Below are 144,179 nucleotides of genomic sequence, written 5' to 3'. Positions count from 1 at the left end.
GATGATAAGATGTAGACCTGCACAAGCCCTTCTGCAAACTTTTTGCATTGTGGTTTCTGCAGAAGGAAAGTCAGGTGTCTGCTTCACGTGTATCCTCCAACAGGTGGCTGACCTGAAGTATTAAAAGAGCAGGACTCTGGGGTAGGTGGCTTACCATACAGGTACTCTTTCTGTAGAGCACCAAACAATCCCACCATGCCCCACGGAACTGACAGCCCATAAACCTTTATATATGTATATATTGCTTGTATATAAGGAAGCTCCAGCATGTAACCCAAAACAAACAATTAGGTGTGAAATTGAGACCTCTTCATGTTACATGATGTGCTTGCATCAAATACAGGTTGTTAGTATGAATTGCACTTTGTGTCATTATTAACCATCTTCCTCAGCAACTGGTTTATTATTATTCACCTTGAAAGTGTGTGCCTTTATTTCCAAAAAGCTGCATATAAATGTGTATTTGTAGATGGCAACCACAATCAAAACATTCTTTGTTGATACTTTATCAGCATTTTAATGATGGATTATTATTTTCTTAGGCAGAAATAATAATGTTAACATCCTGAAAATGAAATTGCTTTTGCCAGTAGCTCAGGAAATGAAGGGAAAAGGGCTTTGTTGACAGTATGTTCTCATGGGCTGGTAAGATCCTATCGTGATATGCTGTGATAAAAATCTGGAACATATTTGGCACAGTTTTAGAGAATTACAGTCAGAAAGCAGATAACTGTGGAACTGAACAGAAGTGAACAGAAGTAAAACAAATCAGCTGTATTTGAGAGAGACTGAGTTTTTTACTGCTGCTACATTAACTTGTTAAAGTAATGTGTTTCCTATTATGTATGGCATTTGGTTCAGCTGGAGTACCAGTGATGTGAACTAGGGTTCAATGAGCAATGGACTTGAGTTCCACAACTGCATCTGCTTTTCCTTCACATCCAGAGACAGCTAAAATTTTCTGATTTCATGTGTACATACAGGCACAAACACACACACACATATTTCTCACTCTATCTCTGTGTGTATATAAAGGTCCTTTTCCCACTTCAGAACCTTTCCCTATTTTTTATATATTTATATAAATGTTATAACATTTTTAGCACTTTTTTTCCTATTCTCCAAAATAGCAAATGCTTCAAAAGAAAATATTGCTGGCTAGGACATATCAGAAATTTCATGTGAATCTATTCTGTCTACAATATATCTTTGAGAATTAGATAGCTTTTTCTTGTCATCTGACATTTTAGATGTCCTATTTTCCATTTTTTTTTTTTCTGAAGCAGAACTTACATACAAAAATCAGTATTTTGATTGAAGTCTGTTTTGAGCTTCTTTACTTGTGACTAGCAGCTGACCAAATATTGCTGCCAAGTTAAACAATAGAGCACTGGTTTTCTTACTCTCCTACTGTTTTTCTGGATCTGAAAGCATCTTGGGAATACTCCGAGTTTGTTCAGAAGTTTGTAACTTGGTAGCAGAGGCTAAATGGATTTGGATAGCCTCTGAGTGCAGAGAGCTCTGAACATAGGACTATAACTTTTCCAGCAGTAAGAAATTATGCCTGACGAGACCCACCTCTCACTCCTTCAGCCTTGTGTTGACTGTGTCTGGCAGTTGAGTGCTGCTGGGGCATGTTAGCCCTTCTCAGAACAGCCCTGGGTGTCTGTGGCAACCTGGGTGTGAAGAGACTGTGTGGGTTGCAAACAGTTTTAGTCGCCTACATGTTCATCACTCTTTAGGTGGTGACAACTTTTGTTGAAGTCAGTAGTAAAGCTGTAGGTCTGTAAAAGTTTTCAGATCAAATCTAGCTCATTTGTAAAACAGATAATCTGTGTCTCTGGTAATCAATACCTTAATTCCACCTAAACCAAAAAGTAACAAAAGTTATTTTAGACCTCCCTTGGCACCTGCTTGAAGTCTGGAAACTCCATTGGTGTTACAGTCAGAGTCACTGCATGTAGCAAGGTGGAGATGTTACAGTCATAGTCAGTCATGGCTCTGAGATGTTCTGCAAAAACCGTACCAAAATCTAGGGTCTTCCTTCCCCTTCTGTTCCTGACTTTGTTCCAAGTCATTTACTCAGGAAGAGAAGAAAGTGTTCATGCTTTCACCCAGCTCCCAAATCAGCTTAACTAAAGGATGAGGCTGTAGCTTAACAGGATTTTTTCCACAGTGGTGATACTTGCCTCCTCGTAGCCAGTACCTCTGGACTTCATGCTTAGTCTTGTCCATGTGCCAAAGTGCCCTCCCCAGTGTGGTACTTACAAAAACTGCTGTGAGCAGGCTCAGAGAACTGGCTCAGTCATTTGGTTCATGGCACAGCTGTGTGACTAGATGGCAAAGTTGAGAGGTCCCTTGCTGCCATGAGAGGCATGAGGAGGAGACTACTGAGCAGTGAAGTGGAAGGGAGATCATTACTTAAGCAGATGTTAGTGCAAAGACTACCCCATCAGCATCTGACCACAGTCTGAGGGACACTTAAGAAAATCTTTTTGGATTGGTGCTTTGGGTTGTGTGTGCAGACTGCCTCCTAGGCAAACTGCATCCCACCCCACCAGATGTTATCCACACCATTATACAGGGAAGGGGGCACTGTAGCATTCAGTTTGGCTTTTCTGAACGTGAATGGGAGACCACAACACACTACATTTGAAAGAGTCAAAATATGATGGTGAGGTCCCCATGAGAGAGATGAAGCCCTGTTGAACTGAGTTGCTTTTGTCATCCTGAATCTGCGTTTGCAGATTCAAGGCTTGTTTGCTGAGGAACTTTACGTGTTGAGTATCACATCCTTAAGAGGTTCTGTCTTGTTTTAGAAATAAAAATCTTCCTCCAGTAAAGGGACTTGCATAAACTAAAGAGGCAGCAGCAACTCTGCCTTGGAAATGTTACATTTTGAAGATTTAAGAGACTGAGGAATATACTGTCACACTCCTGTGTTATAAAGCCCTGGGGTTGTGGTTACAAATAGATACCTGCTCTCATTTTGGAACCACAGTTGGTGTCAGGCAGTCATTCTATAATCTATCCCATCCTCCTCAGTTTATCAGTTCCACATTCCTCAAATACCATTATAACCCAAGTTCTCAGCCCCTGAGCAGGGTACTCATCCACTGCATGGCAGAGAAGGGGCTGGTTTTCATTTCTCTGCTTTCCTCCTTTCTTCTGGTTCTCGGGCCATGTCAAGCTGCTCACTCCCAGATTGCAATCCACCTCTGGTGCCAGTTTCCTTTGTCCACTTGTTATATTTCCAAGCATGAACGTATTCTCAGACAAACTTCCCCCCTTCTCAAGCATTGAAAAAATATGTCCTTATCATCTCTCAGATCACTTTTTCAGCACTCTGTATTCATCAAGGAAAACTGTGATGCTTAAAAGCATGTGATCAATTGGCTATGCGTAGACTGCTTATCAATTTAACCACCAGTACGTCCATGCTTCCTGGGACCTGGTCATCTGGCCCCCTCTTATCTTCTTTATTTGCTTCTGACTGTCAGCCCCTGTGAGCAGGACACACTGTTCTGTTTTTGTACAGGGTGAAAAGAGCTGAGGAGAAACGTTGCAGAACTGGGCCTACATTAGATAATTATATAAGTGATAAGTACAGGAATGACCTTACATATTCTAGCCTATCTTTTATACCAGTCTATGAATGCTGACTCAAGAGATTGAGTGGTTGGGAGGTTTTTTTTAGAGACATGGGGCATAATGTGCTTGTGAAGTTGATCAAGCAGTAGTGTGTTTGATGCAAAGTGTGAATTTCCTTCCTGCACCTTGAAAGATGCAAAGCATGGGGAATTACTGATTCTGAGCCTCTGAAACTCCTGGCTGGTGCTGTAACCACTACCTTGCCCCTTTGACTACCATCCAGAGACATTTGTTCTGATACTTAACATGAATTTTCCTTCCAGTTGTTCTGTTCTGAAGTGTTCTGTTTTGAAAATGAAAACAGATAATTTTAACTGCTTATCACTGACGTTGAGCTATATTGAATATGTGAAATACATTTCCATGAGTAGTAAGATCAGTCACTTATGTTTTGAGTCAGATATAGTTGTGGATGAATATATTGATTAAAGAATTAAACAAAAGACCTCTGTAATTCAACAGGAGATTGCACGTGATAATGTTGATGTCTAAAGAGGTGACATTGTTTATTTCCTGAGCTCCTGACAAGCATGGATAACTTTGTCACAGGTCAGGGTGTGGGCCCCGCTGTGCTGTCATGTCTGGGAGGAGAGGTGCCACAGGCAGCACCAGCTGCAGCCCTGCCCTTTTCTTGGAAGGAGCTGCTCCCACAGCAGAATTGATGAGTGGAGTTGGGAAGCAGCTCCTGAACCACCACAGTTGCACCCAGCAATGCATCCACTGAGTCAGTTCAGCTGTTCCTGGATACCTTGCTCAGTTTCTCTCCTGAAGCACACGCAAGGCTGGGCACCCTCAGCCCTGGTCCAGCTGTGCGTCTTTGCTCCACTGTGACAGATCTGTAGTGATGAAGGTACCTCTGCTTCATTTTAAAGTCTGCATTCAGATTTAGACAGAAAATTCAACAAATACCTGAAACATATTACCCAGTTGGAAAAATGGGATAGCCCTTGGTTTAGGTTTGTTTTGTTTTGGATTTTTTCCATGAGAGCAGAGCAAATCAGGACTTATTCCAGATGATTAAAGTCTCCTAGATGCAGTTCTATGAAGGTCTGGCATGCCATCTTTGGTCTCAAGATGAGCTTGAGCTTATAATCAGTCTGCCCTGAAATCACATGGTTTTCATGTGCTCTTAAAATTTATATAAAAAAGTCTTTTGAAAACACCAGTTATGCTGGTGGAATACTCTTCCATGGAACATACCATGGAACACTCTTCACTGAATTAAAAAAAAAGAAATCATTTGTCTCTTTGTAAATAAGTGTTGCCAATAAAGACAATTTACAAGCATGAAAGCTAAAATGAGATATGGTTTCTCAGCTAAGTGTTCAGATGGGTGATGGAAAGAGAAAGACATCTGCCAGCTTAAGCCAGCAAAGGAGCATGTATTACCTGCTGTTTCTTAAAATAAATACCAATGGGATTTTAACAGAACCATTAGAAATGGGAGTGGAATTTTAACACCATTAATATTACCCTGTATTTCATAAACTGATTGGGTGTAGCCCAGAAGAAAGCAGGAATTGCAGCTGAGGTTTTCAGTACAACTTCAAGATGTAGATATCTAAAGAATATTAAAATCCTAAATCCTTTAAATTTATCACTTTAAGTGTCTTTGAAAATTATGGTCTAAGACCTTTTCTTATGGATTATAATTCCATGCATGTGGCTGTTTTGTTTCTTCCCACGGAACAGTTAGTAGATAACAAAGGTGACTTGTGTAGTCATTTGTATGAAATGCAATAGGTGCATTGCAGATCTATCATCACCATGACATTAATTAAGGCCTGAAGACTTTGGCCTGTCACTAAATTCCTCCCTCTCATGAATTTACAGAATACAGCACCCTAGAACTCTGACCTAAAATGCAGGAATACTTGGATTATTTTCTCTGGTTTTGCTTCTATCCACTCTTTTATTCTTTTCATTTACAATATCTTTATCAGAATATGATGTACATTCAAAATGAATTATAATGAAAAAATTGTATATCTTGTGGTCTAAATGTATGAACGTGGTTGCAGTGTGTTTTCTTAACTGTGTTCAGAACACATGTACATACAGACATAGTAGGTGCATATACAAATATATTTTCAAATGAACAGTTTTTATGAGATCTAACACCCCTGTGAGCAGAACTCAAGACTGGACTCAGTGGCTACACTCAGATCTATCTAAGCCTTACTAGTAATGATAAACAAGGGAAAAATAACTCAGGAGGCAGTCTGGATTGGATTTTTGCTGCCTTAAATTTCATGTTTGAAAGCAGGAGAATTGTTAAATGGCAGATGATGCACCAAGCCTCTGATATTCCTATAGAGAACACAATGGGCAAAGCTCGAGACCAGAGGCCTTGAGGAGAGTGTCTTTACATTCAGCTACAGACTTGGAATGCTCTTTTTCTGGGATCACTAAGAAATTGTGCATCTCTGCACTGAACTGCTCCTGAATGGGTCTGAATATAGGACCAAAATCTTGGCAGCAGTAGCTGTAAAGCTCAAAATATCACAAAGTGAATTAGTGGGCTACTTAATGGACAAGTCAGTGTACCTTAAAGATAATTTTTCGTTTTTGTTGGGTTGATTTTCTTGCAAGTCTTTCAAAATATTTACAAATTAATTACCAGCATCTCTTTTACCATCACACGGTAAAATTCTGCTTTTCTTTTTGCTGAACATTTAAATAGATAGTGATCAGTTGTTAGCACTAGATTTTGTAAAGTCTTGTTTTAATTAAAAATATTTATTCTCTCCTGTGCAAATATTTTTTCATCTTTGCCAGTCTACTAGATTTCATTTAATATGGCCAAGGAGGGGTATGTCACTGATAGAAGGACTCTTGTTTTAGAGTTTATTCCAATTTAATTAAATCAGTAAGAGAGGATCCTTTAAAATACAAATCTGACCAAGAAAAATTATATAGAAAAATAGTTAAGAACAGCTGCTGTTTAGAAGTAAATTTCCACGTAATTCAGAAGTGGAAATTTAATGTTATGAATGAATACATGATTCTTCTCCATTTCAAAATCCAAATGAAAAATCAGTGATTTATGTTGGGGAAAGAATGCAGATAAACTTGGATGAGAACCACAAGCCAGACCCATTTACAATTTTGGTGGTAAAAAGACAGGGTTTTTTTTCTTCCACGGTGCTTGAAGCATAAATCAAAATGACACTGCTCCTTAGGAAAATTAGGTCCTTGGAATTCAGGGGACCTGCTTCATGTGAGATGGAAACAAATTTCAGAGTTAAGAATCCTGTTTCAGAAGCATATAGGTCTAAGCATTTTTACTGCAGTTTCCCAGGCTGATTGCTACTTTTGTCACAAATTCTAATCCATTTTATTTCACAATCTTGTTTAACTTCTGATTACTAGCATGTTTTATCTTCTGCCTACAAAGTTTTTCCACTCCTGTTCAGAAAAATCTTCTTCAAAGCAAAACCAGATATCCTAGGAGATATCCCCCTATAATTTTGGTTTTATTTTCCACCAGATCAGTTTTTTCTGGTTTCAGTAGTATGCTTAAGTGTGTATTTTTGATGATATCAAAGGTTGATATTTTTACTTATTTCCTTTTGTTCTGTTCTTGCAGTCTTCTCTTCTGATCATTATCCATCAAAGGGTACCAGTTCATCCTGATTTGAATTAATGAGAATTTGCAGAGAATTTTTGCTCTCCATCTGTCTTAGCATACAAGTGGCTTAGCCTCGGTTTTTTCTTTCAGTTTTCCTTCGCTTCCCCAGCAGTTTAAATATTCTTAGATGCAACTTCATGCACGACAAAAATTGCTTTATATACTTAACCAAAAATTTGCAATTTGTATTCACAACTTTACCTGATTATCTTCTTGTTTGTTTAAGCATAACACGCCAAAGAATCCCATCCTATTAACAAAGCAATGTCATAGTTATTTCAAAGATAATAAATGACTTTTAGTTCATTATACATCATTCCAGGCTCACTGTTCTTGTAATTTCCCTATTAGAGATTACCAAGAAAAATTACCACCAAAAACTGCATGGAATTTGAAAAAAAAATACTGTGTCATTCAGCTAGGATTTTTTCACTAAAACTTAAAGAGGAAAAAAACAGCTTACTTTTCTGCTACAATGTATGAGCCACATAACTACTTGCATTATGTGCAAAGTTTTCTAAAACCGAAAATGCGTCTTTTAAATTTTTTACATTTGTTATAAAAAAATAATTCTAGGAATTCTAGAAACACTCCATTCCCTCTCCCCACAAAAAGAAGTTTTCTTAAGAGTTAAGCAAATTGCATTGTGCAATCTCCATTTCAGTAGCTGAGGCTGCCTGGTTTCCCCTTATTTCAGTATAGGACTATTACTTTAGGGAAGCATTCAGTGTGTGGATGGATGCTAGATTCTGGCCATTTTGATTCAAAGTCCAGATAAAAGACTCATTTCCATCCCTATCCCCTACCCCTCACTCCCTGACATTTTTTTGCTTCTAGCCAGTGAACTTTCAGTGATACAGTCTTTACCCTAGAAAATGCTCATTCTATTCCCCCAATATTCCTTTAAAATGTAAATCCATTTACTCACCTTATTTGAAGTGAAAGGAAGGGAAAAAGCCTCTTTTCTACAGAGAATGCTATTCCTTTCTACCTTGTGATTTCTCTTCTAAGAGAAAAATAAAGTAGTAATGTGTTAGCGAAACTAATCCCAAGTGTTTTGGGGATACAGACAGAACTTAACTTTTGATTGAGCAAAAGGGGGTCTCTCTCTCCCAGCTCCTTGCTCTACCCCACTGGATAAACTGGTGCTCTGACTTTGGTCAAAATGCTGGTCTCCTGCCTCAATCATGTATGTCATGAGATTTATTACTTAAAAAAAAATGAAGTGGCTGTAGTTTCCAATTCTTTTCTTTTCTTTTCTTTTCTTTTCTTTTCTTTTCTTTTCTTTTCTTTTCTTTGCTTTGCTTTGCTTTGCTTTGCTTTGCTTTTTCTTTGCTTTTCTTTGCTTTTTCTTTGTTTTTTTTTTCTTTGCTTTTTTTAACTCTTTCCTCCCAGAACAGTACAACTGTGTTTGTTCTACAGCTCTTTTAAGACTGGAGATTTATGCATCTCCTCCTGGAAACACTCTTCCCAGGCAAAACTGTGACACTTCTACTCTTGCTCTGTGTAAAGGGAAGTTCCCATTTTCATGATCTCAGGGAGGATTTGCACTTTGCTCCTGCTTCTTTCAGTTTTGCTGCAGTGCCGAGGGAAGGTTTTTCTGCTGGTCAATGCCTACCCATGTGGTGGCTCCCAGCTTGTCTCCCTCTGTACTTGATGTTCTCGGGGAGAAAGGTGAGGTAGAAGGACAATGTTTCCTCCCCTGTTCTCTGGTAGTACAAGAAATGTCACTGGAAGAGACTATTTGTAAATGAGCAGGAGAGTTCCTTCCCTGACAACGCTACATCAGTCCTTAAGTAGATCTTTACCTGAAGACTTCAAGGATTTTTTCTATAACTCTCAGGGATTTATAGTGGAAGGAATGTTAAATTCGTTTTCTTTACATTTACATGAAATGCTCAGATGTGAGTTTATTTTGATTCCAGCTATCTTTTGATTATATTTACAGAGTACTTTGCCCAACTTCTCAACCTCATTCTGGAAGTTTCTGCAGCATTTTTAATGTAACTTAAGATATCTTATAGTGTTTTAAAATATAAAAACATGTAGTTAAAAAATATATATATTTGAAAATGTATCCTCAGGAAATCATGGTAGGTTGTCATAAGTGCCTTTTTACATTGCAACAGCAACAAAACCATGCTGTGGCTGTAATGAATATAGAAATATTTATTTTCTGTTAATACTGAAAAATGCACACAAATATCCCCTTTTAATGACTCTTCTCTCTTTCATTGTTCTCTGTGCAATGACTGTATCAGTGAGATCAAGTAATTCCACATCTCAGGAACACGGAAGTTTCTAATCCCTTTATCCAAGTTTTTCTTGAGGAAAACTGCACTTAATGAACAAGGAATGTCAGCAGAATGCAGGCACACTTCTGCAAATGCCAAAGGCCTTTCTGTCCTGTGTCAGGGGATGATTTGGCTCCTTGGAGATATTTAGCCATGTTATTTCATTTCCTTTTGTCTTCCTCACGTCTGTTTTCTTCCCTGAATTTCTGTGCACGGTTCCTAAATGTATTGTCCCCAGCTCTCAAAGCATGGCTGGTCTGCAGTGTGCTGACATGGGGTAATGCAGAGTGAGGTTAGTGCCATCTCCAGAGCGCTGGCCATCCCCAGTGACTCTGTCTTCATTACAGTCTTTGTTCCCTATGGAGTTGCTTTAAGTTACTAACAGCTAGTCATGAAAAATGGTGCTGCTTCGTTTCCATGCTTACATGCCTGATATTGCATCTACTCAAAGTCAGACAGCGTTGTCTTGAAATATATTCCGAATTTGTTTCTGAGTGTGCTGAGCTTTTAAGTCAGAACAAATGTGAAGCATCAGAGAAAGATAATACAGCTACTAAAAAAGTGCATCAGCAACTGATTTGTAATTGTGGCTCTTGTTTCTGAAGAGCTTTTAAAGAGAAATTGCAGAGTCAAAATCAACTTGCTGAAAAAAAGGAGATATTATCATTATTTTGTTCAAGCTGTTGACCTGAGTTAGGAACTTGATAGACTGTGCCTCAGGTTTCACTTATCCAGAATAGCTATCACCCACGGGGTGACACTTGAAAATTTATAAATGTGCAATAAAATTACAAAATTCTATCATTTCCTTGTGTGTGTCCTCTCCTGCATCCACATCTTCCCCCTTTTTTTGCTGTTTTCTTTTTTTCTCTAGTCATGTGTGGTATAGGCTGTCATGGTCCTTTAACAAAGAAAATTGTTATAGCCATGACCTGATGGTCTGAAACTTTTCTTTAGTTGCCTGTCCTTTCTTACTCATTTTCATTCTCTGACTTCACCACAGCAGTACTCTCTATTTACAGATATCATCTCTAGCACGTTGCTGTTAGTTCTCTTCATTTCTTATATTACTCCTGCAGGTCTGGAGATATTTTCAGTTTCCTTTTCCTTTTTTTCCTGGAATAAGCATCTAAACACAACATTTCCTGACTATTTCTCACCATTACTATGAAATAAGATTAGATTCCTGGTTTTACCTAGGCAACTAGGTTTTAGATATCTGAGCCATCATGTATAATTGAAACTGAAGACCTTGAGGTGTGTTCTCTTGGCTAGTAAAATACTTCGCCAGCAGCTGGTTTGTATATATGTCTCAAAGTGGCTTGATGTCATTGGTGAAGAGACCTTTCATCTGAAATTACAGAGCCAAATCTTGTTAGCAGAAATCATGTAAAGACAAGATATCAGTTTGTTGCAGTTGAGTATACAGCCTTAAATGAAATGTATAAAACATTCATAGAGTTTTAAAAATAATCTGTTACAGTTGAGGTAGATCAGTGCAAATTCATAGAAATAATGTAATAAGAAATGTTTGATTAATTAAATTGAATGAAAACAAATAATATTCTTCTGATCCATGCCCTTAACATTTATTAAAACCAAATCAGATTCTTTCTTCCTTGAAAATAAATTCTTGCAGGAAATAAGATTAGAGCAAAAGTAGGAAAAGGATGTGAACACCCGAGGCCTAATTCAGTAATTCTTTACATGTTGAGCAATTGTAGACACCCATATGCGTATATGGAAATAAAATCTTTTCACATCAAGATGAGGAAGCATTTTACATCAATTTTGCCTCCATAAATGACAGTGAAATGAAGAGAACAATGGCAGTGCCTTCAGGAATTCTGACAGCTTGTCAGGATGGCTCCTGGAAGGCAAGTAAGCACGGTAGGTCTCAGGCCAGATTTGACTTTGTTGCTAACTAGCTGAATAAGGGTAAAATAGATTAAGAGGATAATATAATCTTCATTATCTACTGAAGGGAAGATAAATTACTGTATACTTTCAAAACCATGTTTCAAGCTCAAGGTGCAAGTGGAAATCCAGCAATGGGCTGTAAAGTCCCTTATCCATTGCTCAGGGTACAGCAGGAAGGAAGGAGTGTCTTGCCAAGGAGCAAGGTTTACAAGGGGATAGGATGCACAGCCCTAACCCTGGAGGACAGGGTTGCTCTCCCTAGTTGAGAGAAGAAAGATGGGAGCAGTTAGGAGAGTCAGAGATGTTCACTTGTGAGGTCCAGGGACACTTCCCTGCTTCCCCCATAGCCTTGTGTTGCTGAGTATGCAAGTCTCAGGGTAACAGGGCTCTTGAACAAGATCCAGCACCCAGCTGGTGCCATGGTGTCTTCTTGTGCTGAGGGATCTTCAGGGCTGGGAGAAGCAGGTGGTGGGAGTGGTATTCTTGCTTCATAGGCAGGTGGATAGCCCAGTTTGTGGCACTGGAGAGGATCACACAGAATTTTGCAGTGGGGTACAATAGCAGCAGACCTCAGAAGGTCTTAGTTTACTTTGATTAGTTTGGTTTGAGGAGCAGAGAAAGAGCTGCTGATCTTGGACCGTGTTGCTACCAGCAACCTGTGGAAGTACAGGAGCAACAGCCTTTATGGCAAATGCAAGCACCTGGGTGGGACACTGGCCTCTGTGACCTCTTTGCTCTGAAATACCAGTGTAAGGTAAGCCAATTCCAGTGTAAGGCCCATGGGGTGGGAAGAGGTCTAGAGCCTCAGGGCAGGGTTGACTCAAAGGTATAGAACAGAGGGGTTTGCTTGTATTAAGAACTGATAAATATTTGGGGAATGTTGTATCCTAGAAACAAGCTTTACTTTAACCAAAGGTAGTGGCACAGGGAGTTAAAATGATCATAGAGGATTGTCTACACTAGAAGCAAGAGAAAGCTGACAGGCACTGAGGAGCACTCGGTTCAGTCCGATGCGATCCTCAAAGACGGTGTGGCTGATGTCCAGTGCACCTCCAGAAAGGTCAGGAGGGATGTAAATAGAGAACTGTGATGAAAGAGAATGGTAATCAGTCTGCTTAGAGTGCCAGTTCAGTAGCATTTACAACACTGAGCAAGACCAAAAATTATAGATGCTTCTACAGCAATGGTAAAAATGAGAGAAAATTGGAATGATTGGTGCCAGCAGCAAAGCTGACAGAAAACACGTTACAGAGATTGTTGAAGGGAGGTAAACAAGCTTATTATGGTGCTAGGACATCAATTTTATAAAAAAGTAAAGAGGGGATAAGAGGGTATAGGAGAGGCACAATACAGGAAGTATAATGCTAAGTTCAAATATAATATTGTGTGAAGTTCAGGTATAATATTGTGGGAAAAGAAGAGCACTGAGGAATCTGTTGGTGAAATCCAGCACTTTGATAGTAAAAATATAGCATTTTCTTCAGCAAAACTGAAGAAATTGCAGTTAAGATAGGTAAAATAATAGTATATTTTAACTATCTAGGTATAGTTCAGTGCCTCATAAGGATGAGACGAAGAAATTTTTTTCAGTGCAATAAAAAGCTCCATCCTATGTTAGCCTGTTTCAGATCCAGAGGAAAAAAAGAAACCCAGACATTACCCTGAACTTGGTCTAGTGGGGGCACAGGATCTCACTCAAGAGTTACCAGTGGATGAGCCACTCTGTAACTGTGATCACAATATTGTTGAAGTTAATTTTGTATCATGAGAGAAAAAGACAAATCCGGCAGATAGACACTCAGTTTCAAGAAAGAGCACTAAATGAAAAAAGAGACATTAAAAAATAAAGCAAAATGAAAAATTCAGCCAGCCAACAAAAATGTCCTGTAAGGGATAGTTCTACAAGCAAGAGCCTGGAGTATATATTGCAAGTCCAGTTAAACTGTCTACTGCAGTTCCAGGAGAAAATGAAGTCATCAAATGAAATCTCTTCAAGGCTCAGGGGAAAAACTATCATAGCAAATGATGGGAAATGGAAAAAGTTACTATCTTCTGGAAAAAAATGGCAGTTAAAAAATGGGAGGCCTGCACAAAAGAGAAGAAAGGAAAGCCCATAATACATGACACATTAAAAAAATTAAGAGGAATAAGAGAATTTGAAGAGTATCCTTAAGAAATAAATGGAAGGAAGGAAGGAAGGAAGGAAGGAAGGAAGGAAGGAAGGAAGGAAGGAAGGAAGGAAGGAAGGAAGGAAGGAAGGAAGGAAGGAAGGAAGGAAGGAAGGAAGGAAGGAAGGAAGGAAGGAAGGAAGGAAGGAAGGAAGGAAGGAAGGAAGGAAGGAAGGAAGGAAGGAAGGAAGGAAGGAAGGAAGGAAGGAAGGAAAATCTTCCTACCTCTTTTGGGAGCATTAGTCAAGTTTTGCTGTTATTTGATCATGCTGTAAATATTGTGCTATTTAACACAATAGGCTCAGTAAAATGGTACCAAGAGTACCTCTACTTATTAACTGTCCTCACTTCCTGCCAACAGGTTTCCATCCAACCTCCACACATTATAAGAGCTTGTGTCTTTGTGTCTGACCAGTGTAGGTAGGTTTTAGCATTTCCTCATTCAGTTGCCAGATTAATAATAGAAAAATCAAAAGATGCAAGTAAACTCTCCACTAGCAAGTCCAAGTATATTTTGAGAAAGGTTTAAAAATTACTTCAAAACTAATGAGCCAGTTTAAAAAGTCGTGAGATTTTTAGTGGAAGCAAATATGATCGTTCTTATGTCTTGATATTGGGGGTATTGAATCCAGTCAAGTTAGGTCTTTAAACTTTTCCACAATCCTTTCAGCATTGAACACTTCATTTTTAAGGAAAATGAAGATTCTCTTTGCTCCAGGAAGTGGGGCTATGTCAAAACATGTCAAAACCCCAAGGATATGGGAGCAAAGATATCTTCCACATGCCATCTTAAAAGAGTAAAAAGTGTCCCAGGAGGATCTGCTTCCAGCCAGCCAGTGAGGAGCTTTGAGTTTTTGAATATGATTAGCTCTGTTAATAACCTATCCATAGATCTGCAGGGCGGCAGAAGGAACAGGGGCTGCACAGCCTGAAATTCTAGTTATCCTTTGTCAGAGGATAACATACTAATACTTCAGGCTTTAGTGCAAACCTGCACAGACTTCTCACAGCCTGTGCAGAATTGCATATGCAAACTTTTAAGCTCTTAGCTGTATTTTTTGTTTTCTTATATGCACACATATGCCCAGTTCCCATGTTTTATACTGCTTCTGTGCACAGTTTTCTTACATCTTATTAGTGATTTTGAATCATCTGTAGGCAAAAAGAGCAGGAGTAAGTTTTGGAATAGGGCAGACTGGTAAGACCTTCAGCAGCTCAGGTACAGTTACCACCTTTCACAAATATATTAGCAAATGAAATGTTGCAATTTTCCTTTCACTTCACTGGTTTCACAGAGATGCCAATGAAGTAATTAATGACTTAACAGAAAGCAATCAGGACTTGTATTTATTCTTCTACTTGCACCAAACCCCAGAATAGGATTTAAACAAAGCAAGCCTTATTTCTTAAAGCAACCCCATTCCCCTCCTCCAGACATGTTTATACATGCATAAAAGCTCCCTAGAGAATTATTTACTACCTTTCTTGCCTTTAATCACACAATCTGCAGATTAAAGGGAAGAATGTTGTCCGGAAGTGTACCTTGTTATTCCACGGTGACTAAGTGCCATTTTTGTGAAACCTAAAGATCCCAGAACAAATTAAAGACTAACACCAATCCTATCAGTGGCTCCTATCAGTGGGTTCAGGAAGACAAAACAATATCTAGTGTTTATGAAAAATGCTTTCAGGAATCATTGGGAGAAATTAAACTGCTTAATATCTGCATAAGTTTTCATTCAAATGATAAAAATAAAAATATCCAAGGTGTGTTTTTCTTTGTTTTCTGATGCTTGGACATTAAAGGGTTTTCACCACTGTGAAACACCTAAAGTGGGAGGAGAATTACAGTTTTTGTCTTCACACCCTGTAAGGGAGAACACTTGGGAGTTACACTTGATTTTTCATATAAACATCCTTTAAATACTGATTGCAAATATTGCCAGTTGATAGATATGGTCTACAGACTGGACTGACAAATGCTGAGTCTTAAAAGTCCTGTTGAAATCAGTGATATTTACACATGCTCAAGAATTCAACTTCATGCTTTGGATAGCTACACTTTTCTTTCAATGTGGATTATTATAAGTAGCTGATGAACTCTTTTACTTTTTACATCATTACCTCACTGTTACACTTTTCCTAAATCACATTTTAAAAACGAATTCCATTTGTCAGAAGTACTGTCTTGAGAAAGTATATAAATTAAGAAAAAAAAGGAGGGATTTAAGCATGTTTAAGCATGACTCAGGTAACTTTTAATTACAATGAGAGACATTTATAGATAAAAAATAATTCATTATATTTTTCAATTACTATCACACAAGATGGCTTCCACTCTGGGCTACATTCCTGGAAATCTCCTAATTGAAATGCCTCAAAAGTGAATGCAAAACTAAGTATATTTATAAAGAAATAATATTTGCCTTTAGGGAGACCCAAGACATGTGTGTGCAAAATGGGTATCATTAACTCACCCCAGTGTTTGACAGGGGAGGAGCTCAGTCAAGGTGAGAACTATGGAATCATACAAGTGCCAGTGACAGGGTCAAGAAGGAGGACAGTGTTCAAAGTCAGGTTGGATGGAGCTTTGAACAGCTTATCCTAGTGGAAGATGTCCCTGCCCATGGCAGGGGGTTTGGAACTGTAGGTATTTATAGGTCCCTTTCAACCCAAACCATTCTGTACTACTCTATGATATTCCAAGCCACATGCCAGGACTATCCATTTAAAGATGATGAGAGCACAAAAGAAGCAGAAGTCACAGCAGTCACAGTAGTCAGCATGACAGAAGATGACTGGAGAAATAGTGTAAAATCTCACAGAGAATTACATATGAAAATATCCCAGTTTATTATAAAGTTTTCATCACAAGCCAGCAACATTGTGTTACACGAGCATCGGTCATAGTATGACCAAATACTGTGGGCAGTATAAACTGTTATTGATCTTATGAGAAAAGAAATCAGATATATCTGAAAAATAGTGATAGATTTTGAAATTAACTGTCTAACTAAGGATCATAAGTTTATCCTAAATATTACAGTACCTGCACTGGTCACATTCTTATTTTGATAATTCAGTGAGGACTAAAGTTTACATGTACATTTGTAAGAACAATCACATATTTTTAAAGTACCAACTAGGCAAATATTTTCTTTCATGTATATCTTTTTTCTCTTGTTTAGATAGAATGACAAGTAGTAATCACAGAACCAATTAGGTTGGAAAAGACCTCTGAGAACATCAAGTCCAACCTGTGACTGAACACCACCTTGTTAACCAGACCTTGGCACTGTGTGCCACATCCAGTCCTTCCTTAAACACCTCCAGGGACAGTGACTCCACCACTGCCCTGGGCAGTCCATTCCAATGTCTAGTCACCACTAACATCAATATCTTTCTGTGAAGACATTCTTCCAAATGTCCAGCCTAAACCTGCCCTGGTACAACTTAATGCTATGTCGTCTTGTCCTGCTGCTGGTTGCCTGGGAGCACAGGCCAACTCCCCACTGGCTACAACCTTCTTTCAGGTAGTTGTAGAGAGCAATAAGACCACTCCTGAATCTCCTCTTCTCATCTTCTTCATCATCTCCTATTATCACATGTATAGAAAAAAGAATTCCACTTTGAACAATGTTTACTGAAAAAGTTGCGACTCAGCTCAGAGAAGCAAACAGAGCTAGTAGCCGGGAATTTGTAATGACATTCACAGAAGGATCATACTGGTCTTTCTGCTCCCACTAGAAGTTTTTCTGCATATGTAATTGATTGTCCTCTTAGGTCAGTGTATGCAGGAGTTATGCCCATGGATTTACATGTCTGTAAGTGAGCAGAGGCAGAACAAGCCCAGCTGACTCCATGAATAGCTAGATTTACATTTACATGAAATAAAAATCTCCAGACCAGTGGTAAACCACAGCATCTCAGCACTCATTGCCATAGCAGATTAACATAATCAAAAGATCATAGTACCTTTGATTGAAAAACTCTTCTGAAAATTCGAACAATTAGTGCCCCAGCAAAAGGAGCTGCAAGTTGAAAACTTGAAAATCTGGCCTGTTTTGAAACCCTGATGAGAGTAAGAGTTTCGGAAAAATCTGGCCTATGCTGTCATTCTGAATACTAAAAATACAGCTTCATACATGCAACTCACATCACTTCTGTATTTAACTGTACCGAACGCAGCAATGCCACCATATGGTGTAGTCTTCTTAGCTATATCAGTATTTAATTGACAACACCAATGGGAGCCATGGAAATACAGTGATTATGAGCCAGTATGTGGATAACAGTGCCAGGTACAGACATCCTCAGAGGGAGAGTGGGAAATGCCTGAGGGAATTCATTAGTTTCTAACATCCTTTCCCATTACTTTCAAGCCCCTAATTTCTGTCGGTAGGACTCACCAGAAGGTTCATGTCTTCTGTCTTTTGAAAACTGCAAGGTGAAATTTCCCCACACACAGCTTGGAATAAAACAGGCCATGTGCAGTTGAGCCAACAAGAAATGTGTAAGACTAAATGTAGTTTGAACTCAGTTTTTTCTGCACAGGCAGAAAGGTTCTCACACCAGTGAGAACCTTTGCCCACCTCATCAGTTGTCTGTCTTTCTAATTCCAGGGCCTCATACATGTTGTAGAAGGTGCCAGTCCTGTTAAATTTTCAGAAGGAGGAGGAGCCTTCTTCCTGGTATATGAAGTGACCTGCTTCTAGCCTTCATCTTCAACAGACCCTTGACTAATTACCTTTCAGGATTCTGAGTCCACCTGCTTCTCCACTACAAGGAAGGTTTGATACTCCTGAGTGTCTGGAGACTGTTGCATCTCTGAATATAACCAATCTCTTCCTCATTAACTCAAATACAGTGTAGCTTATTCACTTCCTCTATCTCCCTCCCCTGGTGACACAGCTCCTCAACCACAGCATACCTTCTGCAAAAGAACTCTGTCAGCCCCAGCCTCACGGAGAGGCAGCAGTCACTCCTGGACCCTGCTGCCTGGAGAGCTCCATCTGCCAGCAGCAGGTCTGGCTGGCGGGAGGCCTCTGACACGGCTGGTTATGTGACTCCAGCAGCTGCAGGGGAATGAGCTCTACAGCACGTCAACACCACAACTGAAGAAGCTTTCACAGGCACACTAACAAGGCTGAAGGCATCTTTTTGTGCTCTGTTTCACCAGATACCAAGTCTGTTTATCTGCCTGTTGGCTCCTCCCGGATGGTTGTAGAGGAGCCCTTCCTGCTCACCCCACTTACCTGAACTGCCATGCAAAGTACCACGCCACACCCTCACTGCCATGTCACACCCCCGCTTGTCACACTCTGGATCACACCCCACTTACCTGAACTGCCATGCAAAGTACCATGCCACACCCTCACTGCCATGTCACACCCCTGCTTGTGACACTCTGGATCATTCACGCTCCCTAGATCTGTTTAAATCTCCCATTCTGCTCCTGGCAATGCCCCCTTCATGCCTGCTTGGCTGTACAGGGCTTCCAGATCCAGACGGGCCTCAGGGCTGCTGCTCATGTGTTCCTCAGTCACCAATGCTGCCCCCACTGCTGCTGCTGCTGCTTTGCTGACTGACCCAATAAATGAGCTCAATACTAAACACTAAAATTCTTTAAAGTTTTGGCATTTACAGAGAAGATTGAAACTGCATTAACTCCACTGGACAGCTCCACTTTGAGAATCCGCTGAGACAGCCCACTCTACCTTGTTCCCCTCCACATTTTCAAGTAGGTTTTTTCTACAGTTCCTGTAAAGCATCATACACTGTCAGAATACGTTTGAAGAGTACATACACTTACAGTTTGCAATATGCTCGTGCATCCTTTGCACTGAAAGCTGATCTGTTAATGTACTGTAGTGGTTATCATGCACTTCTTCCAGAGCACATTAATGTCAACAGAAGATTCACAATAAATGAAATCAGATCAAATCCTGTTTCCTTACAGTATGGATGGACACAGATAAATAATCCATTCTCACAAGTATCTCCTCTATTCTTCTGGTAGGTGCCACATCACCTGTTTGTGCTGAGTGATACATCAAATAGCATCTTAGTAGCACTGGTGCAATGGATCTGCAGATTATTTCTCACAGAGAAAAAGACACTATTTATATCCCTGGGCACTCAATTTTCATTCTAAAAACATATTGGGAGACCAAACAGGGTTAAGTATAGATGAGTAAAACATATAATAGAAAATAAATTGAAAATCTTTGGTTTCAATTTTGCATACTGTCCTTATTTACCTGTTCCCTTTTTTTTAAACAGAGAGATCCAATGATGAAAATCATACTTTTAATTGCATACCACTCTAATCACATATCATGTGAAAAAGCATTTTTTCTTAATAATAACAAAAAGACTCTAACAGCTTAACAAATCATGGATTGATTTCACGTCTTTTTCTAGAAACTCATGCAAAATGAAGTTCTAAAAGGATTTCATTCTCTCTAAGCTCAGTATCACTAACATTGAATATTTTTCAAAAATCCCCTTTGTATATACCAAAGCCTTAAAAGTTTGTGTGATTTTTGATCCATAGCATTCACCAGCAGTAGGAAGAAACACATCAGAGATAGAAAAAAAGATGTTCTCATGGGCAGTCAGTATTCATACATTTCATATTCAGAATCTAGAATTATTGCTCTGTGTTTGACCTTCCATAACAGTCAAAGCAAGTATCAGATTATTCCTGTAACATTTATGACATTTTCTATGGCACTAATTAATACAGATTAAAAGAAAACTGATCAGACCTCTAAACCTCATCTGTAACTTTCTAAAGTTAATGGAAAGGTGCGTGTTGACTTCAGCAACTTATAGGTCAAATCTTCTAGTACTTATGCCTGAACAAACAAAAAGGGAAAGCACGGGGAAACAGTATTATTTTATGCTGCATTTTAATAATTCTACTTTCTCAAAAGAGATTTCACCTCTGTCTGGGCTCACCACTACTGTCAAAGAATAGAAACAAGAGCAGAAGCACACCAAGTGTGCTCCAAGACAATTATTTACTATTAAAAAAATAAAGTGCACAAAATGAAAACAGTATAAAAACAAAAGCGAAGTTTTACACTTTATTAGTAAATGGTGTAATAAGGATTGCTGGGTCATATTTGTGTCATAACATGTATCTTAATGTCTCTGGTTATGCCTGGATCTGTGAAGTGCTGTGACATTTGGCAGTGCAGATTAGGGTTCAGGCTTCATCACAGTATTTTGGTATTCTCAAAATCACTAGAGTACAGAATATATCATTTGCATTGGTTGTGGGAGAAGAGATGATGCCTCTTCTAGCACAGAGGGGGAAAGGCCATCTATAGATGATCCGTTGTAAAGCCTACAGCTGCAAAACAAACTGTCTACAACTTCCAGACAGATTTGAAAGAGGACAGTGAGTTTAAAGCCTCGATGGTAGGTCTTTAGGAGATTTTGTAGTCTTTTGAAGGTGAATTTTGTTGCAAGAAATGAAAGACATTAAATATGAAGGCTGAATCTTTCAAGGTGATCTAGACAAATTAGGCACCCAGGTCTCAAACTTTCCGAGTGCTTCACATTTGAAGATGTGAAGAGGACTTTTTTCCCAGATAGTCCTAACCCTGTATTGCAAGCTGGGGCCCTGAGAAGTCATAGTTCCTCCATCCTATGGCTGCTTACAGGGTCTATTTTCTTCTTTAACATTGTCTATACTGAACTGGTGTTGATTGGAAACTGTAGAATCAAATATATTTGGGTTAAATTCTCAGGAGGATTCTTAATTTTATACCTTTCAGATGCTTGACACATTTATTATAAGGTAAGCCTGAGCTGTAAACATATTTCTGCCATAGTTCAACAATTTTTAAATATCTAGATTTTAATATAAAATCAAATCTGTTGACATTCAACATGTCAAGGATACGTGTCAATGCATAAACACTTTTAAAATGTTTTGGAGTTAACTTTGGTCATGGCAGCTTGAACTATAAAAAACATGACAAAGGCATCAAGCTGATGTAAACTCATTATCTATGAATAACATAAAACAAATGTGCCAGATTTGTACTTCTGGGTGGCAAAGCTGGTGCACAGATATGGTACTAATGATAATGGAATTATTTTCCAAGGTTCAAGATAACTTAATAAGTCCAAAAAAAGAAAGATTACATGTTGATTGTGTGTTGAAAGAGCTGCAAGGAAAATTTCAATATTTACATCCAAGATGCTAAATTCTGGGCCAAGAGTGGTTTTAAGCAGAGCTCCAATTCAGTCTTTTTCAGAAGCAAGGATAAACACAGGATTGCTTGATGTATTCAAGCATGGAGAAATGCAAGGAGGCTGAAGCTGCTTTGATAAAGTTGCCCTGTGCCAATGTATTGACCACACCTCTCAATAACAAAAGCAATATGTATCTCAATAACAACAGAAATGCAAAAGGCATGGCAGAAATTGCTAGGTTTTTAGAGATTGTGGAAACTGATTCTTTCTTTTCACTTATCAATAATTTAATTAAGATACATGTGTTCTGCTTTGAAATTCTATTTTTGCAGTAAATAGTGGTTGCTAGAAAGGTCTGATACAGACCACAGAACTGTGAAATAAAACTGGGTGGATCTAGACAGTCTGTGAATGAGAGCGTTAAAATTCAAATGGCATTTTCCTGGGAGCAACAGAGGGTTCAGATAGAGTTTATTTTCTGAATGTCTAAGCTTCTTTAAGATGGCTTAACTGCTAATGTTAAAAGCGGTGACTGAAGGCGGTTAGGCTCAGCTGGTGTCACACAGCTATGTATAAAACAATTACTTAAAGCTATACTTTAGTTTAGATGATTGAACCCAGTAATTTATATTGCAATATCCTCTGCATAATCCCTATGGATAAGCAATTTTCAAGGTGCTCTAAAAGTTGGCATCTTGCAGAGCTACATCATAACATCATAGTACAGTCCTGTTTTAAGACAGTGGACTATCAAGACTAAATTGAACTGAGTAATCGGCAGCTCTCTAGAAAACAGAAGTACCCATTTGGACATTTATGTATTTTGCTGTATTTAACAGGTTAATGCTGTAAGTCAGCAATCTAATTTGACTTTGAAGGATTAAAAAATATTTGCCTAATTTTATTGCATATTAATATCTTATTAATTTTGGGAAGACTTTATCCCCAATTTTTTATCTCCTAAGAGTTTACTGATATCATAAACAATGTTTATTCAACCTTCAGTCAGCACTGCCCTAGAAGATTATAAAGCTGAATAAACCAAGCTATTATGCCTTTCATTATTACAGCTTTGAACACAATGAGCTTGTTCCTATTGAAAAAAAGGGTAGACACTTAGAAAGATTAAGCACAGTTTGGATTAGGCATCTAGTTTGCAGATAGTCTTAAAGTATTGATACAAAATATTAAATTTATCCTCACAATCAAAAGAAGAAAACAAAAAATTTAGGGTTTCATGTCTGGAAAGATATCTACAAGCTTCAGTTATTTGAGAATAGCTTTTATAACTTACTAAGCCAAATAAACTTGATTAACAGAATAAACAAAACAGAGAGAGACTTGTGGCTGTAAACATCAAAAACAACCTGTTGCAAGGACTTACTCTGCAGTCAGGGAGGAGCAGTGGGTCTGCTGCAAGTGATCTCATAGTGCAGCATGGTGTTTGCTGCTTCCTGATACTGAGAACTTAAGTATATACTGGTCCTTAAATGTACAAACAGTGAACAGAGTGAAAAGTCTGAAGAGGGTTGAAATTTTTCAACATGGCCATTATGAGGTCAGGTACTGACTATTTCCCCAGCTATAATGATAGTAGACCTTTGAAATTATGCAACCAGTAGAAGATACTTTTTATAATGAGCTAGCCATCCATTACACATTTAGGAAGGTAGATGATGCATATAAAAATACATATATATAAAATTTGAGTGCTATTATGACAGCTCTGAAATGGAACTTAAGATTTATAGTTGCTAATGCAAAGCCCTCTCCTCCTAAGTTAAAAGGCATGCTTTTCATTGCCATGCTGTTAACACAGACATCAATCTCTAAATACAATCTGTCTATCATTTAGGAAGGGTAGTGTATGATACTTAATAGTTCAAGCTTATTCTTCATTCTAAGATCCATAAAACTTGAATTCCTAAGTACACTGACACTTGCAAAAATGTTTTGGACCAGATCCAAAGAGCTTTCTTAGACGAATACTCCAAGATGACCTTCAACTGTGTGTTTAGTGTCTCAAAGTGTGGGTTTTCTTCAACACAAAACCACTTAAAGATTTTTTATGTGTAGTTTCCCAAGAAATTTTCTGGTTTTTTCAATTTTTTTTTGTGGCAAAAATAGACTGCTTCATTTTGGTAACTTTTATGATAGAGTATTAAGGAGTTTAAACAAGCTACACAGCTGAGGAAGCCATTATTAAAATACACAAGATAAGAGCGGCATGTTCCATAATATATCCTTATTATCATATGTTAAGTGTTCAAAAAGCCTATATTTTTCTTGGAACATTGCTAGTATTTTGTACTTTGCAGCTGTAATAAGATTCTTTAGCTATTTTATGCCCTAAAAACTTGAAAAAAATCACCTCAAAGTTGGTTTTACAAACAGGAAGAGAAAGAAAGTAGTAATTTTAACTGTACCTTTCATTTTCATATTATGTCTGCTGTACCTTAGATAACTGATCATGACTAAAATATCATTGTTCATTTCTTGTGGTTGGGATTTTTTTGGTTGGTTTTGGGGTTTTGTGTTTTGGAGTTTTTTGGTGGGTGGGTTTTTTCTGGGGCGAGGGGGACTTTTTTCAGGAACAAAAAATCAATCTTCTCATCCCCAAAAATGTACAAAATAAATATAATGGAGTAAGTCCATTATGATACCAATCACATGCACTATAGAGCTGTTAACAGGGGATTTGTGCATATAAACAGTTTCTTAATCTTAATTCAAAAGACTTATTTCTGTTTTTTAAAAAGAAAGAAATTAAAGTAAGAAAGATAATATTTAGTTACAAAACCCAAGAAAATATTTAATAATTTTTTTACTACAGAAAAAGACACTTTTAAAGATTAAAGTGGTCTAATATTTTTCAAGATTTTTGTAGTTATTTTTGTAACATGTCAGTTACAATAATAGTAAGAAGAATTATTCAGAGAAGGAAACCTCAGTTTGGAAAAAAAGAAAAAGCAAAGAAACAAAACAAACTGAGTGGTGACACGTAGCTTTGGCGCAGAGGTGAACTGTTTGCAGGAGAGGAAACAAAAGGAGGTCATAAAGCAGGGCAGGATCTGTCCTCCCTGCCGGGTGTGGCGGCAGCGGGTGCCCTTGGTACAGCCTCTCAGGCAGCAGCATGCGCAGGCCGCGGTGGTGGAGTCAGTCTGACAGCAGGGACTGAGTGACTGAACCCGGTACAAAAACAAATAGATGCCAGTGAAAGGCCTAGGAAGAAGATTAAGTAGCTGGAACTGCACAAAGAGGAATTTTATCCTCTTTAGCATTTATAGTCCTGGTTGCATCTATCTATCCACAGCCAACGTGGCTGCTGTTATCTTTGCCTGGAATTTCAGCAAAAGGAAGGGAGGGAGCAGAGGTTGCACACAAATTGCAGCCTCCATATTTCCTCTGTATAATATTTCTGTTTCTGACAGGATGGATGATCTTTTTAAACACAATATACACTAGCATCCAAATACACTATTTATTTCCTCAGCATCATATGGGCTGCCTTGTGATATTTCCTTGAGGAAAAAATACAGACTACAACCATCTGTGTCTGGACTCTTCTCCCATGTCTTCCCACAGTTATTTCTTCTATGAGTTATTTTAGCTTCTCTTTTCTTTGTAGGTGCATGTGTATTAATATACAAACTATAAAGTTCCAGTTGGAAAAAATTTGTGTCTCTTTTTAAAACATGTTTAATCTAATTTGCTCTTAATCACATGAAATTTTAGTCCCACTTTCTGACAGCTGATACTTGAACACTTATATTCTGTCTGATGGGTTGCAATTATTCACTCCCTTTCTACTGTGTAAAGATGTTATCATAGTACCTGCATTGCCTAAACATGCTGGGTGATGTAATATTAAGATAAGAAATGTACAGATTCAGTTTTTATAAATATGCGATAAAAATAAGGGAACAATTTTCATAAGATCAATAATAGAAATTCCTAACTTGACCTTTGATTTATTTAAGATATGATCTTTGCTAGACACCAGTGCCTGAAGACAGTTCTCACCAATTCCTCTAAAGGTCGTCAACTTCTGGAGAAAGTTTTGCCCAATATTTCAGAGTATTCTGGAAAATACTTTATGTTGACAGATAAGCAGTTACTGAGAAAAATTAATAATTCCATCATAGGTTTGTTTTTGTTTTTCTGATGAAGTTTGTAGGAAAGGTTACTGCAAGATTGTTATGAGGAACTTCAGGCTTATGGTTTCACCAGAATCAGCATTAGTCACCAGACCTTTCTGAGCCAAAAAATGTGAATTATTAACTACTGGCTTAAATATTTGAGAGCTAATTATGTAGCATGTCTTCCAGTTAATTTCCTCAGTAATCACTTTTCACACACAATTTTCTCTTCTACACACAGGGAAACAACTGGAAAAACCTATATAGTGTAAACAACCTGTGTCTCCTGTAGGCTGGAAAAAAAGGGAGGGATTGTTATTTGTAGTGATTGTTATTATCTTTACAGTATCAAGCATAAAGGATTCACTAGATAGTACTGTACTTGTGAAGGCAAAACCAACAATCAAATATTCAAGATGGAAGGAAATGAAGGTTCAAACCTGGTTCTGGAATATCCTACTTCAAGCCAATGGACTTAAAACTGATTAAATTGAATCTGGGTGTAACAGGTTACAGAAATGCTGACTTTATCCCAGTAACTTTTTGGAGTGGTTTTGAGTGACATAGTGTTAGCTTTTTTTTGTTTCACTCTGTTGTTAGCCTGGGAAAAGGTGAAAGTAATTATGGTGTGATTTGACCCAGATTCATCTTGAAGAATCCACACAGAGGAATTTACAAGAAAAGTGAATGCCTTACAAAATAGTGCTGCAGTATTTTTTAGTGTTAAAGGACCATTTTTACATACATATAATCTACAAAAATAGGCAGTAATTGATATATAATGAATGTAATTTTTCTTCTGTGTTAATGTTCTCTCAAACAGGAGTAAGAGATGTCCTCCATCCAACATCTTTCTGTAGACTAAACTCCTGCAGGGGAGCATCATTCCTTGTCTTTTATGTCTGAACATGAATTTTTTGGACTTTAGCAGGAAGTCTAGTAAGTACTTTTGCAATATACCTAGTGAAATATAATGAAGTAATCTTCACATATGGAAAATTCTTTGTATGTACAAATGAGGTGGATGAACAAATTTAAAAGCATAATTTTTTATGTAAACGTTATCATCCACAACTTTATTAGAAAATAAGCTGAAATGAATTTGACAGGTTTGATACTGTGCACTAAATTCTATATTTTCACATTATAAAATGATTGATTTGGGAGGAGAGATTTTCAGAATTGCTTTTTATATAAGGTATTAAAAAAAATACTAAAGAAGGGAAAAATTACTGACACACAATTTTCTGTGGATAAATTCAGAAATAAAATCTAGCAGAATCTTGTATCACAAAACTATTTCATCCTCATCATCTTCCCGTAATTGCCTGTTATATACTTACCCTTCAATCTTAAAGAGTTATTCCCACTACTTTTTTCCAGGAAGGCTTGGTAATTGTCCTTTATATTTTGCACAATATAAGTGCTACAGCCCTGAAGTAGCAATTTTACAGCTAACTTTTACTTTCTGTATCTCTTCTACTAGTTCATAAGTGTTATTAACATTTGATATTCTTTTTCTTCTTTTTAAGAAAATGAAACCTTTATATGGGCTCACCTTGACTCAGTAATACTTATGACTTTGAGTTATGTTGTTCTTCATGTTTATGATGAGAGGCTAAAGGCCACCTCTACATGAAACTACTGAATTTTAATGTAAAGTTCTGAAGAGGTGACTCTTTTTAGTTAAAAATAAGACTTTCTGACACTAAGCCCTTTTATAAGATCATCTCAATTTTCCTCTTCCTTCTATATGTTTAGACAACACATTAGTCAGCCTGAAAGGCTGCTCATCTGCTTAGTCATCAGCTGTCACTAAAGCAGCTCTGCCCAGATTGGCCATTTTGGGTGGATCAGGGGCTCTTCCTGTGCTTGATGTGCTGGTAGGGAACCCAGCTCATTGCTACTGCTGATCCCAAAGCTCTCTCTGTTCAAAGCAACCACTTTATCATGCCTCAGGCTACCTGTGGAAAAGGGTCATGTCCTCCTTTGTGTCCACACATTGTCTATGACTGTCTACTGTACTCTGCAATAGTAATAATTTCAGTTAAACAATATTTAGGAAATCAAGGCTAGCAGAGTTCCTGGTGGGAGAAAAGACTTCTGTACTTGTTTATTAACTGCATCCACACAGAAACTGAACAATGGTTATATTATGAAAACATTTCATACAGTCTTGTGTGTATTTACAGACATTGTCTCAAAAAGTAAAGTGACCACTATCTAATATTTGTAATAATTTGCATCCATCCCTTACATTTTGTCCCAGATCTAATTATAAATATAATTCAAGAGAAAAGAAATTACAACAGAAAAAATACTCAAGCCCTCAGAAGTTGCAAAAAAATCCCACCAAAGCCTTTATTTGAGAATTGTGTTGTTAAGCACAAACATATGTAAATATCTTCAAAATATCTTTTTGAATGTTTTATGTGCCAGTTTTATGTCCCAGTGATAGACAATTTGGATGTATTTACAAATATGAGCTGAATTATCACCTGTACTTTTGTTTTAATGTGATATATTTTTCATAGACCAGTGGTTAGAACATTCAACAGGAAGCTATAGATCTAAGTCAAAATCTACTCTTTTTCTAATTTAGTACAGGTATAAGATCTTAGTTCACTTCTCAGACAGTTGTATTTGTAAAGCTTTGTGAGTTGACCACCTCGAGATCCTCAGCTGATGTAAATTCTCACTGAATGAAGTGCTTCTTGAGATAAAGTAAGTGTGTAAATATGACCAATCAAGAGTCTGGCTATGAAGAGAAAGGGTGTGAAAATTTGGCTTCAAATCATATTATAATATTTAAGTATTTTTGATGCTGCTGTGCTTACCTCAAACTGTATCTAGCAGAATTATTTGACCACTATCCTGTGACTCCCTAAGCAGGGAGAAATGAAAGACAGGCCTTACCACACTCCTGCAGAACAGTCCTCAAAAATGACACTTTCATGTCCTTCCAAGGTAAAACAGGTGATCTCTGGTATTTCTGAACTATTTTTTTTTTACAAAACAAAACATTTTTGAAGTGAAAGAAATAGGGATTCTTTTTGTTATTCAGTGAGTGACATCCACCTAACAAGCTCATAAATTTCCTAAATTCAAATGCAGAGAGGAAACAATTAAACTGAGTGTACACTTCCAGATCTGGTATCCTAACTTCCATTTTATGCAAATTGCCACATAAACATTTTGTGTTGGTTGGAACTTTTGAGATCACTGACTAAAATTTTGACTGAAATAGAAGAAATGTTTTATTGGACAAGAATCCTAAGCATGTGATTAAAAGACTCAAAATATCCCCCTTGGAGTCATGACACTCAATACCTGCTTCAGTCAACTTCTGAAGTCCAAAGTAATCAATTGAAAGTACCCCTAATAACTCAAATACTCTGTTGTTAAATTTTCATTCAAGGCTTCCATGCTAGAATATTCTGCACAGCTGAAGACATCTTCATTTTACAACTTTACTGCTTAAATTTAGTGAAAGTGTATACCTGGCTTTCTTTCACAGCAGTAACAATGTCAATGTCTGCCCTGAGTTTCACAAATAAAAAGGCCAGAAACTAGCAGACCAGCGTTTTCTTTGGACAACATCAGACTGCTTTTACACATGGATAAATCTTGCTTTGGCATGGTTGAGGTGCCTCTTTTAGAAAGCTGTATTGCTGACAGCAAAGAGCAAGATTTTACAGCCCGAAGCCTGTGGGAGTTCTGCCTTTGACCAGAGTCAAGCGCGTATCAGAGCACAGGTTACATTCCCTCCCGTAAGACACTGTCAGATCTGAGACACAGTCCTTGTTTGGGAATCTCGCAGTACAAATCTTCTTTTGCTTTAACAAAATCAGAAATCTTTGACCGAGAATGTCTTAAACAATTGCTCACTGAAGACTGGTTAGGCATGTGGCTTCACTTCCTGGCTTCCAGCTAAATTTGTTTCAAAAATTACATTGCAAATCAGTAATGACAGTATAGATGCAATACATTTTTACAGTACCTTTGAGTACATGAATACATACGTAAAGAATGATTATGTATTTATGAACTGGAGAGGAGGTTGTGCTGCAGTTGAGATTAAAAAAGATATGACTCATAGAAACCTACCAGCCAGGGCCGTATTGTAAATTTCTGTGAAACCTTGTTATATTGTATAGTCCTAATCCACTCTACTGAGCACATACAGCCTAAATCATGAGCCTTCAATTTCTCATCATAACACTTAGATATGATAATTGGGAATTATGATTTTTATAAAACCCTTTTGAAGGAAAAATCTTTTTGACTAGAGTGACCATATCCTTAGATTCCTTTCACTTTTTTTTAGGTATTTCTTTGTAAAATTCTATTGAGGACAATCAGAGAACTCACAGTTTTTTGTGATCTTCTGTGCCCTTTCTGTGTTTTTGTTGATGGGACTTTGGCATGCAAAATGCTGCAAGCTGAAAATACGGCAAATACAAATGATGAAGCACTAATTTTCATGCATTTGTCAGAAATTCAAACTCATTTGTACAGCAAAGAGCTTTTCAACACAGCTTTCTGTTAAAGGGTAGAGGAAAAGGTAGTTCACCATGCTCATCAGAGAGCACATCTTTCATCCAGGGCTTTCAAAGTATTTCCCTAATTAAGCTTTCTGACCATCTTTTGAGTTAGTTAAGTATCAGGTTGGTGAACTGATCATTTTATTTCAGCACTTCTGTGTGAAACATATGCATAGAAGGGAGCTGACCCTCCAGAGACGTGAACAGTGCTCCATGGGATGCATGGAGCTTGGCCAGCCCTGGGCCCTGCAGACAAATGGGGCTTCTGAAGCCAGTAACTGCAATCACAGCTTTGCACATCATCTCCTGCACTTCCAAAAGCCAGCACCAGGCTCCCAGTGCCTGCATCTGCTCACAAGGATGCTCTGCGGCTCCCACTGTGCCTCACACACTTCGTGTGCCTTACCTGCTCTTTGACTGTTTTTCTCTCATCTTAAAATGTAGCCAAGATTTCTCCCTGTACCATTAAGTTTAAGACATTAATAATGTTATAATACCAGGTATTTTCCCCTGCAAATACATACATGTATATACATAAATATGAATATGTAGTCTGATTTGCTGTTTGCTGTGAAAAGGTGTTCAATAACATATTTTAAGAAAATCTTTTGGCTTTGACTGGGGAAAGCATGCTGGGTTTTGCCAGATGTGTAATTAGACAGAGTAATTAAATCAGCTGGGTTTGCAGGTGGTATGCAGGAGAACATTTCTTGGTTTATTCTCAAGCAAAACGGAATTATAAAAGTCAATCACACTTTTATGTTGAAGACTTTAGCCAAAATTCAGGGCCATATAATTGAATAAGAGGAGAAGACAAATATTCATTTTTATCAAGACTGTAGAAAATCTGTTTTCCTATAGAGATTTCTCACAGGAAAGTTTATTTTTCTGTAATTGCCACCTCCTTTTCAGATACTGCTCATCTCTCGAGTTCCCCCACAGTTTTTCTCAAGGTCATTTTCCAGTGCTCGATCAGACTTGATTTTCTGCTGCTTTCCTCTCAGCATTGCACTTGTTTGTCTTCTTTCTGAGGTGTTAGGTTTTTATCACCAATCAGTGCTTTTAGTGAGTCACCAAGACCACATATGAACTTCTATTCTGGTAAAGGTTATAATTCTTCAATCTCTTACATCCTATAAGGAGTCTGGTTACTTTTATATTTTTGGGCAAACATCAGCCCAAATAAGAGCTCAAGTATAATGTTTTAGCAAAACAAAATGACAAAAAAATAGAAGTTCAGCCCAAATTACATACTTGAAATAGTTATGGTAATGTAAAATGTGACATATATCATGAAGTAAGTAATACAGAGTGTTAGGATAAACATTTTATCTATCCATTTTTACAATAACTTGTGATGGTCGGGTGAAGTAATGCAGTCAGATGAAGCTTATACTGCTAAAACCTTTAACCCAAGCAGTATGTGTACATATATTTCCTGTCCAGGCTTTTCACATAGAAAAGCTCTGGTAAGAGTTATTCACATGGCAGAAGGAGGAAGAGTACAAATGACATGTCAGTTGCAATTTCAGTGTTCATTGCCATCCCTGAAACATCCCTGGCATAAAGCAAAATCAGACAACTGGACCAGATGTCAGGAATGTTAATGTGCGTCTTTAAGGTCGTATTTCATTTTCATTCTTTTGAAAAGAATTGGGTTTTGTTTCTGGGATTTTAGGAGGGAATAAAGAGATTTTCATTACCCAATAATAACCAGTGTGAATGTGATAAGCATATTTAAAGGAATTCTCAGTATACTATCACAGGTGCTGTAGCTGCCTCTACTCAGTTCCCTCTGTAACAGTTAATCACTATAAACCTTTTAGGAGTAAAAACCAGATCAATTTTTCAGTAGTTTCATTCAAGTTTACAAAGCGTGAAGCTAGTTAATATCCACCATTCCTGTTCCCGAATTTTCTAAAGAGAGAAGGTTTTAGAAAGATTTTGTATACAACAGTTGCTCTGTTCAAAAGCTGTGTAGGATTCATTTGCCAATTTACAGTGGTGCAGTATTTTAAAAATCATACAGAATTTAAAATGTCTTGCCAAACAAGGAATGATTCCTTTTGTTAAACATATATGTTAGATTAAATACCTCTCTTCATACAGTACTTATTACGTTAGACAGAATTCTTTCTGTCATAAGAACAGACAGCTTGGTTTGATGGAATGTGCTTCATTCAAGGGAAAGAACTGAATAGTTTGACAGAACGCATTTTGTAGATGGATTAGGCACAGGAGAGTGAATTGTGGCACGTTGTCTAAGGAAAATACCCAAGAATTGATTTTAAAATGTTGAGTATAGAATGGATTGGAATAGTTTAAAACATGCACATTATTGATCAATCAGATTGAGAGGCCTGACAAAAAGTAAAAAGTGCCCACAGAACTCATTCTGTCAATGGGGATGTTTTTCGTCTACCTTCATTCTCAACAAATTTTATTTTCTTGTATACTTCATGGGCTCTTATCAGCACAATGCCACTTTCTCCCAATTTCTTTTGCCTCTGACAATAAAAATGGTTTGGTGAAATTCCTTGCTGTGACAGATTTTACAGGCAGTGCATAGGTCAGCTGCTCCTGTTTGGTACATGCTTTTCTGGCCTAGAGAAGGATCACAGAGAGAGTTTGGGCAGCTGAGCATTTGGCTACAAATCCATCTGCTACACATTCATCCATCTAATTGGGTGAGTAGCGTACAGGTGGAAACCAAGCAAGGCCAGTGTTTTGTGTTCAAATGCCTGACATTGGGGAGCAGTGAAATTCATATCCCTAAAACACCTCATGTTAATTAAACACTTAGTAACGGTGTTCAGAAAATCCCAGGTGCTGAGAGGAAAGTTAGCTAGAGCATAATGAGAGCACTTGGAGGCTGAGACACAGCTCCCACCCACAGAGCAGTGTTCGTTGCTGCTCAGGGTAACTTCCCAGCATACATGCCTGCGTCAGGCTGGCCCTTTCCTCTCTGGGAAGTGGCAGTCTAGCAGCTCAGGTCTTTAACATTTAGCTGTAGGAAAATTTGGTTCATATGCAGAACATGTGTACCTGCTTTATAAGTGACCTTAAGGAGCTTTGCTCTTCTCTAGAGAAAAACTAGTCATGTTTGTCTTCTGCAAGTATTGGGGAAGTGACTGTAACAAAAGCATAAAAGGGACATGTATACAGCCAGTTTTCCAGATAACCACACAAAGAGCTTCCAAAGGCTGAATTGGTTGTGCCTGCAAAGAAGAATAAATTGCCTCTTTTTTAACCCTTACTTCTTTCACAAATACTTTTAAAAGTCAAATCCTAACACTCTTACCCAGAAAAATCCAGTGCCATTAAGTGATACGCAGAAGAATTACTTTTTGCAATATGAACAAATGAACATAACTGAACCACAATCTCATATTGCATTTTACAGTGGGACTAGTCTAGGTGAAGTCAAAACTTTTAGATGGGATATATTCCAGATTGAGATAGCACTGTCTGGGGTCTGAAGTCAGACAGGAACAAATGCGTGCAGACCCACTTGAATAGTATCTATGAACCTGTTGAAAGTTTAATTTGAGAAAAGTACGTTGTTGGCATATGAAGAAGCTTTTTGATTTTTTTCCCCTCTATTTCAAAATTGTTATCATGACTGTTTCGTATCAAACACTCTCATAAGAGTTCATAATGCTGCATAATAGGGGTAGGTTGAAGTGTTTATGAATTGTTAATGAATAATATTAACTGACCAAAGTTAATAAAAATTCATTAAAATTCATAAATGGTTCATGTATATTTCATTGCAAACATAAAATGAGATACTTTTCCAAACATGCATGTTTCCTGAAACTTAAAATTAGGAATTTTCAGACGCATTAATTAGGGGAAAGCTGAAGAAAAAGGTTATGATGAATGTACAGTTTGAGCTATTTTGAATAACTCTTCTGTATAAGCTCATAAATTATTCAGTACAAAGCACTTATGTAATATTTCTTAAAGGTAAAAGAAGCATCCTTTCAGGGTTGGTTGCCCTTTCCTTAAAGCAAAATAACTCTGTTACATTACTGGAAACAAGTTACAGAAATAAATTGATTTTTCCCCCCAGGGCAGGCATCTGTTACTTCCTAAAGTAAAGAAATGCTCAAGGAACATATGGTTGAAGGGATTTGGCAGGGTTCTGTTTTAGAAGAAGAGATGTATATGAGATTGAAACAGGAAACAGAGAAGTATCTGATTCAGCCAATAGATTGCCAGTATGTTTTATCTAAATTTAAGTCAGTTTCTGAGTTAAGCGCAATTCAGCTTCTTAATACAAAAGGAAGTCAGGCCTTATCAGCTGGGTAACAAACTTTCCTTAGACTTAATTCTGCATAGTTGGCCAGGCTGTTGTCCTAGTCAGATGTTCAGTTTCATTAAATTAATGCCTTGGGGGTGATGGTTAAGGGTTACTCTCATGAATAAACATTTCAGAAGTGCACATATCACATCCAGAAAGGCTACTGAAATAGTGTGTAAAAGTCAGTGAAAGCTGGGTATCTGGCTCAGCATTTCACTATTCATTTTGAAAGAAAGTCACCAAAACTAATAAAATGGGGATTTATCTTCCTTGAAAAGGGAATGTGATCAGAATTTAAAAGTGTTAATTAAAACATTGTGCATTTTCTATAGACTGGAGGATTTCAGTCTTAAGTTATTTCCAATTACTTTTATTTTCAGGTTATTTCCAATTACTTTTATTTTTGAGCTCTAGGAATAAGGATGGGGATAATGTCATAGCCATGATGCCCAGACAACTTAATAGAGCCTGGGATTTGTGGCAAGACTTTTCTGGAATGGTCGCACTTGAAAAAAAGAGTGGGTTTTTATATTTTTCTGGAGCTGTCAACCTAGGTTTCTGCTCCCATTCATTTGTCCTCTTTGTGGTAAGGGCTGTGACATTTGCAATATCAGCCCTAATTTAGATGCATTGCCACTTGCCTTTGAATGAAAGAGAGAGGAGTCAAAGAGCTCCTTACTTTGGTTTTTCTAATCTGTGCCCCTTTGCAGCACAAATCTATTCTGAAATGGAAAGTGAGATGCTAAACTTCCATAGTCATTTTCCAGGCTTCTGATAAATTAAAACAAAATAATTAAGAAAATAATTTAAAATAATTATCAAGAAAATAATTATGAGAAAAAACTAGACTTTGAATAAAGATGTTATTTCCAAACAGGTAAGTTGTAAGTCCATACTGCTTTTCTGCACCCATCTTACTGCTTATAAGTATCTCATCTCTTTAACAATTCAAGGTATCTTGTGTTTTCAACCCAAAGCATATTACTAACAACCTCTGAATGTTATTGCTGGAAGGGTCCCTCCCAAAATGTGCCTTTTTTCCCCACGTGGAATTGGCTGCATCATGACTTCTGCACTTGTTTTCATGCAATATTGAACATTTGAGTAGTATCTTCACTCTGCCGAGATGCAAGGGAGCGGGGCTGGCAGGCACATGGTGTGTCCTCAAGAGAATGGGTGTGCTACAATGAGAAGGGTCAGAATTTCCTGGCAGCTGAGAGCAAAGAAGCTGTCAGTCAAAGGAAGCTGTAAGATACATGCAAGGCAAAGGTTTAACTTAGCAGAATAATTCTGTTGTTTTAAAAAAAACCCTTTTAATCAGCAGATTTCAAAGGTACTCAATGTCTATATTTTACTGAAGGAACAGAGATTTGAGCCGAAGCCAATGAAATGATGAAGAAATAATGCCAAAATTAGAGCATGAGTCCCTCAAATTTCCACTTGCAGTTTATCTCCTAACCACACCACGTTATTTTGTCTCAAAGTAAGCTTAAAAAAGTGTGAGGCAATAGGCTGGAATTCTTTGCTGACTTCCTGTGCTGGATCAACTGCAACCTGAAATAATGTCAGGTTGTTTTCTTGTGAGTGGTATGGGCATCTCCTTCCCCAGAGTCACAGTAAATGTTTTCTGTTTTCTTTCTTTGGAGCACATTTCTTTTCTTATGTTCACATAACAGAATTTTTGGCGACTGGATGCTAACAGGTTTGATTTTCATTACCATATATGTATATTTTCTTCATTTTTATTAAGATTCCATTCCAATTTGTTGATTTACCATTGTTAAAAGGTTTTTTTTAAGAAGTATTTGACCTACCGGTGAAACAATTTCTCTCATCTGCATATTGAATGACTTGGCAATGTCCAGATGAAGGATTGGATGTGCTGGGAGATTTGGACAGATATTTAACAGTTTCAAGTGCTGTGACATTGGTTGTGATGAGCAAGACTGGAGCAAGTTTGGGTTGTAGAATCCAATCCAACTGCACTGGCAAGTGTTATGTTCTCTGATGACCTAAACTGTCAGGGACATCAGCAACGAAAAGAAAAACATGAGATTTTATCTGATGTATCCAGAGAGCTTGGGCAACTACTGTTTTCTACTAATATTCACTCCAGTACAGCAGAGCAAAGCTTTGTGAGTCTCCACTTTAAACAGCATTACAGTGCAAGTTTAAGGCTTGCCATTTGAGTTAAAAAGTTTTGCAGTTAAGGGGGTGGTTTTGTGTGAATCATCATCTCCTATTTAGGCACATCATATGTGAAACTCTACTGCTACAAAGGCTAAAAGGCCTCCCCAAAAGCAGAATGGCACATTCAGCACAAGAAAGTTCTCCTTGCACGTCTGAGTGAATGTCTAAGCACTCAGGTTTCGTTCTGCTTGAAACATCTTGCATACAGGAAGGCTGACTCTGGATGAACTAAATATCATGTGAAAAGCCAGAAGTGCTGCCAGCATCACAGCCATTGCAACGTCACAGCTTTTCCTTACCATTTGGAGGATTGCAGAGAACAGGAAGTTTTGAACAGGTGTTTATCCACCTTGAAGTGGATGAAGGTAAAAATGTTGATTTTCATATGAAGATGAAGATATTAAATCAGAAAGTATTAGGGCAGCCAAAATCATTCCAATCTATCTGCCTGGCTTATTTTTCTAGTGCATCCCTAAACGTCTTTATTGACCAGGTAATCAAACATATATGTTCTTGATCCCAGTACAAATTTGTCATCCTAAAACAGGATTTGCATTTACAGGTGGGTATCCATCATCCATGGCTAGAAATTAAAACTAATATTAAAGATATGCATATATTTCTGTAACATGCCTGAAAGTATTGGTGCAGGAAATAAAACATTTTAATATTTATCAGAATTTTTCAAAGTATCTATATGTCTTTTCTGGATATTTAGATTCACTATTTTAAAATCTGTTCTTTGCACTGAAGTCCTTCACCTCTTAGGTCGTATTTAAAAAAAAAAGGAAAAAAAAAAGAAAAAAAATGTTTAGACTGATAGGCCACTTGCAGATATTGTTGTTGAAAACAGTGTTAGGCAATTCTGAGAAATAACAGACAACACACTAACTTTTTAATGGGCCATCTCTGTAATTAAAGTGAATCCAGATGTGACCTCTAATTTCCTAAAAAGTTACTGCAATCCCTGAAAGAATGTAATAATAGTGAATTTCATACCTGCAAAGCCACCTCTTCTAGTGTAGATGGAAGCATCAGGGAAAAAAATCAGGAAACAATTCAAATGTCTTCTGTATTTGTTATTTCCTTTCTATTTTTTTTCCCTTGGGAAAGTACGATTGTGGTTTTTTCTTTTTAGATATATGTATTTATTATATAAAGGCCCTTGGAAAGGTTTTTTTTCATTTCATTGGAAGTTTTCTTGCCACACATCTTGCAAGGATGTGTCTGGTCATATGATGAACACCCAATCTGCCTCTTGTTAATCATTTGCCATGTACTCTGCTTCCATCTTCCTTCCTATTAAGTCCTCTTGATTAAACTTGATTAAATTGTCTTCTTTTGTCTCACCTTTGCTCATATTAAAGCCTGAATCTCTGTAACTAATGTTTCTCTAAGCTGCTGACTAAGCCCCTCCCATTCATAAGAAATAAGTTATATTTGAGTTTAGAAGGTTTGCTGCTGCTGAAGCATCTGGTTTTCTACTGATTCCTCAGCCCATATACTGGAGTTTCATTTACAGGTGAGGTGACTGAAAAAGTCTTCGGAAACATTGCCTAAATCTTCAGTCATGTGAAGATACCACAAACCTCCCCATTCAAAATGTCCTGAGGCATATAGAACAGGAATTGAATGTCAAATTCCAACATGGTGATTCATAACAGCTGGTGAGGGGTCAATCGCTCTGACCGAGGAAGCTGTGACCAGTCCGGAGAGATGGTCCCAAAAGGAATCACCTCCCCGAGGTTTGGTGTCTTCCCTCAGCTGCTGGCCAGGAGGGCCTGTGCAGAAGCTGTCAGCTCTTCAGTGATTGTCAGCTCGTGATTCCAGCTCAGCTCTGCAGGGCAGCCTCCAGGCCAGACCAGAGAGAGACGAAAGGCTCGTGTGGCTGTTCCGCACGAGGCAGCTTTATTGTTGGCCCATATTCCGGCAAAGGGGAGGCTAGGGACGAGAGCTCTCTCCTTGCAGGGGCAGAGGGCTAGCTTTTATAGGGATACAGGGGGTGGGTGTCAGAGGGTAAAGGCCAATGGGTTGCAAAGGATCTGCATAGGGTCTCCCAGAGGATTCTGGGTCTGTCTTTTTCTCGCCGTAACTGAAGAGTAGCTGCCTTCCCAGGAGGAGTCCTGCTGGGAGGTTGAGCAATCTCCTTATCTCAGGAGACATCCCTCCAGGGCAGTGGCTGGGCATACCCTACAGCGATTAAGTAAGCAAACTCTGGTGGCCATGCAGCTTTCCTAGCTGTGACTCCTGTTTGATGGGAAACTCCAGTAGTTACCTGACTTGTTTCACTGTAGATCAATGTGTTCCTGAAACTCTGAGGAGTGTGCTCTGAACATACCTCATATGTGCCAGCAGTGGGTCCCTAACCACCACTATGATGGAACTTTTTGGGCTGCTTTATGTTTTTTTAATGGTTTCTAGTCACCACAGAGGTACCACTCAGGTGGTTCACCCAGGAAAAGGTCCCTCCCCAGCCTTGGCTCTGCCCAAGGACAGAACACCCATCTTTGTAGAGAGTGTTTTCCTCTGAGGCTGGTACTAGAGTGTGGGAACTTCCCTTGTCTTTCTGATGGAATTTGCAGGAAGGAATACCAGATTTGGGAGTTTATGAGGAAACAGTACAAGGAAAAGTTTGTTTGTGTACCAGAAGTTAGAAAATTAATTTCAGAGGAGGAAATTTGGACTCTGTTCTCACATACATATATGCTTATTCATCCTGTACAGAAAGCTCATGATGAGAGAGAAACGTAGGACCCATCTCCTAGGTGAGGGCAAATACTGCACCAGAGCTGTGAGCTCTCCCTGGGTCTTTCTTCTTGGTTCAGTGTAGAGTGCCTAACAGTGGTCTTGTTGCAGGACCAAGAGAGGAATAGTTCCACTCTTCAAACTTGGGCTGGTATTGGTTAGAGCTAGGGCTTTTGTGCTTCCTGGATGAGTATACCAACTACTAGACAATTCAAAAAAAAAAAAAAAATAAAAGCAAGGTATGAGGTAAAGAAGTGCATTTATTTGTAAGTGCAACCTATACTTTAAAAGTGGGAAAAAAGAAAGCTATCTTCATTTCTTTAAAAAAAATAGCTGTTGTTGTCTTAAAAGGCAGATTCTGACCTTTTGGTTGGATGGATGCCAGCAGTCATCCTCTGGAAAGACATGGCATTTCAGGCTATGTATTCTGTTCTCAGTATTTATTAGTTCTACTTTCCCAGCATGCCATATTTTCAAAATCAGTCTAGAGTGTGCATGGTATTTAGGAAATAGTAAGAGTCATTTGCATTTTTGGTCCCATGCCTGGCAATTCCCACTGACTGCTTGTAGTGGTTTGGTCCAAAATACTCATTACTGTTTATCTGCTGTGAGATAAGAATTAGGAGAAATGCAAAGCAGGCACCAAACTTGAAAGAATATAAAGAAGTTTATTAACAGACCTAAAAGAAGAAAAAAAAATTATACCACCTTCAGAACTCTCCTCCTCCCCCGTAAAGAAGTGCATTTATTTGTAAGTGCAACCTATACTTTAAAAGTGGGAAAAAAGAAAGCTATCTTCATTTCTTTAAAAAAAATAGCTGTTGTTGTCTTAAAAGGCAGATTCTGACCTTTTGGTTGGATGGATGCCAGCAGTCATCCTCTGGAAAGACATGGCATTTCAGGCTATGTATTCTGTTCTCAGTATTTATTAGTTCTACTTTCCCAGCATGCCATATTTTCAAAATCAGTCTAGAGTGTGCATGGTATTTAGGAAATAGTAAGAGTCATTTGCATTTTTGGTCCCATGCCTGGCAATTCCCACTGACTGCTACAGGCAGTCTATACAATACAACATTAGGAATGTGAGGCTCGTGGGTGCAAACCTGCAACTACAAGACTCTATATCTTACTGTGGTTTCAAGACTTTACCTGGGCTGGGGATCTGTCTTGTGGCCAAAATCCTGTGCTTTCAAGTCCTTATTGAATGTAGCCTCAAGTATTTTTTTTCCAAAGACTCAAAGTAGATCACAAATGGAAGAGGGGCCTGAACCCCTAATTTTCATTGTGGCTGTATACACGATGAATTTAATAACATCATCATTTTTTGGTTGAAATAATTTCCATTATGTTCTTCAAGCAAGGCATTATATTGCATGGCTCTATTCATGAATGAGAACTGAAAGATTGTTATGAGACAAAATGCTTTCTACTGGTCATAATTATACAGAAAGGCTAGAAATAAGACTAAAATATGTCTGTTATTTGCCACCATCCTCATTTAACAATTTCAATAAGAACTTGACTAAAAAAAACCTCACTAAAGATCCTTGATTTTTCTTGAAGACATTGTACCAATTTGTCTCTTTTTGCAAAATTCCTCTAGGAATTTCATAAGCACTGCTTTAATTTTTTGTTTTTACCCAACTTATCTCATACAAAAAGTGAATTTTACAGCTAGCAACATCAAGAGTATCCCAAGGACTTTTATAAAGATTTTGAGCAATACTTATTTGCTCTGTAATGTAGCAGTTGTCTTTTATGAAACTATATATTTTTGTCATATAACCAATTGCTTCGCTGTAAATGTATTCAGTAGCATAGAGCTTTCAGTGGTCAAAGTGTTTCCAAAGGCTTTTACTATAATTAAATTGATTCTGCATATTGTGTATATAATGATAATTGTAATGGCACTATTATTAGACGGAGGTTCTTTGGGGTTGATAACTTGGAGGTCATTTTAAGACAGAAACTTTATCATCATTATATCATTTTTTTTTAATGTGAAGTACAAACTGCAAGACAAGACTTGAAGTTTGCTCATAATGTGCTTATTTTATAACTGGGGAAGAGGCGATTAGGGTTCAAGAAATTAATCTCAGTCTCTGCAGGTGACATTTCTCAAAGTTCTGCTATCAATTCCTGTTTGATATAACCTTTTCACTTTGTTGCCAGTACAATACGGGTTTTTTGCCACTCTGTACTTGGTCACTGCACATTTGTCAAGAGAGGAAGGACAAAGTAGGTGAAATCCTGTGGGGTTATGCTGACATGGAGAGAAGCAGCAAGAGGACAAAAGATCCCAAAAAGGTGACGACTTCTTTATCTAGGACTATACACATGTTCTTTTTCAGAGGGGCATTTATTAAGTCATTCTTTTATCTGACCCTCCCATGGAAAATCAGGGACAAGTGGAAGTGCAGTTACTGGTTCTAGATGAACAACAAACCCAAGGTCTTTGAAGCTCCTAAACACCCTTTTAGAATCCAAATTGTTACTGGACTACAAGAGAAAATACCTTCATAGGAGAGACGAGAGACAGAAGTAATGGAAAAAAAAAAAAGAGACTAAGAATAGGGGTAAAGCTGTCATTTCATAAGAAATTTTTTGCTATTATATTATTTTGCTACTAAAGAACTTCAAAGAATAATGAATAGGGAGAAAATTTTCCCATTGAAAGTAACTTATCAATAAACCATTTAAAACTTGAGATAATATTACTTACTGAGCCATTTCATAAAATCATTATTCTCATCTATTAAGAAGAAAGCTATAACAGTTGTATTGACAAAAAATCCTTTTAAAAATAATATTTCAGAAGCTGTCTAGAATGCCAAGGAAAGACAGAGATATGAAACCTTCTAAAACAGATGATGTTTGCAATAGCAATGTGTTGCAAGGTTTATGTAGAGGTCTTCACAAGATGGTTGCCGGTGTTGAAAATTGCATCTCTGAAACCTAACTTTGTTTTGGCAGAAATGTCTGACTTCTGGCTGAAATGAAGGCCCAGCTTGTTCAGCTCAGCCCTGATAACCTGTCAGTGCCTCGTGGGAACTGGGGGTTGCATGGCTGACACCCTCACGATTGGTCTCACTAACATCCCGAGATTCTTGATCTTTTGATATTCGTTTTATGTTTATGCTTCTTTAGCAGTTCATGTCAAACAAAGCAAGAGATTATATTTTCTTATGACTAGCAAAGAAAGGTCTGAGTTGGGTTTTCTCGGCAGAGTCTTTGGCAAGTTTTATGCATGAATCCAGTTCCTCAGCAAATTGATACAGGACAAGAACAGCTTTAAACACAGAAAAGGGAGACAGGGAGATGGTGGCTGTAAGCAGAGGTATGGGAAAATTCTGGAACCTAAAATGAGGACCCTTGCCCAAAGAGAGCAGTTCAAATAAGATACCTGTCTTACCTACAGGTACCTCAGCTCACTCAGCCAAAAGCGAGGGTGTCTGTGCAGCTATCTCAGGAAATACTTTGCGTTCCCGTCTCTGTTCCAGAGCAATATCCTAGACATGTCTTTTAGCCAATTTTGGAAGCAGAACACTGGACTGGATGGACTTTTGGCCTAATAGTACAGACTGTGTTGTTCATTCTGCTCCTTTACTTCTATTTCTCCAGGAATATCATGTCTTTTACCCCACTAAAGCCTCATTCTCCTCTTCTGCACCCAAAAGTTCACTTGTCTCTGACAGCCCTGCCCAGGTTGCTTGCTGATGTCTTGTTTTCTTGGGTCAGCTATCCTCCTGCTCAGTGCCCTCTCTGCTGCCATTGCATAAATCAGTTCTTCATGTACCTCTGCAGAGGCTAGGGTTACATGTAATATTACCACTAAATTCCCTTTCCTTACTGTGAGTGGAGTTCACTGGAGCCTCAGATCCCTTTGCATGATCCTGTGCTCAATGAAATTAATGCTAACAAGAATAACAGGATTTTAGTCTATGGATACCTTTCTCTGTTTATTCACTGGAATGATTTCTGCACAAACTGCTTGGAAGTTTATGCCTCTCCACCAAGTTCATTTTTCAAGTAAGGAACACATTTTAATGCAGATAAATTGAGAATAGGTGCCTTTGTCTTGCCTCCCTCTGTATTTGGGAATTCTTAAACCTTTCAGTGTAAAAACCTCTTGACCTACTTTTCCCTGATCTCTGTTCTGCAGTCCAAGGCAGAACACACAAAGAGAAACCAAGACAAACATCCCTCAGAATGATGATTTCCCCCAGTTGGTTTCCTGCACGGCTATTTGTTCTGTCACTGTGAGTCCTGATCAGCAGAAAGCTTTGTCCTGTATAAAAGTTCCTGTGAAGCTAATTTAGGGCACAGCAAGGGCCTCATTTAAGCAAAACAAAACCCAAGTGAAACACAGAACACAGCAATCCAAGTGTTTTTGTTTTGTGTCAGAGAAATGTCTAAATATTTTACTGTAATTGTCTAGGAGGTTATGGTGAAACATCTTTCTCTGGAAAGCAGGAAATAATCTTTCCTAAGGTCCACGTTAGTGTAGTGTTAGTGCAGTCAGTTTTATGAGAGAGCGTCTCTCAAGGCCCTGTGCCAGATCATTTTGGATTATGTATCTCTTTTTTTCATTTCTTTAGTTTGTTTGGTTTTTGGTTTTGTTTTGGTTTTTTTTTTTTTTCAGGAGTTTTCTTCTAGGTCTGAAGACTTTCAATTTGTCGTAAAGCCTTAAAAAGAAAGATTTATATATTTTTTTGAAATATTGAAACATTTCTCTAAATGGGAAAATGAAAACGTAATTGTAACTAGTCTATAGCCCTGTGGAACACTGAGTTTCTGGGATCTGTTTAGCCCTAATGATTGAAGAATATAGAAACAGACTCTTACATAAGTGTATGTGATACTATACAAAGGCTTAGTTTCACATTTCCTTATTGATTAATATTTCTATTTGGCAAAATTTATGACTTCTTTATCAGATTGCAGAATTGTAGAATAAAAGACTACTACTATAACATATTGTCCCGGGGTGTCTCAAACCGGGACACATATACAGTATTTTCTGTCATTAGTAGTGCTCAACTGTAGTGTTCAAATAAGTTACAGGTTTTCTTTGAATAGCACTTTGTTAATTTATCTGCAAGTATTGAAAATTTAAGCTTGTTATAGGTTTCAAATTTATAGGGAACATTGCCCTACATCCACTAATCCCACCAGGATTTATTTCATAGATGCTTCATTTTTGAAGCCCAAGCAGTGAAAAATTTAAAGCACCATGGCATTCAACAGGACTGTTGCTTTGTTCCAGGCTTACACATGGTATTAAAGAAGTCTGAAGGCATGCAAACTGCTGTGAAGAATACAGTAGATTAATTAATCCAGTGCTTCAAATTGACGTAGTGGTTACATGTAAAAATTTTTTTAGCTCTGATGTCTACAAAGAATATACAACACACTATAAAATCTCAGCATCTTCTTGATAATTTTGTATTAAGTACCCTAGCTAGTTTGTCAGGATCTTTTGACTTCTGCCAAAGATGGTGATTGCATTGTAATCCCTCTGAGTAGGTGATATATACTTGTAAACCTGCTAATCCCACAAAATCAAAGTGAGAACACCCACTGGTCATGCATAAGGGTCTGTACATGGAATATTGTCCTATGGTTGAGGCTTAGAAATGTTTTATGTAACGAATGTGAACAAACATGATCTTCTGGAATTTGACATTATTTCCCACGGTAGGGGGTCAGCCTCTAGTTCAGGTTTTGCAGGGAAGAAGTTGCCACTAAAATAACTGTGGTGACTCATACAACTGTGACTACCCTCCTGGTAACACAGTTTATGACTAAACCTCAATTGAAAACCAGGGTGAAAAAAAATAAGCGTAGCAAAGAATAGCAAAGCAATAGCAAAGCAAAATGACCAGCTTCTTCAAACCTTGCAGACTGGTACAGGAAGATGCAAGCACTTGAAACAGGCTGACAGGTGCCAGCATGGCCAGAGAGAAAGGCATGGCAGGGCACTGCCACTTAGGCTGTGGCTGCGTCTGCACCCATTATTGCTTTCATAGCTTCTTCCATTAGCACAGCAAACTGCCTAAATTGCTGTGACGCATACTGGAGGTCAGAATGCTGCATTCTGCAAAGTGATGTCATTTAGTTCTCCATCATGTGACCCTCTGGTCACTTATTACCCAGCTATGTGGAACTGGGATATTCTTGTAAAGTCCCTGTGGGGGCTGCGCAGCTTTTGTGCTGAGTCAGCATTTAGGGTGGCAAATGTTTTCCCAGTTTTCCATAAGGGATAGAAGGATGGTCTTCTGTACCTGTAGGTAATTACAGGCCTGTCAGTCTCTGTCATTGGCCACAGCCAGCATGAGTTCATGAGGAGAAAGTCCTGCTTATGACAAACTTAATCTCCTTTTATGACACCATTATCCAGCTACTTGCTCAAGGGCAGCTAGTTGATGTAACCTTTAAGTCAAGTTTTTCAATACTGACTCTCACAGGATACTTCTGGACCAAATGTCCAGCTCACAGCTGGTTGAACTCATGTGATGGGTGAGCAGCTGACTCATGGGTTGGGCACAAAGGGTTACAGTGACTAGGGTGGCATCAGACTGGACACCTGTCACTTGCGGGATTCCACAGGGCTCCATCCTCGGCTCAGTGCTCTTCAACAGCTCCATAAATGACTTGGACACAGGAATTGAATGTATACAAAGAATGTTTGCCAATCATACAAAATTGGAGCTGGTGACTCCCCTGAAGGCAGAAAGGCCCTACAGAGAGACCTCGACAAATCAGAGGACTGGGCAGCAGGGACTGGATTCTGCAGCTGGGATGGGGCAACCCTGGATGTACAGACAGTCTGGAGAATGAGTGGCTGGAGAGAAGTGACCTGGAAGTTGCTGGTTACTGGCAAGTTGAATATGAGTCAACAGTGCCCTGGCAGCCAGGAGGGCTGGGGTGCATCAGGGGGCACTGTGTCCTGGGGAGCATCAGGCGCAGCATAGCCAGCCATCTGAGGAAGGGTACTGTCCCCCTCTACTCTGCACTCCAGTTGCTTCACCTCCAGTCCTGTGTGCCACAAGCCAAGAAGGATATAAAGCTTTTGGAGAGTGTCCAAAGGAGGGCTACTAAGATGGTGAAGGGTCTGGAGAGGAATTTGTATAAGGAGAGTCTGAGGTCACTTGGCTTGTTCAGCTTGGAGGAGACTGAGAGGAGACCTCCTCACAATCTACAACTCCCTGCGAGAAGCAACACACTGATCTCTTCTATCTAGTGACCAATGAGGGGATCCAAGGGAATGGCCTAAAATTATGTCAGGAGAGATTTAGGTTGGATATTAGGAAAAGTTTCTTCACCCAGAAGGTAGTTGGGCACTGGAACACGTTCCCCATGCAAGTGATCCCAGCACCAATCCTGACAGCGTTCAAGAAGTGTTTGTACAATACTCTAAGGGACATGATGTGATTTTTGTATTTGTTCTGTGCAGGAGGTGGACTCAATGGTCCTAGTGAGTACCTTCCAGGTATTCTCTGATATTCTATTATTCTATGATTTAATTGCTACTATTCCTTCCCATTTTCAAGTGTATATTTTTAAAAGTCAATAACTGATTTGCTTTGTAATTCTGAAGAAAATGATTGTCAGAAGTATAAAAGTTGTGTGAAATGTTGGTAATATGTCAGCTCTTTATCCGTACATGTACATGTAGCAAATATTGACCTCAAGAGAATAAAACTCAGCAATCATCCATAAATAAATCAATCTGACAGCAAGTTCACATAGTGCTGCAGGCAACATCTTGAAACAGGTTTGCCTGTAGTGAAATTTGAAGGTTTGGAAGAACGCAGTGTGAAAACAACACCTACGGTTTCATTGGGTTGGAAATGTCAGCATATCACAGATAAGACAAAACTCTGTACTTTCTGTGTGGGGCATGAAGGAGAGTTAAAGATGGAATAGCATGCAGGTGCTGAAGTGTGGTACGAATCTTTCTTCACATTCCTGGAGAAAGGTCATTCAGCTACAAACACAGTGTCATCCTTATGGGAAATTATTTTTGTTGAAACTAAAATCTAAATTTGTATTAAATAAAATACAGGCTTGTGATAGGCTCTCTTTAACGTGACACTTTAAACAGTAAACGATTGTTAGTTCTATATTGCAAACCCAATTCCATATTAAAGAATGGTTGAATTTATAAACAAAGCTTGTGCATCAAGATAAGAATCCCTGACTGTATGTCTGTGGGGCAGAAATTCATCCTTGTGATAAGAAGAACTGCATTGACACTTAGGAAATGTGTGTTTCAGTCCTGATCCTGCCTCAGATTTCCTGTATTATCTTTGAAAACTTAGTCTTTGTTTTTAACAGTAAAACTGGGATGAGACAATTTCCTCTAAAACATTCTTCAGTTTATAAACACTCTCAGTGAAGGACACTTGCATGCGTGTGTCCTGCATTGACCTTGAGTAAATGAAGGTCCTAAGCCATGCTGTAATAGAAATGAAAACTCTACAAGTGCAGAAGGTGCCATTTGGTACAGAAAATTCTGTTTTGACAAAATTAAAAATATTTTGGAGCTTGGCTAAGATGTTCATGACATTTCCATGTGGGACTTTTCCCATTTGGAGAAAAAGGTTTCCAAAGAAAGTTCTCATACCATATTTAGCATACATACATTTTCAAAAAGAGGTATCTAAAATTTACATTTTGGGAGAAATTATTTGTCTGTGTTTTTCTTCTGAATGAAGAACAAAAACATTGAAATGTCAATATATCAGTGAACTGGAGAAAACTAACATTTACAAGATGAAAGTACTCCTCCAAAATCTATTGAAATTAACTTTCTTTACTGAGAATTCAGTTAAGGTTTCCTTTCTTCTGTATAAAGTTAATGCTAAAATGTATTCAATATCTTGACTTCATTATCTTTTGTTTGCTTTTACCCCAATGTTGATGCTTTTTCATTATTTTCAGCTTACTTCCATATGCATGCTCTGTAGTAGCCACTTGAAAATGCAGTGGTATTTACGAAAATAAAAGGAAACAAGTCTGAACAGAGATTCCTATTGCAGAATTATCTTTACAATGCAGAGTCTTGCTTGCTCTTGCAATGCATTTTCCCTGTGATTTATGAACAGTGTATGCACAGCAGTTGCTGTTGAAGTAGTATGAAGGAAAATTAAGTTTGTAAGGATATCCGCTATGTAAAACGTTAGTGAATCACGGCTAATTCAAAGATAGTATCATGTCCTGTTTCCATTTTATTGCCTTCTGCAACCTCATCTTTAGGATGATTCTTTTATCTGTAGTAATACCTATTTGGTCTGACTAGTTCTACAGGAGCAGTTTTGACACACTCAGCTTTAAACTGGCACTGAAATTTTATTTGCTTTGCTTTGCTTTTGGAATTCAAAATTTAAAACAGCAGCGATTGAAAAAACAGCAATGTTGTGCATATCATTCCTTATTCTACTAATGAAGCAGTGATGAGTAATAATAATTTAATTCAATACTCCTTCTGAACATTAACAGTTCTAAATCTGCAAAATTCAGAGAAAGGAATTTGTTGTTCAACACAGTCTTCTGTCTGGCAAATAAGTTTTCAAAGGACGATATTTTTCAAAATATTTTTCCTTTGAGATAAATAATCACTAGCAATGAACAAGGAACTGAAAAAAGTAATATTCCTGAGCAATATTTCAGAGTATTTTGGAAATGTTATGAGCTGTTAATAGCTTTTGCCAAGAAAAACAGGAAGGACAGGAAACTATGACAAAAGAAGTCGCTTGAAAATAACAGAAAAATCATAAATTCTCATGTTAGCTTATGCCCAGGCAAACAGAAAAGCATTTGCCTCTTCTGGGTTTTTGGGTTTTGTGGGGGTTTTTTTTTACCTTTTGTTTGGTTTTTTTTTTTTTTTTGGTCGTTGTTTTTGTTTTGGTTAGGGTTTTTGTTTTTTGTTTGCTTTTTTGTTTGTTTGTTTGTTTTCTTGATTGGTTGTGAGGTTGGTATGGTTTAGAGAGGGGGGTGAGAGGAAATTGAAGGGTATAATGGTTTTGAGCTTGATTTTAAAACCAATACTTGGATTCAAAAAGGACAAAAAAGACCCATTAAACTTTCACTCATGTTTCTGTAAAACACATCCTTTTATTCCACCTCCCACAAATATGTTTTAGTAAAAAGGTCTCAGGTGAATAGGGTCTTAATGTACTTTAACTAATTAGAATAGAAATAATGGGACTCTTCTTTCCTAATTTGAGGCAAAGAGGTTTATGGGATTTTTATTTGTTTGCCTTTGTTTCTGATGAACTAAAGGAAAGTCAAGGGTGACTCTTTCATTTAAATCTGAAAGTGGCAGTAATCATAACAATGATTTCCTGTAGAAGAAAACCCTGTAGCTTAAATGTAATTCCTTTGACAGGTATGGCACCTACAATTACCTGTCTTCCTCTTGTGGAATAATGACAATCAGAAAATTCCTTAAGAGAATTATCAGTAAGGGGCTAAACTTGTAGATATTCAGTAGAAATTCAACGCAGAGAGAAGGTCCAATATTTGAGACTTCTTTTAAAGGAAAATTTTTAAAGTCAAATATGTAACTGGACATTGTGTTTCTGTATCATGAAAACCAAAGTCTTTGCATAAAGAGATGGCTAATTTATAATTCTGAAATGAAATTTCCCATTAAAAAGCGGGATGAAAATGGTTCCTGAATGGACAGAATTTTCATCTAATATTAAATTTTTCATATTCAAGTCTGCTGTGAAAACGGCCTCTAAACCAGCAAACACTGATATCAGTGCCCACCTGGTACACAAGAAAGTACCCTATTTGATACAACGTGATTACTCATATGAATAACATCAAATCATAAAATCTTAGAATGGTCTGGCTTGGAAAGGAACCTTAATGCTCATCTAGTTACAACCCCCTGCTATGGGCAGGGACACCTTCCACTAGAACAGGCTGCTCAACCCCCTATCCAACCTGGCCTTAAACACTTCCAAAGGTGTGTCAGCCACAACTCTGGGCAACCTGATGTAGGAAAGGTTGTGTTCACCTGGACAAAGTGAGGAACTGGCAGAGGGCAAGATCTTCTCATACATCTCAATTCTATGGAGCAAAACAATAACACCAAGGTTTTCCCAGCATTCACAGAAAATAATAAATATGAAAAATTAAATTCCACTGGGACAACAGCAATTTCTTCATTTATTTCAGAGGAGACAGAGCTTTGCCACAGGACTTTCTGATACATTCTAGTGTAACAGCTAAAAAGAATCTGTTTTCTGGGTGTTGGTTGTTTTGGGGTTTCTTTTGGGGGCGCTTATGCGTCTCTCCAATAAACCACAATGGTTTTGAATGAAAATGTCCTATTACTTGGCTGCTCTTGTAGAAATATTCTTTCTTTTTGTGTACTACTCATAGAAATGTTTTTCTACTATGTAGTAATATTTTCTTCAAACAACTGCCACTTTTCCTCTTCTCTCTTATAGTACTTTAGGTTACACTGCATTTTCTCTAACAGGGTGGATTCCCTGCCACAGTTTCATTTTTAACCTCTAAAACCTACATCAGCAAATATGAATGAAAGAGAAAAAAAGAGAGATTGTCTGATGAGAAATAGACAAATAAGGATTATTGAAATACTGTTGAGAAAGAGGTATTTCTGCTTTTATCTTTCCTCTAGCTGCCAGTTTGTGAGCCCTGAAGGGCTCACTGGTAGTGGCACGTCAGAAAAAAACACAACTGCCCTTTCAGAAGCAAATCAGAGACAAAAGTAGCATTAGAAAGGCAATTTTAGTAGGAGGTCCCCAAGCATACATTAGATACTACTGCTCAGAAATCTCCTTGTGATGCTTGCAAACCCTCAGTCCAACCAACTGCAGGTACATTAGGCTTCTTCCAGAGCACCCTTTATATTGCTCTACTTTTTTCTGTCCTTCCTCACATGGACTTGCACTCCTTCCCTGCCTCACTGACTGCAATCTCACCAGGGTTTCAAACCACAGAATTTCTTCCTCCACCTTTCAAGGGAGGGGAGCTGCAGGATAACACTGTGTGTAAGAGAAGGGGAATGTGGAAGCTAAGCCATCTAAGCCATTTGCTGCATTTTCTCACTAACTAATAATAGAGTTTTCAGGCTTTGCCTTGCCAAATGTCACAAGGCAAGGAATATGGAGAAAAAAGAATTGGGAAGAAGGGAGCTTAAAAATATCACTAAAAGAAATAGGTGCTGGTTTCCTTTTATTTCTCTCCCTGCCTGGCCCTGCTGCACCTTGCAAATATAGGATCAGATTTAAAAGTATTTGGGACAGAAAAGATCAGAAAAAAGGAATTTATTTGCTTTCTTATGGAACACAAATTAGGATTTCTAAGATTTTGCTGAGATTATGAGATTATTTAAAAAAAAATATAGAATTGTAGAATGTCATTCTAATAGCACTGAGAATAATGAGTTTCCTTAGTCTTGTGGGCTTAGGAGCTTAGTAATTTTTGCAAACTCACATGATCTGTGGTTTTCAATGTTTACTTGCAACACTTCTATTCCAGCTGAGAGTGAAAACTCTTTGTTTATTTCTTTCCTCTGTCCCTCTGTTCTTGAGAAACAATATCCACATCTCTTCACAGCTGTAACACATCCTTAATGCTGCTGAGGGGATCTCTGGCCCTGAATAATTGTAATTTTCATGCTGTTGTCACTTTCCTGTCCCTGGCACTGAGAGGCTTTCAATGTTTTGACAACTTTCCTGTGTTTTCTCCAGCTTGAAGTTTCCTTGTCTGTCACTTGCATGATGCATTTTAATTCCAGGATGTGTAACAGATAATGCATTGTTACAGTCAAAATTGAAACTCTGAGAAAACAAACTCATTAGAACTGGGAAAGAGTTTGGAAAACAGAACTGATTTACTGACTATATGTGTCCTGGTCCTTCCATGTTAAAAATATTCAGAGAAAGACAAGAAAAATATCAAAGTATGAAAATCTTCCCTACAGTTGTAGGGAACTTTCTAATTTTGAAAAAAAGTCAATGTCCATGATAAAGGTCAGTAACACATTAATACTGTAAAGAAGTGGTTTTTCTGTGCCACAGTCAGGAAAAAGGAGACTTAGTGAAATAATAAACGCAGCACTTAAAAAACATGAAGTACTTTTTTCCCTCTAAATGTAATTTAAATGATGACTCTCCATTTGCAAGGAGGTCAAAATTACAAATTAGTTCAAAAAGGTATTAGGCAAATTCATGAATAAGAATGGTATGAAATACAGTGGCCCAGAGGTAACCTCCATCTTGAGGAGTCCCTAAACTACTGATTACTGTCATCGGTCAAGAAAAGAGTCATAACTATATGTACTTTATTCTTCTACAAGCTACTGTCCACTGTAAGAAAAAATCTGATCTGCGACAAGAAATTCGCCCTTTTTTTTTTGCTTAAGATTGCAAATTTATGTCTACGAATTTTAATAACATAGAAGAAGTGAGAATTCAACTACAAATGCATTAAAATCAAGGATTATGAAGTATATACAATGTTAAAATGACATGTAAGTAGTAACAATACATTAGAATGAAAATTCAGCCTAAGTGAAATTCTGAACAAAAACCTATACTGACATTGGGAACAGTCTCTTCCTGGAGCTCCTAGAAACAAAAACCACTTGCAAATGTACTCACTGTGAGAGAGAATTTTGAACTAACATCCAGATGGCGTAAATTAAATGCCACAAAGAATGAGTTTATTTCAGTGGATGCTGGCTTTATCATGACACACACAATTGGTCTGTAGCTCTATGGATCAAGCGTGCTCTGAATTGCCTCTAGTGTGACTTCATAGAATGGATTGTTGCAGTGGGGATCCTGCAACACGCATATATCACACCAGGAGTCCCGTGGGAAGGAAATATATATGGACAGACAGATTCTTGATAGCTGTTTCAGAGAGATGTTTATTTCTCCAGCCGCATGGCCGGAGCTCTGCCGAGGAACTGTTCCAGTCACAGGACCAAGGGTCCTTCTGCCCGCGCAGGGAACACAAACCAACCAATGGGAACGAGGCTGAGCAGGGGCAGGGAAACCCCGTGTCTGTGCCCTCAGGGCCCCTCTCCCAGGGCTACACGGCGGGGGAGGGACCCCAACATCCAATGTTGCAACATTGCAACAATCTACCAGGATTTGTGGTAGGTGTTTTCATTGGTTGTGTAAAGAGAAACTGAATGAATGTGTAATTTAGTGTCTTTGCCCCCTGGGAAATACCAAGGAAAACCATTTTGTTCTGAAATGTCTTTTTCTGTTTACAGCAAAGGCCAGTGTGACTGTACTACACATCCACTGACAGGATGGAGGGGAAGCAAAGGACACAGGATCAACTTAAGAGAATGTGGCTGTCCACAGTTGCAGATGTTTACCTTGATACTGTAAAGATTAATATCAGACCTTAACTTCATGTTTTGTGAGCAGTCCTGGTAAATTTAGATTAACTATTAGAGAATGTGAAGTTAACTGAATACGCAGGATTTCACAGAATAATGAGTTTGCATTTTTTTTTCCTAGGAAACAGTACAGTACACTAGAGTCTATGTCTGATTGAAAAGACAATGGACTTGATTAAAAGCATAGCTTTGTGGGGTTTTTTGTATTTGTACTTTTCTTCATATTAGTTGCAGAGTGCATTTTTGTGGGTTTCAAACTAGATATTTTTTCTTGGTTAAGCTCTGTAAGTATTTGTTGCTTTGGGGTATTTGAAATAGAAGTATACTTTTATAATTTTAGAGTACTTCAAACTATTTCAATATTAAACAGAAATAGTATTATTATTTATTTAAAAAATGTTTCCTTCAATCTTGATGCCAGTGATAAAAAGAATGAAGAAATATCTCTTCCTAAACTAGGAATCTAAAACTTGATCTAGGGTTACTTAATTCCTTCTTATATCTATATAAATGATAAATAGCTGGGATTAAGACTCACTGTGAGTCTTAATCAGTCAGACTGAGACACATAAAATGATAGGAGTTCCTGCACACTCAGGCTTGTGGAAAATGTCATCTTTATACTCTGTAATGAGTCATATTACTGAGATTCTTATATTCAATGCTTTTTAAACAGGGATTCAGTTGCATTGTTTAGTAGGCAACTCTCATAACTTGAGGTCTTGGTTTTACTTTATCCATTGTTTCTGCTTTAACGCCGCCCGCGCGCCGCCCCTCTGCAACCAATGGGAACGAGGCTGAGCAGGGGCATGGAAGCCCCGTGCTGTGCCCTCAGGGCCCCTCTCCCAGGACAACATGGCAGGGGAGGGACCCCAACAATGGATGACAGGTTTCTTTACAAAAAACAAATCTGTTTTTGTAATGGGGCAAACTTGAAGTCTGCTAGCCTTGGACTTTTCCTTGGATTACTGAGAACAGATCTGGGCCCAACACTTCAAGTCTGAAAGATGTCTCCAGGAAAAGTTTCCTCCTGTTTCAGAACTTCTAGGATGGTGAATAAACAGTATTTACTCTAAAGGCCACTCAGAAGTCTTAAAAAGTTATTCAAAACTTTTAATGACTACCAGAATTTCCATAAAGGGGAGTGTTACTTATCAGAAACATTGTCCTTAAAACTTTGTCCTGGGCAACGCCACTGTCTCCATTTCTTCCCAGAACGAAAAATCACTGGCAGGCTGAAAAGCAAATCAATCAGGCAGAAGAGACCATGAGGAGATGGGTCAGAAGGAGAGAGACAGGTATTATTCAGACTTGTAAGGTACAGCTAGGCTCATCCATGTTTTGTCACATGTGGCAAATGCAGATATTTACACAACCAAAAGATCTGTCTCTAAGTTCTATTAACGCAGTGAAGAAGCTAAAAAATAACTTCTATATTTTTTTGTCCATTAATGAGATTCAAATACCTGCAGGTTGACATTAGCTCTAATTGCATGTTTGGGAGTGAAATTTTCTTCTTTCATTGCACAGTCTGTTTTCAACAAAGTGGATATTTATGGGAGTGTGAAGGATTCAACCAAGTGGTGATTTAGAGGCTAAATTGGAGCATATCTGAAATATTCCGACATGAATTTCCAATCTGTTTGCTCAATTCCTCTTTCTTGAGATTTTTTTTAAAGTGTGCAAAGTGGTAATGTAAAATTTCTACCGTCTTATAACAACTGGGTCACCTCTATAGAACACATTTGAAGGTCTTTCCATGAGTATTACATCAAATATAAGGTTTTATTATTTTTATAAAAAGTTATTCTTTTGACAGAAGGCAGCTTGAATTTTTAATGCTACTTGCAATTCTTGAAGATTGGGCAGACCGAAAGTCTAACTCGTTAAATCAAATGGTGTCTGGAAGTTCCACAGAAAACATGAACCCTAAAATTAATGAGTATGACATAAATGTGATGGCACAATTGCCTGGTTAATAGGTCATACTTTCTAACCAATGGTGTGTGTTCTGATTAATAAAATATCCTTGCCTAAACAAGACATCACAGAGATTTAAGACTGAATTTTAAGAACAATGGGCATTTAAACACAAAATATCCCAGAACACTATGATACATAATGGATGTAAATTAATATAACTTTGAAGGAGGAGTAATTCCAAGAAGAAATATATCCAGTTCCTGGCAGCACTTAAGGAATTTACAAACATTTTTAAAGACTCACAATTTTTACTTCATGCAATTTCCTTCTAACTTAGTGAAGTTGCAGATAGCTTTGCCTCGCATAACTAAGACATGATTACTATAGCTGTGGCGGTGCAACTGGCTGCAGCCACCCTGACCCCTAAGGACACAACTAAAACCAAGCTGTGGTGGTCAGGCCCTGAAGTTTAATGACTCACTCTAGTTAGGATGAGAGCCCATAATACCCCAGTTCCGCAGTTTACATATTTTTATGCGATAGGTTAATGTTTTTCCCTCCCTATTTTATGTATGTTAATATTAATGTCCCCTAAATTAATATGTATAAGTTCTAGAAGCTTCTGTCAAACTCGACACCCCATTGGTTCCTTCCCTAAGTCCCTCCTAAGTACTGTTCCCATTGGTTCCCTCGACCTTAACCCTGCCTCCTGTCACAAATCCCATTGGCTCTATCCCTTATCCCCGCCTTTCCTTTCCCCAGTCTAAAACCCCTGGAAACCCTCAGATCCTCAGTTCTTCATCTCCATCTCTTCATGTGAATAAGTGTTCTGTGTGGAACCCATACGGAGGGTCCTCTCTCTCTGCTTCTTTGCCTCCACCTGCGTGCTCTCACACTCTGCTCAAGGGACGGCTCCTTGGGGTGAGGAGCACCTCCCCTCTGATCCTTTTGTGTGTGCCACCCTAAATCAGAGGCTGTGTGGCTAGACCTCCGGGCTTCTCTTTGAGCCAGCACACACGGCTGTTACATATAACTATTAAATTTACTGGAGAAGATGTTTCCTGTTCTATTTTCTATTTTCATTTTGCCTCTGACTCACAAGTTCTTGAATTCAGAGGTTTGGATTAAAATGCAGGAGACGCAGGGTTCTTCTTCTAATTGATGTTTATTATTTCTTACCTATGGCACAGCTGTACGGAATATGCCTCTTAAGTTAACAAGGTGGAAATGGCCCCCAAGTTCTAACTTCCAAGGTCTTTTAAAGCCCAATCTACCCAATTATGGAATGCCAACTAATTTATTTTTACTTATAATCCAATAACTAATCATTCATTTTCTGCACTACGGGTTTTTTGAACCAATACCAGAACACCCCAATTTATGAAGAAAAAGGAGGAAAGAAGAAGAACTAATCCACACCCAAAAATCCTCCATATTGTTACTATATCCCCTAAACCTAATTTTTCTACATCTCTACATATTCCACCCAGTGACATAACAAATTTCTTTTTATTTATACAGCAACAATCTCAGTGCTATCACATAAAAAGGGAGGCCTTTCCCAAGGCCTCAGGTCAACTGCAGTGTACTTTTGAGGATCATTACCTGTCAGCACTGAAAGACTGAAATTCTCTGAACCCAGGATTCCAACAGTTTCCCAAATGCAAACTAAGACTGAGGCATGACTTAGGAGACTGTGCAAGCTATGTGCCTTTTCTTTTTTTCTTGTTCTCTACATACCAGCATGAGCTATGCCTGTTTTTTGCTGGCTGCTATTTAGATCATGGAATTGAAACAGCAGGCTAGAAATCCTGTACAGGATGGAGAAATGTCATAACCTTTCCTGCTTCCTTCCAACCATGCATCCTGTGCTATTCTGGTGCTAAGGAGTGGCAGGAGAAGTAATACGGTGAAGTCTGCACTGACAGAAAAATTATAAACTGTAGTATAGCTTCTTAGCCTGGAAAATGGGATGGAACATGATAATGAAGTGTCATAAACCACTGACTAAATAGATCACATGTAAACCAAAAGTCTTGGTGTCCTTTATTAAGCAGACAGTTCTGATTTCATACAAAACCTTTAACAAACAGAAGAATAGTAGCTGCCTCTTGATAAAGTCAGATTGAGAGACCTCACCATGAGAGGTTAGAAAATATCCTGAAAAAGAGGTTCAGGGGACCTGATTTCCCACATTGTTCTGGCTTGCTTGTCTAAGTCTGAGTTTCCATCTTCAGGCTAGTGCTGACTTATAATCTTTAAAACTTTCAAAGTATTAAATATTATTTGGAACTCTGATTTCCAGTGTATTGGTACTCTGTGAAGCCTTTCTTGGTTTTGAATAGAATTGAAATCAAGAAATCACCAGACCAATCTGACCACCTTCTACAGCAAAGTAACATTTTTTGTTGACATAGGGAAATCAGTAGATATTGTGTGTCTGGATTTCAGCAAAGCATTCAACAGGGTTTCCCACAACCTTTTCCTGGAGAAACTGGTATGATACAGAATGGGCAGGTGGTCTGCAAGGTGGGTAGGGAATTGGCTCACATGCTGCATTCAGAGAGTGGTAATCAAAAGTTTCTACTCATGCTGGCAGCCAGTCACAAATAGGATACCCCAGGGACAAATACTGGGACACATGGTGTTCGACATCTTCATTAACCTTGAGATTAGCTTAGGTGGTTAAAGCATGGTGCTAATTAACACCAAGATCATGGGTTAGATCCCCGTATGGGGCATTCACTCAATGATCCTATGATCCTTCCAATTCAGAATACTCTGTGATTCTGTGATAAAAGCTCTAAATCATGGTATTGGAATCACCCTGGTGAAGTTTGCTGATGAGTCAAAAAGAGTGGTGAGGTGAACATGTCAGATGGGACATCTTACAGAGAGTCCAGAGACCTGGACAGGCTGGAAGAGTGTGCTCACACTCTCAGGTACAGAGAGGAAGGTACAGACAAAGTTTAGTAAGGCTAAATTCAAAGTCCTGCTCCTGCATAACCAAAGAGAACAGTACAGATTAGGATGTGTGGCTGAAAGGAACATGGGGGTCCAGGTGACAAGAAGCTTCATGAGTCAGAAGTGCACCTACGTGACAACAAAAGCAAATCAGATCCTGGGCTTTATCCACAGGGACATTACTGTCAGACCTAGATAAATTATCATCCTACTCTATTCAGCCCTTGTCAGGCTGAGACCTCATAACTGTCTACAACTTTCTCAAGAGGGGGAATGGAGGGACAGGCACTGATGTCTTCCCTGTGGGACCAGTGACAGGACCCAAAAGGATGGTATGGAGCTGTGTCAGGGGAGGTTTAGGTTGGATATAAGAAAAAAGTTCTTCAGCCAGAGGGTGGTTGGGCACTGGAACAGGCTCCCCAGGGCAGCAGTCACAGCTCCAAGCCTGACAGAGTCCAAGCAACTTGCAGACAATATTCTCAGGCACTGGTGTGACTCCTGGGGATGGTGCTGTGCAGGGCCAGGAGTTGATCCTGATGATCCTTGTGGGTCCCTGCCAACTCAGGATATTCTATGATTCTATGATTCTAACCGTGTCCCCATAATTTGAGAAAGACTCAGAGAGATGGAAGAGGATCCAAAGGAGGCCCACGGAGATTATCAAAGGGCTGCAGAATGGGTGCTTTGGCAAAACGTGGTACTCTAAAGGAGCTCTACTTACCTTCAGCTATATAATCAAATACTAAAAAAGTTCAATTTCTTGGTGGATTGAAGTTGAAAAAAGGTGTTTTGAAGTATGAGTGTTACCTTTTCATCTATTTTTCTCCCCAATTTCTATCTCATTTGCAACTAATGAGGTTTAAATATGTCAGTTGCCAGCAGCAATAATAAATTATCTTCCAGAATATGGGGCTGATAATCATGATTTTCTTAAGCTGATCACATTATGCCACTGCGTTTATCCAGGAGTACACAGTGTTCATCTGAGCAACCCAGCTGACATAATGAAATATAATTATTCTTTTCAATTGTTCATTTAAAACGTAATTGTATTTTTAAATTGCTGTGCAATTTAATAAAATCATGGAATATAATTGCCTTCTTTCAGCTTGTATATGTTATAGAATATTATAATTTTCTAAACTTCCATGCATTATTCTGTCTTCAAACTTACGGTCATCATGATTTGAATTAATATCTATTTTTATTGCTCATTCTGAGTCATTTTGCTAATTTATCAATAGGCTGTAGTCTTCAAATTTGTCATAGTTTCTGAAGTAGCCCTACTTGAAGTCCTGTGGACCTTAATATTGCTTAATATTGTCAGTTTCCTAAGTCTTCACAGTCTAAACAGAGATGCTTTCATGGTTGTGACTAACAGTATTTCCCAAAAGACAGCGCAGAGCTGCACCAAAAACAGAGAACATAGAAGAAATGGGAAGAACAGTCTCTAGCATTTCCTGGCTCAAAATACTCTGTGGATGAGAAATAGATTGCTTAGTGTATTGGGCTTGGGTGGCAAGGTTTTGGTAGTGGGAGAAATACAGGACTGGCATCTGTGAGAAGTTTCCCTGTGTCCAACCAACCCAGTGCCAGCCAACTCCAAGATGAACCCACCACTGGCCAAGGCTGAGCCCATCAGCAACAGTGGTAGCACTTCAGGGATAAGACAGTTAAGAAGGTGGAAAAAAATATTGTGCAGAAGTAATTGCGGCCAGAGAAGAGAGGAGTGAGAATATATGAGAGGAACAGCCCTGCAGGCCCCAAAATCGGTGAGGAGTGGGGGGAGGAGGTGCTCCAGGCATTGGATCAGAAATACCCCTGCAGCCCATGCTGAAGGCTGTCCCGCTGCAGTCCATGGAGGTCCGTGGAGGAGCAGAGTACCACCGGCAGCCCAGGGAAGACCCCCACCAGATCATGCTGGGGCCTGAAGGAGGCTGTGGCCTGTGGGAAGCGCACGCTGGAGCAGCCTCCTGACAGGAACGTGAACCCTTGGAGAGAGGAGCCCATGCTGGAGCATGTTTGCTGGCAGGACTTGTGACTTCATGGAGAGCCCATACTAGAGCAGCCTGTTCCTGAAGGACTGCTTTCCATGAGAGGGACCCATGCTGGAGCAGGCCGTGAAGAACTGCAGGGAACTGTGGGATATCACACTGGATAAGCTTCTGGAGGACTGTCTCCCATGGGAGGTACCACACAGTGGAGCGGGTGAAGGGTGTGAGGAGTTCTCTCCTTAAGAGGAAGCAGTGACAGAAATGTGTGATGAACTGACTGCAACCCCTATTCCTCATCTCCCTGTGCCACTGAGGGGAGGAGGTTGTCAATTGGGAATAAAGCTAAGCCCATGAAGGAGGGAGGGGTTAGCGGAAGGTGGTCTTGTTTCTAATTATCCTACTCTGATTTTGATAGGTAGCAGATTTAACTAATTTCCTCAAGTGGAGTCAGTTTGTCCATGACAGTAACCAGTGAGTAACCTCTCCCTGCCCTTATCTCAAGAATCTTTTGTTGTATTTTCTCTGCCCTGTGCAGCTGAGAAAGGGAACGATAGAGTGGCTTTGGTAGGCACTTGGCCTCCAGCCCAGGTCAAACCACCACACTTAGTTTCTGGACTGGCCCGTTGGAAGTGGATGGCAGTTTTATCTATGGAATATTAAATAAACATCAATTCTTGTTGATGTTTATCTGTGACTCTAGATATGGTGAAGTCTGTTCAGGCAAAGTCTATGGACCTTTACCAAAATACCCATGGACAGAAGCAAGGGCTTCGCACAGTGAAGAGGGATCAGCAGGAGACTTTCTTTATCAAATACTGAGTTATTGCTCCCAATGTATTTTTCCTAAGTAGGCAACATCCCCCTAAATCCATTGTGATTCCTGCTTCACAGTCTACAATAGAGGCATTGATCTTGCTTCTAAGAAACTGAACTGAGCATTTCACATTCAATAAACATAAATATTTATGCCTTGAAACTCAACTAGTCAAGAGCTAACATCCCAGAAGAGAAATTTTTGAAAGAACAAGTGTTCTTTTTGTTTTCAAAACAACCTGAAGAATATCATCTTGGAGATATTTCCTGTGGTTAAGTGAAGCCAGATTCTTCTCTTCACAGCCCCATGTCCAGGCACTAGAACTAAATTCTTGAATAGTTCAGATTTCCTGAATGGTTCTGTCCTCCAACAAAATTAGTCTATGTAATCTGCAAGAAGCAAGTGGTCTCCTTTTCTGTGAAATAGGGAAGAATCATGACGGTGATTCTTTTACACCAGCTCAAGCAATGTCCATCTGTCATGACTTTTGAGACCCTCGTCTCTGTAGTGCATAAGACCTTCATGAAGATCAATTAATTCCTCCTAATAATACTCCAGGTGTTTTATCATCTCTGCTTTACTCAGGCCCTACGAGAGTAATAAAGATCAGACAAAAATGATTGATTATGTATTGAACCACATTTTTAGAGGACTGTGCTAATGATTTAACCAGGTTATCTCTCTTATCTCCCTGTGTTCTCTCAATTTCTGATTTATTAAAAGAAAAAAAGTGACCTTGTGATCTTTCTACAAATGTCAAGTATTAAACACTTTATGCAATCCTTTAAAGGAAAGTGAAAGAATAAAAGAACTGCAGGAATTATTTTCTTAAATTACATGCTTTTAAATTCTCTTTGTTATACTATCTGACCTTTAGGAGTTGTATAAAATAATCTGCTAAAGGATAAACCAAACAGGTAGGGAATAGACACAAGTCTAGAAAGACAGGAAGTATCCCTGTGGGGAAGTAGTCTCTATCTCCATCAGGCTGGAAGTTTACTCTTCCCAAGTTTTAGGATGAGTCTCCAGGAAGGGGTGGAATGGGTTCTTAGTCATCAGAAATGCAGAGCAGTAGTGATATGCCCTGAGCAAGACAGGTGACATCCTCTCCCAGAAAGAGTAGTAGGCATTAACTTAATTCATATTTGGTCACAAAACTGTGAGTCTGTGTCTTTTGTTCTATTAACACACCTTTTCAAATACCTGAGAGAAGAGATAACTAAATAAAGTACTGTTCTGAAAAAGGTGTTTCTATGCCTTTCAAATATGTGAAACACCAGCTTCTGAATGAAAGCTCCTAGGGACGTGAACAGTAATCTGTTAATTGTTAATGTGACTAAAAACTAGGGTACCACAAAGAAGGAACATGGTCTGAAGAGTTTGCCCACATATTTCCATTTATAGTCAAGTATAAAAATCCATGCACCCATTTTGTAAAGCTGAGTGTAGAGCTGCCAGCCTGATGTTTTCTGTCTCTGGCAAGATAATTTTATAAAATAAATACTGGCACAATATGTATCACTAAATTCTAGAGTTTAAAGCTGACAAGATTCATCTGACTGAAGGAGTGCCAATCTGTAGCCGTTTTACTGCATCCAACCCTTATGCAGTTTGGATTTGGCTTCCCTGGGAGGAGAACATCCCGCAGCAAGACTCTGAGGTACAAACATTCTGAAGCTCCATGTAGGCTGTCCCACATCATAGGGAAAAGTTTATCCAGGAGCCCTTTCTGCCCTTGGTAAGAGAAATTCTGTGTGTATTTGCACAGTTGGCCTCGTGAAGTCTTATCACTCAGCTTGGGAAAGTGGAAGGGTTGGCTTCTGCCGATGAAGCTTGATCCCCTTACCTATACTGAGGGGTTTTGCAGCAGCAGTGAGCTGGCAGAAGGGGTTTACCCCTCGCATGCCGACACAAAGAAGCCCGGAGATCAACGCTGAAATCCCTCTGGAAGGCAGCACTCAGTGCCCAACACACAATGAAAACAGGGTAGGGCTCCTCACCCAAAAGGGGCTGTATCTTCCTGTCGCTGTTAAGCAGGCACACAGGCAAAGGTGAAGAAGAAAGAGAGGGGTCTCTCCATATGTGCTCCACACAGGTTTATTCCCATGAAAAGACAGGGACAAAGAGCCCAACTGGGGCGAGGGTCCAGGGATCTTGTACTGGGTACAGAATAGGTGGGGAAAGGGATCTCAGCCAACAGGATAGGGACAAGTAGGCGGGGTTGACAGCAAGGGGACCAATGGGAACAACACATAGGAGGGACTCAGGGAAGGATCCAATGGTGCGTCGAGGAACAAAGAACTTTCTAGAACTGATACATATTAAACAAGGGAACTGAATATACATAACTTCATACATAAAACAGGGCGGGGAAAACCTTAACCAATCAGGGAAAAACATGCAAACGGCAGAACAAAGGAATTACAGATTTTCACTGTGACTGCAAAGTTATGTACTAAACTTGGGTTGCTGACCTCCACAGCTGGCTGGCTGAGTCCTTCTCAGGAGACAGAGTGGCTGGGGGGCCCCCCCCCCCCCGCCACACCATACCACTATTTCTTTACATTTTCATCTAGGAACTTCAATACTGACTCCAAAGCTGCTGGATGGTTGGCCTAAATAATGGGAAGTTCAGTCACCAGGAGAGCCAGGTGTTGTGTGCCACTGGCAAAGAGACAGGAGAGACCAAGATGTGAGCTTGAGGCCTCTGCAATGGCAGGGAATTGATTAGGAGAGATGTGCCCACATGATCACAGCAGGAAATTCATGACCTGTGCTGTGCAGAAAGATAAAAAAACCCCATGTTTCTGTCATCCCCTTGAAGTTAGTTTTTTTAAGTGTACAAGAACTTCTTGCCTCAGTTTTGTGCTGTGAATTCATGTTGAGACAATTACCCATGATGACCTCTGTGTCCCTTTCTGAATTACTCATTTCCAAGACAGAAATTTGTACAACCTGTACTCTAGGTTCCTAGCTATCTTGTGTTATATTTGACCATACAAAATGTACTTCTATTACTTTGCCATCATCTACCAAGTGATTCAGGTCTCCCTGTAACAATAACAGGACTATTAAGTGTACTCTTTGATCTTATCACTTACTATGCTAGTAAAATTTTTGTAGCTTTAGGTCTGATAAAAATAGGGAACAAGAATAAATTACCTTTGGCCTTACGGTTAAAGCTCCATTCCTGACTACTTTCTCAGTGTGATTTGCATTTTGAGATCCATCAGGGGACCAAGTTTTGATTAATTTTCCTGTCTTTTTGTTCCAAGATCTTGAGATCAAAATCAGAAACAGAATTGTCATAATTCTAAGACAATCCCAAATATATAAAAACATAGCTTGATTATATCCCTTAGACCTGAAATCCTGACATAAGAAAGGAATAGTTGATTTGAAAAAACCTGCTTTCCACATATTCATGATGACTGATGGCAAACAGTTCCATAGTCTCTAAATTTAATTGGCAGTCTCAAATTGGTTCAATTTTTTTTCCCAGGAATTGCTATCTAAGTGCTCTCAAATTCCCACAGCGTCTGCTTTTATTCAGTTTTTTAATTGTGGCACTCCTCCATTCCTTTTAAATTTCTATAAGTTTCAAGTGTCTGTTAATTATGAAAAGTAATAGATATGCTCAGAGAGAAAGTATTTCAGCAGCTTTCTCTAAAACAATTGCATTTTGTTTATTCTCTCCTGCTGTTAGATTGGCAAATCTTTCATTTTTCTGCAGACGTCTTCCATTTTTTTTCATTGTAAATGGAGTTGAATGCTTTGTGCCCTTCACAGCTGAGTAAGGGATAGATTTTCCTTTCTTATTATTAAGAAAATTTACCAACCATCGCTATTCCTCTCCTGCTGTGGTGGCTAAGTCCACAGTACACTCCCCAAGTTGCCTTAAAAGTGGTCTCTCCTTACAACACCATGCTAGAAAGTTCTCCCTTTGTCTAGATCCTGCTGGTCACTGGCCCTCTCCCCCTCCCATCCCTTTTCCCATTGGCCCCTGTTATGTCATTCCACCTTGCCTCTGCCCCCTAGCCCTCAGACTATTGGTTTTGGATGCTCTGCCCGCCTTTGGGAGCTCTTGGGATAAAATGGGCGTGGGCTTTTGGTGGTTGTTCTTTCTTGCCTCTCTCCGGGTGTGTTGCCATTAAACACCTATTGCCCGCAGAGAACCCCTCTCGCCCCTCTGTCTCCGGTTCGTGCACAGACTGTGGGTGTGAGCGGCTGTTCACAACCACTGCCAAGGTGAGACTGTGTGCACGTGTAGGTGCTGGCAGAGCACCGCCTAAGAGGGCCACGAGGGACCCAGCAGGGACAAACGCGGCATCGATCCACCGAAGCCCTCTGCCATATTCTCCATTTCCTAACTGAGGTTTCTTAATTTGTTACTTTAATCCTCGTTATCTAGTTTGCTCCTTACGTGGACTTTAAACTTAGATGATATTATATTACTGCTTCTATATGTTTTTTTTAAAATATTAGCACTAGATTATTTTTCTTTATTTGAACATAGTTACCTGAAAAACCATTGCAGGTTGATATGCCTGGGAAATATGTTATACCAGAAGAGGAAATGCTGCATCTCAGGGAATCTGTGACAAACCTGATCCTCCTATCCAGACATAGTTGGAATGCCTTTTTGTCAGTACAACTTTTTACTAGTTTCTGTTGATTATGCAACCAAATCACTATAAATTTCTTGTTTAACACGTCCTACTTAGTTTACTAGTCAATTAAATTGGCAGTGCTTTGAGACTGCCTTTTTTAAAGGCAATCTCAATCCTTCATTCCTCAAACCTACGTAAACCTTACAGCTAATATTTGGGAAATTGCTAATTTTGGGTCTAATTTGAGTGACAGATTAAAAAAAAGGAACTACTTTTGTTCAGAATCTATAAGGAAAACTTGGTCTTGAGATTTTCAAACATGAAGACGTGTTTGGTTCTATTTATTTATTTATATGAAATAGCTTTGAAATAGCTTGACTCCATTGTCCTTTGAGATAGTGTATCTTAAATTCACTTAAAAGTTTCATTCAATACTGCAAGGCCAGTGCATTAATCAAATAGCAGGCTTGGAAAACACACAATAAAATTTTTAACCATAAACTCTTGGTGCCAGTGGGTCGGAAGCACCCACTGTTAAGTGCTGCTGCATTTGGCATCACTCTTAGGAGTCAACCTCCAGGTGCCTCAACAGTTTATTAACTTAAAATATCCAAGTGCACCGTTTCTCAGCTGTAGCGCTGCATCCCTTGAGCTCATCACAGTGGATTTATTATGAGGTTAATTTTGCTAGTTTAGAGAAGAGGTGTTTTTGTCACAGCAGATCACTTTTCTGTTGCTGGCCGGCTTTTGCCTTCCTCAAACCCTTACCTTCACTCTTCATATATTCACTGAAGGCATGAAGAAATTTCAGGACTATCTCTATGTGTAGGTGATGCTGTGCTTTGTTATTTTCTTTCAATTACAATGGCTTCAGGCTTAGAGCTTACTTATCACCTATCCTCTATTTTTTGTTTTCTCTTTGTCTGTTTTTTTTGCCAAGCAGAGATCACAGCACCATGGTCTCCCACCCGGATGGAAGCTTTTCCTCAGCATGGCAAACATAACCTTACAGAACCCTGTGCTCTCTCTAGGAGACACATACCAGAGGCATCAACAGTGCATTAAACAAAAGCAATGGGGCATCTAGATGTCAATCACAGTCTGAGATTCTTGCAATATCAAACTCACTGATGCTGTGGTAGGCTTGACTGGAGCCCCAGGAGGAAGAGAAGCAGATGTGATAGGATGAAGGGCTGACTGGCCCTGCACATGGGCTCAGGGCTACATCCCCACCTGGGGATGATGAGCTGATGTGTGAGGCTGTGCCTTCGGCCACCAGGACAGGGAGCAGGCCAAAATTTTAGACTGCCATTTTGTGGGCAGTTGATTCCTTTTCTACCTCTCCATAAAGAAGTGAATTTCACAGCAAAATCCAACTGTACCTCATGAGATGCATGAGGTTGCATTTGTCTCCTTTATATGAAAAATAAAGGACCCAGTCTTGGTAGAAGTTGTGGAACAGAGAAAGAGGAGACAGTTTAACACTTAATAACTAACTGAGTGTCCAGGAGTTCTGTGTTCAGCTCTTTGGAGATGTTTGGGTCCTTAACTTTACATATAGACCTGACTTTGCATACAGGTGACTTTGCATATAGAGGTGAAAAGCGATTTCAGCTGATAACAGCAAAGTAAACTGCAGCCATACAGGTTTCTTTGTGGTGCCACTGGCATCATAAAGTCTCACTGTGCACCTTTGTTCCTTTGAGCTCCACTGTTTTCCATCAGTCTTGAATTAGCTATCGTCGGAATGCATGAGGTCACTAAGGAGGTATTATTCTTGCTCTCAGTAGGGTGATAGGTTGTTTTACAATTAATATTTAATGGGAGTGAGTTTGGAATCTCCAGGAAGTCATTAATAGTTGATCTGCTTAAAGGGGGGTTATTTGGGTTCATCCCATCTACAGTAATTATAATACATGTGAGTTTGTGGGCAGCAGCCACACAGGATACAGGGTCTTGAACCCTGAGGGGAGCAAAAGCCGGTTTGAATGAGAAACAGGTATCCGTAATTCATATAAGATGGGAAATGTGCTCTCTGAGAATAAATATAGTGTATAAAATCATATCTAAAGCTATTAATCTTTGTGTTTAAACTTAAAAAAAAATATTTGGAAAATAATAATCCTTCATTTAGACTTGCCTTTATTGTTGCTTTCTGAAGTACAAATAGGGTACAAAGCTCAAGCCAAACTTGCCCACAATAGAGATCATCAGATTTCAAAGCAATTCCAAGAGCACTGGAACAATATCACAAAAAACCAAATGAAATAAATATATAAACCTTAGGTTTAAGCAATCAGTAGAGAACATCAGTGGGTAATTTTTATAAAAACACAAATACCTCATTTATCCAAAACCACATTTTTTGATTGACTGCATCTATTGGTGATGTTATGCCAAATCTGGCAAATAGCTGCACCCCACCATAAATACCATTTTCTAATAGGAAATAGTTCAATTTTGACAGTTTATAAACTAGGTATTTTGATTTTTTGTTTTGAATCAACATTCTAAAACTATGTATATAGGTATATATGTATGTGTGTCTATCTCAAATGTTTATAGATTTTTTCTTTATAAGTTACTGAAGCTAAAATGCTTCAGTTAGGGTGGAACAACCAGATTTTTTTTTTTAAGACAGCTTATGGAGTTTTAGTTGTAATTTTTTCTAAGAATCTGAAAATTCAGGCATTCATATAGCAAGCATGGGATAACAAGTCACTCTGAAGCACCAGCAAAAGTCTTCATTTCACCCTAGATACAGAAAAGCTTGAGGTCTTACAGCTTACAGTCCAGATGATATTGGTACTTATGAGAATGAAACCAGAATATTTGAAACTTTAACTGAGTTTCTACATGGAAAGTCCTTCAGAATTCTGAGTGATTTAGAGGATGTGAACATAAAGCTGAACATTTGTAAAAGGCCCCAAACCTTTCCTGTCCTTTGCAGTGATCTTAGCAAGCTTGGCTGCTACTGGGAACACATGGTGCCATTGAGTTTATTGTTGCTTATTGATCCAGGTAGAATCTGAGTACTGACCTCTTTGCATGCTAGCTCTGATCCTCAGCAAAGATAGGGAAGGCACTTTGTGCTTTGGTCATCCTAAATTTTGTCTCAGAGTGATGTCCTTAATATTCTTGGCTCTTATAAATTTCCAGCTGGTTCTCTAAAGGAATTTAAAAGGAGTAAGCTCCAAGCCCGGACCAACAGTTCTTAGAGCAGGGGACTGATCTCTGCTGGTCCCTTGTGGCTGGTTTCAGCTCTTTTTCCAACAGGATAGTGAAGAAAAGCTTGATTTCAGGAAAGAAATAAAGCCTTTAGTCATCAAAAGAAGCCAGCATTAAAAAACCAAAAAACTAATCTTTTCTATTAGAATAGATGTAGACTCATCAAAAAACATAGTTCAAACTTATACCCAGAAAGCCAAATTACAAATTAATCTGATGGCAGTGATGCAGGTTAAAAATTTTTGGGGTTTTTGTGGCTTTTTAAAAAATTCTTTTAATATGCTTAGCCAGCACTCAAGATCCCAGGATATTGCTTTCTTATCACTATATTATCTCCTGGTATATTGTTTCTGCAGCTTAAACTTCACTGTTACATCTTCCCAACATGGAATTTGTGGAACTGGTCTCATTTCACCACTAAGTTATGACACTTTTGCTGTGTATGTTATAAATTAGCTTTGCCAGCATTTGATGAGCTGGAGGACCTGCCTTTGTATATCAAAGAGTGAAATAAGTGAAAATATACTACTATTATTGCTGATCGAAATCGAGCTTTGTGCTGTGTAGTTTCTGAAGTCCTCCAGTTCTGAAGCTGTTTGTGTGCCCAGAGTGCACCAGAAACCCCGGGCTTTGGCTGAAGCTTCATCTGGATTACAAGAAAATCTGCTGACCTGTGTCAGTGTACCACATATGACAAGTGTCAGAAAATATCAGGAACTACTGTGAACAACACATTTGATGAGAAATCAGTGAAACAAAAAAAAATTACTGTAGATAGTGCTAGTAAGTACTGTGGTGTTATGTTTAATACAGGCTTTTAGATGATCTGGCCATACCTGGTAAATGTACCAGAAATGAAGTCTCTAATTAAAAAGAGCTGCAACATGATCCTGACTTCATTAAAACTGTGCATTTTCCTGGGGTTAGTCATACCTGGAGGTACTTGAAGTAAGATCCTGATGCAGAGACACACTCCCACATTTGTAACTTCTTTCAGTGTGATCTTGTAGAATTTCAAAAAATGAAGAAGGGAAAATGGAGATGGTATTGATTGATGTTACATGATTTCCAAAGCACCTTTCCCATAAATTTGAAAGATATTTCTGTGGCAGAGCTGCTTTAGTGCTGAAGGCAGGAATCTCAGGATTCTGCATGTACAAGGATACTTTAACCACTCTGCTCCTGCTTCTTCACCTCCTGGATCTTTCTTTATGTATACGGAGAAATGTTTTTGAAGAGAAGTATTTTGCTGCTATTCAGAGATGAGAACTGTGGGTTTGAACAGCTCCTCTGGGCTCCAGGCAGCCCTGATTCTTGTTTACTCTTCTCTAACTTGACATTAAGTCAGAGATAGATTCAGCAACAACACCCATTTTATAGGTTTTGTGCCAAAAAATAACTGTTTCTGAGGTCTCTGAGCCTGCAGATGATTCCTCAGGAAGAATCCATTGAGCACTGGCACCTCTCCAGGCTTCTCTGATACTCTCTCCAAGGACAGGGCAGGAAGAATCAGGCTAAGCAGCTCTTTAGGCAAGGAATTTTCTTGGCTGCAATTCTGTCATCTGGGTGTGTAGTAAGCTTTCATCCACACCAGAGACAGAGGGAGCGAAGGCCAGGAGTTCTGTAGCTGGTGAGCTCAAATTTCCCTTTTTGGTTTCTGTAAGACTTTGGACACCCAGAAAGCAGGTTTCTCAGGTCTCTCTGCTCTCAGTTTGCACTGCATTTCTGTCCCTCAGTCACCTGTCCCTGCCCTGAGGACAGCCTGTCACCATGCGTGTCATCAAACCTTTTTAGGTCATCATTTTGGATTTAGAATTCCTAGTGTCCTCCTAAATCCTGTTTTATATTCTCATGTCTTTATTCAAATCTTAATCAAAAGAGGGTATATATCTCAGCATTAAAGGTTAAAGAATCTGATTATCTCTCCTGACAGTAAACAGTGTCTTGAGATGATGTACAAGTCATATTTGAGTACCTCTTATTTAGGAAGGCAATATTTCATTTGCTTTTGGTTTTCATGATTATTTGGTAATTATACGTCAAATTTTCCCCAGTTCCACAGGATTAGAAATATTTCTTCCACAGGATAAAATGATCAAGCAACTGAGGATTGTGTGATGTAGAGACCAAATTCAGGAGGAACACTTTTTTCTGATATAAGACTGTCTTAGCCCTAATGGTCACTTAAAATCCGAGTGTTGAAGCTTTTAAAATTTAATTTGCTCATAGGTCAGCAATGTGAAAATATGATCTCCACATTGGTAATGCAAGTTTTGCCCTCTGGAGAAAAGGCTTGTGACTCAGTTCTCATCTTTTACAGTTTGTTGTATGGGAAGCGTGGTGTTTGCAACATGATGTAATGTTATGGAAATAAATACTCTTGCATAAAAACAATTATTCAGGGTAACAGACTGAGAACAATTGCTAGCAACTGTAATCACAGAATCATAAAATCACAGAATATCCTGAGCTGGAGGATCCACAAAGAACATCAAGTTCAGCACCTGGCCCTGCACAGCACCATCCCCAGGAGTCCCACCATGTGCCTGAGAGAGTTGTCCAGGCACTTCCTAAACTCTGCCAGCTTGGTGCTGTGACCACTGCCCTGGAGAGCCTGTTCCAGTGCCCACCCATCCTCTGACTGTAGAACCTTATGCTAATATCCAACCTAAACCTCTCCTGCCAGAACTTCAGGCCATTCCCTTTTGTCCTGTCACTCGTCACTAGGGAGAAGAGATCAATGTCTGCCCCTCCTCTTCCCCTCACGAGGAAGTTGCAGATTGTGATGAGGTCTCCCCTCAGTCTCCTCCAGGCTGAACAGACCAAGTGCTCTCAGCAACTCCTCATACACCTTCCCCTCCAGACCCTTCACCATCCTCGTGGCCCACATTTGGGTGCTCTTTAATAGTATAAGGTCTTTTTTATATTGTAGTGCACAGAACTGCCCCCACCACTTGTGAGGCCGCCCCAGTGTAGAGCAGAGTGGGACAATCCTATCCCTTGCCTGGCTGGCTATGCTGGGCCTGATGCCCCCCAAGACAGCTGGCCCTGCTGGCTGCCAGGGCACTGCTGGCTCATGTTCAACTTGCCATCAACCAGGACCCCCACATCCCTTTCCTCAGTGCTGCTCTCCATCCTCTCATTCCCCAGTCTTTACACACAACCAGGGTTGCCCCATCCCAGGTTCAGAATCTGGCACTTGCCCTTATTAAACTTCGTAGGCTTGGTGATTGCCCACCTCTCTAATCCATTGAATTTTGTAGATGATCAGTAGGGTATTAACCCCATAACCTGCATTTTTGTTTTATCCTTTGTTTTCTATGCCATTTTTCATCGTACTGGAGCTCTTCCCTAGTGGTTTCATCCAGTGTTCTATAATGACAAGGAAAAGAAAAATGTGTAAGCATTTTATCAACAGAGAAATCCAGCATTCACTCAGTGCATTGCTACCATTGGTTTTAATTTTCAGGTTTTGGATTTCTTGTTTACAAGGTTATGTAGATTTGACTTTCTGTGTTAATAGCTGATTTTATCTAGCTTGTACTTTAGATTTTTTTTTTCCTTACAAGAGGAAGAAGTGTATTTATTTTTCTCTCTCAGATATATCTCTGTCCATTTCTGTTTTGATCATCTCTCCAAAGAGATGCTGGAAGGCAAGTGCAGCACCTTTTCTCATGTCTCAGGATGAGGAGGATGAATTGATGATGGGGTGATCTGTGCTGACATAAGCAGGCTCCTGTATATGACTCCGTGCTGCTTTCCCTGGCTCTTTGTGCCCACTTGCCCCAGAGGATCTCCATGTGCAAAGGCAAAGATAAGAGGAAGGTTTACATAAACACTTTCCTTTTTTTGTCTGGAAACAAAAGTCATGCTGCAGTGTTAGAACCACTAGCACTAGTTTTATTTTTGTTATTTTGGTTTTCATTTTTCTGCTATTTTTTTCTGTTTCTTGTTTTTAGGTGGATGATAAAACTGATTTATCTTAAATCAAAGATCTTCTGCCTCTTTACTCAGTGAGAAGGAGGAGCCAATCCCAAGTGCAAAGGAATGGAGAGTCTTATTGCCGACATCTGTAATCACTGAGGTTATGCATTTCTCTTTCTCTTTACTCTGTTTCATTTGGGGTCACCTGTTTTTATCTTTGTTTTCTTTCAATGTCATTTTCCCTCCTAAGTCACCAAGATCCTCTGAAGGTCAGTAAGCCCCTGTAAAGATCAATAAATGCTTTACAAAATATTGGTTCCATTTTTAAGAAACTGAAAACATAAAAAATTATGGATGCCACTGCAGTATGCTACAAAGCCTTGATGGAAAGAAATGGGGGCAGATTTGTTCAGGGAATTAATAGCTAAATCAGCCTCAATGTCATTCACATTATTTATAATGTAAGAATTTAGTGAAAGCATAATGTAACAGTATCTATTTGATGAGTGAAGAAATCCTAGGCAGTGTTATATGACAGAACAACAACATTTTGTACCAATGATTTCTGTACAGAATTTACACAAGGAAATTTATAATACTTTAACCAGACCTTGTTTATCATACCCATATCATATGATTTCTTGTGATCATAGAGGATGTTTCTACAGAATGAAAATATTGTTGTATTTGTCTAGTGAAGAGTTTTGTTTTTATTTAAGCATTTGAAGAATCAGTAAGAATTTCCATCATTGGAACTACAAAGACAAATATGTGCAACAAAGATAGAGAATTGTAAGAAAAATTAAGTAGTAGACTGGAGAGGAAGAGAGAATATAGGGCTGTGAAATGTGGTGCTGGCTTATTTGAACAGCTAACTGAATTCCCCAAGTAAAAAATAGACAACAACAATCTACTCAGCAGTGATAGCTGCAATTATTACATGAATAAATGGAAAATTAATAAAGTGGTGTGATTTAGTTTGGTTTGGTTTGGTTTGGGTTGTTGGGTTTTTTTAAGTTTCATTATTCAGTAATATGCTTTAATGCTTCTGATGATATAATCTATTTTTGATTAGAAATTATATGAACTATCTGCTTTCAAATGTTACTGTTCTTTGAAAAATTCTCCTCTGAACTACTGAGCCTCTATGTGGCAGGTCAAAGGTAGTCCAGAAGACAGTAACTTAGTATTTTTGTTTCTTTGTATAAAATAAGCACTGCTGAAAACATGGACAGACAAATGAAAACACTTCTATTAGTTCAGGTAAAGAGAATATTATGAGTAAAAGTGGTCTCCTTGGCCTGAAAAATAGTCATGATTAGTTTCTTGGTTTCCAAAATATTCAGGAATAAAACATCAAAGAAATAATATGTTTCTAACATTAACATAGTTCACATTTCAAATCCTGCCCAGACTGTCTGGTTGTTCTGTTTGCTGTTACTGAATTCAAATTGTAATGTTTTCATTGTGTAAGAAATGTTTCCCTAGTCAAATCTCTTTCTCCAAATATGTTTCTCTGAACATCATACTCAAGGTCCTCAACATCTAGTAACAAAGATGCATCTGCTTGTTCTGTCTCTTTGGTCTTCTCCTTTGGTGTATTATGAGGATAGGTTTTACTTTCATTGTGTTTTGTAATTCTGTTGTTAAGATTGAGCTATGTGTTCAGTCACTTAGTGTGGAGACTTTATGAATATATTTATTATTCTCCTCCAGATGATAGTGTGACTTAGGTCCTGTTCTCATTGCTTTTGTATCCCTTGAAAAACAGAGAGTTTAGATTCTTCTTTTCATGTTATTTGTTCTCCTTGTAACACTGGAAAAGAAATGTCCTGGTGTGTTCATTCCATAAATAATTAGAGAATTTGGTGAAAAGGAGCTTGGTTTTTTTTTCCAAATATGAAGCCAGGAGAAGAAAAGGAAAACTAAATAATACCACAGAATATCAAATAAATAAAATAAACATCAAATAAATCAAATAAATCCACCAAATACCAGAGGACCAGAAGCCAATGGGTACATTGCATGTCCAGAAAGCAGCATGGTATTGAGGCAGGGCATCACAGAGGCAGTGGGGGGCTATGACTAAACCAATGCTTTTAAAACATCACCTGGGTAAAACAGTTACACAAGTGTACACACAGAGTCTTACAGCATCCTCCACTGCCCAGTGTCTCCTAGATCTTCCCTTCTTTCCCTCCCTCACCATCCCTATGTCTATAAAAACATTTTCAGTTACTAATTTGGTTGTTATACAGTTACTGCAGCAAAATACACATACCTATTTTTTGCATTTCATGATCTTGGTGTTTCTTCTGGCCAGTGAATTATGCATGTCTCCCTCCTGGTTCCTACACTAAGGTGTTCTCCTCATTCTTCTGCCTGGAGATTCACACCTGCACTGTGAGCCCTCTTTCTGCCTGTGCTGTTGAGCTGCTAGAGTAGAGCAACCATCAAGCTACTTTTGACTGACTCAAGTTAGGTAACAGTGGAAGTGAGCTGGGAACAGAGGTCATCTGGTGCAATTTTTGCTTATAACTAGCACCACTCTATTTTCATTTATGTCAAAATAGTATGTATTCTCTTGGGTTTTTTGTGTTATTATAGTACAGGATTTTCAGCAGTAATGCTTTTCTTTTTATACAAGTGTGATGCTGCATGAGTTTAAGAAGCTTTGACTGAGGTTTGGCAAATAGATATAATTTCAGAGAAAAAAGACAATCATTCTTCAGGACTATACTTAACTAAGGATTTTCTGAGTTCTTAGGCAGACTTGATGAAGGGCACATGAGCCATTGCCATTTTTTTCTCAATTAGTTGAATAAATGATATTATACATCCCTAAAAAACTTTTAATTTAAAGATGTTCTATACAGACATAATGCTATTTTCGTGTTCATTAAGAAACTTGCAGACTTACTGAACTCATCCCATCTCACTGTTGCTGTGCCAACAGGTGTTTTGTTTCATTTGGGGATAAATTGCCTGCAAATGCTTTGTGGCACACAAAATACTTCTTTGAGAATGTCAGATCAACATATAGCTGTATCATTAGAAACACTGTGAAGATGGTCAGACATTGTGCACTCGATTGTTATCCATTAAAAAGCAAGCCTTTACAAGATCCCAAAACACTTCAAAATTGCCAACACTTTCAATTTTCGTAAACTTACAGTGGAAATTTTTGCCCTGGTATTTTCTGCCTTCTCAGAATTTTTTACTGACATTTTTTATAAACAATTCTTATTGACAAGAGTGCATACTTTCCTACTGGCTTTTACAAAAATATATATAATTAAGTACCTGAGAATTCAAAGAAAAATGGTAAAGGGAGCAGATATAATATCGCCAAAAAATGGCAACTGACATTTTGTATTGAATCACAGGGAAACAAAACTTTTCTTTTACTAGCAGAGGTATTCACATCTGTGACTAAATCGGAAAGAAAAATGTCATGTGGTTTAAAGTTAAAATTTAACTGAACATGGTTTTGAGTATTATTTTCAGTTCCCACTTCCGCTAACATTTTATTGTTGAAAAGCTATTGTTCATGTTCTGAGATAAGGGTGAAAAGAGCTGGTGATTATGTTTGTTGGCTGTTCCAAAACTTAGAAAAGGAAATAATATTTCATGAGTTTCTGGGTGAATATACCAAGCAGGATGAGATGTTTCCTGAGTAAGCAATAAGTTGTAGCCCAGATCTGCAGGAACTGGTTCTGTGGCTTTGTATAACTTAGAAGTAAAATTTCTACTTTTCAGGCCATGTGCAGTTCAGTTTCTCCAGAGAAAATTCAGTTCCTTCAGCGCTCAGTTTTTTAACTTCCTTGCCTCTGATGGCATGAAGCCCTCCTTAATGGAGCAGGACATATTGTTTTAGGGTTATTAGATGCCCAATCTGCCTGCCAAAACTTGTTCTGAAGTCAAAATACCTGCTGAATCAGCTTCAGAGCATTATTCTACTTCTCCCGTAAGTTTTATGCAACACTGGGGTTTTCCTTTCTTCCTTTTTCTGTATTCTGTCTGCTCTGTTCCCACATGGTTTCTTACGTCTGAGTTAATATCACAGGATTAAAATATTACAATTAATTAAAATTACCCCTGTTAGTGACAGAAGCAGTAGATTACTGAATTAAAACTAGTAGTTTAATGTTTGGTTCAATGGTGCAATGCACTCAAAAATACAATGCACTCCAGCGTTTGCCCAGTGGCAGTGGAGCTGAGGGAGCAGTTGCCCTGCACTGCCCTGGGTGCCACAGACACACAGAGAGGCACTGCAGGACCAGCCCAGCCCAGGACCGAGAAAATGCAAAAGGAACTCCATCCCTGGCTATGGGACATGCCAAACTGCTGAACTGGGAAACATGGACCAAGGCTTTATGGTTTTCTCTTTCAGACCAACACATCTGTAACAGCTCTGGTATTTGGCATGGATTAAAAAAGCCCTGCAAGCACACATGTAAATAAATGGCAAAGGTGGTGTCATGCTAAGGGGACCAAAGTGATTGTGAAATGCATTCTCATGCAGAGAAGAACATTGAACTACGGTTCAAAATTTCAGTAGAAGCAGATAGCGTGAGTTGGGGTTCACTGTATAAAAATATGATCTCAGATCTTTAAAGGTACTTAGGTCTTTTACTCAAGTCTTATTTAGTGGGGATTTGACACTTAAATACCGCTGAAGATTTGAGCCATTATTAATATTTCCTTAATCACAAAATCTTTAGCATGTTTAGAGAAATAGTGTCACAGAAAGTCCCTGTTCATGTTTCTATGCTAGGTCTAATGCCACCATAAAGCTTCAGAGGTTTTTAAAGTCTCTAAAAGCTTCAGATGTTGAAGCCAAAATTACATTTTATGTGACTCACAGACCCATACATCACTTTCTTTTTTCAGTGCCGTTATTTCCTGAATAACTCTTCTAAAGCAAAGTTACATTGGGAAGAATAAGATACAAAGCCAGTGGAGAGGTTATATGTTGTAAATAAGAAGGATATGCTTTTCCTTTTAAGAGCAGTCTGTTATATTTTTAATAGTCCTTATGTATATAAGTTCAGCATAATCCATTTATTGTCTTCACATACATATCACTGAGAACTCCTTTTCTTCCTCAATTTATGCTAAATTTTGGGGAAAGAAGTTGTCTTTGAAGCACCTGGAAGTTTACTATTTTGTGACTTCTAAGCTCCAAACCACTCAGAAATGAAGTAGCAATTCATTACAAGCACTTGTCTCTCTTTGGTCTTACCTGAAGTTTCTATTCTCTTGACTGACTTTAACAGCATTAAATCAACACCATCTCCTCAAGAGTTGCCAGTCTAGTACTTTTTTGCCAGATGATCTTTCTTTTAATCTTATTCTGTGGAAAGCAGCAGGGTATTCCAGCTCTACAATTTATCCTCAATAAAAGCATTCAAAGCTGTTATTTTCTTATTCTGTAAGAGAGCTCTGCTTTATATCATGTTGTGGAATTTTCCTTCCCTGACTGGCAGCAGCAGCTCAGGAAAAAAGCTGTGAAAATGGCAGAGAATGGTCACTTCTGGTGACACTCTCTGAATGTGCTAACTACACCATCAGAGAAACAAAATACTTCTTTACGATAACAAATTTTGCCATCTAACATCTGACATTTGGCAAACTCCTGAACATTTTGCTAGTGGATGATACCTGTTTCTTTTACTTAAAATCAGCTAAAGGAAAGTCCTCTAAGCCATAGATTCACTGTAGCAAGCTGAATTTTTGATTGTGATGGCAGCAGAGACTGTGCACAAGCCAGGGTATGTAGTCATCAAGAGTAAAGGTAAGTATAGCTGTAGTAAATTAAAATACTTCTTTCTGCAACTGGCTGTCCTTCCTCTCTGTTATAGTTACTGCCCTCAAGAGTAGAGGCAGTAGGACAGAGCTTAGATTTGCACCTCACTGCTCCAGGTCATATCTCATTGTGTTAGATTAAGCCACTGATGAGCAGCTACAGAATCCCCCAAAAAACTACACTAACACAGTGGACTAGAGCTGTGATTCTGTCATGCTGATGCAGGAATAACAGAATTATAGAGAAAAGGGAGAGCAGACAACTCACACCGAGGTTTTAATCAGCTATGACTAGGTTTGACATATTCCAGAAACTGCCTGTTCTGGGCATCACAAGTGGAAAGAGTTAGACTGCTGGCTGGGATTTACAACTATGAGCTGGCCTTGTGAAATTTCATCTGAACTGAGGATGCCTTAGCCAGCCAGAGAGCTAGGAGGAAAGGCTGGAGGCAGAGAGAAATTCGTACTTCTGTTCCAGCTTTCAGCAGTTCAGAAAACTTCTAAAGCTCGTGTTTGTGAAAGACTGGCATTTACAACCTAAAGCGCTTCAGTGCCTTAGCTGCCACTCTGTGTTTGGATGCTGTCTTCTTGTTCTCTTTGAAAATTCAGCTGAAAAGGACGGTGTCAGTTTCTGTCCACCTTTTCTTTAAGAGAGGACTTTCAGAGGAAGCTCAAAATATCTTGCATATATTGAATGAAGCTGTGTGGTTTAAGACAAGAATTACAGAAGTTTATTCACTGCTTTTCTGTTGAAGTTGTACCACTGTGCAGCAAGAAAAACAAGACTGAGAGGGCCAGAAAGGAGAAGAGAGTAAACAACTGGGAGTGTAACTCACAGCCCCATAACACGCAGCCTGGCCCAGGAAGAGGCCAGCTCAGATACCGCTTCTGTATTTTATTTGTGGATTTTTCAATGCCAAAATGCCTAAATAATCCTTGGGGCTGGCAGCAGAGCCTGGGGGAGGGACCACATCAGATCACTGAAGAACCTCTTTGTGTTCCCTTTTCTTACTCTTTCTGTGCTTCTGAGCCTTGTGCTTTTCTACAGCTCTTACATCTACATGGTACTCTGTGTGCTGAAACCAATAATGGCCTGAATACAGCATGAGCCAAACAAAAGATGCAGTGTGCTCATGGGCTAATTTACTTCTTGCCATCAGTACATACTAAGATATACTCTGGCTTCTGCTTGACTTAAGCATTACTTGTTTCTCCAAAGTTTTCAGAGCCCAAGGACCACCTGTCATATCAAAATCCTGTTGAGCAATATGCTTCTAGTGTTAAGTCAAAGCTGTAAAGAATTAGAAGTAGCATAAAATTGTCTTTATAATCCAAACGCTTCTTGGATAAGTTTCTATTCAGAGATTGGCATAATCCTTGAGAACTTCCTTATAGTGTATATGAACTATGTGACCATTATGTCTTCTGGGCCAGCAATTTGCAACACCAGAGGGCAATATCTTGCTTTCCAATGTTACGTATTCACCGCAGAGACCACTGAGGCAGTGACAAAAGTGCCAATCCGGTAAATCAGAAACAGGTCGTCCATACCTCACAATAACAAATTAGTAACAAGGACACCCAAGGAACAGCAGTCTTCTCTGGCTAACTAGCCCTAAAATCTGTCTACAGATTGCACTATTGGTCATCACATCACTGCTTACTCTGCAAAGTGAGATCAGAATAACCATTGCAGTTAATAACAAGGACACTACACTCACTGCACAAACCACCTCAGATGCTTTCTCTTCAACTATGTCATTGCTGAGGTTAGTGTAGTTGCAGCAAATGTTTGATGTGGGTATCAAACATATTAAATGCTTGAACTCTCAGAGTTTCCCACCCAAATTGTTTTAAGTGTAAAATGATTTCATTTCAGTTGACACAGTGATGTCTCTCTATGTGATCAACATCTCAGCATTGTTTAATTAGGTGCCCAGCAGATTTAATAGGGTTTTTAGTTATCACTCACTGTGACAGAGGTGTTTCGATTCCACATAGTCCCCACATCTGCATCTTAGTCACCTGAGTGAGTTTCTTCTCCTTAAGAGGTGATGGAAGAAGATTGACACCTCTTAATGGTTAAAAAAACACATAAAGGTCAGAAGGCTGAGGTCTTTCCATGAACTGTTGAGATTACTTCTTGCATCTAATTTCCTAACTTGAATGTCTCATTTAAGTGACTAAAGTTACAATGGATGAATCTAGGTCCAAGTGAATTTTCAATTAATTAGATGAGCAGTTAATCACTCCTGCTATCCACCAAATAGTTGTTAACAATGTCTCAGTTACTAGCCTGGTGACATGCAGTTGAGTTATCTAATTCATCTGCCCACAAAGGTTACAATATTTAAAATATGATGGTGGTTCTCTTTTGGGCTTTTATGGATGTCTGTGGATTTCCTCCATAATATATTTTCAGCTGTTTAGGTAACATAATTGACAGTATTGTTGGTTTGAAAGATTGCATCTGTAATCTTGCACAGACAACGTTATGCAAGTAAACACTCAATGAGCTTTTGAAATTAAGGGATAAGGTATAATTTAACATAAGATTCTTTCAATGCAGCAAAATTGTGATTTACTATGATCTCATAGAAAAAACCATTAGTACTATAGCTCTTGTATTTTTTGTATTTGAGGAGACATGCCCATGGCAAACTAAAGAAAATGAGCTTTCTATACAAAATTATAATTAAAGCATGTCTGACGTGTTAGTCTTCAATAATTGACATTATTTTGGTGGCTTATGTATAATAAAGCATGCTACTGGATTGCTGTCATCGAGAATGCAGCTCATCACAGCCTCAGCAAATTCTCTGAGGGCACCTTCTGGGCTGACACAATGTTATCCATGAGGCAGGGAGCTTGGGGTTCTCCTGGTATGGTATGTCCCTTTTTTCAGAAAAAAAGCAGCCTTCAAAATGGTTTATGCGACCACAGAAGAAGGTGTCTGTTCAAGAAGAATGAGAACTTCATTCTTGACTTCAGAGGTGCATTTCTGTGGTGAAGTACAGCTAAACACCCCTGAGCTCTGAAATGAGTTGTAATTTTAATCAACTCCAAAAAATAAGGAGGTAAAGTTCATTAAAAATCTATCCAAATCATGAAACTGTGGCCCATGCTACAAGTAAGTAATAATTAACTGAATTATTAGTTTCATTAGTCAATGGCAGGGCTAGGTTCGAATTTTGACTCCTAAACATTTCAAACCTCCTGCTCCCCCAATAATTGTTTCAAAGACCCATAATGATGTGACCACCAAAAAAAATACTCAAAGAAATGACTATGGGAAGCAACATTGGGGCAATTAAGATGGGGAATGAAGACCTCTGTGTCCTTACTATCTGGACAGAATGAAGCATTTATTAGCATATTGTATCTTTTAGATACCATTTTGAGTTTATTGCACTCCTAACAGATCAGGCATAGAGTACAGTGAGCCTACATACCAGTGAGAGGGTGCTTTCCAGTTTATGTGCCAGATATTGAGAAGAATGGTTTCCTAAGTTCTTGATATGACCTTGATATGACCTTTCAGGAAAGTAGTTCATGGGTAATATCTTAGCAATGGAAAAATCTATGCATATAGAGAATTCTTCTATTTCACTTATATCCCTTTTGTTTACAATTGTTACTTCCAATATTTATTCTAGATTTTTAGTATTAAGTTTCAAATTTTTTACAGGAGAACTTATCATAATTTTGAATTTTGGTGTTATTTTAATATCTGTTTAAATTATTTCAACAGAAAGTAAAATGTACACTTTTGTAATAATTAATAATTTTGAATTATCTCATCAATAATAAAATAATCCCCATGAAGTCACCATAGTGCAGATACTCAGTGACATGGGCAGTTGCTTCCAAGCTGAATTTTGTACTTCTGCATGTTGTGTTTGTAGGTGGCTTTTCTGGAGTGAGAAGCTCTGATGAGCTCCGTAGAGTCCAGGAAGGAAGTGGCATCTGTTATTGCCTGTTCACTACAGAGAGGTTTTACAGCACCCCACCATTTCAAGAGTTTCATGGAAAGAGGAAAATATGCTTCCTTCAGGCTTGGCTGGACTCAAAATTAGCTGCTGTTATTCCTTCATGAGTTCATCTTTCTCTTGTTAGCAGTTTTGCATCATGAAAAGAGCCTGGTATTACACATTCAGTGTTGTAATTTTTGTCAACTTGGTGATTATACTGCCTTTGTGGTAAAAAGTTCTCGACATACAAGTTTTAAACTGTCCTCTGCTTGACCTACCTTAAGGCACATTTCTTTGGTTTCAGAAAACAACAAGAATTTCTGTTCTGTTTTAAATCTTACTTATTATGAAGCTTCTCTGTTTTCAAAATAGCCTCTCTAAACATAACTTATTTTTAAAAGAGTCTTTAAATTTAAACAGCCATCCCAAAAGGCACAGCAACGTATTAATAGCTCTTGGAGAGACAACTTTTGTCTTTCTGAATTTGGCACAGACATGGTATAAGTATTGTCAGATAACAACTTCCCCAATTAACATAAATAGCATATGCTCAAATGGCTTTTGTTCCCAGTATGGAAACCACTGAAGTTGTTTGATTTTTTGGATACATGAAACATTTTACTAGTCATTCAATATGGTTATCTGGAGGTTGTTATTTCTAGATTAATAATATAAGGAATATTGGCAAACACAGTTCTGAAAAGGGATTTGTCATCTTAAGCATCTCAAGAGGAACACATGATTAATGTGTTGAATTGAAACAGGAGTTGGATGAAAGCAAGCACCAGGTTATGTATGTAAAATATTTTCCCACCATTCCTGATTTCCTCCAAGTCTCTAGAGAATTCTAGAGAACTGGTATATATAAATGTTTAGTATATAATTATTTTTTCATAGCATTAACCTAAGAATGTGTGGAGATTTTGCCTTGAAAAAAAGGATGTGTGCAGGATGATATTTACTGCTTTATTTTCCTGTCCTGTTAATAAACCCCTGCATTTCTCTTTGCTTTTCAGACATAATGCCCTCACATTACTTTTGATACAGTGCCCTATCCTTGTAAGACAAACGTTGCTTTCAAACCTTTTTTTTCTGAGGTAGCAATCATGTCCTAAAAGCAAATGTTTGGTACTAGAGGAAGGAATGCTGTTGACAAAAGAAGCTGTTTTAAATGTTGGTGAAATCTATACAAGCCTTTTGTAATAGTCTTCTACTTTTTATCTAGAGATTTCTACCATACACACTGCATATGTTAAAAAGACTCTTAGCAGCTAATGAATATATTTAAAAGAACATAATACAAAACACTGTAAGAAGTGAAGACAAGCTAGAAATTACTCCCTTTACTCATTTTACATGTGTGTATAGCCTTTGTATTAACCCACAGAAAGGCTATCTCCTGGGCACTGGTCTTAGCCAAGCACCTGACAGAAAACAAAAGCCTGATGAAATTTTTTCAATTAGTTTGAATTCATTCCTCTGTAAAAAAAAACCAAAAAACCAGAGAAAACCAAGAGATACAGAAATATTATTTTGAAATAAGTAGGTGTGGAGATGCATTTATAGCAACTTGGCTTTCTGAGAATAAATCATATAAATACTGTTACTATCCATTTTTGTGTCAATCTTTATTCTCCTCCTCTTTCTAGAACTGTGTAAAATCTGTGCTGACAGCTAAACAAATTCCTAGGAGCATAACTTAGACAAGCTAAGCTCTTCTTCTAACTCTGCTATCCTGCTGCCTACCTGCTCTTAATTTCTACTTAGTTGATTTGAGAAGGAATACAGTGTTTCTCTGTTAAATAGGATTCCGAGAGTATTGAGACCAAACTGCTAAACTTTAGATGATCACTTAAAGTTAGAAGATGGAATTGAGAATTGACATCAAGTGCACTTGTGTCTGCTGAAGCCTAGCTGAAGCAAACGGTGCTTTCATACACTAAAATGCAGCGAATGAATGTCTGCTTGTGGTTTTCCTATCCACTCTTGGCTCCTGTGGCAGTTTTCATTACAAAAATTTTCGCCTGAAATAATATTTTACTGGGTTTTTTACACACAGAGGTGGTACCTCCACCTGATATGGGGGAGGTATAGCTAAGCTCACATCTCTGTTGCCCATATTTGTATAGGAAACTTGGCCCCAAACTACACAATGGTATGTATGATCTCCTCCACATATGCAGTCTTGGGAAATGACGCATCAAACACCTACTGCAGGTATTTATTTTGCAGTCAGCATCCATTAGTTTTTGCCACACATTTTTGTATCCTTGTTTGTGGTAATTCTGGTCATCTTACCTGAGTGAAGAGGAATAATTTCATGTTCTTTGTAAATTCATTAGTGATGTGCATTAGTCACATATCATCACTGGAAAACTATTTCTGCTGAATTTTTCTCAAGTTGCCCAGCAGAATTTACAATTTCATAGCAGTGTCTGTGTTATAAATGGATATTTTATTTCCTGTTGTAACAGAATGCAACAGCAATTAAGAGTGGGGAGAACAATTTCTGCAGTTTGTCCTTGGACAGGTTCTACTAATTTAATTTGGTTTTGAGTTTTTGGAATACAGTACTCAGCTGCAGCTCAGTCTGTGGCTTGCTAAAGAATTTTGGGCAGTGTTTGGAGGCTGATGAAGCTCTCTATAACTACCTGATGCTCCTAGAAACATTGGTAGGTTCTTGAAGCAGGGACAGGAAATGGTCTTTTATGCACAAATTACCCCTCCCCAGAGATGAGTAATTTATTTCTATGATGAAAAGCTCTTTTATTAATACTTGTATTTACTTCAAACCCATTTTTACACCATATATTTAGAATAACAACAACCAAAGTCTTCATGCAATTCCTCACCTGATAACTGTACAATCTGAAAATATCTGTATGACAAAGTATCATGAAAACACCAGCACATGAAGGAAAGATTATTATGAATTCAGATGGGTTGTCACATGTGTATCTGCTTTAGAAGTACCAATACTACACTCCTCTCTTTCCATTCACCCCCACTCCCTGAATTTTTCCCTGTGCCTTCTTATTTAGAAGAGAATGTGTTAATCTGCATTAAAAAAAAAAAAAAAAGAAAAGAAAAGAAAAAAAGAGTAGTCTTTATTTCCTGTGATTTTCTGTAATTTTCCTTTAGATTCAAACCTCTAAATTATATAGGAAAATATGGTGCCACATTCACATGCAAACTATTTTTAGAGAACATGAATAATTACACCAGATGGTTGTTTAATTCTCTTGGCATTATCTCTACTGTACATTTATGGCTTAAAGTAATATTTCCTTACACTTTTCAATAGCTGTGGAAGGTCATGGGTAAGTCCTGTTCCATTATTTACATCTGATCCCTTTTACAGACATATTTCAATGATACAGCTGTTGCTGGACTACAGAGATGCTGATCTGCAGGCTTATAATAAACTATTCAGCTCTTAGAGACAAAGAAGTATGTTCATAAGAAAACTTTACATCTCTGATAGCAGATTGTTGTTAGTGTTTTATATACAAAGGAGCACTACTCGTTCTATGATTGCCTTCATTTAATCTTCCAGGATTTACTAAAATTACTCCTTTCCACTGCATCTTCATTTTATGCAGCAGTAAGAACAGGAGAGGTGTTTCTTCACATTCTGTATACCTTGACTGTGCTCTGAGGATGTGCAGAGGAAATTTCTGCACTTCAGTCTCTTTGGTTGCTTAGTGAAATTGCCTAGGCAATTACTTCCTTCTAAACTCCTAAACATTTGGACCAGTGTAAAAGATTTATTCTTTAGGTGTTATTTCTGAAAGCCACAGATTGTTATGTGTCAAAGTTAATGCAACTGATGTAGAGAGCTTAAAAGCACATATTCTCAGGAAGTATCTGGCACTAGACTGTGGAGGATGAAAATTTTGTATCAAAAGAACTTTAGAATTGTATTTTTGTTCTGTTCTGGAACAAAAATAAAACCTTTCAGACACTTACATAGGAAGGGAAATATATCAAAGTATCTGGCTTTGGCTCCAAAATGCAAGTAATTCTGTTTAATAAGTGTATTTATAACCCATGTTGCTTAGAGAGCTGGCCTTAGTCATAGAAGCCATCTGTTGTGTTTAATTCTTTAAATTTTGATCCAGCATTTCTCTGGAGAAGGCAGAATAAGCCTTTGCTTTTGTTGCCTTGCTCTGACTATTGTCCTAACTGTGGTTATAGGTTATTATTTTGGCTCTAATGAATATGTTGGTATATTTTCATTTTGTTAGAAAGGTCCTGATGGTTCAGCTAAGTCTGAGCTATGGTGGCATGTAACAAAAGAGAAATCCTGGTGATTTTTGATCCTTCTGAAGCTGGAAGCATCTGAGCAACCCAGTAACAGGCTTGCACTCAGACAAATTTGGCTAAATTCAGCATAATAAAAATATATTTGGCTGATTTCTCCTTCTATATATTTCTGTGCACCTGCAAGTTATGTGCAACAAGCAAAAAATTTGCACTCCATGCAGCAATTGACCTTTTATTATCCTCACCCCCAGCAGAGGGTCTGGGCTATGAAAAGAAACCTAGTTTAGGAGGGGAGGGGAAGGGGAAGGGTTTTTCAGCACTGCTTTGGTAATTTGGTATCAGTATGAAATTTCATATCTTACAGATAATTGGTGTATTTGGGATTTTAATAATTAAAATTTCATCATTTCCTAAATGCTTGTGTTCAAGGACAGCTCTGTCTAAAAGGAATCTGACTAAATACATATTTGTAGACTAGGTGTCAAGAAATGAAAATATATGGTATTGTTACTGGCTTACTGTGTACTTTTCTTCTTGTGAACAGCATGTAAGTGAGGTGTGTGTGAAACATTTGACAGTTAACTCATAGTTCAAGAAGCCTTTGGACACTGCTCCCAGGAACATGGTGTTATTCTTGGGGCTGCCCTGTGCAGCACCAGGAGTTGGATTCGATGATCCTTGTGGGTCCCTTCCAGCCCAGGATATTCTATGATTCTAACTCAGGACATATGGATGAAAGCATTAGCTCGTTTCCAGGTTTTATTGCAAATGAGAACTGAGTCTAGATTCAAGTTATGTCAGTTTATCTGTATGATTTATTATTCTTGTGACACTATCTCTCCTTGTCTGTGTTAGAGGACGTGTTTCTTTCTGGATCGGTATTGAGTCCACTGGGAGGATAAATCAAACATTTTGAGCCATTTCAGTGAAGATCTTCAGGTGACCAGAGCATTCTCCAGACCATAAGGTAACAGTGGGTGCTTCCTTGGTGGAGAGGATACATTTGGGGAAAGTAAGAAAAAGTTCTGCAGTGTAATGTCAGCTATGTAAATCAACTACCTGACCTCCCTTGTACTTTCTGTGCATGTAAGACACGACTGCAATTCCTCTACATTTGTTCTTTTTCTTATCTTGGTTGGGAGGCATTGTTTCCACCCTAACCTAGAGTAACTTCCTAACTCCCATCAAACCTGTCTACTTTATGCATTCAAGAAATGTTAGAAATAGAAAAGACAAAATGTGGCAACATACATCAAGCTCATTAATTCTCAACCGATTTTAAATATACTGAAAAAGTGTGACATGTTGATGCAAAAGGACCTTATACTTGGCATATGGTGAAGACAAATGCAGGACAGCTGCAAATGTTGATGTGCAACATAGAAAACAAACTGTGGCTAGAAAACTATATCTGTCTCTTAAATTATAAATTCTCACCATCACTCAAAGCTAAAAGAAATTCCACATCATTGTCATTACAGTTCCCACATATATGACTTTTTTATCACCTTATCTAAGAGAAGCTCTCATTTTAAATAGAAACATGAAACATCCAGATAGATTATCTAATTAAGTTTGTAACTGCAATATAAACTACGACATAAAAGGAAGAAATATGAGCTAAACCCCAGGGTTAATTGCTGTTTAGAGCTCTAAGGTAACAGAGTTGGACTGCTCACTTCACAGGGTTGTTTTATCTTGCTGAGAGCTGACAGAAGCCTCCATGCAGTACACTGTGTTCTGCACTGTCAGGTCAAATGTGAATATCCTGTTCATAAAAAACACTAGTGGAACTGTAATAATTTTTTTCTCAAAATTATGAACTTTCAACAAACAGCAAACATGATGTTTAAATCTCTTTTATCACTGATTAACAGAATTGTCAGGAATCGGATAAGCATCAGAGCTGATATATTAAGATTGAAGGTTAATGAAGTGAAGACTAAATTGCAAGCTTTATTGGCTTTTGTGTGGACCTGGAAGGTCTTTTATTTCTTTCACAAACAAAACAAAATTTGCAAAAAAATTTAGAAGATGCTGCAAATCTAATTATCAGAGTTATACTAGCTCAGTTACACTGGCAATTGGACTCACCATTGTGTTGCAATAGAACTTCTCTCTTCACTTTAATTTAACCAGGAATATATGTGATGAAAACATATTAGGCAACGACCCTCAAAAAAATGTCTTGTAGACTCTTCTTATAGTGGGGAACTCTAGTTAAGTAGTGTACTAAAAGCTTGTGTATTTCCTTTAATACTGCTACCGTTAAAGTAGGAATACTTCATCCAATGCTGTACATCACCTTGGCACTCTTCATCTTGGGGCAGAATCCTCTGACATCAGATCTCTGTCTTCACCTGTGGAAGAATCATTCCTCTTGTTCATTTTTTTGACTATTATATCAGCTCCAAGAAACATTCCTGATATTTGATATTGGTTATGATATTTGAGAAGCTCAAATTATGTTATGATATTTGAGAAGCTCAAGCCCAAAGCTTTCCCACCTACAAAGCATTACATTCTGCACATTGATTCTGTTTTCTGCTTAACAACAGAGAACTATCTCAAAACAGACTGGTAAGTGGCTAAGTGGTAACTTAATGCTGAGGGTTGAAAATGCTGTAAGTGTGTCACAGCACAGTAATATTATTGCCTAGAAGTAAACAACAGAACTTAAAAGATGCTATAATTTTCTTTCCATAATGCACCTTTAATCACAGTTTTATTGTACCTTCAGCATTTATTAAGGCAATAATGCAATAATTACTACCAGAGTCATCTAGTTAAAATGGAGCCCATATCACTTGCAGTAGGAGGATCAATATGCACTATCCCCAAATTGTCATAGTAAAGTAGCAAGTGATTTTCTATAGATAGGGCCAAATTCAACTCTCCATATTGCTCCAGACAACTTAGGAAGAACTTCAAATAGCTGTATCAGATTTGGAACTGGACCAAATGGTACTGTGGGCAGGTGTCACTATCTTTTTTTAAAGGGATTTATCCAGCTTCCCTAAAATTCATTTGAACAAAATCTGTTAATCTGCCATGTAGGTAGTGTTTGAAAATTTGATGGATGGATCATATTTTCTGATATTAGTAGAAAAGGAGACTTTCTCTCCACAGAAAAGGTTGTAAGATTTGTGTGGAACGCACCTTCTTCCTTTGTCAAGGCAGTTGAAAGATTACTATAATAATACCTAATGCTAGACTAGAGGCAAAGGATTACAAAGTGCATCCTTGGCCCTCCCAGGCTATCCCTGAAGATAATGCAGCATTCTGCATGGAAGGAACTGATGTTTTCATTTCGGTCCTGATTAGACAGGGACCTCCACTGCACACCAAACAGAAACCATCGCACAAAGCAAACTGCTGGCCTTGCCAACAAAACAGGGCAGAAGTCACCTGGCAGAAGCAGTACAGAAACATTTCTTCTTCCACACTTCTTCCTTGTTTCAGCTGCAGGGAGCAAATTTGCATCATTCTCACCCATGTTGGAACATCAAAAATGTTGCTTTAGGGGATCATTACTGACCCACACTGACTCTGGTACTGACCAGTGCAATAGGGATCCTCTGCAAAACCAGTTCTGGAATAAAATAGTGAAATCCTTTTGCTGGTAGACAATACTATATTCCCTCCGGGACATCCTTCTCCATAACTGAAATACATGACCCAGCATAAACACTTCTAATTTAATTCCTTTTTTAAATTACTTTGGCCCTGACATACAAACCTGCTTTTTAAAGGAATGCACAGTATTCTAAAATTGTAATGCATTCTAATCTTATTAAGGATTAAAAGATGTAAGATATCTAACCAGGCTTCATCCGTGTGCCTGATTTCTTCTGCAAGTTTCTGCATTACATTTCTAAAGTCAGCAAGGATCCAGCAATGAACAGCCCAACAGTTGTACAGACAGGTTCGAGTAGCAGAACTAGTTTTCACATTACAGGATAACTCAGACTGTTGCCAATATTTCTCCAAATCTCAGTAGGCTGTCTCCAAGGGTCAGCTAAATCAAACACCCCAAATGATTTTTTTCTATAATATCACATCTACTTTCTGGCAAGGCCTGGTAAAGAGACATATTCTTTGTCCTCATTTGTGGATTTGCATGATAAACATGCAGCTTTCTGAAAAACTTAGGTGCTTAAATCTGTGATGAGAAGATGCAATCTGGAAAGACCCATTTATCTGCCAGGATATGCTGCACTGCATCTGTAACTAGGCAGATTTACAATCAAAAACACATTCAGACTCACCAAGTTTACTGGTAGAATGGAAAATTTCAAAGACATCTTTAAATGGAATGAGAAAAGGCAATTTCTGTGAAACAAAACTATATTTCTGTAGGTAAGAAACGAGCAGTTGGCTTAATTAAATCAGTCATCAGGACTGAAGATTGTAGAAAACTTTGGGGGAGAGCATGCACTTACCAGATTAATTCTAACTAAGAAAGAAAATGTAAAATCAATACAGTCATTTCAGTCTGTATTTACTTCAGAGAGGGGAAGCCAAGGACAGGATATGTCAATGACCGGGGTGCACTTAGAGAAAGCATGACAGAAGATAATTTAACATGACTGTCACTAACCAGAAGATCCCAGGATGATGATATAAAATCATGACACATTTTAGTTGGTTTATCTGTACCTGTTTCCAAATATAGTCAGGAACCCGTTAAAGAATTCTGGTTTTGTTTTTTCATCTTATTTTTTACGTGTTGTTGAATTATTTCAGAGAGGCTGCATTCCCCCTCTGTGCATGGTGATGAGGACTGACCCTGAAGATTTGACATTTGCCTCTTATGATCGATCCCATGCTTATCAATCAAAGGGGTCAGCCTCAGGAATACATCTTTCTGACAGATGTCAAGCATGGCAGCACAGTGAGGAAAGAAGCTGAACCTGACACATTATCAAGAACACTGAGAAAAGGGACACCAGTCTTGATGGTCCAGTAGCTGGGACATGCAGCTACTGGGACAAGCATCACCAGCACCTTCTGCTGGTGGTCCTCTGAAGTCCTAATGCCAGGCTGAAAGCTCTTCCCACTTGCCACAGATTCTTCCTCCAATGACACAGCAATGCTGTTTGGTTACGTTCAAGTAAGTGAAGACAATGGAATTATGAGAAATACTATTATATACACACACACACACACACACACACACACGTGCAGAGGAATCTGTTGCAGATTTAAGTACATTGAATCCTATTTCATAGCAAGCTGAACCTGACACATTATCAAGAACACTGAGAAAAGGGACACCAGTCTTGATGGTCCAGTAGCTGGGACATGCAGCTACTGGGACAAGCATCACCAGCACCTTCTGCTGGTGGTCCTCTGAAGTCCTAATGCCAGGCTGAAAGCTCTTCCCACTTGCCACAGATTCTTCCTCCAATGACACAGCAATGCTGTTTGGTTACGTTCAAGTAAGTGAAGACAATGGAATTATGAGAAATACTATTATACACACACACACACACACACACACACGTGCAGAGGAATCTGTTGCAGATTTAAGTACATTGAATCCTATTTCATAGCAAATCAGACTGGGAGGGGTAAAATGTTTAATACTTTCAAATGTCTGGTCTTTTCCCTTCCAAGGCTTTGTGCCCTTTTGGCATGGGCAAGGAAATGGGACATAAATACGTTCTCTTATATTGAGCTTAGACACTGCTATATCAGGCAAAAAAAATGTATTTTAACATGGTACAATGTAAACTGAGACTGTTCAGATATTGCTATATATCTTGTCTGAATAGGATAAATTCCAATTCAGTGTTAGGAATGTAATACTTCCAGTCATCAAAGAGGTGGCTGAACACAAATGCATTATAACATGTCATTATTGTCAAAATTGCATTTAAGCCACTTTGAACTTCCAAACAGATCATTGCCCAGAAGTCATCCACTTTTTCTGAAGAAAGTACCAGTGTGTGTTAGCTTATATTATTAAAGCCTCATCTCCACTAAGATGCAGAGTCACACTGGCAAGTGAGGGAATCCCAAAAAACTCACTAGAGAAATGAGCCCCTGCCCTGGCTCCTCCCAGGGCTGTCAGAGGACAGCCATCAGTGCTCTGGGGATGATCACTTCACAGGTTGTAGTGAGGAGGTGAGGTGAGGAGGTTAATGCCTACCAGGTTTGGGTGTCATTGTGGGATGCTGTGGAAGAGCATCTTGAGATTATACGAGACCTCATTATGAGGTGTTTAGGGAAGGAACCAAAGGCACAGAAATGGAGAAATCATCATGCTTTGCAGAGGAACAAGCATGGAAACAGAGGGATAGGGATAAAAGGGGCTAGTGGCATATTAGCTGTCTACTGACCATGCCCTTGTCTGATCATGCCCTATGCCTGATCACTGCAGTCTGTCCTGTGTTCTCATCAAACTCCATTTCTAACTATTTTACTGGATGAGGGACTCTATATTCTGGTGCTGTTGGCATTCGCATGAGCGCAGATCTTTCTCTGTTGTCCTGTGTGGCTGGTTGTGTGCACATGCACACGTATTCCATGCAAGTGTGCCCACATGTGTATATGTACGTGCTCAGCCTCACTGCGGCTGCACATGGGGACACGGGTACAGCAGCTCTGTTACTGTAGGGTTACTGGATTTCACAAGTTTGAATGTTTTAATTTGACAAGCAACTAAAAAAGAGCTTTACTGTTAAAAGCTTCATTGTCTCTGGGATCATCACAGATTACTCTGTGTGGGTATTAGCCAAGTCTAATTAAGATAGTTCTGGAAAAAAAGAAAAACAATATCAAAATAGAAGAGTGTATTATACTGTCCCACTGAGATAGAATATATGAATTATCCTGTTAAATTGGCACATTAGCAATGCATTTCCCACCAAGGAACAAAGCCTGCTCTATCAAGAAACAGAAAAATATCTTTCTGCAAGACTATACAGTGTTTTGCCTGTACATAGTACAGGCCCCTATGGTACAGTGGTGAAACCTTGTAGCACTGGGTGTCTTGGAGAAAAAGAAAAAAAAATGCTAGAAAAAGAAGTTGAGGGTTACTATTTTGCAAATACATTATTGGGAGTTCTCTGCAAATGATGTGCGTTATCATCATCAATGTCTTGCAATTTCAATAGGTAATCATGTGCTCTTGTTACTATCTGGGTCAAAATAATAAATTCAAGAAAAGTGGAAAAGTGCATCAAATTAATGTATTCTTGTGACAAAATAGTGATGCAAACTGAAAGTTGTTTACAAGACATGCAAAAATCTGTTTTGTTCTGTTGCCTTATAAGGAGTACTCACAGCAAGGGATGAAATAGTTTAAACTGAAATATGAGAAAGAAAGGAGGTGCCTCTCTTTATAAAGCCAGCACTTCATTGATCCCTTGAAATTGTATATCACAAAAGGAAAAGCTTGCATCCTTGAAGAAAACAAGTCTCATTTAAATGACTGCATGAGTGAGACCAAGTTCTTCAAAGGCTTTGTCTCTGTTACAAAGTTCTATTGGCACAACTTTGTTCATAATGAGTCAGATATCCCAATGCAGCAATGCCTGTAAAGTCTCAGAAAGAGGCAGTCATGGCAAGTAGAATTCCTTTAGCAGTGAGGTTTGTGGTGGCAGACTGATTTGTCTTCCCTGCATTAAGCCTTCATCTGAAAATGCTGCTAGTTTCATGTAACTCAGGTTTTGTAGCATTGTATAAACATATCTGCTGTATCCCAGTGAGGTGTTCTTCCAAGATAGCTGTGGTGGAAATAGAGATATATCACAGAGGAAATAAGTCACCTTCAAAGTCAGTGTAAATGTAGAAGAATTAACTCATTCCTTGTTCCAGTCACAGACCCCATATGTCCCCCCAGAATAACACTCAAATTATTGAGAGTACACATGCCCATCTCTCACTTCTAATTTACATTAAAAGACACACTTCAACAAGAAGGCATAGAAAATGCTACATATTTTTGACTTTTATTTGGGGATCAAGATGTTAAATTTTTCACAGGTGGTTGAATTGCATGTTTTCCTCAATTTTCTGGGCACACTCTGGAGTCAGATTTGCACAGGTGCAGAGTACACACAGCTGTAAGTGAAGTCAATGAAAGCTGTTCTGTGGACACATGAAACGCTCTATAATTCTAAGTTGAATTGCATTTTTAACACTTTAAAGCCATATATTGAACTACTTCACTGACTTTTTTGGGGATAAGGAAATGATGAGCCATAGACATACACCTAGAGTAAAATCTTTCATGAAAAATAGTTGAAATTTGGCCAAATTACATGAAAGTGAAAAATAAGTTTTGCGTAACTGGGAAGTGTTAAGCATACTTAAGAAAATGTGACATAGTCCCAGTCTGACTTATGGTAACTGTTCTCAGAATCCCTATTGTTCATTATAAAAAGCTTTCTACTCTGGCAAAAAAAGTTTAGAATCAACTAACATAAGCCTATTTTCAATTCAAAATTAATGGCTGAGATATTTTCCTTCCAAATATTAAAAGCACTTAAAATGTCAGAAAGGCTAATTGACTATCAAACTTACATCAGTTAATGGCATTTTGCAGGTACTTAAGTTTAAAGAGATCCACATTTGTTTTGCTCTGCTCAACTCTTTGGGACCCTTATATTCTCCACTAATAAAAATTGCATTAATTGGAGAGAGAATATAACTTTTTGTAAGGTAAGAAGCAATCATCACTGTGTTTAAATTATGTAATGGATTTTTAATTCTCATCCTTAATTGCAATTTATACTTACGAGCCTGCTTCAAAAGGTCTGCCATCTTCTTTGATAGTATGTCATCTGGTCTGTGTAACATCACCTTGCAAGCTGAACTATGCATGCTGTGAGATTTGAAGATATGGAATATGTTTTCACATAATGACATCATTTCAGTGTTGCTAGCCATTAATAAAGAGAATGGTTAGGGCATCACTTTGGGGAAAGAGGGAGTTAACAAAATAAATTCGTGCAGAGCAAACTACAAAAGAGCATTTTCTTTAGTTTACATGGTTACTCCACAGTTTGTGGAGAATTAATTAGTATGGAAGTAGTATGGAAGTATGGAACAAAGAAGTATGGAAACCAATAATCTGAATTTCACAACCCAAAATTCCAGTCTAAGGTCCCTTGAGGCTGTAACTGAAATTGAAGCTCTATTTTTGTATTAAATGGAAGGTTGCTTATATTTAATGGAATAAACTCATGGCAGGCCTGGTGATCATAATAATCATAATGCCTGGTTTTACAACTATTTTGCTCTATGGTAAGTTGCATGGTAGGCATTTTTCAAGCAATATTCAAGACAATGGACAGAAAAGAAAATAAGAAAGGTGAATAAAAAATGTCAGAGCAAAAACAGGCGAACTAATTCCAATACAAATCAGTAGTACTGGAATATACTAGAAGAATTTGCAGTTGCAGTAGGTATACACAGTGCTATTATAGTGACACAGAATACCAAAAGACATCTCTTATGTATCTGTGTCTAAAGAGAATTAAACCTAAAAGAAACGTTTGGGCCCTTTTTGCATCCAAATATTCAAGGCTACACTGGAAAAACAAGTTCCTTCAAGGCACGCACATTCATTACGTGTACGTGAACATGAAACTTTTATGCTGTGTCTAAGTATAATGCCTTTGGAGCACACATTTTACATAGGAATAGTGCTCTGCTGCTGTTTGGAGGGCATAAACTTTGATCAGATTTCATTGAAAGACTGTCAGAGAATCCTCTAGTTAAAATTTCTTTTGGAGATAACAAAGTGAATTTGCCAACAAATGAAAAGCTGTTTGCTAGTCTTTCTCATGTAATTCCTCCCTCTTTTTAAATTTGACCAAATTTCATGTCAGTGAAGGTCATATAGTCATATAACCAGTGTAGCAAATTCAGAAGAGAGGAGGAAATACAGCGGGAAGGAAGAGGATATTTTCCTTTGTTCATACATTCACTTCACTGACATGGAATAGTGGGTAACAGTTTCTTCATTTTGGAAAATTGTTATATCAGTCTCAAAAGTATCTTCCAAAGATATATATTCACCAAAAGTGTTTTTGGTGTAGCCTGGACATTTCTTTAAAGGAAATAAGATATCACAACACTTGTTAATAATGTTTAAGCAAATATTTGAGCTGATTGGAGTATCAGTGGAAAATACACACAGAATAATTTAAGACCTTTTTTGTTTGTTTCTTCCTTAACTTTTTTTTTAAGAAAGTCTTAGTTAAAGTCAGGAAAATTCAGTAGAGTTTAAGGTAGCCAAGACAAGAAGAAAGACAATTTACAGTGCAGATATTGGAACAGTAAATTATAGGATGCTCTTATCTCAATCGATTTTCACCTGATTTAGTAGTAGAAAAGTTATCCTTCAAATGGAATCTAAAGGTACTGAGTTCTTAATTTCACTTTATTTTCGAATCACTTATGATCACAAGTTATAGTTGAGGTAACTACACTGGCTTTAGAAAAAATTCCCATTGAGTTTATTTTACCAGGTGTGGGTTTGGAGCTAAATCATAACATAATTCCTCTGGGATTCAGGAAGTCTAAGGCTTCTTTTACTTTAAAAAGTAAGGGTGGAAAATACTTCTGCTGTCTTTCTTCATCTTTTGCTTCTACATCTCCATGTCAAATTTGAATTTGTCTAAGTTGGGTTTTGGCACCCATTTCCAGTGCTACCAAAGCCTGATTAATAATACGGACTGAACAGAGCTGCAGCCTCTTCCTAAGGTAGATACTCGATCCCCGTACACAGCCCAGACTTCTAATTATTTTTGCAAAGAGGTAATATTTGCAGCTCTTGAGCCTTCCACCACTGCCGAGGGAGAGGGTGGAGGAACAATGAGCTCTGTAATGCCATAGTCATGGCTAATGGGAAGGAAAAACGACTAAAGAAGAATGAAGAGTAGTTTCCCTGAAGTCCTCCTTCCTCAGGCACCATGGTGTGGAACCACAAAGAAGGAGCTTCATCACAGTCACATTCTTTGTGGTTACAATGAGTAAATTAGGTACGTTTGAGCTGCCAGAAAGCTGCTCAGCAGTGATGTAATGAGTGGTACTGGCTCTGCTGCTCTCTTCTAGATTTGCATCAGCTTTTTGTTCCCACAAGCACTATTTTGGCCCATCACTTTTGTGCTACATGCTAATTCCATGTCTGAGATTAAGAACAGAGATCAGTCCTTTGTATTTTCTTGTCCTCTTTTGCCACCAAAAGCATCTTAAGAGTCAATTAGGCAGAAGGAGCATACACAATGGGGGGCAAGGCAGGTGCCAAACTTCCCCCCACTTTGTTTTTTTTCTTTTTCACCTGGCCCAGAGCAGCTTACTCCTTGCTTTGGTAAGAGATTTGGGAAGTTCTATTTTGAGGAAGCATCAGTGATGAGCTTCTTGAAAAGCCCAAGTCTCTTCCTCCAGTTCTTGTTTGCTCAGTCTCAGCCCATCTGCCCCACACACCCTGGCCACTAAAACCAGAAAGTGACATCAACTGTCCAGGTTTCACCAGATGTGAAGTCAGGTGTGATGGAAGTAGCTCCAAACTTTGTATTACCCAGTTAGTGCTCCCATTTAAGGATACACCCTGAGAATGAAATTCTGTGAATGCTACTGTTTCTGTATGTTGTCTCTTGAGACAGTTGGACTTCACATTGCATTTCTCAGCCTGATGGTCTGAAAGGTATTGCCTCACTTTTATCTAATGCCACCACCTGCAGCCAGAACCACTGGGTGTTTATGAGATCTATATTGATCCTTATGAAGTTTGAGTATAGAACCTCAGTAGATCATCGTCTCAAATCGAAAGCACAAGAAGTAATTTGAAGTGAATATCTAGGGAATAACATCTTTATTTTTTTTCAAAAGTGGTTGAACAGTGTTACTGTTACTGTTACTGAGGAGATTATTGAGACTGAAAATGTGACAAGATAACAAAAAAGTTGTAAAATTGCAACAACAATAAAAAAAAATCTGAAGTTTGATAGAATGTATTGTACAATGAAAAAATTTTGAAGAGGACATTAAACATAGCACTACGCTCTGCAACCACTCTGAAGCAAGTGGTAAGCCATATATATGCCTTGGGGATTACCCTGCATCAACCCTGTGGGGTTGATTACTTCATATTTGGAAACATGAAGTATATTAATTCTAATCCTATGATATCAATTGCCATGTTTCTTCTATGTGGACTTTTCTAGGACTTTTTTGCTCTCCTTTTCGACAGCTTGTAATGTTTACTTTGGTGTTTTTAAGCAATTAGGAGGCAGGTACTGTTACTTTCAGTAAGTACTACCACTTTTCAAAGTTTGGAAGCAAGGACCCAGAGGACAAAGGGACTTCTGAGTTGAAGCTTATTTTGTTTGTTTGTTATCACCCAGTAGTCCTGAATTCATTCATTTTTTATGCATATTAACATCTGCTCTTCTCTCTTTAGAAAATGTTGATACTCTGACACATAGTTGAGTGATAAACTGAATGTTTCTTGAAGTCTAAACATTATGTTAAGTTGCTTGAAAAGGACTAGTTTCAAATGCTTTTGACTCTTTAATATTTGAAGATGCTACAGAATAAATAAAAACAACAAACCAACCAAAAAGCCAAACAAAACCCCAGCATCCTCCCTGTAAGCAGTTTGCTGGGCAGTTTTTCAAATTAATGCAGTTTAACTATTACATTAACTTAATGGCTATTTTCCCCTACTTTAACCATGTTAAATGTGCCGGCAATAATGAGCTTCTAATGCTGTCTCTTTCAAGTCTCAGAGGCATCTTTAGAGCTCTGCTTATCTCCTGGATCATAAAGCTGCATAATTTAGTATTCAAACAATTAATTTAAAACTGAAACACTTCGAATTACCATAAAATTAATCAGAAAAAAAAATCTTAGCATGCCCATTCTGTTTATCTCTATTTAGTAAATCTGAAAGTGTAAGATGAATAAAACTTTACAATATTCTGTTTTCTACCTATGAATCAGCTGCTATAAGCATAAATATATCTAAAACTATATTGTAATAAAAGTTTCTCATAGCTATCAAACTAAGATGATTCTTTTGATGGAAAAAAATTTTAGATTTTTCCTTACCGTTAACTTAAATAGAAACACCTTTAAAATAAATTGTCATTTCTAACCTATTTCCAGATTTGAAATACTCAGAGGTAGTTGATGCATGTAATCAGAATTGCTGCCTTGTTAAGTGGCTAAGTTCTAATAATTGTACAACTCACAGCATTGTATCACTTAACATTTAAAAGTATCTCTGCACTTAAACTATGTTTTATTTCCTTTGTTGTGCTTCTAAGTGCTACAAGTGTCCCTGGTAGTCTGGGCTGTTGCTAACCAAGGAAGAAAATTATAAGGAGAAATTGGATTTAGCTCTTGCCTGTGTCATCAGTAAGACCAATATCTAATAAATGTCTGAGGTGCCTAATGTAGTAGAGTATCTTATCTAAGTACCCAAATGACAATTATAAGTCCCAGACTTAAGCCCCTACTGCCATCGCAATTTCCTGAGGACAGCTAGTTACCAAAGCAACTTCTCTCATCTTATTTGAGATACATTTATCTGATCTAGTGTCCATCTGTAGTCAAGATTGTTGTGGCATGCAACTGATCTAATCTCTTTTGGGAAGATTATAGGTGACTATATTTGGTCAAGTGAATATCTGTCCAGCAATCTTTTCTCTCCACTGGGAGAGCTGCTTAGTTACCAGGACACACAGGGATACAAATTAAATCCGTGTCTCTCAGATGAGCCATGTTACTCATGGCAACAGCAACTCTGTCCACTCTGAATCTGGGTCTGGAATTTCATTTTCCAACTATTTTTTCGAAGAATTGAGTTTTTCCTTATATCTTGTCAAATTTCTGCAGTACTTGTTTCATATAACACAAGGAATCCTGAATCCCACTTTTCCAGCTAAGTATCTTCATAGCACTAAGCTGCAAAATACTACCTTTTCCTTGTATTTTGGATGTGTTGTTCCTTCTCTCTGCTGCATTCTTTGCTGTGACTTTTCACAGACTTGGTGTAGGATGCTTCTTTCCTAGGCTAATCTATCCTTCTGAGAAGAGATGGCCACTGGAAACCCTTCTGAGCTAGCTGGACATATATTTTGGGTCTCCCATTTCATAGGCGATTGCCCTAATTGTTAGGCAGCTGTACACGTTGTACTGTTAGTATAATGATCCTTTCTTCATGTTTTAAAAAACAATCATAGCATAGAATCATAGAATATCCAGAGATGGAAAGGACCCACAAGGATCGTCAAAGTCCAGCTCCTGGTCCTGCACAGGACAGCCCCAAGAATGACACCGTGTGCCTGAGAATGTTGTCCAAACACTTCTTGAACTCTGTCAGGCTTGGTGCTGTGACCACTTCCCTGGGGAGCCTGTTCCAGTGTTCCTAATATTCAACCTAAACCTCCCCAGACACAGTTTCCTGCCATTCTCTCAGGTCCTGTCACTGGTCACATAGAGAAGGGATCAGTGTCTTCTCTTCTGCTTCACCTCACGAGGAAGCTGCAGACTGCAATGAGATCTCCCCTCAGTCCTTTCTCCTCCAGTTGGAACAGACCAAGAGACCTGAACCACTCCTCATATGGCTTCCCTTCTAGACCCTCTTTGTTGTCAGGTTTCTGCATGCTAGTTCAAAGAGAGCCTGGAGGTCAAGCTGCAACCTGACTGCACTATGGGGGCACACACACACACAAAAGCACAGGCAGACGGGGGTGCTCCTCACCCAAGGGAGCTGTCCCTGAGCTGATGTGAAGGCACACAGGCAGAGGCAAAGAAGGGAGAGAGGGGGAACTCTCCGTATAAGCTCCACACAGAAGGTTTATTGAGGTGAAACAATGACGGGGAGGAGAGGGAGAGCTAAAGATTGGACAGGGGTCCAGGGATTTTATAGTGGGGAAAGGCGGGGATAAGGGATACAGCAAATGGAATACTTGACAGGAGGCAGGGTTGAGGGCAAGGGAACCAATGGAAATAACACCAAGGAGGGATTTAGGGAAGGAACCAATGGGGTGTCGAGTACTACAGAACTTTCTAGAATTAATACATATTAACTTAGGGGAAATTAATATTAACAAACTTATACATAAAACTGGGAGAGGAAAACATGAACCTATCACATAAAAATATGTAAACTGTGGAACTGGGGGATTATGGGCTCTCACCCTAACCAAGGAGTGAGGCATTAAGCTTTGGTGCCTGAGCACCACAGCTTGGTGTCTGTTGGATCTTCAGGGGTCAAGGTGGCTGCAGCTACTTGCACCGCTACACTTTGTAACCTTCATTTCCTTTCCAATAGTTCTATATGGCTCATGACCATAACTTAGCACAATAAATGCAAGCCTGGCAAATTTTCTGGTTAAAACCAACACCTGTTTAAGTAATGCAGGTCTATTTAATAGCTGGGCAAACTTCTGGATTTCAGTTTTGTGCATTTTATCACAAATAGCTTTAATCATAGCACACTTTGGCAACTAAAATGTTAGTATCTGACCTAAGATAAACATCTGTTGTTCCTCTACCATCCTACTTAGTGTTACTGAGAGCCAACATCTTTTTCAAAAATATTAATAGCTAATTTAAAGGAAATCATTTTAGAACTTATGCCTACTAGTTCTCCTAAAACTTCTGAAAGTGTTAATTTTTGAGGTCCTTAATTTCCCATAAAGAAATCAAACAAAATTATTTCATGATAGATGCCATCTGAAACATTACAATTTGCTGAAGCTTAGTGGTTTCCATGTGATCAAACAGCTCCTGTGTTACCTAGCAGTGCTCTCCAGATTAGGATGTATCCCCCATGATTCACTGTGGGCCTCCCCTGCTCAAAATGCTGTCGTGCATAACTCTTAGGCTTGTGGTGCATTGCTAAAAGTGAGATCATGAGGACATGTACTCCAGCTAACAACCTGAAGGCAGCTTCATCTGACACTTGCTGTGTTTGAACTGGTGTTTTGGTGGAGAACAGAAGTGAAGTTTTGAAGTTAATCTCCCTGTTGTATCCACTTACTACACATTGGTTTGGGTCAGGAAAAGGTTTCAGTGCACAGAAGGAAGACTCCTTCCAGAGGTCAGAGCTCTGTTCCAGGTATGCAGAGATGTGCACTGCCACCCTTCTCTTCTTTAGACAGCATAACAAAATGTGCAGTGGAGAGATTTGGGATGTGGGGGGCCTGGTGAAATTCAGTAAAACTCTCCAGCCATATGCAGTGTGGGTGTGAGGCCCTGAGTACCAACTGCTTTGATCTATTGATCTCTTCTTTCTGCATCAAGATACTTGCTTATACAGACATAGCCATAGGGAAATCTCAATAACAAATGAAAACCAAACACGATGTTTCAATTTGGTGCAAGAATACAAAGCAACAACTTCTTCGCTTTATAGGTTCTTGCAGTGCCCCCACTGTTACCATGTGAGAGCAGATTTCAGAAATGCATTGAACACTCTAAGTAATTTCAGTCATGTCTTATCCATTCTCTCTGTAATTTTTTCCTCAAGGAAAGAACTGTACATGCAGTGCTTTGTTTTGACTTTGTTTTTAGTTAGTTAATTTATTTTATTTTATTGACTGTACTACACTATGTTTGTATTGGAGTAAGCACACTGAAGAAAAAATATTTTGGTTTTTGGAAAAAAGGATCAAACTTTTGATGGACTTTAGCTCCTGTGGGAACTTTTGACACTTTTTTCCCTAATCAGAGGAATTTTAACAAGTAAAAGCACATATTTAAAAAATTTCCATTCTGTGAAAATCTGAACGTATTTGCCATTTATTCCTGTCTGGAAAAAAATGAAGAAATACTAGAATGTGTGATGGGGTTGAAATTGTAATTTTCATTCATCTTTAGTAACCAAAAAATATTGGTTATGTAATTCACTTGCTCTTTTCAGCACTAATATTTCTCAAGTCCTTTGCCTTAAGCTTATTTGTACAGAGAGAAAGTTAGAAATAATGAGGAAAAATCTCAAAAACCAAAGTGATAAATGGGTCATTTTCTTAATGTTGAGATTTAGAACATGGGTGAGGAGAGCAATAAGCATCAGTTTGCCCACAACAGACACTTTTTTTTTCTTTATGAATATACAGCTTTGCCATGAAAAATTAGGAGCCTCGTTTCTTTCTTTGTCTTACAGACACATAATTAAAATGAAGCTTTACATTCAAACAATACAGAGGAAGAAACATAGCTAGAAACTGCAAACAACAAATAAAGCAACACTATAAAAGAAAATGAGGTTTTACTTATGTTTTTTTCTACATGTAAGCAATGTTAGTATGGCAAGGGTTCTGGGTCTTAAATATCTGATTATATAAAACTTGGTAGTTCCTCTAAAATTGATGTTCCTATCTGAAGGATGTGGTTCCTCTTGACATCCTTAGCTTTTCTTCTAATTAAAAAAAGAAAAAAAAAAGAAGATACAATTCACTTGAATGCAGCAACCTTTACAATTAGTATTTAACTGTCCATAAAAGTACTAATTCCCTTAATGAACCTGCTGCTTCCATTGTTTACTGCCTTGAAATTAAAGAGGAAGAAAGCACCGATCACTAACCAAATCTGTTACTGTTTACCTATCTCTATAGTCCCATTTTCGTTTCTAATTACATATAGTTAATCAGTGCCAGTATCTGAAAAAAGTTTATTGAATGGAGCAAGATGAAATAGATGATACCTCCATGCTCAAACTGTAACATGGATTTAATGCAATTCCTCACAAGAAGTTACTTTATAAAGTTTACATTTAATTCAACCAAATGTCGCACTCTAAAATCTGCAGTTCATCAAAATATTGCTTAAGGAAAGAAATTATTCAGTTGTCCAGATATTCATACTTGATTTAGAACAATTAAAACATGAGACAGAAAGCAGTTAAAGAGAATTTGCTAAATTCGTGGTCTTTTAGGAGAATGTTTAACATTCATGATGGCTAAATTACTTGCACTTCTCTATGGGAAGGTCTTCATCACAGGTTTCACAACTTTGTTTTTTAGAAACATCATTCAAGTTCATCTCACAGTTCCTCCCAGGTACCCGATGTAAACAGTCAAGTAGGGCAAATGCAAAGCAACACAAGAACAGTTTGGGATTTAGGATTTTTCTTTCTCCTCCAGTGTCTTTTTTTAATGAGAAAATGTTAACTGCTAGGATTCAAAAGTGTTCATCATGACAAGTTCCTATTTCATTTTTTCATACCTACACATTTCGAAATTGCTGGCATGATCCACTTTGGCTCCTTATTGCCAGGACATTGCAAACATAAGGTGATCCTGAGGCCCATGGGAGCCAGGAGCTGTGGGTCACAGCTGAGGGGCCAGGCAGGGTCCTCATTGGCATGGATGCAGAGAAGATCCAGTGATGGAAACTAGGGTCATCCAGCAGGACAAGGGTAACCAGGCACGAGCAATACAGGTGATGACTAAAAGAGTTTAGGTTTGCTATTAGAAAGAAATTTACTGTGAGGGTGGTGAGGTACTGGGACAGGCTGCCCAGATAAGCCCCATCCCTGGAAGTGTTCAAGGCCAAGATGGACGGAGCCCTGGACAAGCTGGTCTAGTGGAAGGTGCCCCGGCCCATGTCAGAGGGTTGGAATGAGATGATCTTTAATGTCCTTTACAACCCAAACCATTCTATGATTCCATGTCAGTTCAGGACCAAGGACAAGAATGGATGTAAAAACAAGGTCAAGGTCAGTGTGAGACTGGTCCAAGAAAAGTCCCTACAACCCTTCTCTACAGCAAGGTGCAGGTCCTGAGCTTGTGCTCAGCCCCAAGGGTGGGTGGAGACCAGGAGGAGCCCTCTCACAGTCCCTTCACAGCAGCCTGATCCAAGGTCACACACAGGTCAGAGCTGACCTCCAGCACCAGCAGATAAAGCCCTTGGTGAGGACACTGTTGAAGAAGCTCATTGCAGATAATGATGGTTACAGCTGATCAGGGCAATTGGAGCTTGTTGGTGTTCTCAAGACAGCTCAGAGATAAAAAAATGCTTCCATCTTTGACTGAAATGACTATTCTTTTGAAATATAATTGAACATGCAGCTGAAAAATGTAAAACCATGTTTAGACATGAAAAATTAAAGAAGACCATTTGTTTGATATACTTAGCTGAATTTTATGTTTTGAATTTTTAATTAACTTTTTCAAGATATTGAATTTTCTTTCATAGTCAAGATGGGTATTCTTTTGGTGTGGGGTTTTGTGTTTGGCTGTTTTTTGTTTGCTCTCTACCAAACTCCTGATAAACCCATGTGTATTTTTATCTCAGGGTAATTACACAGAAAATTCTGGATCTAAATATTTTTTGATAGAATTATTTTTTTTTATAACAGTTGATATGAGCTTTTTCAATGAGTGAATTTCTATAAAACTTTGCAGGTAGCTTTGCTGTGAGTCATGAACTGGAATGCTGACTCTGGCTTTCAGTTAATTGCCACACTTATAATTATAGAGTGGGTAATATAGTTATGAACTGCTTCTCACCTACGACTCCTTTGTGGTTGTAATAACTGTAGAGGGATGTTTTTTCTCTTTAAACATGATTTTTCAGTGCAGTTTCAAAGCCCCTATAGACAAATCTGCAATACAGTAACACAACCAAAGGTAAATAGGTATTTGGAAGCTGTAGTTTCTACTTTTATATATATATGTATATGTGTGTGTGTGTATATATATATATATTTACTTCTGATCTTTTTCAAGGTGAATCAAAACAATTTCATCAAATGAAAACTGAAAATTTTTCTGTATTTTGCTTTTTTTTTCAATACTACATAGAGAATACTAAGAAATATGAGCAAAATTGAATTCTGATGACTTGGTTTACTGCATATTTAAGACATAAAAATTTAGTTTTGTGGGTTTGAATCTACTGACTTTGTCTTTCTTTTCATGTATACATGAATACATATGTCTTTACTGCTTTGATGACATTTTGTTTAAACCTGAAACTCAGAGAGTGAAATTGGTAGGTTATTTACTGGTTCACATACCATAAAGAAATATTTCTGTTGCAATTTAAATTCCCCTGATTTTGATGTTCCCTTTCTTGATAATAGCTGTATAGGACTAAACTTGAAGAGTAGTAACTAAGGTAAATGACTACATAAAAAATCTCTTTTGTGTCATGCAAATTCATTACATTTTAAAACTAATCAAAATTCAACAAACAATAGAATTTCTCCAATATTTATGCTTTCAGGCCATACATTTGAAATAATTATTTAATCTTCTGGTGTCTATCGACTCTTTGCTCAAGGTAGTGTTTTTTAAGCAGTTAACAGACATGAAAAATATTTTACCAGCTTGTCTCAGAATTTAGGCTATAGTCAACACTGAAGCTTCTTTTTGGAATGGGTGAAAATGATTTTCCAAATAATTGGAATTCTTCAGGTGAGCACAAGCATACATTTTTCTTTGGGAATTATGTGCTTCAGCCTAATACTATTCAAGAACATCAACAGATCCCCAATGGTCACTGAATCAAAATTCCCCATGTTAGCCTGTAGAATACTATCATTTTAATCATATCGTAGAAATTACTAATAAATAGGAGAATTATGGGATAGTGGGATCCATTTCAAATACTGTTCATTGGAATTTGATAGAGAGAATAGCAAGAGAATTGTGTATTCTTTATTCTGTTTTTATCTAATGTGTCATATAATTTATCTAAGACACAACAGCAGGTTTCTTTAAAGCTTGCTCTGCTGAAGTTTTGTTTGGCATTTCTGATTGTTAAGGACTGGATAAGCAAGAATACAGACTACAGAATCATAAGAGTTTGTTTCACTGTACTGGCCCTCCCCTTTGAGTGTCATCTCTCCTGGGTTCAAGCAGAGAAGGTCTGTCCATGACCTGAGCACTGTGTTACAGCCTGTGTTACCTATTCCTAACAGGCAAATGTATTTATTAGCTTCAGGACTTGAGCCTATATGGAAGGGCTTTCTACTGTCCCTGAGATTTCATGTCCACCCAATGCAAAGCTGGAAAAGAAAGGAAAAAAAAAAGAAAAAAAGTCACTATAAAAAGCAAATTGCTGCAGGTTTCCTAAATATCACAAAACAAAACAAGCATCTGAAGTCCAAACAGACAAACTCATCTGGATAGTTAAAACAGAACTATTATGTGTTGCAAGGACATCTATATATAGTGGCAAGGACTGCATCCTTTTTCTGTCACAACAAATACACTTACCATTCTTCCTGAGGGAAAACTGTGTTAAATTTGAGATTAGTGTGAAGGGAGGTCTAGTTGACAAACTGTTTATGTGTACTTTCTTATAGCATAGATGCACATAGAACACCCATTAGCTGACAGTGAAACAGAGCTCAGTAAATAGCATATTTTGCTGTGTGGCAGGAGAGGAGGAGAGGGAATAGCAGGGCAGAAGTGAAGGTTTTCCAACTTCCTCATGCCATGTATCGGCTCAGCTATAAAGTAGATGTTCTCCATGTACTTTATGAGCTCTGGAGGACGTTTCCTTTTCCAACACCTGTGTCTCAGAGAGTGGTACTGCCTTCAAAGAAAAGTTACCCATATCTCAGACTTCACTCACAAGACCTTAAAAACCCTGTCTCCACAGCTCCCACAGTCCTCCACTGATTTATACTGTTCTCTGCTACTCCATCTCCAGACCCAAGGCTTCAGTGTTTGTTACAGAGTGAGAAGAAATGAGGTTTCAAAATCCCTGCTTTTTCAGTTCCCACTGCTTACAGAGTACTAATGGAAGCAGATTGGAAAAAAAAATCTTAATTGCTGTGGTTCAAAAACTTTAAACGTAGATTATTATGGTGAGGCAAAAGTGCCAGGAAGTTGATAACCTACACTCTAAGTCTCAACCCAGCGTGAATCAAAATGACATTTATGAAGACTTGGAAAATGGCAACTGTAATGAAAATGTCTACTGACCCCTGACTAATAGTGTCAGCAGCCCAGCAGTGCTTAATTATTAAAATCAACACATATCCTGCACTGACAGCCCAGTGTTTTGAACTGTGAAGTTCTGCTGAAGAGGTGGAAATAATAAATACTAGTGGCACAATTCCCTTTTTTATACATTTGTGTGCTCCCTTTCTGCTGATTCCCTTCCGCAGCAGTTAGAAAGGTCAGCATGGCTATGTTTTCCAGGAGTTTGCTAGGCTGTAAACCGCAACTGGCTGCTCATGGCTTAGGTGGGCATGCTCATCTCTGGGTCACAAAGTGGCTGATGACCAGGTCCAGAGAGTGGTGAGTGGTACTACATCCAGCTGGCAGCCAGTCTCACCAGTGGTGTCCCCAGGGCTCAGTACTGGGGCCAGGTCTGTGGAACTGTTTGAGGTTCAACAAGGCCAAGTCCTGGGTCCTGCGCTTGGGACACAACAACCCCAGGCAGCACTACAGGGGCAGAGTGGCTGGAAAGCTGCCTGGTGGAAAAGGACTTGGGGGTGCTGGTCGATAGAAGCTGGTCGATAGAAGCTAAATATAAGCCAGTGTGTGCCCAGGTGGCCAAGAAGGCCAATGGCACCTGGCCTGTATCAGCAATAATGTGGCCAGCAGGACCAGAGCAGTGAATGTCCCCTGTCCCCTTCTCTCAGCACAGGTGAGGCCACACCTTGACTACTGTGTCCAGTTTTTGGCCCCTCACTGCAAGAAAGACATTGTGGTGCTGGAGCGCATCCAGAGAAGGGCAATGAAGCCGGTGAAGGGTCTGGAACACAAGTTTGATGTGGAGTGCCTGAAAAAACTGGGAGTGTTTAGCCTGGAGGAAAGGAGGCTGGGAAGAGATCCTATCACTCTCTACAACTACATGAAAGGAAAGGAGGTTGCAGCCAGGTGGCAGTCGGTCAGTTCTTCCAGCTAGCTAGAGCTGGGATAAGACATCATAATCCAGGGGAGGTTATGTTGGATATTTGGAAGAATTTCTTCACAGAAACGGTGATTAGACATTAAAATGAGCTGTCCAGGGAGGTGGTGGAGTCACCACCCCTGGAGGTTTAAAGGAAAGCCTGGACATGGTACTCAGTGCCATGGCCTAGTTGACAGAGTGGTGTTTGGTCATGGGTTGGACTCAATGATCTCAGAGGTCTTTTCCAACCTAATTGATTCTGTGATTCTGTAGTAAGGTGGCAACATTCCAGAATTTACTGAGATGAATGTGTAAGTGCTGGATCACATGTGAGAGATAGAGCTGCACGCAGTTGCCAAGGCCAGAGTCTATCCAGGAAGCACCCAAGCAGTTGCACTTGGGTATTAGTAATGGAGAAACTCCTCTGCTCTTGCCTGATACTTTTTAACAAGAGAGGAGACCAGCTTGGTCAGCGTCCCCTAAATCAGGAGGCACCCTCCAGAGCAAGTGGATTTGGGGAGGAGACCACCCTAACTTCAGTTCTGCACTACAGGTATTCCCACTTCTGCTCACTTTAGGTTCCAATCCTCAAAAACTGAGTGACAGGCTTAACTTCAATATATTAATAGTCCCAGTGAGGTTGATGAAAATTCAAACTAAAATAAAATTTCTGGCAAATGAAATGCCATCTCCATTCACCCCTTATTCTGTTACAATACGCCTTCCTCATGACAGTAATTTGAGGATGAAACCTGCTTTGTCACTAACCTTCCTGCAGGCTGTTTTTCTTTGATGGAAACCCAGCAGGAGTCCACACAGATCATCCAGCAGCACCCTGGGCTTGGTGATCAAAGAATCTCATTGCTGAGATTCTCAGTTCCACAGAGAACAGTTATCTTGCAGTACAGATGCAACTCTTGAAACATACACTCTGTAAAGTGCCTGTCTGGAATTGCAAGTCTTCTTAGAAAAGAGGACTTTAAAGCCCAAACCACCTAGAATTTTCAAAAAATGTCATCATAGATTTAGGAACATGCTAGTAAACCACTCTTCTCTCTTTCTGCTTTTCTTGTAAAGTAAAAGATTCAAAGTAAAACTCCATCGTGATTTTGTCGGTAAGGTTTTGAATGCTCTTTTGCATTTAGAATTTAAACAAGTAAAAAACAATCAATGTGAAATGTAATAGCAATCAATTTTATAAGAAAAATGTATTCATTTATTATGCCTTTAAAGTGTTTAAACTTACTTGTTGGCAAAGAAAATCAGAAATATGCTGTATCAGGTATGAAAGAATATATTTTGAGAAATACTGTAACTATTATAAAACTGGAGATTAATTGTTACTGCAGCTCACAGATGCTTTTTTATGCTACCTGTACTCATAGCAGGGTAATGCACTTAACTCTCATTTAGTTCTGTCTTTACCCATCGGAGCACACTGTGGCTTTTCAGTGGGCTTTTTGGTGAGGTGAAGACTGTAATGGTGACTTCTGTTTTAATAAAGATTGTGCTTCTATTTTTAAACTTCTCCTCAATCTAATACCATAATCTGCATTCCCTATAGATGGAAATAAAGAAGTATGGCAATAAATATCACTATCAAAGTCTATTAATTCTAGTGTGAAAGGTCATACAATACTCTTTTATCTAGAGAAATACATAAAAAATGAAAGGAAATCACTTTATCTTGCTTTACAATTCTCTTTAATATGGTACTGATAACCTGTCCGTAACAGCAACTTAGTAGAGACCAAGTATTTCCCTTCTAATTTTGTTTTAAGTATTAAAAGATGCAGAACATCGGGTGCTAAATTTACCTGCTTTGTAATTCATCTGACTTCAGTGTTTTACTCTACTGCTGAATTTGGCCCATTTAAGAAGCTTTGTGGTTTGTTACTGTAGAGCTGAATCTCCTTTCTTAAACATTCTCCTCCAGCTGACATGCATACTAAGCAATACAGCTGCAGCCATCTGTAAAAGCTTGGAATTAATTTTCATCTTTATTGGTACAGCTTATATCATTTTGCCTTTCCCTTTATAATACAGAAAAAAAATTCTCATTCCTTGAGAAGCCATTGCAGTTAGTTTCCTTCCTTTTATTATTGTCAGTAAAGTAATCAATGCAACTCCTATAATCTGTACACACACTAACTACAGTATGAACATTGTCAGAAAAAATTTACTGAAATGGTAAGTTAAATCAAGACACAAAACAAATCTTTTCAGGTTTGCTGATGAAAATCTAAGCCATGAAAATAAGCATAAAAGAGGCAGAACAGTACAGATGAGTATATGGAGTTAAGGGATGAATAAGAAAAACAAGTTAAGGAAAATAAAAACAACTATATAGAATAAGCAGAAGTCTTCAGGAAAAATGCATCTTTTTTGTTATCCTATTATGTTTTAAAATGTATATGGGACTACTGGGCAAAAATCATCTTTTCAATGGAAAAAGTCATGGATAGGAAACATTTATGTTAAAGAAAACTGTGAAAAGATGAAGAAAATGTAAGGTTTTTTTGTTTTGCTTTTTTAAATCCTGATTTTTGGCTGGCATATCCACAATAAAAGTAGCCCTTTCTCTGGGTTTAAAAATAAGAATAGCACTGGAACAGGGAAGGGGCTTATGTTTACAGTCAAAAGCTCTTTCTGAATCAAGCATTTAATTTTTATTGAACTTGTATTGGTGTGATGACTGAGTGGAGGAACCATCTTTGGATCAAGTTGTGTTTTGGAGATCACATTCACCCCACAACTGAATTCCATGGCAAAGTCTTCTCTACATATATATATATATACACACATATATGTATCAGTGTATATATATGTGTATTGTCTAATATCTATTTCACAAGGAAGTAGATGAATGTCAGTCACCTGACTGATGCCGTGTTCTCCTTATGCTCTGACACCCTTACACCTTCTACTCAGCAGAAGTGAGAGGAACAAGAATAATTAATACTGAGTTTGATGATGATTTATCTTACCTGTTCCTATTCCTTTAGACTTCATAGCGTCATTGACCATACTTTGCTATATCAACCTCAGGGGTACAGGGTATGACTGCATATTTTTAAGCTCTTTGCCTAGCATTCTGGCATCATTGAATCTTGTTGATTTAGGTGAATAATTCTTGCTTGCCATGGTACAGGGAGGCTTGAACTAGAATTACTCCTGAAATGAGCAGAATCGTATCTAAAATGTGAGTGTTACTGTGATGTTTATGAATGAGTCCTAAGTGAGCTCACACATGAAGGAAGGGAGGGAACGGAACTCTTTTCATCCTGTGTCTCTTCCTCATCTCCATTTCCACAGACATTTCCTTATAACCTCCTGCGGGCTGCTTGACAGTACACAGGCACTGCCCTCTCCATTGCAGCACACACTCCATTAAGGGACCACTACCATTTCTGTGCACAGACTTGAAAGAAGGCACTTTCTGGAACACAACATGTTTCCTTATCCAATTTTAACTTCATGGTAGTTTAGTATTAAATATTTTAACTTAAGTAGGTTGGAAGAAAGAAATGTTTCCTTGGGATAGTGTTTCAAAATTATGTCTGAACTGTTTCTGTATTATGCGAGAAGCACTATTCTCATTTCATTCTCTACCTAGTATTTTTTACACAGCCAAGAGTGAGTGAATTACTGGTGACTACATTTTCTGAAGCAAATAGATCTGCTGCCTGATGCAGCAGTCAATAATTAAGTTATTGAACATGTTCGCACCTTGTCCTTCAGAGGATGAAATCATCTCTAGATTCTAATGCTGAAATCTCTCAGAGTGCTTCCAGTGGAAAAAAAAGGCCATTCTTTTTACATAATCTAGCTATATTACAAGTTAAATCTCTTCAAGTGCTAAAAAACTTGAAATTAAATATTTCTTCATTAAAGTTATCATTGTTATATATGTCACCATACATGCTGTACCTGCAGTGGTACAGTAAAACTGTGGAGGCAGGGGAAAATACCATGAAAGAGATCAATAAATTGGACCAGGACAAAAGCAAACCAGCCTGATGAACAAGCCTAATATATTCTAGTGCTTCCATGAAATCCCTGCAGATAGTAGTTGGCACAAGTGAGGCACTGGGATTTGGGTCTCAAGACAAAGGAAATCAGAAACTGATTATGAGAAAATTTTCCCCAAAGAATATGTATCAACTTATTCCTCAGATCCACACTAGGTTTTTCCATGCTGATTACTGCCTTTAGCAGTGCATTCCATTGTTTTATCTATCACAAAACTAAAAGATATTTAATTCCCTCATTATTCAATTGAAGCAAAAAGTGGCACTTGTATCTCGCAGTTCAAGCTGATAATTATTCCCTCTCTCAATTTCTGTTTGTCCTGTGGGGGTAAGCAACCCTATCATCTCCCCTTTTGCTAACCTGCCTTTCTTCTCTTCTCATGCCCATCACATTTTTTTTTCTGAAATTGTCTCATATTGCCTCAAATTTAACATAATCAAGAGAAACTTGGAGCAGTTGTCTGCGTGAGTATTTAGCCCGAGGTGGTTGCATCTGTTCCAGATCTGGAGTAGGCCTTGTAAGCCTGAAAGCTTGTTTGTTTCCTAGCAGCTGTATCAGTTGGTCTAATAAAGATTATTGCAGTTCCCTACAAATATAGCTTCATTTATGCACTTAGACAGTCTTGGCAGCAACACAGCTACTCATCAGTAAATGTATACATGAATATGTGGAAAATTTGATGATTCACACAAACACAAGTATACATGTAGCTGAAGCATTTTCAACAACAGATCAAAGTAGAAGAAAAATCATTAATTTGGAGTTCAAATTATTTGTTTCATTTTCTGATTGAATACATTTTATTTAATATATTATTTTTGGGCTGGTTTTACTCCTTCGAGATAAAATTAGTTAAAGTCTCTGAAAACTTGAACTGCTTTGAGGTAAAAGGTGTCAATGCTTCAAAATGAAATGTGTCAGGAGTGGTTTGTGCCTGAAGCTGTCTGATGAATGTTATCCAAATTAGCTTATTGGAACTAGGATTTTCAAAAGAAACAAAACCTAGTTGCAGTCTAACAAAGACTTTTGGCAAACTTGCTGATGCTAAGAGAAAACAGAACTTCTGCTGATGTGTGTATAAAAGATGCTATAAAAAGGTAGGGAAATTACAAAATCTTACCATCAAAACAATTTCTGGTTTGTAAAATGGGATTTTCCTGCTTCAGTACCCACCAGCTGAGCTTGAATGAAAGCCTTCTTTAAGAAAATAGACCTCGTTTTCCATTTTGTCAACACTGTGGGTGATTTTCTGCCATTGACTTACAGTTGGAATTTTTTCTTATATTTTTTAACTTCATCCTAAAATAAAGAGTTATCAAATAAGTAAATGTTAACTTCTGGTGGTTTTATGTACAGGTGCTATAAAAATCTATAGTCTTCAGCCCTCAATGTGTAAAACTATCTATCAATATTTTCATGTCAATTAATGTGTCATATACACAGCCACAACAAAATGCATTTAAGAAGTGAGGGGTTGGAGAAAAACTGGTTGCTGAGATCAGAGAAGTCTGCTAGACTGAAGTTGTAGTGATGAGGATATATCAGTGAAGAGCAACGACATTTGACACTAATTTTTTCAAGGATAAGATTTTTATTGAGCAAGATTGTAGTCAGAGTATTAATTAAAATTCTTTGTCCTAGTTAATTAGTAGACATGAATGACAGCCAATTCCCAAGACACAGAGATATATTCAGCCAGTTCTGTCACTGTGTTCACTCATGCCTTTCTCTGACCAAGCAAGCTGATACTACTTATACAGCCTTCAATTATTATACATAGTTTGCTGTAATAAGCTTTGTGATTGAACAGACAATCATGAAAATATATAATAGCTGTTTTTTAATAGTTCATGACTCTTTGGAAGATGATAGAAAAAAAGTACAATTCATACTGTTCTCCTTGTTCTCCTTCAGAGTCAGAGAAGCTATAAGCAAAACAGTGAGTGGATACCCGCCACTCAAAAGAAAGCAAGTAAGAGTATGAAGAATAATGTATGTATTTAAATATTTGTATTAAATTATGTTCTGTCATTTTTCAGACATTCCAGAAGCTCAGGTATGTGTGTAGGTGGCTATTCAAAGGCAAGAAGAATTTACAATAGGGCACATGAAGTACTCCATGCTAAACACAAGAGTACACATTTGCTAATTATTAGAAGTATCCTTGAGTGAAATAACATACTGTGCTTTCAAAATATACTAGTGGCATGCAAGAGGTAGCTGAGTAAGTTGTTTGGCTTTTGGCAGTGGAGTCATCATAGTAACATGACGCTTCACTTCATCTCTTTATCCCTTTTGCATAGACTAGACTAAACTAGGATAGAATATTTCAGATGGAAGGGCCTACGAAGATCTTCTAGTCCAACTGCTTGACCCCTTCAAGGCTGAGCAAAAGTTAAAGCCTGTAATCAAGGACTTTGTCCAAATGCCTCTCAAACACAGACAGACTTCAGGCATTGACTACCTCTAGAGGAGGCCTGTCCCAGTGTTTGACCACCCTTTTGGTAAAGAAATGCTTCCTGATGTCCAGCCTAAACATCCTCTGGCACAGCTTTGAACCACTCTCATATGGGAATCACTGGATCCCAGGGAGAAGAGGTCAGCGTCTCCCTTTCCACCTCTCCTCCTCAGAAAGCAGCAGAGAGCAACGAGGTCACCCCTCAGCCTCCTTTTCTCCAAACTAGACAAGCCCAGAGTCCTCAGCCACTCCTCCCAGGACATTCCTTCCAGCCCTTTCACCAGCTTTGTTACCCTCCTCTGGATGCATTCAGAGACCCGAACACCCCTCTTGAGCAGTGGTGCCCAGCACAGCACGCAGCACTCCAGGTGAGGCCACCCCAGCACTGAGCACGGCAGGACAGTCGCCTGTTTTGACCAGCTGGTTGTGCTGTGTTTGGTGCACCCCAGGACAGGGTTTGTCCTTGGTGCTGCCATGGCCACTGCTGGTTCACACTGAGATGCTGTTGGCCAGCACCCCCAGACCCTTCCTGCAGGGCTGCTCTCCAGCTGCTCCTCTCCCCATTTATTCTTGTGCTTGGTGTTCTTCTGTCCATTCCAGATACAGAATTTGGCATTTGATCTGGCTAAATTTCATGCCATTGGTGTGATTGGTTGGTGCATTAATTTATTTTGATGCAATGATGCATTGATGCATTGTTTTGATTTGATGTGAGGCATCCCAGTAATGTAAAGGCAGAAGTTTAGGTGGAATATTTGTGTGGCTGGCTGCATTACATACTCTGCATTGTATGTTCAAACCAGCAGCCTTGACCAGTAGCACATAACATGCCTAGAGAAGCCAGTGGGAACAGTGTTAGACCTCTGCAGACAATGCCTGCCAAGTCTGGTGCTAAGTAAGCACATAAGGATGTGGCCCAATATGGGCACAAAATAAACATGCCATCTGACACTGAATGTATAGTTCCACACTGAGCCCCAGGCTTGCAGCACACACAGGTCTAAATCACTGCAGAAACTATTAAGCAGACCTCCATCCAGACTATGAATGACACTGTTCAGCTGAGGGTTGTGACTGTGTTATGACAGAGGCAGTTCTTTCTCTTTGGTTGGCGAATTTTTCATGGGAGTGCTCTTACAGAGTGAATATCTAGATGTAATTTTGAAAGGATCTAAAATGACAAATTAAAAAGTCGAAAGAATCTGATGACTTGACATTAATTTCTGTAAGCATTTGTATGAACAGACCATAGTGTGAGATTAGAAAACTTCCCAGGAAATATCATTCACAGTTTTCTCTGTTGTTTGTAGCACATTTAAACCTTTATTTAACAGTAAAGACAAAGTTAAATTAAATTGAAAATGCTCTTGAGAGAACAAAGTTAAATACAATTATACTAATCTTTTAAGGCCAAGAATGAACATTGTACACACTAAAGGTGATTGTTTTGCATTACAGAAAAGGTCAGGCTTAGCTTCAAAAAGCATCAGCTGCCTGTCTCTTTCATTAATATAAAATATCTTTATTAACATTAAAAATTTAAGATCAAATTCTCAGAATCACAAACCTCATCTGGGTTTGATAAGAGTGCTTGTGCCCCATACATACTGTTAGCAAGAACATACTGAATTGATAAGGAAAGCAAGAGAAACACTTTCCAGCCACCTGAAAAGAAATGGGTTTTGGAAAGCAATACTACAAAATATCACTGTCTTGCTGTAACATACTTTTTTCAATCTATCCCACATCATAAAGGAACTAGTGCTTAGAGAAAAAGAAAGTATTTTCCTTTTGCTGAATGTGTGCCTTCACATGGCCATGTCAGACTGGCCACTTTTTAGCTGGATCTCCTGAGCTGCCTGAAAATCAAGGTGTAAAAGTACACAGCAGTGTACTCTGTTGTTTGGAAACTTGAGGATGAAGATATTTTCCCTATGGATAATGTCTGTTTGGGAATATTCTAGGTCATGGGGCTTCAAGGTGCCACAGAGAACGACTCATTTCATTCTTCCCTGATGTCTGCAGCCCTATCCTGATGCCCTGGATGCCACCAAGGATTTAAGGCAGGATCAGGCCTCTTGGCAGGCTTGGCTTGCTGTGTGGCGTCTCCACATGTGATAGCACTGCTTCTGCCTGTGCCTGGAAACTTTTGACATGCTATGGAAGACAGAGGACTGCCCAGACTATGAAGTATTGCATAGGGGTGATATTGCTTTATAGTGTAGATCAGTGTGTGATGTGAACTCTGTGGTCCAAATCATCAAAATTGCTAATTGAAGAATGAGAGGAAAAGAGCCAATTGCTCCCCAAATTTCCTCTTCTAGTGGTACTCTCAAGGTTAGAAACTGGCCTCTCCAGGACAGGGGATGCTATAGCAGTAGACAGTATTTGGTGAGTTCCACCTTCTCCTGCAGGGAAGGTTGGCTCTTCCACAAGCAACATGAAACGTCACAGTGCAGGTTAATTACACTGCCTTTGCTGTTAGCCCTGTTCTCCTAAGAGATGGGGGTTTCAGTTTTCTAGAATTTTGTGCTTTTCAATTGTAACAAATGCAACAGAGCAGCAGCACAATACTCAGGGTGGAAGCATGACACAGATGTCAGCACCTGTAGAAGATTAGTCTTTTACTAAATGAAAAATGCCAGTATACTGATTCATAGTTGCTTGCTCTGATTTTGTGTGCTTCTGATTTTAAAAGATTTTGCCTTGTTAGAATATTCTTTTGGTTTTAACATGTTAAGATATTATGTTTATTTTTGATTCACAACAAAGTCTATTTCACTTTAAGGAAAATATGAGGCAACAAAAAAATGTTTCCTGTAGTCCTGCAGCTTTGATGCTCTTCTGGCATGACATTTTATTCACCACTGCATAACTACAGCTAGCATGGAAGTGCCTGAATTCAAATTTATGGAGTTGCACAGGTATAAAACTGAATCACGCTAGTGGTTAATTAAACCCACTGAATTACAATGAAAGCCAAATCTAGGACTCTGGAAAGGACTTTTGTTCAGGAATGCTGGCAGAAACACATTCAAAGGAAAGATAGGCTTCATCAAATAAGTGCCTTATTTGAATTGAGGGTGTCACACCCACAGAGGATAAAGCACTTTACCTTTCAAGTTATCAATGGCAACACTCATAAATTAAAGACCCAGACTGAAATATACTTCCATCCCTATTGACTCACGTACTCTGTTCCTTATGACATGTTATATGACAATGTTCTGAATATTACATTCAGTGCTGCCAAGTAAGGAATAAATTCACTCAAGTCGTTAATCTTTACTATAAGTTTTGGACAACTTTTTGTTGGTGGGTTTTTCTTTTTCTTTGGTTTTTTTAACTAGAGCTCTGCAATGTTCTTATTTTCTTTCTGCTAACAACAGGAAACAATTACCTTCTAGCATTGCTATTTTATTCACTGAAAACTGACACTTCCTTCTGTTTTAGCATCAGTTCATTGTGAGAATTCTTTGCCATGTTTTCATTAACCTGGCATGATGATCTCAGTACAGTCCCAAATAAAATTAACATCAAACACTCATATGGAATTGTTCTATGAAATAGCTTGGGAGATGAACATATACCATATGGTAGTCTTTAAAAATAAAACCTGCCAAGCAGCATATTTAATGCGACTATCCTGGCATACTCATAAGGTCTGTAAAAATCAAAAATAATTCTGAGCACTGCTCACTTCAAAGGATCACAAAATATTTTATACAAACTATCTATCTTTCTGAAATCAGCTTACCTACCACTTAAAGCAGCCAATTCTGCAGTGAAATGCAGCAGCTATTGCAGTAAAGCACAGCAAATTGGAACAGCAATTTTAGGGCAGGTAATGAAGACAAATGGTGTATCTTGTTTAAACTGCAGGGGCAGAAGGTAATTACCCAAATTTGGAGCCAGCTGAGATACCAGACCTAACACTTTTCTTGCAGAAAAATGTCAGTCATGATTTTATAGCTGGGTAACATTAAACAGCACATGAGCAAGGCCTGGTATTTAACACTGATCAGGTAAACAAGTTGAATTCTGGGGGAGAAGAGTTCCTGCTCACATTTATGAGTGCAATAAAATCAGTCATGTCTTTGCTGTGCCGCATTGCTCGTTAGATGAGAATTGAGAATTGATTTTATGGGTATAATCTAAAGTCCACTGAAATCAGTAGAAAAACATTGGTTGGCTTTGGATCAGGTCTTCTTTCAGCTCTGGTTTTTTAGAGAGGGGAATTGTAGTTTGGTTTATTACCTTATCACAGTGTGTTGTATCTCGAAATATGGCAATGGTAGATTTGCAAGAGCAAAATAACCAGTCAGGGCAGGAGTTTTTTCTTCAATGATAGTCATCATACTTTCCCAGCATCTTGCTGCACCAGCTGTTTGGCTGGACTATTCCAAGTGTTTTTGTGGCTGCTTCTGACTAATGTACACAGCTCTCTGCAACTCATGTACTGCTAGGCTCACAAGATCCAACTTGCAATGGTTTACACCCTTTCTCAAACTTCAGTAAAGACAGAGGAAAGTAGTTCATCCTACATAGGGTTCAAATTACCCTTTGGAGTTGCTACTTTGTAATGCCAAATGAAGGAGGCACTGTTGCCCACTGTCCTAAATCACCTGTTCAGTTAATTGCCACATATTCCATAGAGGAACTGTGTTCCACAGTCCTCAGATCTCTCAGCAGGGTATTGCTTGGTCTAAGGCTGGACTCGATGATCTTGAAGGTCTTTTCCAATCTAAATGATTCTGTGATTCTGTGAAAAGAGTTCATTCTCTTCACCTTACTTTATAATGTAAGAAACTTACATTATCTAACCAGTTTTGCTTGTTTTTCTTGCATTGTCAAACACTGTGGTAGCTTTACAAATACTTTTGACAGTTTATCAACATTTCACACATTGCTTCTATTCTGATTAAAACATGAGCACAATGATCTTCTTCCTTTCCAAAAATATTCTCTCTTTTTTAGTTTTTCTTTAAACATGCTTACCTCCAGGGGAAAAAAAAATAAATAGCTTAATCATTACAAATCTAGCTTTTGTATCATAGTGTAGTTCATTTTTTTAAACAAATCTTTTTAATTGGTGCAGCCAGGTTCCTGACTTTCTTTGAATAACAAAAACAGGAGCAAAATTTGGTGGCAATTTATGATTATTTTCCATATTAACTCACCTCTGGATATAACTGAAGAAAGAAAAGGTGGCAAAACATCATCTCAATGAATTACCCTAACAGTTACAATTGTCCTCCTAAAGGAGAATGCCCAACCAGTTAGGGAGGAAAAAACTCCTTGTGCTCCCTGAGGTTAGCCTCATTAAAATTGCTTTCCTGATTATTCAGGATTTCTGTAAGTACTTTCAACTTAAACATTTGAAGATCCCTGTAGCTGTCAAGAGTCTGAAAGCTTTGCTGATGCTCACCCCCATGGAGAACTTAAATGTTTTCCTTCTTTTCAAATTCAAATGGTATTTCATAGCCAGACAGGATTCACCTTTAGCCATTTCCTTCTTTTATTTTAAAATCCAAGATACATAGACTGATACATACATCTTCACAGAGTCTCACTAAAGCCAATGGGCTATGCTGATGTGGCGTTTTACTTGCAAGGAATTGGATCAGAATTGATCCATTTCTGTCTTTTAAGTGCTCTCATTTATATTCCATAGGTAATGTCGGAGCACATATCTTTTTGCCTCCCTGTTCTAAATGCCATCTCTTTAAGCCTGATTGCACTAAGATTTCTGGTCTAGTTCTGTCTCTAATACAAACGTAATTGCAATGCAAAGAAGACCACCCCTCTGAGGGTAGTATCTGGCTTTTGCATTAATTAGGGCAGCTGATATCAGTGGTATTTCATTCCCTAACTATTTTATCAAAGATTTTAATAATTTAAACACACACACATGTTTTCAAGGTACAGGGCAAGCAGGATCATCTGGCAGAAGGATAACACTGACAGTGAATCAGATCACACCGCAAAAAAGTAAGGTTTTGGGTCTTAGCTTAGTTCTATTTTATTTCATTTTAGAGTAAATGACTGTACTTTCAACCCTTGCTAATGTCCAGGATGGACAACTGTCAACCTCTAATTTATATTTATATTTATGGTTACATTCTAAGAATAACTTTTCAGAAATTGTTGACACTTCGCCAATTCTAAACAGTATTACAAGTTTGGATCTAAATCTCAGTAGTCCAAAAGCAGACAGGTTTGTCTTCTAACAAAGAGGTCTGGAATGAAAGGCTGATAGGAGCAAGGATGCATTAGGTAGGGCTCTTCCCTAGTCTGAAGCATAGAACCTCCATAGTCTTTGACATGCAGGATTTTAGCCTCAGCTTTTTTGGATGAGTAGGAAAAAATGTTCCTATTAATCAGCAACTTCTTTTCTTGTACAAATTTGGGAACTTGAATATTCAATGTGTGTGAAAGACTTGAAATGTACTTTTTTTGGAATTTAGTGGCAGAAGAAGAAAGGATCAGGTGTAGTGAAGATACCCAGGGATTCTATGTCTCATATTAATGTCATCTAATTGATATATATTCCAGTTAGCATGATGTGGGTTGTTCTGTTTTGCTTTACAATTCACCAAAGCAAGCACTTGTACTGGGTCCTGTAGGAACCTAGTCAACACTGATTCCCCATTGTCCATTTGGTTGAAATTTATAGGTCAGATGTTTAAGATTTAAACCTGCTTCAGCTTTTCAGCTTCATATCTTTACTGTACATTCTTTTCTCAGTAAATGTAAACATTCCACCCAGTGTAGGTGAATATTTAAATGTAAATATTCCACCCAATTGTATTTTTGTAGTAGATAAAAGTAGGGAGAAAAAGCCCAGATGTATGGTGGCAAAGAACTGAGAGTGTAGCTAAGCAGGCTTGCTAATAAAAAATGTGAAACAAACAGCCTGAAGTACAAATACAGCCTGTATCTGGGCAGGAAAGGGAAACACATAGTCATAAAAGAAACAAAATGAAAGTTCTTTCAGTCTTGTTCTTTACCTAATTATATCTAATCATGCCTTGGTTTGTTTTACAGAGTGACAAATTAATTCCATGTTATTTCAAGCACTGGCTTTTGGCCATTTTTATATTTATTTCATGAGAACCTGTGACTAGAAATATAGTTATCCAGTTGGGGCTTATTTTTAACTAGTTTTAGAGTGATAATGAATATGCTAACATATTCTAAGATTCCCTAGTTTTGATTTTCAGCCTTAGCATAACTATAACCAGAAAAAAAACCCACGTAGAGCTGCTTGCACTTCATTGTAACTGAGGTAATTCTCATAGAAATGACATCTGGCATAATAAAAATTAAAACCTTGGTCAATATGGTTGATAATTAACAGATCAGCATATTCTGATCTAAACGAGGACTGCCATAGCCCAGCCTCATTCATGGTGATCTGGTTCTGGCAGCACTGCTCCTGCAGGCACCCATTCAGGCAGCTGAGGCAGGAGATTTGGCTAAACACAGCCCTGCTGCAGCAGCACTGTTTTAGCACCTGTGAGATTGCCATGTCAAATGCATCTTCAAAAGAATATCCTCTGAAAAGTTCAAAGAATGGCCCAAGAAAACTTCTGACAGAACCTCTGAATTGCACAGGGAGAAACATACCTTCTTAGTCATGGAAGGAAGCCTCAAAGGAAGTTTATGTGTAGGTTTTCTGCAGGTTCACCAAAAGCATCTTTTAAACATGTGCTCAAAAGGAGCCCAGGGACCTTGACCACCAGGTGAGCTTAATGTACTCTTACCTCACAACGCCCAGTCACCACAGCTGCAAGCTAGAGCATGGGTTTTGGGGGAGTTTTCCAGAGTGGCTTCTGGTGAGAATGGCACTGGAGCCTGAAGCACCAGTCCCTTCCTCCAGGTCTGCTTCAGGGGAAAGAGGAAAGGAGCACTGGAAAATGTAGTCAACAATAACCTGCTCCTCTGTGAAGGTCTTGTGAGCTTTCATACAAAATCAGTCCAACAAAAGCTGTCATCCTTGGAGGACTGTGCCAGTCTGGTTATGGTCTGTTTTTTATACAAGAGAACTGTGTTCATGCATTGTAAATAACTCTGGAACTATGCAAACATCAACAAGCAGTTTATTTGTCTTTGGGGATTTTTAACAAATAAGTGTTTTTTAAATGGATGTAATTTTTATGACTTATAATATCAAATATTTAAATTGGTTGATGAAATTTTTTTGCACGTTTGCTTTTTTAGATAGCTAATAGACATCTACAGAAGAAAGATAGTAAAAAGAAACCTCTCTTTGCTTCCATTAATTTTCTGAAAATTATATCCCAGTTTATAAAAGACTAATGGTCTCCAGTTCTCTCAGAAGAAGGCCAAATTGCAGGTTCAGCTGCATAAATTCATAATATGCATATTAATTGCAGTAATATAAAAATAATGCACTATTGCACGTTACACATTACAGTTGTAATATGTAAAAAATATAAAAATAAACATACGTGTTTTATCTGTTATATTATGAAATCCATCATCTAAATTTGAACATTAATTATATTATTAATATTAATCTATAGTATTACTAGGAAATAAACAATATGCATATATTCTCTGTGCAAAGCAGGCAAATATAAATCTATTTACTGATTAGAAAATCAGACTTTTTCTTCATAAAAATATTTTTGAGTTAAGAAAAATTCAGACAAGGAGAGAGGCCCTCAGGGAACAGAGATGAAACACAGTCAGAATACGACTCCAGTGATAAACAGCAGCAGCTGATCGGAATTGAAAAATTTTCATTTTCTAAGCAAACATTTTATCTGGAGATTTTTTTTTCCAGGTCGTTTCCAACACACACTCTTTTCTGTGATAAATAGGATACTGTTGGATGAAGCTTAACAGCATTTCAGACTTCCCTCTGCAAATCAGTTCAAATGACAAATTGCATAGTGTTCTTAAAGGATCGGAGCATATGGGGTGGCGCAGGCTTGCTGGAAGGGAACGACTCTGTGTTTTTGGTCTTCCAGTCTGTAATTAGTTGTGGAACACACAGAGAACAGAAGAAGGAGGAGAACTTTCCATGTTCAACTGGGTATCTGTAAAGCATCTTGAGGAATATCAGTTGTGTTATGAAAAGGCTCTTACTTGAAGTGTTTCTCCATGTGGGTCTTTTGGATGAGTAACTGTTGTCAAAAGCCCCATGTCCACCCTAAGTATGTGAGAAAGATAATGAGTGTTAAATATCTCTTCTTTAAACTACCAGTGAGGAAACATCATCAACAACAAGAAAATAAGAGTCCTCTATCTCAACCAAACACAGGTGTAAGTTTCCAAGAATATGGAAACATAAGGGGTTATTACTCATCTGCTTGGATAAAAAACCACGTGCCTTTGTATGTCAGAACATCACAGAGTAAATAAAAATTCACTGCTATCACATAGACCCTGTAAATGCATTGTCAACTTTGAAAAATTAAGACAAAACAGACGCAAATCATTGCAAAGTTGAAATTGCCATGTAGCATACTCAGTTTCATTTATAAGCAAACAAAACATTAAATTTGCAACAGTGACATATATATGCTTTAATTTAGAAAATGTTTTTGTAAAATCTTTTAATAAATTTCCAGTCAATTAAATATTGAAACCATATGGAGATTGGTGATTTATTTATATACCTTTTTTTGTGCAGCAGTATGGAAAAGAAAATAAAAATGCTGAAAAACTAAACAACTGCCAAAGTATTTATTTAAACATCCATCTGCAGGAAGGCAGGGTATTTTGTGTTTATATTAAATGTTTGCTTATTTTTTAAATTTTCATGTATGTACAAAGCTGGTTGTGGCTAAACGAACTGTAAGAAAGCTGTAACTAAAATGATAATGCAGTGCTTTCTCTCAATCTGAATGGAAATTAAATGTTCTACTGACACACATCTGAATGAAGAAGAAATGTTGTTGGAACTTTATTGCACATCTAACAAATCAGCTACTGAAGAATGTAATACCTTTATATTGGTGAGACAGGCTCAGGACAGTCCTTAGCACACAGTAACAGTTCTACATCAGTAACCCTCAGGACAAGAGGTTATAGGGTTGTGGCACCATGACGGACTATAAGGAAGCATTGGTGATCCCAGCTGCTTCTGCCTGTGATCAAGGTAGTGCCCTTTTCACTAGGTTTTCCCTTTCCATGATTGTTGTCTGTGCACAAGCCTTTTTAGAGTCCTTCAATGGACCTCCAGCTTTCCCAAGAAGATGATGTTCCTTGGAAGAGATGGATTATCTGTGCACATGAAGAATGTGCTACTCATCCAACTGATAACTTCAAGCTGTTATGCTGATTGTGTACACAGCAATTCAGCACACAGCGCTTGTTTGGCCAAATGCCGCAAGTTCTTGGTGACACACTGGGGACAGTGAGGATTTACTGGGTATATGGGGGGTACTGATGAAAGCTTTGATACTGCTGCAGAAGGTGCAAAAAAAAAATACAAAGTGGTGCTGGATGACTACCTGAACAGTGAAACCTATCAGAAAGAAGAGAGTTATGTGGTGGCCTTACACCTGAAAAGATTTTATATAGTTTCAGTGCCTCCTGGCATCTCAGTTCTTAGGAAATATTTTCCCATCTCTTTTAATACTTTTTTCATATGGAATGCATTACTGGGCCCCATGTGTGATCTTTAAATCTGCCAGTTCATAATCTTGGTAATTCAGAATAACAACTTATCACAAGTTATGAAAGAATTAAACCTAAAAATTCTGCTGCTATTACACCAACTTGTCACTGTAAATGGAATGATGGATTTCAGTGCACTTCCTTGATAGAAACTTAAATACATAAAATTGGTATCAATTATCTCTGTTTGACACCATCATATTAATCTTCCTACCGACTACCAAAATAGGCCATCCTAGACAAGTTATACCTCTGTACTCCTTTCAAGTACATGTATTGTGCAAGAGCTTTCATTAACATTATCATGCCCCTTGAGCCCACTTCTCAATAACTCAATACCACCCAATTACTGACATAAAAGTCTGTCACTTTATTTACAACTCAGGAGAGTCTGGAAAGGCAGTATTAGATGTGCATAATGGAAACAATCTCAGGTCTAAATTGGTAGGAATGTTGAACTGACCTTGTGGACATACAATTCTCTCAAACTATTCATATACCTGTATTTCACCATTAAAGAGTCTAATTACTGCTTTTTTTTTTTCTCCCATTTTGAGACATAAAAATTTCCTGCTCACTGGGTATGAAAAGTAACACTTATCGTTCACAGGGCTAACAATATTCTTTGTAAAGGTTTCTCTGCCCTTCCATTAATTTGAGGAGATCTGCCCCATTTCCTTTGAAATGTCAAAGGAAAATTAAATGAAAAGCCTTACAAGCTCCCATTTACAAGATGTCCACTTACTCCACAATTTGGCTATGACATGCACTTGCTTGATATGTAAAGTAAGTCTCTCAGGGAGCACAAGCAGCTGAATGAATTGCATTTTTATCTGTTTCAGATCAATAGGTAATATTTGGGTTGAATAAGCCAATTCTGTGTTACAACCATGGAGTTGCCAGGAAAGAAAAAAAGCATTAAGGAAATTTGTATCTCTGGGTGCTTCATAGGGAACAACATGTAACAGTGATAAATGGGAGAATATGTCAAAAAAAGAACTTCTGAATGAATATAGAAATTTGGTAGAGTACTCATTTAAAGGTAGAAATTATTTCAGCAATACTCACTATACTGACAGATTTGATTATGAGTTGGTAAAAACTCTGTATAGAAAGACCATATTTCAGATTTTGACTTAAAAGGTCTTTATTTATCCAAAAGAACTGTTATTTCCATAACTCCTTGCTCCATTTCTTTCTTTTCTCCAGTCAAAACTATTAAACTTTCCTTGTCTTTTCCCATATCCTGTCACCTCTAATACTTTAATTTGTGGGGCAAAAATAACTGGTACTTTGCAATAATGAGTCAACAGGTTGTAGGTTTTGGGTTGTCACTGTGTTAGTTTTCTTCTTCCCACTACAGGATAATGCCTCTCACTACATTCAAAGATAGAAAAATTATAGAAATTCCACCCTCCCAGTTGGGCATGAGTAGTTCCTCTTTACTTTCCAGCGGATCTAACAGTGTCTCATTTCTATTTTGAGTCTTAATGTTTAATAATCCACTTTATCATCAGATTTCTTGAACACTTGGATAAACATGCTTTGGTATGCTCATGCTCTGGTATCCAGTAAGACATTTATTACCCATTCCAAACAGGATTTCCTAATGTTTTCCTCCTTTTTGTGATAATGCATGTGGAAGCCTTGGTATATTATCATTTGAGGTGGTCTTTACTCAAGTCACAACTAAGAAACATTTTTTTTTCTCTGCTGTTTTCCTCACCATAGGGAACTGTATCCTCTAGTCTGGCTATTGCAATCAGGTTCCTCCTACTCATCACTTTCACGTTCCTAGCTCACTAAAGTTTGATCCAAACCTCAGTAAAGTCTAAGTGATATAAACATCTCTCATTTTTTTGAAGGAGGGAAAGGAAGAAAATTGGTCTTAACTACTGATAGATTAATTCATTTGCAACTCAAAACATACAGGGGTTGTGGCCTATATACTGTGTTTCCTTTTCAGCTGTCTCCTTTTTTTCTCAACTGGCTTTGTGTTCTTTATGCTTCATCAGCTTTACAGTTAAATTGCTAACAACAAGCACCTTCCCTTTAAGTAGTGTACGAGACCATTCAGGCATTTGCCAATAAAAAAAACCAAACAATCAATCAAAAGGAATCACCCTGGGAAAAAAAGGCAGCTAGAATAAAACCACTGTGCAAGCAGGTTGTCTGATGGCTGAATTGAAGACTGCAGACTTCAAGCATCTCCAACAGTCTTTATAAGGAAAGGCAGCTGTAGTGCCAAGTGATTAGCTGTAAGGTACTGATCCCTGTTCAGAAGAGGCTCTAGTATTTGCAGAATCACAGAGTATGCTGAGTTGGAAGGGACCCACAAGGATCATCAAGTCCAACTCCTGGGCTGCCACGGCACTGCTGACTCATATTCAACTTTCTGCTGACCAGGACCCCCAAGTCCCTTACCGTGGCACTGCTTTCCAGCATCTCATTCCCCAGTCTGTCCCTATATCCAGGGCTGCCCCATCCCAGGTGCAGAATCCGGCACTTTTCCCTGTTGAACTTGATATGGTTGAAGCATCCCAGCACCTGCAAAAACACTTTTCCCAATCGTCCTTCTTTACTAAGTCCCTGAGCAGCCTGAAATCAGCTCTCCTCATGTCCAGAGCTGAGGTTTTGCTGGCACTTTTCCTTCTGTCAACAGATTTTAAACTTGATCACTTTGTGGTCATTTGTGGCCAAGACGGCCACCAGTCTCCACTCACAAGGTCCTCTCTGTTGATAAGCAGTAGATCAAGGAGGGCATCTTTCTGAGTTGTGTCCCTTACAACCTGGTCCATAAAGTTGTCATCCAGGTGTTTTAGTAATCTTCTGTCCTGGATTGCAACACCTCTGTGATGTTTCCAGTTATTTCTGTGAAGTTGAATTTGCCCAGAAGGACAAGGGCAGTTGGCTTGGAAGCATCCCTTAGTTCCTCAAAGAATAATTCATTGGCATCATCGTCCTGGCTGGGAGGTCTGTAGTAGACTCCCATGACGAAATTTGCATTATTTGTTTGCCCCTTGATCCTTACCCAAAGACTCTCAACTGTGCCATTGCCAATTGTGGCCTCTGTATGTTCTAACCCTTCTATTACACACAGTGCCACCCTTCTGCCTCTTCTGCCCTGCTTGTCCCTCCTGAAGAGCCTGTAACCATCCAACAGGGCACTCCAGTCACAGGGCTCATCCCACCAGGTTTCACTTATGCCAATGATGTCACATCTCTGGGACTAGGACAAAGCTTTGAGCTTGCTGCATTTGTTCCTCATGCTGAGTGCATTAATGTAGAAATATTTCAGGAGTGGTACATTGTAGTCAACACCTCTGAAGCTGACTGAGGGATCCAGTTAAGGTTCATTTCCTCCAGTTTTGTCACACCATCCCATCCCTCATCACTGGTGAGCCTGGGTTTGGCCTTCCCTGCTTCCAAGCCAGTTTAAAGCTCTGTAAACAACTCCTGCTATCTCCTCCACTAGAACCTTTTTGCCCCTCTGAGTCAGTGCATCCTGTCAGGTGTCAGTAGACCAGGTATTGAGTAGATCCTCCCATGTCTGACAAAACATTTTTTTCTGCTGGCACCAACTTCAGAGCCATGCATTGACCTGATGGATCTGCCTATTCCTCTCAATATAATTTTTTGCTATCAAAATAATCAAGAAATCACTACTTGTGCTCCTGATCCCTCTACAAATTGCCCCAGGCCCTGTAGTAATTTTAGATTGCCCATGGACTTCTCTTTGAATTTGGATTGCACCATCCCTTCTTTTCTCAATGCACCAGGCAGTTCTCCATGCACAGGCCAGTCAGACCCTGGAGCCCTCCCAAAGCTTCTCTTCAGTACAGGTCAACAGAATTTCACTTATCCCTCTCCCCCACGACAGGGACTGAAGGTTTCATTCCTGTTACAGAACGGAGAAAGACTGAGGAAAAATCTGAAGAGAAGTGATGAAGCTAGGCCAAGAATTTCTGTTTCTCATGGATAAGGTCCATAGCTGAGGCTGCAAGGGGTTCTCTCCACTCTTCAGGATTAACCACCACGTATCCTAAGCTCCTGTTTAGCAGTAAAGTTAGCTGGGCTCTTGGGTAGAGGGGAAGGTAGATGGCCTTCACATCCTGCCTCCTCAGTACAGGGAAGAGCCAAACCACTGCCTTGCAGTGGCCCACAACCCACATGGCAATGCAGGTGGCTTGATCATTTTCTGCATCTATAACCTCATTCCACAGAACATGCAAGAATATGCATTTGCTAGAGTTTATATCAAAGCCATGGTCTAGCCCAGAGGATCTGTTGGCCTCAGTGTGCTAGTGCATAGGGAAGATCTGAAGTCTTATGATGTTGGTCAGATAAATGATCTAAGGGTCCTTTTGGCCTCAGCCTTTATGAGTCTATTATATCACACTCTTCACAATCATAGACCTAAAATATGTGAGTGCCCTACCACTGATAGATGTACTGAATGTTTTTATAACCTTGCACAAAGCATTTTGACTGCAGACAATTTGTGATTTTATTCCCTGTTAGTTCTGTTTCCATCAAATCAACTTTGGTTTGACAAAATAGCTCTATTTATGTTGAAGGTCACCCTTCCATAAGCAGTGATTAGCTGAATTTTTCTACAGTTAATCAATCCTTCAAAGACCTTTATTTACTATTTTCTTGGCTTTGCGTCTTCAAAACTATTTATTAGTGTGTTCATTTAAAAGCACAGAACCAAATCCTGCAGTCCTTAATGCAGAAAATCTCTCTTATGTGATTGAGCTCTTTTAGAACTCCAGATTTTGGTATTTAGGTTACTTCTTTCTCAGTAACCATTAAATCTGTAAATGTTTTCTTATCAAACAGTAACCTGCATAGAAAAGAAGAACCATCCTGCTCTCCCTACATTTAGTTCACACCTAAAAAGGTTTATTGTAAAAAAAGTTATTAACTTGACTGTTGACTGCTCTTGCATAGCAAACATAGTTGAATTGGCTTTTATCTTTCCAGTCCATTACAGCACGATCACCGTATCTGTCAATGCAGTAGGTTTTAATACTGTATAAACAAAGAACAGAGGGGTTAATCTCAGTATTTATGTAATACCTAATAATACATTCAGCGAAGAATACTCAGAACAAGAAAGCTCTTTCTCATTTACTTAATAAAAGGTTGCATGAAAATATGTCCTTACAGTTTTGCTCAAGTATTGACTTTGCAGATAATGTATGATAACAAGAACATGGTCTGTATTTATATATGATTTGAAAGTGATTCCAATTTATTTTTAATGATTTTAAGGATTAAAACAACTCCTCTGCCCTTGCTGAATCATGTGACTAACTGCAAAGATTTTGCTTCCCTGGCTAGGCCATCCACATCAAGGGTTATGTTCCTGGGGCAATAGCGGCCAACCCTTACATGGAACAGATGGTGGGAAAGGATTCCTGTGGGCGCAGATGTCAGGCAGGAATAACTCAGGAACTGTGCATCAGGGCTAAAGCTGCCCCCATTCCCTGTGCCCCTGCAACAAGCACTGCCAGAGACGGAAGTACAACTCAATGAACCCCAGTTTAGTCCTGGCTTCTTCTGGGACAGAATCCCTAAATGAGTCTCTTTATGTTAGGCCTGAGATAATGCCAAATCCATCCCATAGATGTGTGACATAACTGATTGCTTAAAAATATATATAACTCCACTTATCCCCTTCCAGATCATTTAGATACTCAAATTACCAAGCATTTAGTGCCAGAAATTCAACAAAAGGAGCACAAATTCTATGTTGTAATAAACTTTAGTATTTAAAATAGCTTAATAAAATGAACTTCATCTCAAAAGTGTTTCTTGCACTTTAATGTGTAAATTTTAATTATTTAATTCTGAATTAGTGGAACTTGTTAAAAATGTTTGATTGTTATTTAGAACAGAGTGGAGTGTCTGGACACTCTCAAGCACATTGAGCTTGGTACTACAGCCTTTTGCTATATGATTATATATTATATATAGTCCTTTCCTGGATTAACTGAAGATGCTTTGCAACTATTAGTCCCTTACAGATGTTTTAACACAGTAGTGAATGCTTTGCTATTTAGAACAGCAGATTTTCCCTAGCCAACAAAAGTGAAAAATCACCTCATCTGATAAGAAAACCTCCAGCCCCACTGTATCTTCCTCATATAAAAATGTTCTCCTCATGCAGTTCTGGCAAAAGAAAAATGTGGCTTACACAGTCACTCCTCCTCTAGCAGCACTTCAGTTTTCCTCTCTGTAAATGTAAACATCCTGAATGTTTTGTAAAACAATTACTATCAATGACTGTATGAAAACCAGGAATTGTTTGGGGTTTTGTTTGTTGTGTTGGTTGTTTTTTTCAGCAGGTACAAATCCAGTGCTTAGACCCCTGGTGTTATTACTGTCCTTAATGAGTAAGGAGGTGTAGGGTGGTGGGTGATATGCAGGATGAACCTCCCTGTGGTACCACTGAGACATAGTCCAAGACTTCAATGACCTGTTTCAACCCAACCCCAAACAGGGGCAGACAGAATTCAGTTGCTCAGAACTTTGTATATTCGAGTCCTCAGTATCTCTAAGGATCTCCTCCTAAACAGAGCCAGCCTAAGGCCAATTACACCACTACTAGTCTGCTTCTTAGACTGTATTTCTATTTCTCACAGTCATTCACTGCATTTCCCCTGCAAAAGTGACAGCTGGAGCCTGAGGATTGCTGGAGCAGGGTGAAATGGCCAAGAGAGGTGTATAAACGCTTGTGAAGAGAACCTGCCTCTGGTGTGAATGTGTGTCTGCAGAGAGTGATGACAGGACAGAGATGCTCAGGAATAGCCTCCACATCCTCCTCTCTGAGCTCACCCCCTTATGTCTCTGAGCTGTGTCAGTTTTTCAATTAGCTCATTTCCCTTGACACCGTTGCCCCAATGCCCTGGTATCCTGCCCAGAAATTAGAGACATTTATGCACCTATGCACCTACTGAGTGCAGTCTTGGGTGCCACAAAGTAAGAACATAAAGCTCTTAGAGACCATAGGAGGAAGGACCACAAAAATGGTGAAGCCATAAAAGAAGCTTGTTCAGCCTGAAGACAAGATTGAGGGAAGACCTCATCACAATCTGCAGCTTCCTCATGAGGTGAAGTGGAGAAGCTGATGCCAATCTGTTGTCTCTTGTGACCACTGACAGGACTCAAAGGAATGGCATTAAAGCTTTTCAGGGGAGGTTTAGGTTGGATATTACAAAAAGGTTCTTCACCCAGAGTGTGGCTGGGCACTGGAACAGTATCCCTAGGAAACTGGTCAAAGCACCAAGCCTGAGAGAGTTCAAGAAGCATTTGGACAATGCTCTCAGGCACATGGTGTGACTCTTGGGGATGGTCCTGTGCAGGGCCTGGAGTGAGACTTTGATAATTCTTGTTAGTTCCTTCCAACTCAGGATATTCTATGATTTTATGATTATCTGCTGAAATATATTTGCACAAATACATATCCACATATATATCACTGCTTCCCTCTGGGTTTTTTCACTGCCATTCCCTGTATTGAGGCGCAAGAATAGATTTAATTTGTGTGTGTTATGTCTGCCTCTTTCTCTCATCGGATTCTTTCCACTCCACAGCTCCCAAATGACTATTTCTAAGTCTGTGATTTTGTTTAATAACTTTGAAAATATGTAGAGATGTTTTAAATTATACAAGCTTTAAACTATGCAATTTATGAAAATTAATCCTTCTTAATATCACTTTTTGATTTTGAGTAGTCAGAAACAACATGTTTGGTATTTCTGAGGAGTTTTTGGCTTGCTTTTTTTGTTTGTTTGTTTTTTGGGTTTTTTTTGTTGTTTTTTTTTTGGGTTTTTTGATGGGGGAATTCTTTGGGGGTTTGATTGTTGCATTTTTGTCCAGATTATTAGATGAGTTTTCCATATTGCTTTCATTGGCCAACTGCACCTGACAGCTTCAGGAGAGACAAAAGTAACTTTGATTAATTTTCCCCAAGTTTTTCCATGCCTTAATGTCTGTAGCTTTAAATTTACCACCTTTTTTTTAATGGTCTGGTCCTTCGAAATTTGGGTCATTCACTGAAGATATCTGTTGTCAAATTTCGTATTGAAAATGCATGTGGGGCTCAGCAGAATATTATGCTTCCGAGGATAGTTATGTTGTGCTCCAGTGATGGTGGGAGAGATGTAAGAAAGCAGGCAATGAAGCTATCAAAATGGCAATCATTCTCTGTCTTTCAGCCTCCTTAGGAAAGACTGAATAAAACTGGGTTTATTCTAAATGCAGCCAGTCCATGGTAATCTGTGCAGGTACTAGTAGAACGTGACTGGGAGCATAGGTGGGAGTTAATTCCCACAGGCTGCATCAGCAAAGGAGGTTCTGCTGAGGGCTCTGTGAGCTTGTGGGTGCTGCACACCAGCTGAACACGCCTTTTATTGGCAATCTGAAAAGAGCTTAGATGAATACAAAGCCTTTGTGTCTCTTTATCAGTTCTGTGCCTCAGACTTTGTGCTAATGTAAAAATGTAAATCCCCAGCAATTAACAGCTGTTTCTACATTAGCAGAGCTCCCAAGGTTCTGCTATCTCCATTTGTCTTTAAACATTTTATTAGAAATTTGACACCAGTGATGTTCTAATTAAAGTCCATTTCCTAGAATGAAGTACTTCTATTTACAGCACTGTGGATTTATTCTTTCAAGACTGCCTCCAATTTCAAGCTTGCTTACATCAAGGGTTACAAATAGTGTTATTTTCATAGAGAGAATCATCATCGACATGGTGCTTAGGCTGCATTTCTGAAGCATGTTGATTGTTGATTTCTCTTAAGATGTGGTAATTCTCCGTGGACCTCATTTAGATATCAGCACTGTGTGTCCAAATTGGTTTCTGACTTTGCATAGAGAAGTCATGGTCACATATGTGGATAGACACTGAAACCCATGCTGGGGATGAAAGGATAATTTGTCATAAAATGAAACTAGAAAGCAGCTTTCATCTTGGATATCAACAGAGAAAACCCCTTTATTTAAGGGAGTTATGCATTGTTGTATGGAAGGAACAACACAATGATTGGAATGAAGTAAAAAAGAACAACTTGCTTTTGAAAATGTCTTGGGGGCGAAGGAAAATATTTTTTTATGTTCTAACTTTCTGTAATCTGAACGACATTAGAAGAGAATGAGAGGCATTCTTGAATGGATTTGTAATTAAAACAATTTAGGAGCGGAGTTGTTATTCATATAGTGGGATGCAAACTTTTCATCAGAAAAGCATTGTCTACTCATTTCAGGGAAGTTATGTTCTATGTGGGAAAGGACTTCTTCCTGAGCTTGTTAGCTGTAAATAATTTAAGATGGCAAAAAAAGTATCCCGTTTTATAAACCATTTAAGTAATAGCAACAGCCCTTGAGACCCATAGTTCATGGCTCCTACTCCAGAAGTGAAGATATTCAGTTATTCGGTAAATAAATTGGAAAGACATTATAATAATGGTTTATATCTCTTACTAGATTCAACTATAACTCATCTCAAAGCTCCTCTATAATGAGGCTGCTGTGTGTTTTTTGAGGTGAGATGTTTTGCAACAAAGTGTCTCAATACTCCACCAGACACTTACACATGCTGCCCTGAGCTCTAAACAGATGCCAGATACTGCAAAATACCACTGTGGTATAATGCCTCAAACTGGTTTTGGCTCAAACACGATTTTGGTTTTTTGGTTGTATCTTCATCACTATGAATGTCTGAGATAATGACAAAACCATTATGTTCATTGTGTTGAGGACTTTGCACTGGTCCATGTTTTGGTAACAGCTATGTTTCCCCAGCATTTTAACAGTCAAACTGTGAAGTCAGGCTAGGAATTAAGCATACAGATAAAATACACACTCTGCTTTGTATTTTACTTACCCACTGGGATGGCCAAATTAAGCATATTGTTTAAGTCTGGTACATATAGATCTGCATGAATTCAAGTTCATTATAGGAGCAGTAAGTTGAGGTCTCTCCATGTATGACATCTCTGCTGTATGATGCAGTCTTCCCCATGGACAAAACACAGCTAAGTGTCAGGTCCTTATAATAGGAATTAATTTATATATTCTGCAAAACAATATCGGGAGGTCTTGGATAATTCTTCTGGCTCAGTGCTTTGGTATTGTAATTAATTATGGGAGTTTCCTTGAACCCAACTTCACCCACAGTAGTGGGTTATCTACTTCTGGACTTTTTCATGAGTGAAGAGTTGTTTTTCTTTTCAGTTTGCTGGGATTTTGATAACTGTGTGAATACTACAAGGCATTCAGTCTCCCCTTGCACACAAGCATTAGTTCAGAGCACTGCCTTGAGCAATGAAGTTCTTCTAAGGTTGTTGGAGTAAATACCCTAACTCATGTTATTTAAAATATTCTACCATATTCTGTTTCACTTTAGATGCAAATATGAATGAAGGGTTTTTAACAGTTGAAAGTGTGAAGGCTTTGCCTCCTCTTTTTATTGTCTGTTAAAATCTGAATACTGAATAATATACTGCTGGACGAGGTCTTATTTAACTTAGCCTACTCCAGCAGATGGACTATGTGACTGCTTTAACCATTCTTTCTTTTATTTTGGTGTACTACCTAATTTGAGGGATTCTCTTTGTTTATATCCTCATGGGATCCTTATAGTCTTCTTTTAACAGAAAAGTGAACTTTTGAGCTTCTAAAATGAAGATCCTCTGGGATGTAAAACACATCTTGTGTGAATTTTGCATAACTTACATGATTTGGGGAAAAAAGTGCTAAAATTTTCTGTAGATAAATCTTAAGCAGATAAAAAATTGCTCTATTATTTCTTGCTGAGCATTTGTTCTTTAGTCACATCCATTTTCTTCATGCATAGCTGAGCTTCTGCAAATACATTTTCTTTCAGGTTAGCTATTATTACTTAGCACATTGATTTTTTGGAGATGAATGTTGCTTTCAGTACACAGATTTCTGTACTTGGCATTTTCTCTATCATCTGTAATACTGAATGAAAAATGACATTTCATTATATAAGTATTCTATTTTACCACATGTTTGTTTATCCAAAGGAGATGAAATATTGGACATCTGAAATGCTACTATGAGTGGAGAACCTCTAAATATGCTTATTGTGTACTTTACCACCACGATATTAATGATGTATTCTCCCCCAGAAAAATCAAAAGGTTCATTTGATTTTTTTTTTTTTAAGAGCATTAAAACAAAGAATAAGATATTGGCTCATCCGCATTCATCACAAGCTTTGGTGTTACCTAAAATGGGTCTGTGATTTCAGTTGAAAGGAAGAAAAGGGAGGTGAGTGGATGGGAAGGGAGGCAGAGGCTTGCTGTAAGCCCCTGCTGTGACCCAGAGCCATGGCCCTTCTGCAGAACAGCAGACTGTGAGGGACAATATAATCCACAGTGCCTCGTGTTGCAGCGGCTGATTAAATATTTGATGTGCTAGGAGAAAAAACAAGCTCCTTTCTTTTCCTAGGGAATGAGCAAGCTGAAGAACTTCAGTTTGTCAGTCAATACGTTATAGTGCCTTGGAGCTGATGAGCTGCTTTGAGATGCAGCAGTGGAAGACACCAACTTTCTCATTTGGATTACAATTAATTTCCAAATTTTTCTTAAATTCTACATGAATTTTGTCACCTTTAATCCTACTCTGAAATGTGAAATCATGAAAATTTTGAAGTACTAGTTTAAAATTCTCCACTTCAAATTTTTTAGGAAGCCAGGGTTCAATTTCCTGAAAAATTTAAGTGCTTGTGGTCATGATGCCTTTTCCTGGTCTTCAAATCAAGAGTCAAACATGGTTAGAAGGGGAAAAGGGATTTTAGCTTGGTATTTATTTTAAGGATCCTTAGGTGCACACGTCCAGGTCGAATGCACTGAAATACACACTGCAATGCACACCCCCAAAAGATCTGGTATTTCATTATAGGTCTTACTAATTAGCATACATATCAAAAATTCCCCAATGAGAGGCTCGAATGAGCCCCTCTCCCCAAGGAACCTTCCCCTGGATGGTTCTATCTTAGTTTACAAAATGTGTTCTGGAGAGGACCTTGGGGTCTGGGGCACACTGATCCCTAACTACGAAGCTTCTAAAATGTTTAGACTCCTAGCTTGACAAACAAGACAAGAATGTAGGCAAAAAGCACTGAGAATACAGAAGTTGTAAAAAGGTAAAAAAGGGGTATAAAAGAAAAGGCAAAAAATCATCATGACATCAGTCCAAGTCCTGGATAATATTGTGAGAAGGCAAACAACAATTATTTGGTGGGGGATAAAGGGTTTCTGTCTGTAACTGTTATCTGCGTTTTATACTTTGCAAAGTCCAAAGATAAGCCTGAATATCTCCTGTTATTAGACATTTTTGGCTATCTGTCTTGTCAATCAGGAAGCTTTAACACACTCAGAATTCATCCTTATACCAGTTATTTTATTATAAATTGTTATCTGAGTACAGCAAATATGAGGCTGTCCACACTGGCCTAGACTATTTTAATTTAGAGTGTTACTTCTCATTGTAATGACTGTGGATACAATCAGACAATGCAGAAAGCTCCATATCTTACCTGCATGTTAATACCTAGACTGTTCTTTTCCTCACAGTTATTTCTTCTGTTGAAAACTAAAATGGATGAATGGTGGGGGCTTTTTGTTTTGGTTTGGTTTAGTGGAAGGGTTTTTTAAAATTTATTTTACTTTAATATTGTTCTCTAATAAATATTTTTCATCAGCCTTGATTGCTTTGAACTTTTGAGCTTTATTCATATAGGAGTTTTTTATATAATTTGTAGACGTTGCTGAAAAACTTTAGGTGAACTAGCAATGAAACTAATACCTGTAAGTGTCCAGTGTGGAACATATATAAGAGTTAAGGTTTGTTAGGATATAAGGCACCAAACAATAGCAGCTTTCCTTCAAAACACGTTACTGCTGAAAATGCACAAGTAAATAGATTTTGCCTGGCTGAGAAAGGAGTAACAGACTGTTCCAAAGTATTGAGTAGCATCAAAAATAAATTTCTAGTATGTAGACTTAACATTATGCTCTTTTGCTCCTTAAGTCAAAGCCTTTTAGTAAACTTCAGCTGTTAACAAAAAAAAAAAAAGAATATATACAGGCACAAGAGGATAATTCATCCCAGATTTCTGTGCTGAAGACTCACAGGCTAAGATGAACACGGAGGTCAGACGAGAAACAATGTTATCTTTAGATATTTTGACCAAAAATAAAATTTCTTGGATTTAACACAATGCTCTAGCACTAACCTTTCCACTCAAGTTGCTTGAAGTTTCCCTGTTACAGGATAAAAACCCCTGGCATAATGGTGATCAGTTCTCTTCTGGGATGTGAAAATCTTCCCAAGGGAAGAAAACTCTGCCACCAAGATATGGCCAGCTGGTTGTGTCTGGCCCAGAATGAGACAGGTAATGGTGTGGCTCTCTGGTGGAGAAGGGCAGAAAATGGCTAAATGAAATCCCATCTCAGGGTGTCAGACATCAGAGATCTGATATTTCTAAATGTGTAGTGGGCAGAATAAAAATCCTGAGTCCTAGATCCAGATAGTAATTTGACTGGAAGGTTTTTCATTAAAATTTACACTGAAATTAACATTATCTCTTGACAAATTTTAACTTTTTCATACTACTACACAGTAAAATTTTTTTTTGTTTTCATTATAAAATTTTGGACTGTTTTAATATACATTTTTCACTCCCATCCATACAACTCACTAGAAAATATATTTGGCTGGCCATTAAGCAGTGTTAGTAAAAAAATGTGCAGAAGGAATATCCTCATACTCATAATAGGTCATAAAACTACCTATTAGAAATAACATTGACAGGTCATCAAGTGCTGTTTAGAAATAATATGCAATTAAATGTGGACATATTAATATTTTTCCATCCTTTTCCCTTTCCATGCAAGTTTATTTAGTAAATGATAAATATAGAGGCACTAACAGCCTGCACAGCCAGTAATATATTGTGTGCCTGCCCAGTCCCTCTTGTGAACGTGTTCTACCCATTTAAGCAGCCCGCACACCAGGCTGATGGCAGCTACTTATCTCCCTTCATCTACCAAAGATAAGGGCATTTGGTTCTTGTTTACATGCAGGTTTACAGAGATAATTTCTGCAAATGATTATATTTTTTATAGGTTTTGACTCTGCAGCCTAAATGTATTCAGCTTTCTTTCTAGAAGAAAGCAAATTAGAATGAATCAGAAAGAACATTCTGGTTTCCTGACATACTGAAAATATTACTGGAAAACCACACTATACATGTATTACAACTCAGAATCAATTTGATCTTTATTAGAACTACTCTAAACTAACCTCAGGAGTCACAGAAAACAGTTCTCCTGGAAAGAGAAGATTTTTTTGCACAAAGAAACAGACAGCTTTTGTACTATCTGTCAGTAACAATGGCAAAAAAAGCAGTGCCTAAACATGGGAAATGCAGAGTGTTGCTGCACTAAGTGTGATTGTACAGGTATGGTTGCACCAGGCCAGCCTTTACAGCCACCATCTCAGTATGGCTGTGATTATACAGGCAAGTTCATAATTGGAACTGAAGTAGTAGTGGGAGAAAATGTATTTTATTTGGTTGGTTGTGATCCTCTCAAGTCCTCTTTTCATGAATACTGAAGTGTTTGACCTAGTATCAATACCCAGAACAGGAAAATTTTACAGCCCAATATGTAGAAAATTTTTGAATAGTTAATTTGAAAGCTCCATTTCTAATTTATGGTTCTAATTTAATTTTTTTTACACAGGTTGCCCATTAAGGAAACAGAAGAGAAAGGCTGTACTTGCTGTAAGTGATGCAGTGTAACAATATATTCCACAGCACAAATCTTCACTGTTCTGTCTTTCCATGGTCTTCAGACTGAGAGTTATTCAAAAGGGACTCGGAGTCTGGATCTCAGACTGGCATGAACTGCTCAGACAAGCCAGAAAATTTCCTAATTGTGAATAGTTAATTTGTTTCATGCTACTACTGCCATTAGATATTGTTTCCCCAGTCCTCTTCTGCTTCAATTTTCTATGACAAACAGAAGTTGATAAAGTCAAAGACTGCTTATCTGTATGTGGTGACTATAGTGGGAATTTCTCTGACTTCACGCCTTGAATTTAATCTCTCCGCTCATGAATCACAGCTTGATGCTCAGGTACTCCTGGATGACACCCGTATACTCCTTTTTGTTCACATTATTACCACAGCAGAATAAAGGCCTACAGTACTTAATTTCTTGTTACTGTTGTTTATTTTTATTACACTGAGCACAGAAGCCCTGACTGCACAAAGGCACCTGTACCTTGTTGTACAACCATATGTGAAAGATAATCTCTGTGTCAAAGAATTTGTGCCATAAAGTAAGATGGAAACAGCAAGGAAAAAGGAAGTAAAAGTGACATACCTAATGTCAAAAATATTCCTGTAGACCTCACTGTTTCTCTTCTTGAGTCTTATCTAAGGCAATTATATAAAACCTGGAATAATGTGTGCACCAGATTACAGTTGCTATATTACAATTACTTTGAAAACAGAGGATGTTTCTACCCACAGAGTAATCTTTCAAAGAGACTAATGAGGATGTGTATGAAACATCTGCTGCTTGCCTTCCATTAGATGAAACACTTCTGAAAATGGGGAAATCCCTCTTAGTCAAAGTAAAATAGGATTATAATAACAATGATCATCTGTGAACTCTAAGCCAAAAGCTAGTGTGGTAGACAAGTTGAATGCCATTTTAAACATCAGACACTGAAAAGACGGGCAGAAAAACCCGTTACATCAAACAAAGACTCCAATGTTAAAGGAAGCTGTTTGTAATAAAAGATGGACTTGCTAGAAGGTTGATTCCCATTGTAAATAGAATATGTTATATATTCTTATTGGAGATAACTTTGCTGCACTTTCATGCAGAATTTCCCTAAAGCTCACTGAAACTAACTCTGGACTATAGTGTCAGTGTGAGACATGACCTACGGGAGACTTAGGAAAAAGAAAACTTGACTGCTGAATGGAAGTGCAGCCAAACAGCTGCCCCTGCCCAGCAGATCCACGGGTTAACACGGTTTGGGTAGTGCCTGTGGCCAGGGATGTGCAAAGAAGGGATGAGACCACCACTCTGGGCAGCTCTGATGAGCAGCTCCCCTTTACAGAGGCAAAGAATAGACACTGCCTCTGGCATGAGCTTGGTTCAGGGCTTGAATTTGTGTCCAGAATCTGTCACAGGATCTGATCACAACATCATTTCTGTTCCTAATGAAATACATTGTTGTTCCATGGATGATTATTTTCTCCTAAATACTTCCTTTCTATCTTCTCCTAGGAGGAATGCAGGAATGTTGTTGCTGAAATAGCCTGTGAAATTGAATGATAATGAGATTCATATTAGCTAACTGATTCTCACAGTATTCTGAGATACTTTGGAAAAGGGCTGGGACCCTAATTTAGCAATATTTGTTTGCTTTTTTTTTTAAATTGTGA

At 38.4% G+C, this 144,179-nt stretch overlaps 1 long non-coding RNA gene across 1 annotated transcript; it reads left to right on the top strand.

Annotated features, from left to right (window-relative positions):
- The first annotated feature begins 73,676 nt into the window (after positions 1–73,676).
- On the top strand, positions 73,677–142,913 carry LOC108445050. Its single transcript, XR_001859793.1, has 3 exons — positions 73,677–73,820; positions 88,561–88,672; positions 142,459–142,913. It is a non-coding gene; the product is annotated as an uncharacterized LOC108445050 (long non-coding RNA).
- The last annotated feature ends 1,266 nt before the right edge of the window (positions 142,914–144,179 follow it).

This window comes from Corvus brachyrhynchos, unplaced genomic scaffold, assembly GCF_000691975.1.
Source record: "Corvus brachyrhynchos isolate BGI_N302 unplaced genomic scaffold, ASM69197v1 scaffold80, whole genome shotgun sequence".
Lineage (NCBI taxonomy): Eukaryota > Metazoa > Chordata > Aves > Passeriformes > Corvidae > Corvus > Corvus brachyrhynchos.
This window is presented reverse-complemented; position numbering and strand designations above follow the sequence as displayed.